Source organism: Manis pentadactyla, chromosome 16 (genome assembly GCF_030020395.1).
Source record: "Manis pentadactyla isolate mManPen7 chromosome 16, mManPen7.hap1, whole genome shotgun sequence".
Classification (NCBI taxonomy): domain Eukaryota; kingdom Metazoa; phylum Chordata; class Mammalia; order Pholidota; family Manidae; genus Manis; species Manis pentadactyla.
In genome coordinates, this window is record NC_080034.1 from 54019794 (window position 1) to 54147497 (window position 127704).

Below are 127704 nucleotides of genomic sequence, written 5' to 3' on the forward strand. Positions count from 1 at the left end.
CTACTTAAATTTTCCAACCTAACTGCATTTATTAGACTGTGAGACAGGCCCTGGAGGGTTCTCATTCATTTTTCCAAACATCAATTCTTTAAAAACTAATTCACCACATGACCAAATTTTCTAAAGGGCTGATTCACCACAAGCCAATCTGCTCAGCTGTGGCTTGAGGCTGACAAATTATCAATCAGGGCCCAGCAATCCTGGGCCAGGGACTACTCCCAGGCTGGGGGCCAAAGCCATAATATGCAGAGATTTTTCCTGGTGTCCCCTCATCCTTCTGGCCTAAGCCTCCCAAAGCCTGGGGGTATAATTGGCTCCTGGTCCAATAATCTGGGGATGCTGGGTCCTCATTGTTGCTCTCTCAGCCTCTGGCCCAGGAGACGTGAATCCTGGTCCCCCAAGCTAAGGTCTCCCAATCGACTTGTACCAGCACCACAGGCCTCTGTGTGGGCAGTCCAGGCCGGCAGCCACAGGGGCAGGGGGCACAAAGCCTCATTTCCCAGGCTTTCTGTCTGTAGTCTAGCCTGAGGAGAGGCACATAGTCAGCCTGCCATTCTTGACAGATAAATCATGGGGTTTGGGGGTTTTGTTATTTTATTTTTTTCCAAATGGTGTCAGAACAACATCCCAACCTCTGGGATAAATAAGCACAAGTCATTCTTTGGGACAGAGAGACCACATCAGCATATTGGGCTTCCCTTAGGATTGCATCCTTGAGTTGCATCCCATTCGATTCCAATGCATCCAGCCCTGTCCATTTATTGGGGATAATTGATCTTTGCTTTTTCAAATATCCCCATGGCCATTTGATCAACAATCAGCCTCATCTTAAGTCAAGCAAATAAAGGATAAGATCCATCTGTACTCTGTGCCCAGGATAATGTATGTCATCGGCAAATTGGAATTCTTAATATAGTGGGTGGCAGCTGTTGTATACATTGGATGGAATGCTTATCAGCAGAAATGAGGGCAGCTTCCCCAGCAAACTTTGGCCTTTTGTGGTTCCCCTTTTGCTAGATATTTTATCCTATGTTGCTGTCAAGCACTGCCTTCCAACCCATTACACAGTCTGAAATCGCAAGAGATAAGCCTGTATATAATTTAAACAATAATTTTGAAATATGCCCTTACTTGTGCTGGAAATACATTCTGCAGGTTTTCTCATGGCCTACTTCAAAAATTGCCCCTTTTCCACAAAAGTAGGAATGCATTTATCACTGGGAGCCATCCTAGCTACACGTAGCAACTATGAAGCCAGCGGGCTCCTGCAGTCCGAGCTGCACTGAGGCTAATTCCATGTGCTTCAGACCCAGTGGCCCTCTGGGAGGACCAGACCACACTGAATCCCCTCTCTAGAGCTTCTGCGGGCACTTCAGAACCTGCTTTACTGACTTCTTTCATGGCAGGTAGTTCAATATCCAGCATCTCCCCAGACTTTTTACAACTTAACAGCAACATTTTATTAATTAAGGGTCAATGCCATTGGAGAATTTCCCAGGCTGTTGTCTCTTTCTGCCTGCTCCTTCTGGCTGCCACCCCCCAATGCCATTGAGGGCTGTCACCTGGAAGGAGACCATCCAGCTTTCTGTGATCCCCCCGGGCTGGTTCACTTCAGAGAAGGGAGACCTGACTCTATGTTCAAAAGCTATTTCATCACAATATCTCGTCTCTGATCTCTCCTCCACATTTCTCACAGCAGGAAGAGAATAAAGGGAGTGCCGTGCTGGGGTCCTGTGAGTGGGCCTGCAGCAGCATGGCGGGGCTAGGAAAATAGAGGCATGTCATGGGGTCACTGGCTCTATTATTCCTTTCTTCATAACGGTACTTCTCCAGAAAAACTTTCCAAGCAGTAAGAAACCTCTTTATGCTTCACAAGAGCCTAAAAAAGTGATACTTCTGTCTAGGTGAATTTGACTGTTGAAAAAAAAAAATCTGTTTAAGTCAGTGCTTTGAAATCAAAGTGTCTCAAAACACCTGCTGTTTTCCTGACCCTCTTAGTGCCCCTGAGAGGCTTTGCTCCCCCCACAAATAACAGAGTCAATGCCTTCACATACCTTTTGTCAACAACTGGAACTCAGGGCCGAGCTCCCAACTTTGGAAGTAAACACTGTTCCAGAAATGCCTGGAAATCTCAAAATAAGAACAGATACAAGTCCCATTTCCCACAGATCATGCCTGTCTTGGGACAATCAATGACTTGGATGACACTCCCACCAAGGTTTTACCCCAGTAGGTCCCCTAACCCCCATTGTCCTCCCCACCCTCTCAAGGACCCCACGTTTCTCTCCTTTGAGGTATTTTTGCTTTTCACTTCAGTGGTATTTTTCTTTATAATCCTTTGTGTGCTGCTGGGCCTCTCCTATTCATAAATTTTAAAAAGGAGTGCCTTAAATTATGACCAGTCTTTCAGCCAATGAGTGTCCAGGAAGCCTCCGAGCAGCCACTGCATAGGTTTGGCCTCTTTCTGCCTCAAGGGTTGGTTAAGTTTTCAGCAAAAAGAGAAAGCACATCATCAAAGGCTATACCATTGGGAAACAGGTTGAGGTCAAGAACTCAGTAAAGAGCAGGCAGCTCTAATCTGGATGAGGCTGAGAGGATTGTCTGAAGCCAAGGGCAGTCTGAGATCTGAGGGGACAAAGCTCAGGAAAGAGCTAGGAAGGAAAATGGAGTTTTTGCCGGGTGGCCAGTGCATGATAAATAAGGCACAGGTCTCTGGGCTGGGCAGCTGACAGCCCCCACCTTTGGTGGTCTTTAAGTAATCTAGCCTGTATGTGCCTACAGCCTCCAATCTGGCTCTAATAAATCAGACTTATAAACCCATCTGCTTAGAAACGCCAAGCACTGTTGGAGTGACAGCACCCACTGTGCACATAAAACCACTCCTCCAAGACACAGGCTAGTTTTCTAAGCAAAAGCACTTGTCTTCCAGCTTTCACTGGCTTGTGGCCACTGAGGGCCCGAGCTTAGGACACTGCATTTGTCAGAACTTTTTTGGTTGTGGATGACAAAAATCTGGCCAAGAAAATCTTAAACTATATCTTACGAATTCAGTTACTATAAATGATTTATTGAATGATTAAGAATTTATTGGATGACAGTAGAACTTATCATGTGATCCAGGGATGGGTTGATCAGCAAGCTGCAAGAAAAATGGGACTGTGCTCAGGAGAGTTTGTTCTGACCTATCCTTGATGTAGCAGCTCCTGGGCCATTCATTGCAGAAGACAAGACACTTCCGGAGACCCCGAGGGCAGCCTCCAAAGCCAGCTCTGGGCAACCAAGGGCAGTCACGGAGTCCTCCAGGACAGGCTGGATCATGTTCAGTTCATGTTGTTTAAAGCAGAGAACTCATGTATTTGTTAAGGTTTCCATTAGAAAATAAAAAATGATTAAAAGAAGGATCATTTCTTTGATTTCTGTGAAATTGTGCTTTCCAGATTCCCCTCTCTGTTTTTGGTGAGGGCACACAACAAGCACCTGCCAGCTGTGAGGCCGACAGCCCTAGGTGGCAGAGCTGCACAGGCTACACAGCCTGCCGAGGCCAGTGCAGGTCTTTGGAGAAGAGGGCAGAGGTGCTCAGTCCTGAGGGCGAGGAGCAGAGGGGCTGCTCTGTGGAGGCTGAGAGTGTGTGGATTTGGGCATTTGGGTTGCAACCACAGCATCCAACCCTGGCCGACTGAGACTAATGAAGAGAGACTCAGGGAAGTCAGGAGTTGGAGCAGATATCCAGGGGTGCAGGGGATCAGCCAGCAAGGATTTACTGGCCATCTGTCAGAATTTCACAGCTGCATGAAGGAGCTCTTAGCATTTCTCACCCTTCCTTGTCACTTCCTTGTGTCACATGTCCAATCCTGAGATGAGGGCCCAGGGGCTGAGCCTGAATCGCACGCCTTTCCCTGAGCCACAGAAGGGTGGAGCTTATAACTGGCAGATCCGTGATCCTGCATGTAATGGTGGACTAGAAAATAAAGAGGAAAGGAAATGACCAGGCAGTACAGCAGAAGTTAGCTCAGTGCAGAGGAAGAGGAGCACCTGCCAGTTTTAATGGAGGTGCCATGCTTGTATTACTGGAGCAGAAGGCCCAGGTCAGGAGAGAGAAGACAGAACGAGAGGAATAGCTGGGGGCGACTTCAAGGAGCTCTGTGGGCCAAGCCACAGTCTGGGCTTTATCCCAGCAGCCTGGACAGCCACTGGCGGAGTGGAACCAAGAAGTGACATGATGAGATTTGTATTTTAAAAGATCCCTGGCAGAAGGGGAACTGGCTGGAGGGAGCCACCTGGAAGGAAGAAGACCTATCAGGAAGCCATTGCGGAGTACAGGAGGAGTGATGAAGGACAGGCGTGAGGTGAGGGCAGGAGCGGAGGGGCACCTACAGAGGACAAAAGGGACAGAACCCCTTCCGTTGATGGTATTCTGAATGTGGGATTGATGACTTAATATGGGAAATAGGGGCAGGGAGTCAAGGATGAAAATGGGACTTCTGTCTTGATGACAAAGTATGTGATGAGGGGAAATGAGGGCAGAGAAGCGGCCAGGGAAGAGGGCCTAACAGGGTGAGCTCGGTTTTGAACATGCTGAGTATAAGAATTACAGGTCTTAAAATCCCAAGTTTACCCTCCTCCCAGTATAAACAACAGCAAAAATGGCAACATTACTCATTCACCAAACATTTTTGACTGTCTACAATGTGCAGGTGCTGGGAATACAGTACTTAACCCCTAGCTTTAAGGGCTTACCCTTTAGTAGAAGCTAAGGAAGGCATACAGCACAGTAAGATGATATGCTGTCACGTAAGTAGTAAGACAGCTACAGTGAATTTCCCATTTACCATTTGACCTAAAGGCAGACCTAGGTGGAAGAAAGATCAGAGATGATTTTAAGTGTGCCCTGAGGTAATTTGTCTCGTAATCCTTCAAGTCTCTATTTTTAACTCTCCAAAGGTCTTCAATCTTCACTCTGTAGAGACATGAAATAATAAGAAGTCTTCCTCTATAATTCGTTTTAGTTGGTTTCAATTAAAGAAGTGTATTCATATGCACACGTAGATATGTATCACGCTGCTGCACACCCCGTAACCGAAGGTTTCCAAAAAACTGCAAAGAACAAGTTGGTGAAGCATAACTTGATAGAAAGCCAAGCTGCCAAGTGAACCCCAGTCCTCCTCACGACTGGCGGACGCCCAACTCCAGGGCAGCTGGGGAGTACAGCCGAGGCAAGCAACCTGGGAACTCCTCTGTGGTCTCCCCCTTCTTCCCTAGCTGGTCTCCAGTCCTGGATCCAGAGGAGAACTTCTTGTGTCTTCATGGACACACACATCCCTACAGTCACCTGTTTTCAAATACGATGGTGCTGAACTTCTCCCAGAAATGCACCGTGAGGACACCTCTTCAACTGTGAGGCGTTGCATAAAGAGTAGAGGCCGAGGCGAAGGGAGAGCCTGTCTAGCTGCCCTGAATTCAGGAACGGGACATGGTCTTGGCTGACAGCTTGCCGCTTTCTAACTGGAGGCATACAACTAACTGCCGTCCAACTGGCAGCCACCAAACACACCTGCTAAATGTTTCCCTGGTGCCTTGCTGTGATGGTTAATTTTATGTCACCATGTTAAATGAGATTAACATGTAAATCAGTTGACTTTGAGTAAAGCAGATTATACTTCATAATACAGATGGGCTGCATCAAATCAGCTGAAGGCCTTAATAGGACAAAGACTACCCTCCCCAGAATGAGAAGGAATTCTTCCAGCAGAACACCTTTGGACTGGACTGTAGCTCTTCCCTAAGCCTCTGGCGCACCCTGCAGATGTTGGACTTAACAAAGTTCTACAATCACCTGAGCCAAATCTTCAAAGTCTTTTGCCCTCTCTCTGTCATTGTCTCTATATACACACACTTGTTGGTTCTTTTCTCTGGAAAACCCTGACTGATACACTTGGCCTGTCTTCAGCTGTGTCGTCCAGATATTTCTCCCCCAGCACCTGCAGTCAGTGCAGACTGCCCTCAGTCCCACATAGTTGCTGGAAGCTGCGACTTTGTAGAGAAGAAGAAAGGTGGAAGGAGTTGGATGGCAACAGCAAGCCCCTCCCTCAGGCTCCATGACCTTTTTGTACCCTTGGAGCTCACCTCAACCCATCTCTGAGAAGAGTGATGAGGGGCAGGAGGTAGGGGAGGGCGGGAGAGGGGGTTATTCGCAATCCGGTGGCATTGCATCTGAGATAGTGGCAGGGAGAAACAACACAGAAGTCCCGGTGCAACACAGACCACCTGTCAGGGACCAGCGCACCTGTCGGCCCCTCACCCCTCCACACTTACCAGCATTTATGGAGCACCTACTGTGACCCAGCTGGTGTGAAACAAGGGACGTGAATATTAGTAAAACACAGTCACTGCCCCAGGGAACCAGAATTCCATGACCCCTTTTCTTTTATTCTTCCTCATAACTGGAAACATCCAGACATCAAAATGTCACCCATTTTTTTAATCCTTTCAGAAGCTACTTAAAGGGAAAGCTGCAGAAGAAAAACTGTAGACCGCCGAGGGACTGAAGGTTGACATGTCCTAGCCTTCAAGTGACTGTACCCAGAGGCATGAGATAACTTAAGTGCTGAAGAATGACAGGCATTTTTTTAAACAAATACAACAGAGTTCTTAGAGACTGCTGTTAAGTGAATCTTGTTTACTCCCTGAATTGCTGACAAAGCTTTTTGGTTCTTTAAAATTAGGATTAATCCCTTACAATGCAGATTCGTTTGAACATGCATAAGACTTGGTGGAGTTTTAAAAATATATTTTTTTAATTTTAATCAAAAGAGAGGCTTAGGGAGGAATTACAGGCTTCATTTTGGAGAGGTAAACACACTATTCAAAACTTTTTGTTCCCAGTAGAAGACACAAGACTCTTTGTAGTTGTCACACGGTCGTCACTAGGTGGCAGCAGAGGGATTTCTGTGACTTCTGCCCGTTAGTTTTGGAAGGTCCGAAGAGGGAGGGCAAGAGCAGAGCTGCTGATCTTTGTCTCAGAGTAGGTGACTGTGGCACTTTTCCTCTTGGCACTGTTAACCCAAAAGTAAAGAGCTGCAATGAGAGGCAAACCAGTGTTTACTTGGGATTAAAGAATTGCAATTCCAGGAGCACAGTCAGATAGAAACCCAAATAGCATCCTGCTTGTAAGGTGAAAGCCATGGGGTTTTATAAGGAAAAGGAAGGGGGGAAATTACATGAGCTGAAGAAAAGATAAAGAAGTTTTCCAGATGTTAACAAACTAAGTTACTCTGCGTTGTATACTGATCGACTGCTGATACTCTCTTCAAAAAGTCCACAAGGGTCAGTCTTGGGATCCTCATGTCCCATTCTCCCACTGACTTCTCAAATAACTGCTTAACACAATCACCATTTTGCCAAATCCAAAGGTTTGGTCCAGTTCAAACAAAGGTGTGTAGGGCGGTTTGTCTGCAGTGGGCATTCTGACTGTATTCTAAAATGACTCTGGTCATGTGCATCTTCATATCAGATATGTCAAACTGCCATAGTATCTATTTATATTAAAAGTAAGTACCCCACAGTGTGGAATTTATTTGAATACATTATTAATCATATATGTGGGCAGGAGTTCCAGGAGTATGAGTAGCTCACCCTTATCTTACAAATCTTCACAAAACTAGAAATGCAGTTCTAGAGACAATTCAAAGTTCACCTATTCCTTTACCAATCTCCAAACCTTCCCTGTTTATGGCAAAGGGTTTTTAAATCATTGGCCTTAGAAAACCAGTCCTTCTTGGAGGAACTTGCATTCTTTCTCTGTCCCCTGAAGTTATAAATTTTATCATGTCTTTGAAATGTAAACAAGCTCACAATGGCTGAGGTTAGAAAAAAAAAGAGAAAGACCTCTTTTTAAAATATAAATTGCTGAAAGGGCTCTGTTGCCCAGAACACAGCCTTCCCAAGGCAAACACAAATCTTAAGTGTTTTCTCCACAATTACCAACAATCATAAGGTTTCTGAGTCTATATGTTCAAGTATATCTATATATGTGTATTGTATTTGTGTGATATTTTTCTACCTCCAAAGATTAATTTGTAAAAGAGTTCTATTTAGTTGGCAGAAGACAAGCACTTGTAAGGGTAGGCTATTCTAAAACTCTCAAAAATATAAAAACCAATCCAAATGTTTTTCACAAAACTGGGTTTAGTCTTAATAAATAAAGGCTAATTTAAGTTGTTGGGTTTAATTAAACATGTCTTTACAAGTATCAATGCGAAATGAAAACTTGGATTTACTAAGCATAAAATCATGTTCTGTTACAATAACTTAGTATGACATAATTTTTACTTAAAAATAACTTCCAAAATCTTTTTTGGTGACCTGAAACCTTATAGTTTTGCTAAGATAAATGATGAATTATTTTGAACTCAATGGATATCTAGATCATTTCCAAATAAGAGACAATGAAACAGTAATTACTCATCATAGGCTTATCTACTTTGGCTTCTTATTACCGACTAACTAAAATACATGTGCATGTGTTAGCGTTACACTGAAAAATTGAAAAAGGCATATGCTTCTAGGAATTATGAAGTACACAGATCATTTGAAAATATAAAGAACATTGTGTAACAGGCAGTACACAATTGCTTACTACTCAGCTTTCACTAGAAAGCAAGGCTTCTAAAAGAATTCTAATGTAATTAAAGCTACCAGAAATAATAAGAGAAATACCTCCTCCCATGAACACACCAAATCTACATCTGCACACCAAGCAATTCATCCTGAGGAAGAATTGAGACCAAGTAAACACCTTCTGCAGAAGGAACAATAAAAAGACCACATAAAAAACATCAGAAGAGAGAGACAAAGAGACACAGTAACACAGGGAGCCCGACCCCCAACTCGGCTCTGCAATATGGAGTGATATAATTGAGGGACTGGATGCAGATTTGCCTACCATTGGGCACAGAAAAAAAGCCATGGTTTAAAGGGTTTAAAGGCCAATCACACTATAAGTGAAGGAAACCAACTTTCAGAATTAAAGAACCTGACATGCAATGAGTGGATGGCTAGAACTCTCTCCAGGCCCAGAGACGCTGGTGAGGGCCATGTTTATGTTCCCTTGCACATTGACAGGGTGGAAGGAAACAGGATGAGTGCCATTGCTTACGCTCCTCACCCCCTGCCCCTGTCCCTCACTTCACTAGTGTGTACTGGAACAGGAAGAGAACCATTTTTACATTCCCCCACCCCACATATTGGTAGTGCATATGAAAGTAGGGTCGTGGAGCACACACCAGCTCCAGACCTAACCAAGGAGTTCTCCCAGACTTCACCTGTGTCCAAACACACCTACCAGAGACCCAGTAGTCCCACAAAGCTGGCACTAGAGCAGTACCCACACAGACTCACTGCCCTTGTTCCTTCCATCCCCAGCTGCCCCGTTAGTGAGGTCCAACTAATGCCCACTCAGGAGACCTCCAAACTATTCCCTTCCACTCTTGGCCACTCCATCAGTGCAATACCAGCCACTGCCCACCTGAAAGACCCCCAGACTGCACCCCTCTGCACCCAGGTCTCCACTAGGGAGATCCCTAGCCCATTCCCTGGGAGCCCTGACAATGGAACATCCTGGCCCACACCCACTGGCCTCCAGCCAGCAAACAAAAACCACCAGACACATGTGGTCTACCCAGGGGATGTTCCTACACAAGGCCACAACTTAATGACTGGGAAATGAAGCCCTTTTGCCTAACCGGTAGAAACACACACAGAAAATCAAACAAAATGAGGACACAGAGGAATATCCTTTAAACAAAAGAATATGACAAACTTCAGAAAAAGAATTAAATGAAACAGGCAATCTATCCAATAAAGGATTCAAAGTAATGGTTATAAAGATGCTCACTAGACTTGAAAGAGGAGTAATGAACTCAGTGAGAATTTCAACAAAAAACAGTAAATATAAAAAAGAATGAATCAGAAATGAAGAATTCAATAAGTGAAATGAAAAAAATATTGGAGGGAATGAACAGCAGACTAGAAAATGCAGAAGAATAGATCAGTGACTTGGAAGACAGAGTAATGGAAAGCACTCAAGCACAACAGCAGGAAGAAAAAAGAATAAAAGAAATGAGAATGGATTAAGGGAGCTCTGGGACATCAAACGTCCAAACATTCACATTGTAGGAATCCCGGAAGGAGAAGAAAGAGAAAGAGAGAGAGAGAGAGAGAAAGGGGCAGAAAACATATTTGACAAAATAATAGCTGAAAACTTCCTTAACATGGGGAAGGAAAGAGATGTCCAGGTCTAGGAAGCACAGAGAGCCCCAAACAACATAAACCCAAGGAAGACTACACTAAGACATCATAACTAAAATGTCAAAGATCAAGGACAGTGTGAGGTCAAAAAAGCCAAGGAAATGCAGGAGTCCACACTGGTGACAGCAAGATTTAATATAAGACTTTACTACAGAGTCAGTGAAGGGCTGAATCAGAGAGACTACAGCACTGGAAGGAAAAAATTCTGGGGTTTTATATTAATCAGTTTTTAGCCAAGCAGATGTCCCCAAGGGTCTGAGAAGGACAAAGGTGCAAGAATTTCCATTTTTTGGCTAGCAGGACTTGAGTCCTGCAGATGTTCTCAGTGTTTGGGCCAGATGTTTTCCAGCTCCTCTCTGGGCTTGTGATTTTTCTAAGAATTAAACTCAAAAGATCAGAATTAATTTTCTCGGTTCTGCCTTTTCTACAGACAGAGACTATAAAAAGAAGCAAGAAAAAAACAATGAGTTAAGTACAAGGCAAACCCCATAAGGTTATTGGATGACTTTTCAGCAGGAACCGTACAGGCCAGAAGGGAGTAGCATGACATATTCAAAGTGCTGAAAGGAAAAAACTCCAACCAAGAATATTCTACCCAGCAAGGTTATCATTCAGAATTGAAGAGGAGATAAACAGCTTCCCAGATAAACATAAGTTAAAGGAGTTCACTACCCCCAAAATGCCAGAGGGACTTTAAAAGGAAAAGAAAAAGCCATAGCTACAAGCAAGAAAATAATGAAAATAAAAAAATTTTAGTGGTAAAACATATAGCAAAGGTAGTCAATCAATAATTTAAAAGCTAGGAGGAAGGTTAAAAGACAAAAGTGGTAAAACCACTTCTAAAAATTACTTAAGGGAAGCAATAAATAAGAAGATATAGGAGGGGCAGAAGATGGCAGCGTGAGTAGAGCAGCGGAAATCTCCTCCCAAAACAACATATATCTATGAAAATATAACAAAGACAACCCTTCCTAGAATAAAGACCAGAGGACACAGGACAATATCCAGAACGCATCCGCACCTGAGAGAAACCAGCAACTTGCGAAGGGGGTAAGATACAAGCCCCGGCCCGGCGGGAGCCAAGTGCCCATCCCCCCAACTCCCGGCCGGAGAAGAGCAGGCAGAGCGGGAGGGAGACAGAGCCCAGGACTGCCGAACACCCAGCCCCAGCCATCCAGGCCAACGTGCAGGGCCCTCGATACTAGGAAAACAGGGCAGCAAGAACAGTGAGCGGGCACTGGAGGCCGGGTGTTGGAGGACATAAGAAAAGCTCGCGACCATTTTTTTTTTTTTTTTTTGCTTTTTTGCTGTTTTGTTTTGGCGAGCACTTTTTGGAAGTCTTAAAGGGATAGGGACCCCAATACTAGGGAAACAGGGCAACAAGACCGGTGAGCAGAGGCACGAGGCTGGCACCGGAGAATAAGAAAAACGAGCGACTACCTTTTTTTTCTTAATTAAAAAAAATTTTTTTTTTTTAATTTAAAGATTTTTTTCTTTTTTTTTTTGTGGTCGTTGTTTTGTTTTGGGAGGTGCTTTTTGGAAGTCTTAAAGGGGCAGGGCGGGACACTTAATCCAGAGGTAGGGAATCTGGGGATCTCTGGGCACCCTAACCCCTGGGCTGCAGGGAGCAGGGAGGCCCCTTACAGAGATAAATAGCCTCCCAGCCGCTCCTGCTCCAACGCGACTCCACCACTTTGGAGTAGCTGCCCGAGCCAAGCCACGCCCACAGAAACAGCGGAGATTAACTCCATAGCAGCCGGGCAGGAAGCAGAAACCCTGTCTGCGCGCAGCTGCGCAGCACAAGCCACTAGAGGTCGCTGTTCTCCCAGGAGAGGAGGGCCACAAACCAACAAGAAAGGAAGTCCTTCCAGCCGTCACTCGTCCCAGCTCTGCAAACTATTCCTATCACCATGAAAAGGCAAAGCTACAGGCAGACAAAGATCACAGAGACAACACCAGAGAAGGAGACAGACCTAACCACTCTTCCTGAAAAAGAATTCAAAATAAGAATCATAAACATGCTGATAGAGATGCAGAGAAATACGCAAGAGAAATGGGATCAAGTCTGGAGGGAGATCACAGATACCAGAAAAGAGATCACAGAAATGAAACAAACTCTGGAAGGGTTTATAAGCAGAATGGATAGAATGCAAGAGGCCATTGATGGAATTGAAATCAGAGAACAGGAACGCATAGAAGCTGACATAGAGAGACAAAAGGATCTCCAGGAATGAAACAATATTAAGAGAACTGTGTGACCAATCCAAAAGGAACAATATCCGTATTATAGGGGTCCCAGAAGAAGAAGAGAGAGGAAAAGAGATGGAAAGTATCTTAGAAGAAATAATTGCTGAAAAATTCCCCAAACTGGGGGAGGAAATAATCAAACAGACCACGGAAATACACAGAACCCCCAACAGAAAGGATCCAAGGAGGACAACACCAAGACACATAATAATTAAAATGGCAAAGATCAAGGACAAGGAAAGAGTGTTAAAGGCAGCTAGAGAGAAAAAGGTCACCTATAAAGGGAAACCCATCAGGAAAACATCAGATTTCTCAACAGAAACCCTACAGGCCAGAAGAGAATGGCATGATATATTTAATACAATGAAACAGAAGGGCCTTGAACCAAGGATACTGTATCCAGCACGACTATCATTCAAATATGATGGTGGGATTAAACAATTCCCAGAAAAAGCTGAGGGAATTTGCTTCCCACAAACCACCTCTACAGAACATCTTGCAGGGACTGCTCTAGATGGGAGCACGCCTACAAAGAGCACAGCACAAAACACACAACATATGAAAAATTGAGAAGGAGGAACAAGAAGGAAGAGAAGAAAAGAATCTCCAGACAGTGTATATAACAGCTCAATAAGCGAGCTAAGTTAGGCAGTAAGATACTAAAGAGGCTAACCTTGAACCTTTGGTAACCACGAATTTAAAGCCTGCAATGGCAATAAGTACATATCTTCCAATAGTCACCCTAAATGTTAATGGGTTGAATGCACCAATCAAAAGACACAGAGTAACAGAATGGATAAAAAAGCAAGACCCATCTATATGCTGCTTACAAGAAACTCACCTCAAACCCAAAGACATGTACAGACTAAAAGTCAAGGGATGGAAAAACATGTTAAAGCAAACAACAGTGAGAAGAAAGCAGGGGTTGCAGGACTAATATCACACAAAATAGACTTCAAAACAAAGAAAGTAACAAGAGATAGAGAAGAACACTACATAATGATAAAGGGCTCAGTCAAACAAGAGGATATAACCATTCTAAATATATATGCACCCAACACAGGAGAACCAGCATATGTGAAACAAATACTAACAGAACTAAAGGGGGATATAGACTGCAATGCATTCATCCTAGGAGACTTCAACACACCACTCACCCCAAAGGATAGATCCACTGGGCAGAAAATAAGTAAGGACACGGAAGCACTGAACAACACAGTAGAGCAGATGGACCTAATAGACATCTATAGAACTCTACATCGAAAAGAAGCAGGATATACATTCTTCTCAAGTGCACATGGAACATTCTCCAGAGTAGACCACATACTAGGCCACAAAAAGAGCCTCAGAAAATTCCAGAAGATTGAAATCCTACCAACCAACTTTTCAGACCACAAAGGCATAAAACTAGAAATAAATGTACAAATAAAGCAAAGAGGCTCACAAACACATGGAGGCTTAACAACACGCTCCTAAATAATCAATGGATCAATGACCAAATCAAAATGGAGATCCAGCAATATATGGAAACAAATGACAACAACAACACTAAGCCCCAACTTCTGTGGGACACAGCAAAAGCAGTCTTAAGAGGAAAGTATATAGCAATCCAAGCATATTTAAAAAAGGAAGAGCAATCCCAAATGAATGGTCTAATGTCACAATTATCGAAATTGGAAAAAGAAGATCAGATGAGGCCTCAGGTCAGCAGAAGGAGGGACATAATAAAGATCAGAGAAGAAATAAATAAAATTGAGAAGAATAAAACAATAGCAAAAATCAATGAAACCAAGAGCTGGTTCTTTCAGAAAATAAACAAAATAGATAAGCCTCTAGCCAGACTTATTAAGAAGAAAAGAGAGTCAACACAAACCAACAGTATCAGAAACGAGAAAGGAAAAATTACGACGGACCCCACAGAAATACAAAGAATTATTAGAGAACACTACGAAAACCTATATGCTAACAAGCTGGGAAACCTAGGAGAAATGGACAAATTCCTAGAAAAATACAACCTTCCAAGATTGACCCAGAAAGAAACAGAAAATCTAAACAGACCAATTACCAGCAACGAAATTGAAGCGGTAATCAAAAAACTACCAAAGAACAAAACCCCCAGGCCAGATGGATTTACCTCGGAATTTTATCAGACATACAGGGAAGACATAATACCCATTCTCCTTAAAGTTTTCCAAAAAATAGAGGAGGAGGGGATACTCCCAAACTCATTCTATGAAGCTAACATCACCCTAATACCAAAACCAGGCAAAGACCCCACCAAAGAAGAAAACTACAGACCAATATCCCTGATGAACGTAGATGCAAAAATAGTTAACAAAATATTAGCAAACCGAATTCAAAAATACATCAAAAGGATCATACACCATGACCAAGTGGGATTCATCCCAGGGATGCAAGGATGGTACAACATTCGAAAGTCCATCAACATCATCCACCACATCAACAAAAAGAAAGACAAAAACCACATGATCATCTCCATAGAAGATGAAAAAGCATTTGACAAAGTTCAACATCCATTCATGATAAACTCTCAGCAAAATGGGAATAGAGGGCAAGTACCTCAACATAATAAAGGCCATGTATGATAAACCCACAGCCAACATTATATTGAACAGCGAGAAGCTGAAAGCATTTTCCTCTGAGATCGGGAACTAGACAGGGATGCCCACTCTCTCCACTGTTATTTAACATAGTACTGGAGGTCCTAGCCACAGCAATCAGATAAAAGAAAAAAATACAAGGAATCCAGATTGGTAAAGAAGCAGTTAAACTGTCACTATCTGCAGATGACATGATACTGTACATTAAAAACCCTAAAGACTTCACCCCAGAACTACTAGAACTGATATCGGAATACAGCAAAGTTGCAGGATACAAAATCAACACACAGAAATCTGTGTCTTTCCTATACACTAATAATGAACCAACAGAAAGAGAAACCAGGAAAGCAACTCCATTCACAATTGCATCAAAAAAAAAAAAAACCTAGGAATAATCCTAACCAAGGAAACGAATGACTTATACTCGGAAAACTACAAGTCACTCTTAAGAGAAATTAAAGGGGACACTAACAGATGGAAACTCATCCCATGCTCGTGGCTAGGAAGAATTAATATCGTCAAAATGGCCATCCTGCCCAAAGCAATATACAGATTTGATGCAATCCCTATGAAACTACCAGCAACATTCTTCAATGAACTGGAACAAATAATTTAAAAATTCATATGGAAACACCAAAGACCCCGAATAGCCAAAGTAATTCTGAGAAAGAAGAATAAAGTAGGGGGCATCTCACTCCCCAACTTCAAGCTCTACTATAAAGCCATAGTAATCAAGACAATTTGGTACTGGCACAAGAGCAGAGCCACAGACCAATGGAACAGACTAGACAATCCAGACATTAACCCAGACATATACGGTCAATTAATATTTGATAAAGGAGCCATGGACATACAATGGCGAAATGACAGTCTCTTCAACAGGTGGTGCTGGCAAAACTGGACAGCTACATGTAGGAGAATGAAACTGGACCATTGTCTAACCCCATATACAAAAGTAAACTCAAAATGGATCAAAGACCTGAATGTAAGTCATGAAACCATTAAACTCTTGGAAGAAAACATAGGCAAAAACCTCTTAGACATAAACATGAGTGATCCCTTCTTGAACATATCTCCCCGGGCAAGGAAAACAACAGCAAAAATGAGTAAGTGGGACTATATTAAGCTTAAAAGCTTCTGTACAGCAAAAGACACCATCAATAGAACAAAAAGGAACCCTACAGTATGGGAGAATATATTTGAAAATGACACATCCGATAAAGGCTTGACGTCGAGAATATATAAAGAGCTCACATGCCTCAACAAAAAAAAACAAATAACCTAATTAAAAAATGGGCAGAGGAACTGAACAGACAGTTCTCCAAAAAAGAAATACAGATGTCCAACAGACACATGAAAAGATGCTCCACATCGCTAATTATCAGAGAAATGCAAATTAAAACTGCAATGAGGTATCACCTCACACCAGTAAGGATGGCTGCCATCCAAAAGACAAACAACAACAAATGTTGGCGAGGCTGTGGAGAAAGGGGAACCCTCCTACACTGCTGGTGGGAATGTAAGTTAGTTCAACCATTGTGGAAAGCAGTATGGAGGTAAAACAAATTGCTCAAAACAGACTTACCATTTGACCCAGGAATTGCACTCCTAGGAATTTACCCTAAGAATGCAGCAATCAAGTATGAGAAAGATCAGTGCACCCCTATGTTTATCGCAGCACTATTTACAATAGCCAAGAATTGGAAGCAACCTAAATGTCCATCGATAGATGAATGTATAAAGAAGATGTGGTACATATACACAATGGAATACTACTCAGCCATAAGAAAAGGGCAAATCCAATCATTTGCAGCAACATGGATGGAGCTGGAGGGTATTATGCTCAGTGAAACAAGCCAAGCAGAGAAAGAGAAATACCAAATGATTTCACTTATCTGAGGAATATAAGAACAAAGGAAAAACTGAGGGAACAAAACAGCAGCAGAATCACAGAACTCAAGAATGGACTAACAGGTACCAAAGGGAAAGGGACTGGGGAGGATGGGTATGTAGGGAGGGAAAAGGGGGGGGAGAAGTAGGGGGGTATTAAGATTAACATGCATGGGAGGGGTAGGAGAAAAGGGAGGGCTCTACAACACAGAGAGGACAAGTAGTGATTCTGCAACATTTTGCTATGCTGATGGACAGTGACTGTAAAGGGGTTTATAGGGGAGACCTGGTATAGGGGAGAGCCTAGTAAACATAATATTCGTCATGTAAGTGTAGATTAGTGATACCAAAAAGAAAACAAAACAAAAAAAAAGCAGTTCCTGTGTGGTAACCTCCAATGAGTTCTACACAAGTGTATAAAGGGCATATAAAAGTGTAGGCAAAGGGTCTGTTTGCGTTTATACAGAAGATCAAAACCTAATTGGGCTACCCCGAAAATGAACTAAGATACGATATGAAAGAGAACTTCCAACATCAGCACTCTCTGGAAGACTCATGCCAGAAGATGATCATCAAAAAACTCCAACAAAGATCCACGCACTGCTACAGCTGTAGATGCACTCATCCCTCCAGCTCCTGGACTTGCCACGGGAATGAAGGAGATATCTAAGCTGGCCTGTGCATACAGTAAAACAACAAACTTGACTGGATCTATACTGTTGGAACTCAATCAAGAATTAGGAGAAGTGCAAATTGTAGCACTCCAAAATCTTACAACTACAGACTATTTACTGTTAAAAGAACATAAGGGATGTGAACATTCCCCTGGAATGGGTTGTTTTAATTTGTCTGATTTCTCTCAGACTGTTCAAGTTCAGTTGGACAATATCCACCATATCATAGATAAGTTTTCACAAATGCCTAAGGTGCCTATCTGGTTTTCTTGGTTTCACTGGAGATGGCTGGTAATTACAGATATGCTTTGGCTATGTAACTATACTCCTATTATGTTAATGTGTGTGCGCAATTTAAGTAGTAGCTTAAAACCTATACATGCTGAAGTTACTCTACAAGAAGATATGTCAAACAAATAATCAATCTTCCCATGTTTTCTTCCACCTGCTACTTCTATAGCTTTTCTTCTTCCTTCCTAATTACAACCCTTAAATAGAATTCGTGCCTCATATCAAATTTACCGAGTATCATAATTCTTCCAAGTGGTAAAGATACCTCAAGACAAATGCTGGGCATAGAAGCTACAGGGCATAAATATGCAAAGAAATAAAAAGCTAACCATTTCAAACAATAAGGCTTCTCTCTCACTTACCATCTTTCATTTCCCTGTATGGCCCCGGAAGATGACTGGTTAGCCAGAGACGGGTAAGATTCCTCAAGGGAGGAACAACCTAAGACAGGCACAGTCACAGGGGGGGTCATCAGGTGAGAAATTGGGGATCAACAGAGGTGAGGCTTAGAACATCACCCCCCCGTTCTGAGAGAAATCTTCTGCATACGTGGATGTTTTATTGCCCTTGTCTAGCTTGGATTAACACATAGTCTACAGGCACACACCTGATCATCTACATTTGCTCTCTTACAACACTAAACTATGTTTTCTACCTTTATCTTGCATCTACCTACCACTTCAGCATTTTATAAAAAATAATAATAATAAAGAGAGAAATGTGGTATCCACATATAAATCAAGTATAAAAACCAAATGAGTATTCATATTTGAACTGACTGTTTATAGTTCATAATGCATGAGCACAACCAAAAGTTTCTGTGATGACTGCCCTTGTACTGTTCACTATGTAACTTATTCATTATGTAAGAATTTGTTCTCCATGTAAGAACTTGTTTGTTATGCCTCAGAAGATTGGAGACTGACGAAAATTAGGCTTGGGGTGGATTAATGATTGTGCATTGAGCATTGACTCCCCTATACAGAATTTTATTGTCGTTAACAACCATTTGATCAATAAATATGAGAGATGCCCTCACAAAGAAAAAAAAAAAAGACAGACTTCCAATGGTAAAATAAATAAGTAACCGGGATGTAATGTATAGCGTAAGGAATATAGTCAAGATATTGTAACAGCTTGGTAGGGTGATAGCTGGAACCTAGAATTATGTATATAAATATTTTATCACTGTGTTGTACAGTTGAAACTAATGTAATGTAATACTGTGCATCAACTTCCCTTCAATAAAAAATAATTTTCTAAAAAAAAAAAAGAAGATATAAAAGACATCATATACATAAAAATATCTAGTGCTGTTGGAATGAGCTCAAACTTAAGTGATCATTAACTTAACATAGACTCTTACACACATAAGATGTCATATATAATCCCATTGTAACCACAAACCGAAAACCTATAATAGATACACAAATAGAGAGAAAGGAAGCCAACCACAACACTAAAGAAAGTCATCAAGAGAAAGAAAGAAAAGATAGGATCAGAGAAGAATGACAAAAACATCCAGGAAACATTTGGCAAAATGGTAATAATTGTACCTATCAATAATTACCTCAAATGTAAATGGACTAAATGCTCCAATTAGAAGATATAGGGCAACTGAATGCATAAAAAACAAGACCCATCTATATGCTGCTTACAAGAGACTCACTTCAGACCTAAATACACAAATAGACTGAAACTGAAGGGACAGAAAAAGATATTCCATGCAAGTAGAAATGGGGAAAAAAAGCTGGAGTAGCAGTACTTACATAGACAAAATTGATTTTAAAACAAAGACTTTAACAAAAGACAGAGAAGGACACTATACAATGACTAAGAGCACAATTCAGCAAGAAGATATAACAATTGTAAATATCTATAGACCCAACATAGGAGCACCTACATATGCAGAGCAAATATTAACAGACATGAAGGGAGAAATTTATCATAATACAGTAATAGTAGAGTACTTTTAACACCTCACTTACATCAGTGGATAGATAATCCAGACAGAAAATTAGTAAGGAAATTTTTTTGAAGGCACATTAGACCAAAAGGACTAGATAGTTATATACATAAGCATTACTTCCAAAAGCAGCAAAATACACATTATTTTCAACTGCACATGGAAAATTCTCTAGGATAGTTCACATGTTAGGCCACAAAACACATTTTAATAAATTTAAGAAGACTGAAATCAAACCAAGCATTTTTTCTGATCACAGTGGTGTAAAACTAGAAATCAATTATAAGAAAAAATCTGAAAAAAACACAAATACATAGAGGCTAAATAACATGCTACTAAACAACTAATGAGTCAAAGAAGAAATAAAAAAAATACCTGGAGAATAATGAGAATAAAAACACAATGGTTCAAAATCTTTGAGATGCAGGAAAATCAGTCCCAAGAGGGAAGTTTATAGAGATAAAAGTCCACTTTAAGAAACCAGGAAAATCTCAGATGAAAAATCTAAACTTACACCTAAAGAAATTAGAAAAAGAAGAAAAAAATAAAACCCAGGGTTAATGGAAGGAAGGAAACAATAAAGATTAGAGTGGAAATAAATTAGAGACTAAAAAATATAAAAGATCAATGAAATTAAGAGCTGGTTGTTTGAAAAGGTCATTAGCTAGACTTATCAAGAAAAAAAGAGGACTCTACATAAAGTCAGAAATGAAAGAGGAGAAGTTACAACTGATTCCACAGCAATACAATTATAAGAGATTATGAAAAATTATATGCCAACAAATTGGACACCTTAGAAGAAATGGATAAATTCATTGAAATATGCAATCTTCTAAGACTGAACCAGGAAGAAATAGAAAATATGAACAGATCATTTACTTTTAACAAAATTGAATTGGTAATCAAAAACTCCCAACAAACAAAAGTCCAGTACCATGACCAGATGGATTCACAGGTGATTTCCACTAAACATTCAAAGGAGAGTTGATATTTATCCTTCTCAAGCTATTACAGAAAAATTGAAGAGTAGAGAAAGCTTCCAAATTCATTCTACTAGGCCAGTATTACCTTGATACCAAAACCAGATGAAGACACCACCAAAAAAAAGAAAATTAGAGACCAATATCCCTGATGAACAAAGATGCAAAAATCCTCAACAAAATATTAGCAAACTAAATTCAAAAATGATTTAAAGGATCATTCACCATGACCAAATGAGATTTATTCCAGGGATGCAAAGATGGTTCATTATCCACAAACCAATCAATGTGATACATCACATTAATGAAAGGAAGGATAAAAACCATACAGTCATGCTAAAAAATCATTGAACAAAATTTAGCATCCATTCATGATAAAAATGCACAACAAAGTGGGTATAGAGGGAACATACCTCATCATGATAAAGTGATACTTCCATCATAAAGTGACAAATAGTTCACTTTGACAAAAACAGCCTCAAAAGTGAGCCAATTGCTTATACTCATATTCGAAGTTTTAAAGAAAAAGAGTATAGGTTTAAGACAATGATTCTTGCAGAAAGTGGAAGTTTTAGCTAATTATGGCATGCTTGTAGCTCTGTTGTCTAATGGGAATGGACCCACTAAAATTGCTTGGAAACATGACGGTTTGGCTCAGGCCATTCTCCCAGTGAGAGTTCCAGTCAGGGCCAAGCTGCCTTTGGAGAGAGGAGAAACACTGGTGGTTCCATTTTGGATTTTACTATATTTTATAGTAGAAATAAGAGTGTACAACAGAGGTCAACATGCTTTTTCTCTAAAGGACCAGATAATAGATATTTGAGGCTTTGTGGCCGTATGGTCTCTGTAATACACTGAATTGTACCCCCACACCCATTAAATTCATGTGTTGAAGTCCTAATCCCCAGAATCTGAGAATGTGACTATATTTGGAGATGGATGATCAAAGAGGTAAAATGAGGTCATTCAAGGGCCCTAACCTAATCTGACTGGTGTCTTTATAAGAAGAGGGTATTAGGACACAGACACACAGAGGGAAGGCCATGTGAGGACACAGGGAGAAGGCAGCATGTACAGCCAAGGAAAGAGGCTTTAGAACCAACCCTGCCAACAGCTTGATCTCAGACTTCCAGCCTCCAGAACTGAAAGGAAATCAATGTTGTTTAAGCCATGCAGCCTGTGGTATGTTAAGGCAGCCCTCCCAAATTAATACATGGTCTCCATTACAACTATTCAGTTCTGCCATTGCAGAATGAAAGCCACCACAGATGACAGATTAACAAATGGGTGCAACTGGGCTCCAATAAAACTCTATTCACAGAAATGGGTGGGAACCAGATTTGATCCAGGAACAATAATTGGCCAACCTCTGATTTAGCTTGATCAACACTTGTGAATGTCATTACATATGCAACATATAAAACTCTCGGTGAGAACTATAGGCCCAGTGAGTGGATTAAAATAAAAGAATATAAGGCCTTTGTTACCACTACACTTGACACCTCATTTTACTTTGTATCCAATTTGCTTCTGGGAAAAACATAGAGATTATTCTCCTAATTGTACTTGAAGATATATTGTGTAGCTTCCAAGGAAAAAATAATTCTGTTATTTTATTTTTTAATTAATAATGGGAACTATTGCATATAGAAAAGCAAACCCAGCACCATAGCCTACCACTGCAGAAACATTGCCTGCTGGCCCTTGTGCTGTGGAACCCCTTTGTAGAGGAACTTGCCTCTTGACAAGGTATTTCAGTAACTAACACCCCTTGGGTAGAGTTCAAGATCCTTGACTCAGCAACCTTTGTCTATGTAATATGATGAGTGGATAAATGTTCTCCTAGACAAATGCTCTAGCATTTTGTGATTCTTCTTACTGACATCCTAATCAACACACAGCACAACAAAAGGCACCCAGGAAATTAGGAAACATAAAGCATGGCTGCTCATTAACTCAAATGAAACAATCCATGAATAATTTTACACCATACATGATTAAGCACTATGTTCTACACCCTAGGTCTCAAAGCCTCATACATGGGATAATTCAGAGAGAAGATAGATAAAAGGATCAGGACCACATCAGAGAAAATATCAGTGTGGCACTTCAGTTGGTGAAAGATAACTGGAGCTTCAGCAGTGGAAGGAGGAAGGCATTTGAGATGTGAGGGACAATGTTAACATAAGGATGAGGGCTGATGGTTTATAGAGACAGGTAACAGGTGGGGTGCAAAAGCTGTACTCAGAAAGACATGGAAGGTAAAACAGTGGTTCTCAATTCCAAGTGGCAGGAGTGTCAGTAAAGTGAGCTGGGAAGTTTTCTAAAACACAGATGCCGCTTCTTCCAGCATAACGTACAGAGGTGGTTACAATCTGACAGACCTTCCCAGCTGACTATGATGCCTCACCCCCATTCTGATGGGTGAGAGGCCAGTAATTTTCAAAGTGTGGCCCCTGTACATCAGTGTCACCTGGTAACTTACTGTAAATACAAATATGCACATCCCACTGCCACTAGGACAGAAACTGCACTAATGCATGGTAAAACCTGAGAAACCTGGACAGGAGGCCAGTGCTTTTCCATCCTGGTTGCACAGTTGAGTCACATGATGAGCTTTTAAAGATTTTATTAAACTGGTCTTGGGTGGAATCCCAACATATATTTTTAAAAATATCCCTAAATGATGTGCATACAGGATTGAGAACCCCTGAGCAACAGAGTTGAGCTAAATCACCAATGTGGAAAATAATCAAGGGACTTGCATTTAACTTGAGTTAAAAATAGGTACTAATACTCAAATAAATTCTTGTACATGAATGTGCATAGCAGCACTATTCATGATGGCCAAAAGGCAGAAACCATGCAAATGTCCATCAGCAGATAAACAAATTGTGGTATATACACATAATTCATTATTCAGCCATAAAAAAGAATGAAATACTGATAAATGCTACAATGTGGATGAACCTTGAAAACATTATGCTAAGTGAAGGAAGGAAACCACTCACAAAAGGCCACATATGGTATACTCTCCTTTATATGAAATACCCAGAATAGGTAAATCCATAGATTGAAAGCAGACTGGTGGTTGCTTAATGGGGTTTCTTCAAAGTGATTAAAATGCTTTGGAAGTAGTAGTGATAGTTGTACCATATTGTGAATGTACTCAGCACCACTGAACTGTACACTTTAAAATGGTTAATTTTATGTTTTGTGAGTATCTTAATAAAAACAATAGGGATTTTAAAATACATATAAAATATATGAAATATATATATAAGTATATATAAAATATAAATAAAAACATGTAAGTATATATATAATAAGAGTACATGGTGAAAAGGGACATGGGCATGTGGTTTGACTGTCCACACTGTCCTGTGGTCCTGGGCTGCTTGATTTTCCCACATGCTCCCATTTCTCTTTGAAAGCTTAAGGAGTTTGAAGGGGTCCCTTCAAGTGTTGATGAAGAACGGGAAGAACTGGGCACAAAGTTTGAGGGTGGTAGGAGAGGGGCGAAAGGCCAGGTGGTAAGAGAGGACTTTGGATCCAAGAGAAGGGGAGCCAGACCACATTCCCTGCTGGCCCTTCTAGAAAGATGGCAGGGCCTCTGAGGCACTGAGAGGAAGTCCTACCTCTGCAACAACTGCCAGGGGGTCCCCAAATCTTAGACACCATCAATGCAGGTGCCAGCAGAGACTGTGTTATCTTGTGGATCAGAGGACCCACCGCCATCTCACCGCCACCTAAGCTTGTGAACCTAGAGAGGCGGTAAAGCTCTAATAAGGACTAGCATTAGAATTATACATTAGGCAGAATGGGGGATTTGAATGGAACTTAACTTGAATTTAAGGTGATATTTAAAAATTAAGAAATATGAGTCTTTGTGCACACCCACACTGACTGCATCAATAGAAGTGTCCTGCCCAGAACACGGTAGTGGAGGTAACAGTTCAGCTGTACCTTGAACTTTCAGACCACGTCTGGAGTGTGTTAACAAGGGACACTGACAAATACGAAATAACCACCGCAGTGATTACAACTACTATTTGCCATGTGCTAGGCACTCTCTTAAGCACCTATACCATTATCTTCCATCACCTTATCTTATAATATCTTAATTCCATCTTATAAATTTGGAAACCACTTAACCAATATAGTAAGTGACAGAGCAGGGCTTAAATCCAGTTCTGTCCGATCCCAGAGTGGAAACTTGAGAGCAACCAAGATTTTCAATATATTCAAAAATTGTGTCAGTTGAGGGAAAGACTGGCAAAGAAACTTTAAGGCAAGTGAAGCTGTTAAATACTGGGAGAAGTACTATAATGTGGGCCAAACTAGAACCATAAACAGAATTGATGAGGAGGCAGGTTTTTTATTTAATGAAAGACTTCTGCATGGAAAACTGAATTCTATATGGACTTCTTGGTTTGTGGGGGTTTTGGTTGTGTTTCTTAATTTTATTTTAGCCAAACATGTCTGTCTTATTTTTTATGTGAATACATATACACACATATATACACTTATAAACATGAGATGTATAAATATATACATATATATATTCAACTTTTAAATGTAAATGTTTACAAGTAGGCTTGATGTGTTTCCACCACAGACATACAATTCAGACCTCATTGTCTCCTACCTTCCACCCTCCTTTCTTTTTTTATAGTCTTGTATTGGTTCTAATAAATGGTGGCTTTCCAAAAAAAAGTCTAGAAGAGCTTTCTAGCATTCATATTGGTACTAGTGAGACATGTGGGAAACAATGCTGGAGCAGCAAAGTGGGACCTCGGGGACCAGGCAGAGGAAGGGGAGGACTACTTAGAAGTGAGCAGGGCCCTGCGGGGTGACAGATGATGGCTGCATGTAAGCACAACCCCCTTGCAGTCAGTAATGTGGTTCACTTTCATTACATCATTTGTTGAGCTTCCAGTCTGATCTTTTGCATTCTTCTGAAGCACTTATATTTAGTCACCCTCCTGCAACTCTACCTTGAGTTATCTATGTTCATCCATACAACCACGTACACTGCAATCCACCAGGATTTCCAATAACCCATTCTATTTACAGGCTTCCAGACTCAGCTGTCCATTAGAATCGCCTAGGGAATTTTAAATGGCCCCAAGCCCAGATTTCACACCATATCCATTAAATAAGAATGTTAGGGTGTGGAAGCAAGGCATCAGGACATTTTAAAGATCCCTAGGTAATCCCAACACACAGCAAAGTTTGGGAACCACTGCAGTACCATAATTACTTCGTGTGAGTTAATTTTGCAAATATTGAATTGTGCCAACACAAACACAAGGCACTATTCTCATTTTCCTTTGAGTGCCTGAGTATAGAGAAACTTCCCTTTATGCATTCTACATAGGTGATAGAAGACTGCCATTTCAGGACAGGGTGCACTATGTATGTTCTATGGAATTGATCTTTTTTTTTTTTTTTATTGAAGGGTAATTGACAACAGTATTACATTACATTAGTTTCAGGTGTACAACACAGTGATTCAACATTTATATACATGATAATTCTAGGTACCAGGTATCACCATACCAAGTTGTTACAATATTTTGACTATATTCCTTATGCTATACATTACATCCCGGTTACTTATTTATTTTACAATTGGAAGTGTGTTTATATATATATATATATATATATATTTTTTTTTTTTTGTGAGGGCATCTCTCATATTTATTGATCAAATAGTTGTTAACCACAATAAATTTCTGTATAGGGGGGTCAATACTCAATGCACAATCATTAATCCACCCCAAGCCTAATTTTCGTCAGTCTCCAATCTTCTGATGCATAACGAACAAGTTCTTACATGGAGTACAAATTCTTACATAGTGAATAAGTTACATGGTGAGCAGTGCAAGGGCAGTCATCACAGAAGCGTTCGGTTTTGTTCATGCATTATGAACTATAAACAGTCAGTTCAAATATGAATATATTTGATTTTTAAACTTGATTTATATGTGGATACCACATTTCTCTATTATTATTATTATTATTTATTTATTTATTTTTTATTAATTAATTTATTTTTTTTTATTGAAGGGTAGTTGACAACAGCATTGCATTACATTAGTTTCAGGTGTACAACACAGCGACTCAACATTTATATACATGATATTTCTAGGTACCAGGTATCACCATACCGAGTTGTTACAATATTTTGACTATATTCCTTATGCTATACATTACATCCCGGTTACTTATTTATTTTACAATTGGAAGTGTGTTTATATATATATATATATATATATATATATATATATATATATATATATATAGTGAGGGCATCTCTCATATTTATTGATCAAATAGTTGTTAACCACAACAAATCTCTGTATAGGGGGGTCAATACTCAATGCACAATCATTAATCCACCCCAAGCCCAATTTTCGTCAGTATCCAATCTTCTGATGCATAACGAACAAATTCTTACATGGAGTACAAATTCTTACATAGTGAATAAGTTACATGGTGAGCAGTGCAAGGGCAGTCATCACAGAAGCTTTCGGTTTTGTTCATGCATTATGAACTATACACAGTCAGTTCAAATATGAATATATTTGATTTTTAAACTTGATTTATATGTGGATACCACATTTCTCTATTATTATTATTTTTAATAAAATGCTGAAGTGGTAGGTAGATATAAGATAAAGGTAGAAAACAGAGTTTAGTGTTGTAAGAGAGCAAATGTAGATGATCAGGTGTGTGCCTGTAGACTATGTGTTAATCCGAGCTAGATGAGGGCAATAAACATCCATGTATGCAGAAGATTTCTCTCAGAACATGAGGGGGGAGGTTCTAAGCCTCACCTCTGCTGCTCCCCATTTTCTCACCAGATGGCCCCCTGCGACTGTGCCTGTCTTAGGTTGTTCCTCCCTTGAGGAATCTTACCCGTCTCTGGCTAACCAGTCATCTTCCGGGGCCATACAGGGAAATGTGAAGTTGGTAAGTGAGAGAGAAGCCTTATTGTTTGAAAAGGTTAGCTTTTTACTTCTTTGCATATTTATGCCCTGTGGCTTCTATGCCAAGTATTTGTCTTGAGGTGTCTTTACCCATTGGAAGAATTATGATACTCGGTAAATTTGATATGAGGCACGAAATCTATTTAAGGGTTGTAATTAGGAAGGAAGAAGAAAAGCTATAGAGGTAGCAGGCGGAAGTAAACCTGGGGAGATTGATTATTTCTTTGACATATCTTCTTGTAGAGTAACTTCAGCATGTATAGTTTTTAAACGACTAAGTAAATTGTGCACACACATTAACATAATAGGAGTACAGTTATGTAACCAAAGCATACCTGTAATTACCAGCCATCTCCAGTGAAACCAAGAAAACCAGTTAGGCACCTTAGGCATTTGTGAAAACTTATCTATGATATGGTGGCTATTGTCCAACTGAACTTGAACAGTCTGAGAGAAATCAGATAAATTAAAACAACCCATTCCTGGGGAATGTTCACATCCCATATGTTCTTTTAACAGTAAATAGTCTGTGGTTGTAAGATTTTGGAGTGCTACAATTTGCACTTCTCCTAATTCTTGGTTGAGTTCCAACAGTATAGATCCAGTCAAATTTGTTGTTTTACTGTATGCACAGGCCAGCTTAGATATCTCCTTCATCATTCCCATGGCAAGTCCAGGAACTGGTGGGATGAGTGCATCTACACCTGTGACAGTGCGTGGATCTTTGTTGGAGTTTTTTTTTTTGCTGATCATCTTCTGTCATGAGTCTTCCTGAGAGTGCTGATGTTGGAAGTTCATTTTCGGGGTAGCCAAATTAGGCTTTGATCCTCTGTATAAACACAAACAGACCCTTTGCCTACACTTTTATATGCCCTTTATATCATTGTGTAGAACTCATTAGAGGTCACCACATAGGAAATGCTTTTTTTTTTTTTTAATCATTAATCTACACTTACATGACGAATACTTTGTTTACTAGGCTCTCCCCTATACCAGGTCCCCCGTATATACTCCTTTACAGTCACTGTCCATCAGCGTAGCAAACTGTTGTAGAATCACTACTTGTCTTCTCTGTGTTGTACTGCCCTCCCCTTTCTCCCACCCTGCTATGGATGCTAATCTTAATACCCCCCTACTTCTCCCCTAACCCTTATCCCTCCCTACCCACCCATCCTCCCCAGTCCCTTTCCCTTTGGTACCTGTTAGTCCATTCTTGATTTCTGTGATTCTGTTTCTGTTTTGTTCCTTCAGTTTTTCCTTTGTTCTTATATTCCACAGATGAGTGAAATCATTTGGTATTTCTCTTTCTCTGCTTGGCTTGTTTCACTGAGCATAATACCCTCCAGCTCCATCCATGTTGCTGCAAATGGTTGGATTTGCCCTTTTCTTATGGCTGAGTAGTATTCCATTGTGTATATGTACCACATCTTCTTTATCCATTCATCTATCGATGGACATTTAGGTTGCTTCCAATTCTTGGCTATTGTAAATAGTGCTGCGATAAACATAGGGGTACATTGGTCTTTCTCATACTTGATTGCTGCATTCTTAGGGTAAATTCCTAGGAGTGCAATTCCTGGGTCAAATGGTATGTCTGTTTTGAGCATTTTGATGTACCTCCATACTGCTTTCCACAATGGTTGAACTAACTTACATTTCCACCATCAGTGTAGGAGGGTTCCCCTTTCTCCACAGCCTCGCCAACATTTGTTGTTGTTTGTCTTTTGGATGGCAGCCATCCTTACTGGTGTGAGGTGATACCTCATTGTAGTTTTAATTTGCATTTCTCTGATAATTAGCGATGTGGAGCATCTTTTCATGTGTCTGTTGGCCATCTGTATTTCTTTTTTGGAGAACCGTCTGTTCAGTTCCTTTGCCCATTTTTTAATTGGGTTATTTGTTTTTTGTCTGTGGATGTGTGTGAGCTCTTTATATATTCTGGACGTCAAGCCTTTATTGGATGTGTCATTTTCAAATACATTCTCCCATACTGTAGGGTTCCTTTTTGTTCTATTGATGGTGTCTTTTGCTGTACAGAAGCTTTTCAGCTTAATATAGTTCCACTTGTTCATTTTTGCTGTTGTTTTCCTTGCCCGGGGAGATATGTTCAAGAAGAGGTCACTCATGTTTATGTCTAAGAGGTTTGTGCCTATGTTTTCTTCCAAGAGTTTAATGGTTTCGTGACTTACATTCAGGTCTTTGATCCATTTTGAGTTTACTTTTGTATATGGGGTTAGACAATGGTCCAGTTTCATTCTCCTACATGTAGCTGTCCAGTTTTGCCAGCACCACCTGTTGAAGAGACTGTCATTTTGCCATTGTATGTCCATGGCTCCTTTATCAAATATTAATTGACCATATATGTCTGGGTTAATGTCTGGATTGTCTAGTCTCTTCCATTGGTCTGTGGCTCTGTTCTTGTGCCAGTACCAAATTGTCTTGATTACTATGGCTTTATAATAGAGCTTGAAGTTGGGGAGTGAGATCCCCCCTACTATATTCTTCTTTCCCAGGATTGCTTTGGCTATTCGGGGTCTTTGGTGTTTCCATATGAATTTTTGAATTATTTGTTCCAGTTCATTGAAGAATGTTGCTGGTAGTTTCATAGGGATTGCATCAAATCTGTATATTGCTTTGGGCAGGATGGCCATTTTGACGATATTAATTCTTCCTAGTCATGAGCATGGGATGCATTTCCATCTGTTAGTGTCCCCTTTAATTTCTTTTAAGAGTGACTTGTAGTTTTCAGAATATAAGTCTTTCACTTCTTTGGTTAGGTTTATTCCTAGGTATTTTATTTTTTTTGATGCAATTGTGAATGGAGTTGTTTTCCTGATTTCTCTTTCTGTTGGTTCATTGTTGGTATATAGGAAAGCCACAGATTTCTGTGTGTTGATTTTGTATCCTGCAACTTTGCTGTATTCCGATATCAGTTCTAGTAGTTCTGGGGTGGAGTCTTTAGGGTCTTTTATGTACAGTATCATGTCATCTGCAAATAGTGACAGTTTGACTTCTTCTTTGGAATCTGGATTCCTTGTATTTTTTTGTTTTGTCTGATTGCCATGGCTAGGACCTCCAGTACTATGTTAAATAACAGTGGGGAGAGTGGGCATCCCTGCCTAGTTCCCGATCTCAGCGGAAATGCTTTCAGCTTCTCGCTGTTCAATATAATGTTGGCTGTGGGTTTTTCATAGATGACCTTTATTATGTTGAGGTACTTGCCCTCTATTCCCGTTTTGCTGAGAGTTTTTATCATGAATGGATGTTGAACTTTGTCAAATGCTTTTTCAGCATCTATGGAGATGATCATGTGGTTTTTGTCTTTCTTTTTGTTGATGTGGTGGATGATATTGATGGACTTTCGAATGTTGTACCATCCTTGCATCCCTATGATGAATCCCACTTGGTCATTGTGTACGATGGTTTTGATGTATTTTTGAATTCGGTTTGCTAAAATTTTGTTGAGTATTTTTGCGTCTACGTCCATCAGGGATATTGGTCTGTAGTTTTCTTTTTTGGTGGTGTCTTTGCCTGGTTTTGGTATTAGGGTGATGTTAGCTTCATAGAATGAGTTTGGGAGTATCCCCTCCTCTTCTATTTCTTGGAAAACTTTAAGGAGAATGGGTATTATGTCTTCCCTGTATGTCTGATAAAATTCCAAGGTAAATCCATCTGGCCCGGGGGTTTTGTTCTTTGGTAGTTTTTTGATTACCACTTCAATTTTGTTGCTGGTAATTGGTCTGTTTAGATTTTCTGTTTCTTCCTGGGTCAATCTTGGAAGGTTGTATTTTTCTAGGAAGTTGTCCATTTCTGCTAGGATTCCCAGCTTGTTAGCATATAGGTTTTCATAGTATTCTCTAATAATTCTTTGTATTTCTGTGGGGTCCGTCGTAATTTTTACTTTCTCATTTCTGATACTGTTGATTTGTGTTGACTCTCTTTTCTTCTTAATAAGTCTGGCTAGAGGCTTATCTATTTTGTTTATTTTCTGAAAGAACCAGCTCTTGGTTTCATTGATTTTTGCTATTGTTTTATTCTTCTCAATTTTATTTATTTCTTCTCTGATCTTTATTATGTCCCTCCTTTTGCTGACCTTAGGCCTCATTTGTTCTTCTTTTTCCAATTTCGATAGTTGTGACATTAGACCGTTCATTTGGGATTGCTCTTCCTTTTTACAATATGCTTGGATTGCTATATACTTTCCTATTAAGACTGCTTTTGCTGTGTCCCACAGAAGTTGGGGCTTAGTGTTGTTGTTGTCATTTGTTTCCATATATTGCTGGATCTCCATTTTGATTTGGTCATTGATACATTGATTATTTAGGAGCGTGTTGTTTAGCCTCCATGTGTTTGTGAGCCTTTTTGCTTTCTTTGAACAGTTTATTTCTAGTTTAATGCCTTTGTGGTTTGAAAAGTTGGTTGGTAGGGTTTCAAACTTTTGGAATTTACTGAGGCTCTTTTTGTCTCCTAGTATGTGGTCTATTCTGGAGAATGTTCCATGTGCACTTGAGAAGAATGTGTATCCTGTTGCTTTTGGATGTAGAGTTCTGTAGATGTCTATTAGGTCCATCTGTTCTAGTGTGTTGTTCAGTGCCTCTGTGTCCTTACTTATTTTCTGTCTGGTGGATCTGTCCTTTGGAGTGGGTGGTGTGTTGAAGTCTCCTAGAATGAATGCATTGCATTCTATTTCCTCCTTTAGTTCTATTAATATTTGTTTCAGGTATGTCGGTGCTCCTGTATTGGGGGCATATATATTTATAATGGTTATATCCTCTTGATGGACTGAGCTCTTTATGATTATGTAATGTCCTTCTTTGTCTTTTGTTACTTTCTTTATTTTGAAGTCTGTTTTGTCTGATACCAGAATTGCAACACCTGCTTTCTTCTCTCTTTTGTTTGCTTGAAATATCTTTTTCCATCCCTTGACTTTAAGTCTGTGCGCATCTTTGGGTTTGAGGTGAGTCTCTTGTAAGCAGCATATGGATGGATCTTGCTTTTTTATCCATTCTATTACTCTGTGTCTTTTGATTGGTGCATTCAGTCCATTTACATTTAGGGTGATTATTGAAAGGTATGAATTTATTGCCATTGCAGGCTTTAAGTTTGTGGTTACCAAAGTTTTAGGGTTAGCTTCTTTACTATCTTACTGTCTAACTTAACCTGCTTGTTGAGCTATTATAAACAGTCTGATGATTCTTTATTTCTCTCCCTTCTTATTCCTCCTCCTCCCTTCTTCATATGTTGGGTGTTTTGTTGTGTGCTCTTTTTAGGAGTGCTCCCATCTAGAGCAGTCCCTGTAGGATGCCCTGTAGAGGTGGTTTGTGGGAGGAAAATTCCCTCAACTTTTGCTTGTCTGGGAATTGTTTAATCCCTCCTTCATATTTAAATGATATTCGTGCTGGATACAGTAGTCTTGGTTCGAGGCCCTTCTGTTTCATTGCATTAAGTATATCATGCCATTCTCTTCTGGCCTGTAGGGTTTCTATTGAGAAGTCTGATGATAGCCTGATGGGTTTTCCTTTGTAGGTAACCTTTTTTTTCTCTCTGGCTGCCTGTAATACTTTGTCCTTGTCTTTGATCTTTGCCATTATAATTATTATGTGTCTTGGTGTTGCCCTCCTTGGATCCCTTGTCATGGGAGTTCTGTGTACCTCTGTGGTCCGAGAGGCCATTTCTTCCCCTAGTTTGGGGAAATTTTCAGCGATTATTTCTTCAAAGACATTTTCTATCCCCTTTTCTCTCTCTACTTCTTCTGGAATACCTATAATTCTTATATTGTTCCTTTTCGATTGGTCACTCAGCTCTCTTAGAATTCTTTCATTCCTGGAGATCCTTTTATCTCTCTCTGCATCAGCTTCTCTGCGTTCCTGTTCTCTGTTTTCTAGTCCATGAACGGTCTCTTGCATCTCGTCCATTCTGTTTTGAAGTCCTTCCAGAGCTTGTTTTATTTCTGAATTCTCCTTCCTTAGTTCTTGCATATTTCTCTGCAAGTCCATCAGCATGGTTATGACTTTTGTTTAGAATTCTTTTTCAGGAAGACTGGCTAAATCTATCTCCCCAGATTCCTTCTCAGCGGAAGATGTAGCAGATGCCGAAGCTGTCTGGGTTAGTCTTGTCTGGATCATATTTTTTTGCCTTTTCATGTTGACAGGTGCTATTGACTGTCAGCTGGGAGGGCCAAAATTTTCACTTGCTACTGGCCTTTCCTTACTGGGACAACTGCGACCCCTAGTGGCTTGTGTTGGGTAATTGCATGTAGACTGGGTCTTTGTGTCTTGCCTGGCCGGAAGGGAGAAATTTCCCTTTCTGTGGGCGGAATTTGTGTCAGGCTGCTTCTCTGCTTTCGCAGCGCCCAGTGGGGTAATGGATGGGGGGGCTGCTTGACTGTTTGCCTCCGTGAGGGGTCTCAGAGTTGTTGCCCAGGGGGTTAGTGCACCCGGTTTTCCCTGTAATTTCCAGCTGCTGTACTGTGACCTGGGTTGTTTCCGATAAGCTGTTAAGTCCCTGTCCCTTTAAGACTTTCAAAAAGCCCCCGTTTTTCTTTGTCACAGGGGCATCAGCTTCGGCACCCACTCAGAGGTCTTACTCCCTGTTCCCCCAGTATCCAGGGCCCCCTGGGCACGCACTGTGTCTGTGCTCTGGTGGGGGTGGCTGGGGCTGGGTGTTCAGCAGTCCTGTGCTCCGTCTCCCTCCCGCTCTGCCTATTCTTCTCCCACCGGGAGCTGGGGGGAGGTGTGCTCAGGTCCCGCTGGGCCGGGGCTTGTATCTCACCCCTTTCACCAGTCGCTTTGTTCTCGCTGGTGTAGCTGCAGTCTGGCCACTGTCCTGCGTCTTCTGGTCTCTCTTTTAGGGCTAGTTGTGTTTGTTGTATTTTCAAAAGTATATATGTTTTTGGGAGGAGAGTCCCACTGTCCTACTCACGCCGCCATGTTGGCTCCACCCTTCTGGAATTGATCTTTGGGGTCTCATGTTAGATGGCCCCATATCTGTCTTCTTAGGAAAATCTGGACTGAGGAAAGTATTCAGTTGGTCTATCATGGGAGTCTTTTTATTGAAGCCTAACAAGTACCCAGCATAATGATGATGATTTATTGCAAAGTTTCAGGACATTGGACACAAACATAATATCTCACAAGCTTTCCAAGAGAAAAAGCAGAGGTCCTATATGAAAAGGTAAGCGATCAGAATATGCCTGCATTCTTTTTTTTAAGGTATACAGTCTCATGAAGATTTCACATTAGAAGCACTGTGGTTTGTACAATTTGCCCTATTATCAAGTCCCCACCACAACCCCATTATAATCACTGTCCATCAGCATAGTAACATTCTATAGAGTCACTACTTGTCTTCTCTGTGCTATAATGCCTTCCCCATGTCCCCCCTTTATTATGTGTGCTAATCATAACACCCCTTAATCCCCTTATCCCTCCCTTCCCACACACTCTCCCCAGTCCCTTTCTTTTTGGTAACCACTAGTCCACTCTTGGGTTCTGTGAGTCCATTGCTGTTTTGCTCCTGTAGTTCTTCTTTTTTTTTTTAGAGGTTGAAGGTGAGGATTAGGGGTTAGTCTTAGGGTTAGGGTTAGCTTTAGGTGTAGGGTGTGCACATGGTTAAGGTGAGAGTTAGGTACAGGGTTCAGTGCTACGGCTGAGTTTAGGTTTTGGTTTAGAGTTATGATTAGGTGTGGGTGAAGGTGAGGGTGAGGGTAAAGGTTTAGGATGAGTGGCCAGAGTTAGGGTTTGGGTTATGTCTAGTGTTAAGGGCAGGGTGAGGATACGGTTATCGTTAGAGTTAGGTTTTGTATGTTAAGTTAGGGTTAGTGTTAGGTTTAGTTTTAGGATTATGATTAGGTGTGGATGAAGGTGAAGATGAGGGTGAAGGATTAGGTTGAGTGTCCAAGGATACGGTTAGGATTAGTTTTAGGGTTCAGTGTTGGGTGAGGCTAGGGTTACGGTTAGAGTTTAGTTTCAGTTTTACTTTTAGGGTTTGAGTTAGGTTTAGGTTTAGGATTATGGTTAGATGTGAGTGAAGATGAGGGTGAGGATGAGGAATTAGAGTAAATGGCCAGGGTGAAAATTAGGGTTAGCATTAAGCTTCAGTGTAGTGTGAGAATAAAGTTATGGTAAGAGTTAGGGTTCTTCTTTTTTTTTCCTTTTTCCTTTTTATTAAGGTATCATTGATAAACAATTTTATGAAGGTTTCACAGGAGCAACATTGTGGTTACAACAATCCTCCCTATTATCAAGTCCCCACCACATATCCCATTATAGTCACTGTCCATCAGCATAGCAAGATGCAATAGAGTCACTACCTGTCTTCCATGTGCTATACTGCCTTCCCCGTTCTGCCCCCATATTATGTGGGTTAATCATAATACCGTTTGATCCCCTTCTCCCTCCCTTTCCAACCACCCTCCCCCACCCCTTTCTCTTTGGTAACCACTAGTCCCTTCTAGTGTTCTCTGAGTCTTCTGCTGTTTTGTTCCTTCATTTTTTGCTTTGTTGTTATAATCCACAAATGAGTAAAATCATTTGGTACTTGTCTTTCCCCACCTGGCTTATTACACTGAGCATAATACCCTCTAGCTCCATCCATGTTGTTGCAAATGGTAGGATCTGTTTTCTTCTTATGGCTAAATAGTACTCCATTGTGTATATGTACCAAATCTTCTTTATCCATTCATCTGCTGATGGACACTTAGGTTGCTTCCATTTCTTGGCTATTGTAAATAGTGCTGTGATAAACATAGGGGCACATATGTCTTTTTGAATCTGTCTTCTTGTTTTTGTAGGGTAATTTCCAAGGAGTGGAATTCCTGGGTCAAACGGCATTTCCATTTTTAGTTTTTTGAGGAACCTTCATATTGTTTTCCACAATGGCTGGACTAATTTACATTCCCACCAGCAGTGTAGGAGGGGGTCCCCTTTCTCTGAATCCTCACCAACATTTGTTGTTCTTAGTCTTTTTGATGCTGGCCATCCTAACTGGTGTGAGGTGGTATCTCATTGCAGTTTTAATTTGCATTTCTCTGATGATTAATGATGTAGAGCATCTTTTCATTTGTTTGTTGGCCATCTGAATTTCTTCTTTGGAGAACTGTCTGTTTAGATACTCTGCCTATTTTTTAATCAAATTATTTGCTTTTTGGATGTTGAGGTGTGTGAGCACTTTGTATATCTTGGATAAAAGCTTTTTAGTTTGATGTATAAGCTTTGTATAAGCTTTTTAGTTTGATGTAGAACCATTTGTTCATTTTTGCTTTTGTTATACTTGTCTGAGGAGATACATTCGGAAAAAATTTGCTCATGTTTATATTCAAGAGATTTTTGTCTATGTTTTCTTCTAAGAGTTTTATGATTTCATGACTTACATTCAGGTCTTTGATCCATTTTGAGTTTACTTTTACATATGGAGTTAGACAGTAATCCAGTGTCATTCTCTTACATGTAGCTGTCCAGTTTTGCCAATACCAGTTGTTGAAGAGGCTGTCATTTTTCCATTGTATATTCATTGCTTCTTTATCCTGCATTAGTTGGCTGTATATGTGTGGGTTTATATCTGGACTCTCCATTCTATTCCATTAATCTATGGCTCTGTTCTTGTGCCAGTACCAAATTGTTTTGATTACTGGGGCTTTGTAAGTAGAGCTTGAAGTTGTGACCCATAATCCCCGCCCCTCCCCCCACCCACTTTCTTCTTCCTTCTAAGGACTGTTTTGGCTATTTGGGGTATTTTGTGGTTCTATATGAATTTTAAAACTATTTGTTCTAGTTTCTTGAAGAATGCTGGTATTTTGATAGGGATTGCATTGAATCTGCAGATTGCTTTAGGCTGGATGGCTATTTTGACAAAATCAATTCTTCCTATCCATGAACATGGAAAGTATTTCTATTTACTAGTGTCATCTTTAATTTCTCTAAAGAGTATCTTGTAGTTTTTAGGATATAGGTCTTTCACTTCCTTGGTTAGGTTTATTCCTAGGTATTTTATTCTTTTTGATGAAGTTGTGAATTGGAATTGTTTTCCTGATTTCTCTTTCTGCTAGTTCATTGTTAGTGTATAGGAATGCAACAGATTTCCGTGTATTAATTTTGTATCCTGCAAATTTGCTGAATTCGGACATTAGTTCCAGTAGTTTTTGAGTGAATTCTTTAGGGCTTTTTAGGCACAGTATCATGTTATCTGTAAACAGTGACAGTTTAACTTTTTCCTTGCTGATCTGGATGCCTTTTATTTTTTGTGTTGTCTGATTTCTGTGGCTAGGACCTCCGGAACTATGTTGAATAGAAGTGGGGACAGTGGCATCCTTGTCTTGTTCCTGAACTTAGAGGAAAACCTTTCAGCTTTTCTTTGTTAAGTATGATGTTGGCTGTGGGTTTGTCATTTCATTGAGACAACAAATTTTATACCCGTTTTGTAAAGAGTTTTTATCATGAACGGATGTTGAACTTTGTGTGATGCTTTTTCAGCATCTATGGGGATGATCATGCGGTTTTTTAACTTCTTTTTGTTGATGTGGTGAATGACGTTGATGGATTTTCTAATATTGTACCATCATTGCATCCCTGTAATAAATCCTATTTGATCTTTTTGCTGTACTTTTTAATTTGATTTGCTAATATTTTGTTGAGGATTTTTGCATCTATGTTCATCAGGGATATTGTCTGTAATTTTTTTGTGTGTGGTGTCTTTGCCTGGTTTTGGTATTAGAGTGATGCTGGCTTCATAGAATGAGTTTGGAAGTTTTCCCTCCTCTTCTATTTTTTGGAAAACTTTACAGAGGATGGGTATTAGGTCTTCTCAAAATGTCTGATAAAATTCAGCAATGAAGCCATCTGGTCCTGGCATTTTGTTCTTGGGTAGTTTTTCTTTTACCAGTTCAATTTCATTGCTGGTAATTGGTCTGTTTAGATTTTGTTTCTTCCTTGGTCAGCCTTGGAAGGTTGTATTTTTCTAAAATTTGTCCATTTCTTCTAGGTTATCCAATTTGTTAGCATATAATTTTTGATAGCATTCTCTCAGAATTCTTTCTATTTTGGTGATATCCATAGTGATTTTTTCCTTTCTCATTTCTGATTCTGTTTGTGTCTGTAGACTCTCTTTTTTTCTTGATAAGTCTGTCTATGTGTTTATCTATTTTGTTTATTTTCTCAAAGGACCAGCTCTTGGTTTCATCAATTCTTTCCATTGTTTTATTCTTCTTGATTTTATTTATTTCTTCTTCGATCTTTATTACATCCCTCTTTCTACTGACTTTGGGCCTCATTTGTTCTTTTCCTGGTTTCATTAATTGTAATTTTCAACAGTTCATTTGGGTTTGTTCTTCCTTCTTTAAAAAGGCCTGAATTGCTATATACTTTCCTCTTACAACAGCCTTCACTGAGTTCCACAGAAGGTAGGATGCTGTTCTGTTGTTTTCATTTGTCTCCATACATTGCTTGATCTCTGTTTAAATTTGGCCGTTGATCCATTGAATATTTAGGAGCATGTTGTTAAGCCTCCATGTGTTTGGGTGCCTTTTTGTTTTCTTTGCACAATTTATATCTAGTTTCATAATTTTGTGACCATAGGAGTTGTTTGGTACATTTTCAATCTTTTTGAATTTACTGAGGCTCTTTTTGTGGCCTAGTATGTGATCTATTCTGGAAAATGTTCTATGTGCACTTGAGAAGAATGTTTATCCTGCTGCTTTTGGGTGGAGTGTTCTGTAGATGTCTGTTAGGTTCGTCTGTTCCAATGCGTTGTTCAATGCCTCTGCCTCCTTACTTATTTTCTGTCTGGTTGATCTGTCCTTTGGAGTTAGGGGTATGTTGAAGTCTCCTAAAATGAATGCACTGCATTCTATTTTCCTCTTTAATTGTTAATATTTGTTGCACATGTTTGGGCGCTCCTATGTTGGATGCATAGGTATTTGTAATGGTCATATCCTCTTGTTGGACTGACCCCTTTATCATTATATAATGTCCCTCTTTGTCGTTTGTTACCTTCCTTGTTGTGAATTTTATCTGATACAAGTATTGCAACTCCTGATTTTTCTATTGTTTGCATGAAATATCTTTTACAATCCCTTCACTTTTAGTCTGCATATGGCTTTAGGTTTGGAGTGAGACTCTTCTGGCAGCATATGGATTGGTCTAGCTCTTTTATCCATTCTGTAGCTCTATGTCTTTTGATTGGTGCATTCAGTCCATTTACCTTTAGGGTGATTATTGATAGATATGCATTTATTGCCATTGCAAGCTTTAGATTCCTGTTTACCAAAGGTTCAAGGGCAACTTCTTTACTATCAAGTCACTTATTATGCTATTATGAACAGAATCTGAAGATTCGTTTTTTCTCCCTTCTTTTTCTTCCTCCTCTACTCTTTATATGTTAGGTGTCATATTCTGTCCTCTTTTTGTATCCCTTGACTAACTTTTTGGGTAGCTGATTTAATTTTGTGTCTGCTTCCTTTACTGTGGTTTTATTTTCTCTGGTGACAGCTATTTGGCCTTAGCAGCACTTCCATCTAGAGCAGTCCCTTTAAAATACACTGTAGAGATGGTCTGTGGGAGCTAAATTCCCTCAACTTTTGCTTGTCTGGAAATTGTTTAATCCCTCCATCAAATTTAAATGATAATCTTGCTGGATACAGTGTTCTTGGTTCCAGGCCCTTCTATTTTATTGCACTGAATGGATATATATACACATTCTGACCTGTAAGGTTTCTTCTCAGAAGTCTGATGATAGCCTGATGGGTTTTCCTTTGTATGTGATCTATTTTCTCTCTCAGGCTGCTTTTAATACTCTGTCCTTGTCCTTGAACATTGCCATTCTAATTATTATATTTCTTGGTGTTGTTTTCCTTAGGTCCCTTGTGTTGGAAGATCTGTGCACCTCTTTGGCCTGAGAGACTATTTCCTTCCCCAGATCGGGGATGTTTTCAGCAATTATTTCATTAAAGGCACTTTCTATCCCTTTTCTCTTCTTCTTCTGATACCCCTATAATGAGAATATTGTTCTGTTTGGATTGCACACACAGTTCTCTCAATATTCTTTCATACTACAGATCCTTTTTTTCTCTATGCCTCAGCTTCTTTGTTTTCCTGTTCTCTAATTTATATTCCATTTACTGTCTCCTCTACCTCATCTTATCTGCTTTTAAATCCCTCCATTGTATATTTCATTTCAGCTACTGTATTTTTCAACATGTCTATCTCTGTCTTGAACTTGTTCCTTAGATTTTATGTGGTTCCATTAGCATGCTTATGACTTTTATTTTGAATTCTTTTCCAGGAAGATTGGTGATTTCCATTTCACTAAGCCCTCTTTCTGTTGTTTTAGGGATTTGGGATTGAACAAAGTTCTTCTGCCTTTTCATAGTCCTGGGATGATGGCAGGGGTCACAGGAGAGGGGTGCCAGTGCCTACCACTAGGAGGGAGCTCTTTCCTGCTTCCCAGCTGCAGTGCCTGCTTCTGCTGTCAGGGCCAGTGAGCCACGTGCAGGGAGCAGCCTCTGCATTAAGCCCCTAAGATGCTGTAGGTGGGGCTGCCCTCTGAGTGGCCTGGAGCCGCAGGTGAGTGACACTGTGGCAGAGGTCACAGGTCAGTGACACTGGTGATTGTCAGGAGGACAGAGCTCTTTCTTGCTTCCCGGCTGCAGTGCCTTCCTCCGCTGTCAGAGCCAGTTAGCTGTGCACCCAAGAAGCAGCCCTGCTTTAAGCCACTGTGGTTGCTGTAGGCAGGGCTTCCCTACAGCTGGCCTGGAGCAGTGGCAGGTGCAGCTGGTTTGAGCACAAGTACTGGCTGGGAGGAAAGAGCAGCAGGCTGCTTATTGCAGTGGGGAGCCTCAGTGCTGCGCTGCCAGCCAGGGGGATGGAGCACCTAAACCTCCTGAAAGTTTCCAACCTGCTGGGCTGAGTGTGCTGAGACGATTTGTTCCACCTCTTCCTTCTCCTGAGCAGCAAGCTCTGTGTAACCCTTGTCCCTTTAGCAGCCCTCTAACTGTTGGGAAGTCTTTCAAAGCATCCACCTTTCTTTTGTCCCAGAGCAGCTGGTTGTGGGAACCTGTTCTCCACAAGTGGCTGGAATCTCAGTCTCTCACTTTACTTTTCAATCCCTTTAATCTCCACAGCACCATGCAATGTGGGTTTGTGCTCCAGATTAGATCTACAGGGCTGGGTATTGGGCTTCTATTCCCTCCCTGCTCTGTTTCTCTTCCTCTGAACAGTGAGCTGGGGTGGGGAGAGGGCTAAGGTCCCACCAGGTTGTGGCTTTGTTACTTTACCCTTCTCCATGAGATGTTCTCTTCCCAGGTGTATGCTGGCTGGTGCAATCTTATTTCTCATCACTCTTTTAGGATTATTTGTATTTGCTCTATATTCATATTATATGTGGTTTTGGGGAGGAGATTTATGCCTCACTTCTCATGCTGCCATCTCTCCCCCTTTATGCTTGAATTCTTAATAGTAATACTGGTAGCCAGAAGATAATAAAGCAATATGTTCAACATTTGAGGAAAATAAATTCTAACTTGGAATTCCTTACCCAGCCAAACCACCAATAATGTGTCAAGTATTCAGAGAAAAAGATGGCAGAGTTGGAAGGCAAGGCAGAAAGCTCATCCCAAAAACACACAAAAGAAGAAAATACAGCAAACACAACTAAATCTGAAAATGGTAAAGTGGCAGAGCCATGATCAAGAGGGACCCAAGCCCTCCACCAACCCCAGCCTACAGGCAAGAGAGGAATGGAGTGGGGAGGGGATAGGAGCCCTTCACACTGGCTTTCGAGATCTGTTATGGGCCCACATTACACTGGGCTCTGGTGATTAGTGGGGCTGGACACCAGGGACAAGTGGGAGGCTGAGACTCCAGCCACTAGTGGAAGACAGGCATGCTCTACCAGTCTTGAGATCCAAAGCAGAGGCAGCAGTTTGAAAGAATTGCCAGCAGTGTGATCGGTGCAGGAGGGGCGAGGGTTGGAATGAGCTCTCCTCAGGAGAAAGGGCACATTGACAATACCTCCCCAGCCATTCCTCAGCCCCAAAGGCCAGAAACTCTTGGGCACCCCAGATGCTCCAAGCTCCAAACTGGCAACTCACCCCTGAGCCACCACCCTGTGTTTACTTCTGGTGAGCCAATCCATTCAACCCAGCAGCAGTGTCAGATTTTGTTGCCTGGCAGGAAGAAGGAGACTCTTCCAGCTTTTTGGCCCCTTTTCAGCCCAACCAGGGCAGTGCCTGAAGAAGCCAGCCCCAAGAGCTCCTTCCTCCACAAAGGTGTTCAAACCCAGTGGTGCATATCCTGCCATGCCCCAGAGCTGCATATCAGTCCATCCACCCCCCCTTAATCCTACATTCCCTCCATTGCTGCAGGGCAGGCAGAGGGTGGCTCTGCCCAATGCAATCACAGAAGAGGCTTCTGTTCAGATCTCAAAGGTGGCAGCTAGAGTAAACTGCCAGTGCAGACACTACACAAGACAGACAGCAAGATGGTCCCACCAACTGCACACCAAGAACTGGGGATCCTGCAAAGTAGAACCAGGCACTGGAGAGTAAAGAGTCTTGAGCTTCTGCACTCCATAGGCTTCCTCCTTCATAAAGCTGTTTACTCTATAGGCCAGGGAGCAGAGCACATCCATCTGACTCAAAAGAAGAAACACAGAAACCCTGACAAAATGAGGGGGCAAAAGAATATGTTCCAAACAAAACTACAGGACAAGCATCAGAAAGAGGGCTAAATGAAATGGAGATCACCAATATTCTTAATAAAGATTTCAAAGTAAAAGTCATAAACATGCTCACTGACTTACAGAAAAATATTCAAGAACTCAAGGAGGGCCTCAACAAAGAGACGGAAGGACTGAAAAAGAGCCTCTCAGAACTGAAGAATACAGTAACTGAAATTAACCATACAATGGGAAGATTTAAGTAGATTACTGTAAGTAGAGGAGATACTCAACTAAGAGAAAAAAATGATCTCTAGAAATTAAAGAATTATAAAAGAGCTATGTGAGCAATTCAAATGAAATAATATTTGCATAATAGGAATACCAGAAGGAGAAGAGAGAAAAAGGGTTAGAAAGTCTCTTTGAGGAAATAATTGTTGAAAACTTCCCCAGTCTTGGGAAGGATATAAACATTCAGGTCATGGAAGTACAGAGAGCCTCTAACAAAAGGAACTCCAGGAAGACAACACCAAGGCACATAATAATTTAAATGGCAACAACAAGGATAAGGAGAGAGCACTGAAAGCAGCCATAGAAAGAAAGGAAGATTACTTATAAAGAAAGTCCCATCAGCCTATCAGCAGACTTTGCAGCAGAAACTTTCCAGGCCAGAAGGAACCTCTAGCCAAGAACCCTCTACCTGGCAAGATTATCACTTAAACTTGAAGAAGGGATTAAATAATTTCCCAAAAAACAAAAGTTGAAGGAATTCACCACCATTAAGCCAGTTTTACAGGATATGTTAAAGGCACTGCTGTAGATGGAAGTATCCCTAAAATAGCTTTCACCTGGTGAAAATAAACCCACAGTGAAGGTGGTAGACCAATTAATTACCAAGCAAGTATGAAATTAAAACAGAAGATCAACTATACACAAAATCAGTCAAGGGATACACAAGAAATGCAGATTATGACATCAAACACATAAAGTGTGGAGGAGGAAGAAGAAAAAGAAATGTAAATGGACTGAATGTACCAATCAAAAGACATAAAATGGCAGAATGGATGAAGAAATAAGAACCATCTATATGCTGCCTAGAGGAGACTCATGTCAGACCCAAAGACATACACAGACTAAAAGTGAAGGGATGGAAAAAGATATTTTATGCAAATAATAGGGAGAAAAAAAGCAGGATTAACAATACTTATATCTGACAAAAATCGGTTTCAAAACAAAGTAGTAAGAGACAAAGAAGGACATTACATAATGATGAAGGGGTCAGTCCAATAAGAGAATATAATCATTATAAATATCTATGTACCCAATATAGGAACACCTAAATATGTAAAACAAATACTAACATAATTATACAGGGAACTAGATTGCAAACATTCATTTTAGGAGGCATTAACACACTATTCACACCAATAGGCCGATCAACCAGACAAAAAATGGATGAATGGATGTTGAATTTTGTCAAATGCTTTTTCAGCATCTATGGAGATGATCATGTGGTTTTTGTCCTTCTTTTTGTTGATGTAGTGCCTGTTGATGGATTTTCAAATATTGCACCATCCTTGCATCCCTGGAATAAATCCTACTAGATCATGATGGATGATATTTTTGATGTATTTTTTAATTCAGTTTGCTAATATTTTGAGTATTTTTGTGTGTATTTTCATCAGGGATATTGGTCTGTAATTTTCATTTTTTGTGGTATCTTTGCCTGGTTTTGGTATTAGAGTGGTGCTGGCCTCATAGAATGAGTTTGGAAGTGTTCCCTTCTCTTCTACTTTTTGGAAAACTTTGAGGAAGATGGGCATTAAGTCTTCACTAAATGTTTGATAAAATTCAGCAATGAAGCCATTTGGCCAAGGGGTTTTGTTTTTAGGTAGTTTTTTTATTACCATTTCAATTTTGTTGCTGGTAATTGGTCTGCTCAGATTTTCTGTTTCTTCCTGGGTCAGCCTTGGAAAGTTGTCCATTTCTTCTAGGCTATCCTGTTTGTTAGCACTTAATTCTTAATAGTATTCTCTAATAATTCTTTGTGTTTCTTTGGTGTTCATAGTGTTTTTTCCTTTTCATTTCTGGTTCTGTTTACATGTGTAGACTCTTTTTCTTCATAAGTCTGGCAAGGGGTTTATCTATTTTGTTTATTTTCTTGAAGAACCAACTTCTGCTTTCACTGATTATTTCTATTGTTTATTCTTCTCAATTTTGTTTCTGCTCTAATTGTTATTATGTCCCTCCTTCTACTGATTTTGGGCCTCATTTGTTCTTCTTTTTCTAGTTTCATTGACTGTAAATTCAGACTGTTCATATGTGATTGTTCTTCTTTCCTGTCATAAGCCTGTCCTTGGGCTAGTTTTTATATATAGTACAATTCTAGCACAGATCCACAAGAAGTACCTAATGTAAATAATGGCCTCCTTGCCCTATACTAACAACCTGTGTTATTAAGCCACATGTAATGTAACTATAGCAATATAAAATATCTTAATCTCCCAACATCAAATCTTTTATTAGTAGATACAGGATGTTTCCTAATATATGTTTCCTATTACAAACCTTGTTAAAAATACGCCATCATTGCCTGTTGGGGAATACTTTGATAACCCAATTTATGGAGGCAGTAATGGGAAAGGGAAGGTGGAGTAGGGTGGATGCAAGCAGATGACAGTAAGGAGGAAGGCTGGACAATTTTGGTATGTCAGCATGTGCAACTGGGGCATGAGAACGATTAATTCCACATGTAATACTATTCTTTGTTTCCTTTGTAATTTACACCTACTTATCCACATTCTTGTTACATTTATAAATCTTTCTATATTCAATCTTTGCATTTCCCAATGTTCAACTCTATCAAACCACGAAAGCCATATTTCAGTTAAAACTTTGCTTTCTTAAACCTAACTCATCCCTCAGCAAGTTAAAATGTTTTCCTACCTAAATTGACCTTCCTACATTATTATGATATGAACACATCTTCTTTTAAAAGAGTATACAGTCACCCCCTTTTCATTGTCTTCACTGTGTTATCTTTCTTACTTACTATTTTCCTGGTTCACTAGGCATCTCTCTCAAAATCTTTAGGCTTCTTTCTTGCAAATTGTAATCAGCAGGAGCATCAGTGATATCTCCTATACTATAATGCAGTTTTTTACTGAAAGAAAACTGTTAACTAGAACCTCTCTGATACAAAAAGTTAACTTAGGTAGTTATCTGAATCTCAAAGTGAGTAGATGGGAAGCTGCTGAGTGTGGAGACACTGTCCTGGTCACTTTGGTATTTCTCAGTACCAAGCACAGTTGGGTGCTCAAGAACTCTGCTTGAATGTAATTATCTTAACTGCAAGTTAACATCTCCATTTCTAAGTCTAATGTGCATTTTATAACAGTTGTATCTCATTATATATTGTAATCATTACATTATCCTAATATATATTATTCTATCTGTATCAAAACACTTTATTTCCTCTTTACTCAACTGTTCCTCTCCTAGTCTTCAGCTTTACTTAAACAGTACCACCACCTCTATCAAGCCAAATGTCTAGAAATTTTCCTTGATTCTTACCTTCCCACTTATCCCCTATCCATTCATCCAACCTAAAGTCCTATAAGTTCCCCATCCCTACTCCTCTTCATCTTCACTGATCCATTTTGGTTCAAGTTCATCTCTTACCTGAACTACCACATTGACAGCCTAACTATTCTTTCCCTCCCTAATCCTTTTTTCAACTCTGCAGCCAGATTGGTCTTGTTACAATATCTTTCTACTTTAAATTTTCCAATGACTTCCCTTCTAATCTTAGGATAAAATCCAAACTCTAAACACAACCTACAAAGTCCTACATGATCTGGTTATTTCCTGTTCTTCCTCCTTAGCTTTGTCCATTCTCCCAATAACTTGCTAGACTCAAGCCACATTAGTCTTCATTCTGTTGCCTGAATTTACCAAGCTTCCTCCTTCATCAGGGCTTTGGCACTTGTTCTCTCTCCTTTGAACAGTCTTCCCTGATATTCATGTGTAGCTTTTTGTCATCATCTGGGTTTCCACTCAAACATGACCTCCTCTGAGAGACATCTTTCTTGACAAACTCTCTCCCAGCACCTTTTAAAATCAGCACACTGCTGTTTTATATAAATAATATTTAATATGTGAAATTACTTTATCTATCTGCCTATTATTTTTTGCCTCCCTCCACCAGGATGTGAGTACCATAAAAGCATGACCCTACCTGTCTGGTTTATCACCATCTCCCTGGTGCCTAGGACAAGAGTGGCACATGGTAACTGCTCAATAAGCACCTCTTCAAGACTTAAAGGAATGAACCCAAACTTTCAGAATCTCTAATTTATCAAAAAAAGTAAGCACTTTTCTGTGGAAAATTTCAGTAAGAAGGAACAAAGCTATCCAGAATAAAATGTGTATGTATTTTTAATGGGCTTCAGATCAGCAATAAGAACTTAATGTGAATTCAAAAAAGTATAACGGCAACAAGGAAGTTTTTGTCTTCTGACAATTAATAAAGTACAAAGTTTAAGGAATAATTGCCTGGAAATCCACAATTACGCATATTAGTTGCTGCTACAAATAAAAAGATTTGTGGCCTTTGGTGTGTCAGCCGCAACTTTAAGAAGGAATTTACTGCCTTTAAATAAGTAGAATCAGTCACAGAAAAGGCAAAACAGCCTATAGATCATCTCATGTTTTATCTAATATTTTTCTCTTTAAAAATATACCCTCCTACTGAGTTCCTTACTCCCTTGTAGATATTATATATAGTAGAATTCTCTGAAATACACATAAGTTTAGCACTACCTTCTATGGAGTTCTTACAGATGAATAGTGCATACTGTAGTTATATCCTACAATAGTGCATACTACTGATCTAAAACCCTGCTATCTGCCATGTGGTATGGGTGCTGCCTCTTAATATAGCTTAAGTATCTTCTGAAGATAGAGCATCTTCCCCACTCCTTGTGTTTCCATTCTTGCACATTCCTAAAGCCTTTCCTGACCCTTCCAGTCCACAACAGCAACTCCCATCTCCAACTCCACTAAGTCTGCCTATACAAATATTTCCTTAATATTTGCTAAGTCAAAATGCAAGGACTTTGCTTGTTTTGATGTTGGGAACAAACATTTATTCAGTCTCACAGTGTAGCTGCCCTTAGGGCCACCGGCGTACTTTGGAACAAGCACAGTTGTACAAGATTCATTACCTAAGAGGGCCTGGAAAAGGGACAAGTAGGGGCTGAAATCCAGCCATTCTGGTTTGCCAAACCAGGTGCTGGCTAAGTCATGTGTTCATGAGATGGCATGTGCCCAGCTGTGTCACCCTTTCTAATTCAAATAAAAATATGTCATGTAGATTAAGTTGATCTTGATCCTCATTTTGTGGAAAGGAAAAAAAAGATTTGTCAATGCACAACAAGGAGGCGGTCTCTCTTCTCAGACCAAATTTTGATTCTTTCAATTGAGAAGAGATGGAAATTGCAGAATATCAGAGGTCAGAGACTGACCCAAAGGGTTTTTATGGTCCCTTCATTCCCAAAGAAATGCAGTGCTAGGCAAAATTCAGATATTGTCCACACTGCTTCCAGACCTCTGCCTGAAGGGAGTACTCCAGTTGTCGGGATCATGCCCTCCTTTAACTGAGAGTTGATAACCAAGGGAGTACCATGTTATCCAGCTGAATGTCTTCACACTGGTGGGACATCCTCCAAAGCAGGGAGGTACTCAAAGCTCTTTGACTTGCTCTGGGGCAGAAATTATGGGAATTGGGATTAGTTACCATAACACTCTTATCTCAATTGGTTCAATGAAGAACAATTATTTCTTAGTTATTTTTCTGGGAGAAAATGGAAAGCTAGCTCATACAATTTATAAACCAAGAGAGTTTTTTCCAGAAGATTGGCAGAAATTACCTATTCTCCCCACTTATTACAATATGTAGCTTATCTTCTGGGAAAGAGACTCACAAATATTTGAAGAACATTAGTTAAAAATAATCAACTGGGTATTTACTCAAAAGAACTGGAAGCAGAGTATGCCTATATTTATAACAACACTATTCACAACAGCCAAAAAAAGGTAGGAGCAGCCCAAGTGTCCATCCACAGATAAAGGATAAACACAACATGTATTCATGCAGTGGAGTATTCTTAGCCTTATAAAAGAAAATTCTAGCACAGGCTACAACACAGATGAACCTTGAGGACATTATGTTGACTGAAATAATACAGTTGCAAAGAAGACAAATACTGTAGATTCTATTCATTTGAGGTCCCTACCTTTGTCAAAGAAAGAACTAGCAGCACCAGAGGCTGGGGGTATGGAGGAATGGTGAGTTAATGTTTAATGGTATAGAATTTCAGGTCTGCTAGAAGAAAAGAGTTTTGCAGGTTGGATGTATGTACAACAATGTGAACTTATTTAACACTACTGAACTGTGAATTTTAAATGGTTAAAAGATAAATATTGGAGGGCCGGACGATGGTGGCATGAGTAGAGCAGCAGAAATATCCTCCACAAACCACATATATCTATGAAAATATAACAAAGACAACCCTTCCTAGAATAAAGACCAGAGGACACAGGACAATATCCAGACCACATCCGCACCTGAGAGAACCCAGCGCCTAGCGAAGGGGGTAAGATACAAGCCCCAGCCTGGTGGGAGAAGAGCGCCCATCCCCCCAGCTCCCGGCGGGAGAAGAATAGGCAGAGCGGTAGAGAGACAGAGCACAGGACTGCCGAACACCCAGCCCCAGCCATCCGGGCCAGAGTGCAGACACAGTACGTGCGCAGGGGGCCCTGGATGCTCGGGAAACAGGGCAGCAAGAACAGTGAGCGGGCACCGGAGGCCGGGTGCCGGAGGACACAAGAAAAGCGCGAGACCATTTTTTTTTTTTTTTTGCTGTTTTGTTTTGGCGAGCGCTTTTTGGAAGTCTTAAAGGGATAGGGCTCCCAATACTAGGGAAACAGGGCAGCAAGACCGGTGAGCAGTTGCCTGAGGCTGGCACCGGAGAATAAAGAAAAACGAGCGGCCACTTTTTTTTTTTTTAACTTAAATTTTTTTTTTTTTTTGTGGTCGTTGTTTTGTTTTGGTGGGTGCTTTTTGGAAGTCTTAAAGGGGCAGGGTGGGACACTTAATCCAGACATAGGGAATCCGGGCATCTCTGGGCACCCTAAACCCTGGGCTGCAGGGAGCAGGGAGGCCCATTACGGAGATAAATAGCCTCCAGGCCGCTCCCCATCCAACGCGACTCCACCACTTTGGAGCAGAGGCCCGAACCAGGCCACACCCACAGGAACAGCGAAGATAAACTCCATAGTAGCCGGGCAGGAAGCAGAAACCCTGTCTGCGTGCAGCTGCCCAGCACAAGCTACTAGAGGTCACTGTTCTCCCAGGAGAGGAGGGCCACAAACCAACAAGAAGGGAAGTTCTTCTAGCTGTCACTCATCCCAGCTCTGCAAACTATTACTATCACCATGAAAAGGCAAAGCTACAGGCCGACAAAGATCACAGAGAAAACAACAGAGAAGGAGACAGACCTAACCAGTCTTCCTGAAAAAGAATTCAAAATAAGAATCATAAACATGCTGACAGAGATGCAGAGAAATACGCAAGAGAAATGGGATGAAGTCGGGAGGGAGATCACAGATGCCAGAAAGGAGATCCCAGAAATGAAACAAACTCTGGAAGGGTTTATAAGCAGAATGGATAGGATGCAAGAGGCCATTGATGGAATTGAAACCAGAGAACAGGAACGCATAGAAGCTGACATAGAGAGAGATAAAAGGATCTCCAGGAATGAAACAATATTAAGAGAACGGTGTGACCAATTACAAAGGAACAATATCCGTATTATAGGGGTCCCAGAAGAAGAAGAGAGAGGAAAAGACATGGAAAGTATCTTAGAAGAAACAATTGCTAAAAACTTCCCCAAACTGGGGGAGGAAATAATCGAACAGACCACGGAAATACACAGAACCCCCAACAGAAAGGATCCAAGGAGGACAACACCAAGACACATAATAATTAAAATGGCAAAGATCAAGGACAAGGAAAGAGTTTTAAAGGCAGCTAGAGAGAAAAAGGTCACATATAAAGGAAAACCCATCAGGCTAACATCAGACTTCTCAACAGAAACCCTACAGGCCAGAAGAGAATGGCATGATATATTTAATACAATGAAACAGAAGGGCCTTGAACCAAGGATACTGTATCCAGCACGACTATCATTCAAATATGACGGTGGGATTAAACAATTCCCAGACAAACAAAAGCTGAGGGAATTTGCTTTCCACAAACCACCTCTACAGAACATCTTACAGGGACTGCTCTAGATGGGAGCACTCCTAGAAAGAGCACAGCACAAAACACCCAACATATGAAGAATTGAGGAGGAGGAACAAGAAGGGAGAGAAGAAAATAATCTCCAGATAGTGTATATAAAAGCTCAATAAGCGAGCTAAGTTAGGCAGTAAGATACTAAAGAGGCTAACCTTGAACCTTTGGTAACCACGAATTTAAAGCCTGCAATGGCAATAAGTACATGTCTTTCAATAGTCACCCTAAATGTTAATGGGTTGAATGCACCAATCAAAAGACACAGAGTAACAGAATGTATAAAAAAGCAAGACCCGTCTATATGCTGCTTACAAGAAACTCACCTCAAACCCAAAGACATGTACAGACTAAAAGTCAAGGGATGGAAAAACATATTTCAAGCAAACAACAGTGAGAAGAAAGCAGGGGTTGCAGTACTAATATCAGACAAAATAGACTTCAAAACAAAGAAAGTAACAAGAGATAAAGAAGGACACTACATAATGATAAAGGGCTCAGTCCAACAAGAGGATATAACCATTCTAAATATATATGCACCTAACACAGGAGCAGCAGCATATGTGAAACAAATACTAACAGAACTAAAGGGGGATATAGACTGCAATGCATTCATTCTAGGAGACTTCAACACACCACTCACCCCAAAAGATAGATCCACTGGGCAGAAAATAAGTAAGGACACGGAAGCACTGAACAACACAGTAGAGCAGATGGACCTAATAGACATCTATAGAACTCTACATCCAAAAGCAACAGGATATACATTCTTCACAAGTGCACATGGAACATTCTCCAGAATAGACCACATACTAGGCTACAAAAAGAGCCTCAGTAAATTTCACAAGATTGAAATCCTACCAACCAACTTTTCAGACCACAAAGGCATAAAACTAGAAATAAATGTACAAATAAAGCAAAGAGGCTCACAAACACATGGAGGCTTAACAACACGCTCCTAAATAATCAATGGATCAATGACCAAATCAAAATGGAGATCCAGCAATATATGGAAACAAATGACAACAACAACACTAAGCCCCAACTTCTGTGGGACACAGCAAAAGCAGTCTTAAGAGGAAAGTATATAGCAATCCAAGCATATTTAAGAAAGGGAGAACAATCCCAAATGAATGATCTAATGTCACAATTATCGAAATTGGAAAAAGAAAAATAGATGAGGCCTAAGGTCAGCAGACGGAGGGACATAATAAAGATCAGAGAAGAAATAAATAAAATTGAGAAGAATAAAACAATAGCAAAAATCAATGAAACCAAGAGCTGGTTCTTCGAGAAAATAAACAAAATAGATAAGCCTCTAGCCAGACTTATTAAGAAGAAAAGAGAGTCAACACAAATCAACAGTATCAGAAACGAGAAAGGAAAAATCACGACGGACCCCACAGAAATACAAAGAATTATTAGAGAATACTATGAAAACCTATATGCTAACAAGCTGGGAAACCTAGGAGAAATGGACAACTTCCTAGAAAAATACAACCTTCCACGATTGACCCAGAAAGAAATAGAAAATCTAAACAGACCAATTACCAGCAACGAAATTGAAGCGGTAATCAAAAACCTACCAAAGAACAAAACCCCCGGGCCAGATGGATTTACCTCGGAATTTTATCAGACATACAGGGAAGACATAATACCCATTCTCCTTAAAGTCTTCCAAAAAATAGAAGAGGAGGGGATACTCCCAAACTCATTCTATGAAGCTAACATCACCCTAATACCAAAACCAGGCAAAGACCCCACCAAAGAAGAAAACTACAGACCAATATCCCTGATGAACGTAGATGCAAAAATACTCAACAAAATATTAGCAAACAGAATTCAAAAATACATCAAAAGGATCATACACCATGACCAAGTGGGATTCATCCCAGGGATGCAAGGATGGTACAACATTCGAAAGTCCATCAACATCATCCACCACATCAACAAAAAGAAAGACAAAAACCACATGATCATCTCCATAGATGCTGAAAAAGCATTTGACAAAGTTCAACATCCATTCATGATAAAAACTCTCAGCAAAATGGGAATAGAGGGCAAGTACCTCAACATAATAAAGGCCATCTATGATAAACCCACAGCCAACATTATATTGAACAGCGAGAAGCTGAAAGCATTTCCTCTGAGATCGGGAAGTAGACAGGGATGCCCACTCTCTCCACTGTTATTTAACATAGTACTGGAGGTCCTAGCCACAGCAATCAGACAAAACAAAGAAATACAAGGAATCCAGATTGGTAAAGAAGAAGTCAAACTGTCACTATTTGCAGATGACATGATACTGTACATTAAAAACCCTAAAGACTCCACCCCAAAACTACTAGAACTGATATTGGAATACAGCAAAGTTGCAGGATACAAAATCAACACACAGAAATCTGTGGCTTTCCTATATACTAACAATGAACCAACAGAAAGAGAAACCAGGAAAGCAACTCCATTCACAATTGCATCAAAAAAAAAAAAATACCTAGGAATAAACCTAACCAAGGAAACGAAAGACTTATACTCGGAAAACTACAAGTCACTCTTAAGAGAAATTAAAGGGGACACTAACAGATGGAAACTCATCCCATGCTCGTGGCTAGGAAGAATTAATATCGTCAAAATGGCCATCCTGCCCAAAGCAATATACAGATTTGATGCAATCCCTATGAAACTACCAGCAACATTCTTCAATGAACTGGAACAAATAATTCAAAAATTCATATGGAAACACCAAAGACCCCGAATAGCCAAAGCAATCCTGAGAAAGAAGAATAAAGTAGGGGGCATCTCACTCCCCAACTTCAAGCTCTATTATAAAGCCATAGTAATCAAGACAATTTGGTACTGGCACAAGAGCAGAGCCACAGACCAATGGAACAGACTAGAGAATCCAGACATTAACCCAGACATATATGGTCAATTAATATTTCATAAAGGAGCCATGGACATACAATGGCGAAATGACAGTCTCTTCAACAGATGGTGCTGGCAAAACTGGACAGCTACATGTAGGAGAATGAAACTGGACCATTGTCTAACCCCATATACAAAAGTAAACTCAAAATGGATCAAAGACCTGAATGTAAGTCATGAAACCATTAAATTCTTGGAAGAAAACATAGGCACAAACCTCTTAGACATAAACATGAGTGACTTCTTCTTGAACATATCTCCCCGGGCAAGGAAAACAACAGCAAAAATGAGTAAGTGGGACTATATTAAGCTGAAAAGCTTCTGTACAGCAAAAGACACCATCAATAGAACAAAAACGGTCCCTACAGTATGGGAGAATATATTTGAAAATGACACATCCGATAAAGGCTTGACGTCCAGAATATATAAAGAGCTCACACGCCTCAACAAACAAAAAACAAATAACCCAATTAAAAAATGGGCAGAGGAACTGAACAGACAGTTCTCCAAAAAAGAAATACAGATGGACAACAGACACATGAAAAGATGCTCCATATCGCTAATTATCAGAGAAATGCAAATTAAAACTACAATGAGGTATCACCTCACACCAGTAAGGATGGCTGCCATCCAAAAGACAAACAACAACAAATGTTGGCGAGGCTGTGGAGAAAGGGGAACCCTCCTACACTGATGGTGGGAATGTAAGTTAGTTCAACCATTGTGGAAAGCAGTATGGAGGTATATCAAGATGCTCAAAACAGACCTACCATTTGACCCAGGAATTGCACTCCTAGGAATTTACCCTAAGAATGCAGCAATCAAGTATGAGAAAGATCAGTGCACCCCTATGTTTATCGCAGCACTACTTACAATAGCCAAGAATTGGAAGCAACCTAAATGTCCATCGATAGATGAATGGATAAAGAAGATGTGGTACATATACACAATGGAATACTACACAACCATAAGAAAAGGGCAAATCCAACCATTTGCAGCAACATGGATGGAGCTGGAGGGTATTATGCTCAGTGAAACAAGCCAAGTGGAGAAAGAGAAATACCAAATGATTTCACTTATCTGTGGAATATAAGAACAAAGGAAAAACTGAGGGAACAAAACAGCAGCAGAATCACAGAACTCAAGAATGGACTAACAGGTAACAAAGGGAAAGGGACTGGGGAGGATGGGTGGGTAGGGAGGGATAAGTGGGGGGGAGAATTAGGGGGGTATTAAGATTAGCATGCATGGGGAGGTGGGAGAAAAGGGAGGGCTGTATAACACAGAGAAGGCAAGTAGTGATTCTACAACATTTTGCTATGCTGATGGACAGTGACTCTAAAGGGGTTTATAGGGGGGACCTGGTATAGGGGAGAGCCTAGTAAACATAATATTCATCATGTAAGTGTAGATTAGTGATACCAAAAAAAAAAAAAAAAAGCAGTTCCTGTGTGGTAACCTCCAATGAGTTCTACACAAGAGTATAAAGGGCATATAAAAGTGTAGGCAAAGGGTCTGTTTATACAGAGGATCAAAGCCTAATTGGGCTACTCCGAAAATGAACTAAGATACGAAATGAAAAAGAACTTCCAACATCAGCACTCTCTGGAAGACTCATGCCAGAAGATGATCATCAAAAAACCCCAACAAAGATCCACACACTGCTACAGCTGTAGATGCACTCATCCCACCAGTTCCTGTACTTGCCATGGGAATGAGGAAGGAGATATCTAAGCTGGCCTGTGCATACAGTAAAACAACAAATTTGACTGGATCTATACTGTTGGAACTCAATCAAGAATTAGGAGAAGTGCAAATTGTAGCGCTCCAAAATCTTACAACTACAGACTATTTACTGTTAAAAGAACATAAGGGATGTGAACATTCCCCAGGAATGGGTTGTTTTAATTTGTCTGATTTCTCTCAGACTGTTCAAGTTCAGTTGGACAATATCCACCATATCATAGATAAGTTTTCACAAATGCCTAAGGTGCCTATCTGGTTTTCTTGGTTTCACTGGAGATGGCTGGTAATTACAGGTATGCTTTGGTTATTTAACTATACTCCTATTATGTTAATGTGTGTACGCAATTTAAGTAGTAGTTTAAAACCTATACATGCTGAAGTTACTCTACAAGAAGATATGTCAAAGAAATAATCAATCTTCCCATGTTTTCTTCCGCCTGCTACTTCTATAGCTTTTCTTCTTCCTTCCTAATTACAACCCTTAAATAGAATTCGTGCCTCATATCAAATTTACTGAGTATCATAATTCTTCCAAGTGGTAAAGACACCTCAAGACAAATGCTGGGCATAGAAGCTACAGGGCATAAATATGCAAAGAAATAAAAAGCTAACCATTTCAAACAATAAGGCTTCTCTCTCACTTACCAACTTTACATTTCCCTGTATGGCCCCGGAAGATGACTGGTTAGCCAGAGACGGGTAAGATTCCTCAAGGAAGGAACAACCTAAGACAGGCACAGTAGCAGGGGGGTCATCAGGTGAGAAATTGGGGATCAACAGAGGTGAGGCTTAGAACCTCACCCCCCCATTCTGAGAGAAATCTTCTGCATACGTGGATGCTTTATTGCCCTTGTCTAGCTTGGATTAACACATAGTCTACAGACACACACTTGATCATCTACATTTGCTCTCTTACAACACTAAACTATGTTTTCTACCTTTATCTTGTATCTACCTACCACTTCAGCATTTTATTAAAAATAATAATAATAAAGAGAGAAATGTGGTATCCACATATAAATCAAGTATAAAAATCAAATGAGTATTCATATTTGAACTGACTGTTTATAGTTCATAATGCATGAGCAAAAGCGAAGGTTTCTGTGATGGCTGCCCTTGCACTGTTCACCATGTAAGAACTTATTCACTATGTAAGAATTTGTTCTCCATGTAAGAACTTCTTTGTTATGCCTCAGAAGATTGGAGACTGACGAAAATTAGGCTTGGGGTGGATTAATGATTGTGCATTGAGCATTGACTCCCCTATACAGAATTTTATTGTTGTTAACAACCATTTGATCAATAAATATGAGAGATGCCCTCACAAAAAAAAAAAAAAAAAGTACACACTTCCAATGTTAAAATAATAAGTAACCGGGATGTAATGAATATAGTCAAGATATTGTAACAGCTTGGTATGGTGATAGCTGGTACCTAGAATTGTCATGTATATAAATGTTGAATCACTATGTTGTACACCTGAAACTAATGGAATGTAATACCGTGTGTCAACTACCCTTCAATAAAAAATAATTATCTACAAAAAAAAAAAAAGATAAAAGTGTATTTTACAATTTTAAAAAATCAACAATTACAATCCATTAATTTCACTGGTGCCCTTTAAGAAAATTAGAATTTCCATGTTAATGTCTAATGGTTTTAGAACCTTAAATACATTTTCCTGAGTTTTCCTCGCACCTCTATAATTTGCAATTCTTTTCCATTTATGTAAAATTCATTATCCAAATTCAATTTAACATAGATTAGATTAATTTGGATTAAAATAACAAGGTATTTGATTTTTTGACACAGTAATTATATTTTCTGACTTTTATAAAAAGCACTGCTCATCAGAAACTCTGTATGTTCTCACAATAATCCATTTTTTTGGTCCTCTGATCACTGTAAGAATAATCAGCAGAGAGAACACCATGTTTCAGAGTTTAAGCTACAAGATCAGATAGCCACTTATTAACTCTGAGACATGGGCAAGCTATTTAGATTCTCTGTGCTTCAAAACTTTGATTTGTCAAATAACAAAAATAACTGTATCAACCTCCAAGGTTATTCTGATGAGGCACGTGGCACATTGTGGCCTATGACTATTGCTAAACTTGTTAATGAACTCTTATTGATAATGTTGTCATACGGTAGATATGAGCCTTAAAAACCCTCCCTCCCCTATGTATGCCTTCTATCTCTTCTGGAATCTCAGTATCTCTTCTTTGTATCAACAGAAATTGCAGAGACCTGCCATTCCATAACTTGTCCTTAACTAACTAGTCAGCCCATAGGTACCCAGGGCTCTGCAGAAAAGCAGCAGCCTCACACTAACAGTCTTCCACTACTGCCTGACATATAATAAATGACCAATAAGTATCTGCTGAAGAAATGACTGAAGAATGAATCAATCAATCAGTCAATCAATTTTCCAGCCTTGCTAAATGCTGAAATATCTTAATGAAGAAGGTGACCATGCCAGATCATTACTTTTATATCCAATCATGTTAATAAATGCTATCTTAATATCCTGTGATTGACAGCAACACTGATACATTAATTCCATCTAGCCTGAGTACCTATGGAGTCTTTGTAAGATACAGAATTAGATTTATGAGAGCTCCCTGCATTTGTAATGGGGCTGAAAATATTGGGAGGTATGGCATGTGCACTACATTTCTGCTCCACGAAATTCCAAAGATGCTTGAAATGGAAGGAGTTACTCAAGATAATAATCACATTGTAATAAACAAAGTACTACATTGGCTGGACTGGACTTGTGATTTTTCTATCAGTGAATACATTTACTTTAACTTAATTCAAATTGTCCAACATGATCAAAGACACTGTTGGGAGGGAACAAAGAAGGAATCAGTGGTCCTAACCTAATCAGCAAAGATCTTATAGCCTCACTTGAGGTCCCAGGGCACTTTTGACATGGCATTCTCAAAAGCAGAACTGCCCAGTGCAGGGCTGGGCAATGAGAGTGGGCAAGCCAGCAAACAGTCTGGAGTCCCAAAGCCTCAGAGAAAATCCAAGTAGTCAAATGCAAAAGATCAAACCCATGAGGCAGTGTGAAATAAAACCAACAGGAGTCAATAATTTAAAGCAGACATTATAATCTTCCTCCATGAGATAAATGTGAGACTTCTGAAATGAAAATAAAGATGGGTGTTGTCAGCAGAGAAACTATTAAAAACAACCAAATAGAAGTTTTAGAACTGAAAAATATAGAAATGTCTGGCAGGAAAAAATACACCAGGTACGCTCAGTAACAAAATGGAGATGACAGAGAAGTGTCAGTGAATTTGAATCAATAGAAATTATTCAATCTGAAGAACAGACAAAAAATGGATTAAAACATAAACAGTCACTGGAACCTGTGGATCAATATCAATATCATTGGGATCCCTGAAGAAAAGGAGTAAGGTATGTGACAGATAATATTTGGAGAAATATGACTAAAAAACACCTCAAATTCAGTGAAAGACATAAATTTATAGATTCAAGAAGTTTACTGAGCCCCAAAAAAGATAAAAGCAAAAGGAAACGGTGCTTACACATCAAAACCAAACTGCTGAAAACCAAAGATAAAGAAAAAATGTTAAAGCAGCCATAGCAAAATGATCAATTACATATAGGGGAACAATTCACCTACTACAGATATTAGAGAACACTAAGGATTATTCCTCAGAAATCATAAAGGCAGTGGAGCAAAATCTTTCAAGTGCTGAAAGAAATGTCAATTCAGGTTTCTATATCAAGTGAAAAAAATCCTTCAGGAATGAAGGCAAAATAAGGTTATCCTCAGATGAAGGAAAACAAAGAGCATTCATTGCCAGTTTATCTGCTCTAAGAGAAATTGCTAATGGAAGTAAGGCTAAAGGAAAATGTTCCCAGAAGGGAACTGGGAACTTCAGGTATGAAGAAAAAAACAATAGAAATGGTAAATATCTAGTCAAAGGATATTTTCTTAAGTTCTCTAAAATATGTTTGAAAACTTTAACATTATCTGGAAATATATCAACATGCATAAATGTAATACATATAACAACTATAAGATAAGGGAGGAGGTAAAGAGGCCTACATTGCAACATAGAAGGTTGCAAGTCTTTTATATTTTACCTTAAGCTGTAAAATATTAATTCTAAGTAGACTGGGAAAATGTAGTCATGCCTTTTAGAATTCCCTAGACCAACTCCTGAAAAAAAAATACAAAGAAATATAGATACAAAAATACCAGCACTACAAAAATACAAAAAAAAAAAAGCTAACAGATAAATTAAAATGGAATCCTAAAAAAATATTCATAAGAAGGCAGAAAGGGGAAGAGAAAAACAAAAGTAACAAAATGGTAGGTCCCACTCAACCATAGTAGTAATCACATTAAGTGTAAATGATTGAAACACACCATTTAAAAAACAAAATTGACATATTGGATTTAAACAAAAAACACCTATATACTGTCTACAAGAAACCAACTTTAAATATAATGATATACAGTTGACATTTGAACAACACAGGGGTTAGAGGTACAAACCCCAATGCAGGCAACATATATTACTCTGACTCCCTAAAATCTGACTACTAATAGCCTACTGTTGATCAGAAACCTTACCAATTAAGCAGTTAATTAACATGTATCTTGTATGTTATGTGGATCAGACACTGCATTATTACCATAAAGTGGGCCAAAGAAAATTTTTCAAATTGTTGCAAATCTCCTAAAAATTTCCCAATATATTTATTGAAAAAAACCTGCGTATAAATGGACCACTGCAGTCAAACCCACGTTGTTCAAAGGTCAAATGTACAAGCTAAGAAGCTACACCTACAATTAATTCTCGTTATTCATGGTGGAAGTTAGATTCTCTAAAGTCACTATGAACATTGAATTAGTGAGTACTGAACCACATTGCTCTTAGGAAAAACACACAGGTAGGTTCCTGCAAGCCTCTGGTCACAGCACTGTCACCAACTAATCAATACATAACCTTGTTTTATGTGTGTTTCTGTTTAAAGACATACTTGACATACATTGTTGACTCATTAAGATCAAATTCAAACCAACAGCACTGTACATGCCTGAATGGCACTTATTTAACAGACATATTTTCTCCATAAGGCACATCATAGCCTTTTGCATTTAGGTGTGCTAGACAGCACTTCAGCACTGAACTTGGAGGCCATTTTAAACATTGAAATCACCAACCAACTAACAAAAAAAATATGTGGAAAACATAGTACTAAATAGATCATATAAAGAACACTTGTCAACAGTATGAGAACTAGAACAAGGCAGAGCATCTTCTTTTGTTCAACCTCAGCTGGGAACATGCAGACAGAGAGAAAGACTCAAACTTTTTGATGCTCTGCATGTCTGCAAATAACTGCACACCCTGGGAGTAGTTTTTGAGGTCACAAATAAGTTTTAGCAAGTAGTTGAATTCTCAGATACTCTGAGGATAATGAGGATTAACTATGTCTTTTTGAAGTCTTAATTTGGTGATTTATGAATTGAACTTTTAATTTACTTCTTTCTTATACAGAAAAGAGAGGCCAGGTCACCTTTGTTAGTTAACAAGGATGCCACCAGCTCCAGCAACTGCGGATGCCATTCTCTGACATCCTTCTCAGCCCTGGAACCAATGTGTGTTATGTAACACTGTGTTGAATACATAGCTTATGATTCTTTTTGTGACTTTCTTTGGTTCACTTTTTGTTGTAGCCATTGTTCTAATTCTATGTACTTTGACAGGTTGAAAGTTAAGCTTTGGTGTAAAAAAAAAACTGGAATGACTGTAGAAAAAACACCCACTTCTTAAACAATAATGGCTATAAGTTCCAATCATTCTCAAAGGATGAGACCAGATGGAACAGGATAGAGGAGGTGAAAAGTAATCCTTGAGTACAAGGTTGGCTGAATGTGCAACACACAAAAAATAAGTGGAAAAGCCAATTTTGGGGAAATGAACAAATCATGCACATGTAGGAGTAAGGCAGAGGTGATACAGAGAGTCAAATGTTTGCTTCTGAAATGTCTTTCTTCTCTAAATTCTAACAATTGGGAAAAAGAAAGAACACTCGAAAGCATATAAGATCCCAGGATACTGTTTATGATATTTATGTTATGAATATCTAAGACTGTGTAGGAGGATGATACAAAACCTAAGAAAAAAAAGAGGATTATTTGGGTAAAGAAGAAGAATAATAGCACAGATTTAACCGATCTCAAGCAATGTCACCGAATTTAAGCAGGAAATAATTATAATACAAAACACAGAACATGGACTAATAATCTTTAATGATTAACAGAAGATGTAATGTATTTCCACTCCAGAAATTATAGAGTTAAATAATACCGTGGTTTCCTTGGTACCACTTTTTCTAGTTCATTTTAGTGCAGGAACCTGGGAATAGTCAAATATTTCTCAAGTTACCATTCATTTAAAAAGAAATATTTCAAAGCACAAAAATACTTATGTTAATTCCTTCTGGCAACTTAATAAAAAGATAGCAATTCACTCACAATTTATTACCGAATATGGAAAGACATGGAGTAGGTAGAATGGCTCATCCACCATTCAACATGCATTCAGAGTATTTAGTGGCAGCAGTGTATCAGGAGATGGGAAACGAGGTTTCCTGGGAAGAATTCTCCCCAGGGTGTGCAGTTGGTAAGTAATGAGACAAATTACTAACCAGACACATAGTGGTAACACAGGTGCTAAGAGGAAGAGGAGACCTGGGGAGTGACAGGAGCTCAGCAGGAGAGAACATGCCTAGTGTAGGGTCAGAGGAGACTTCCTGGACTGAGGACATCCCAAGTTCATCTGAAACAGAAAGTCCAAGTGTGGGGCTGATAAGTGATGAATGGGCAAGTAGGCGCTTGAGGGCTAAGAAGTTTGGATTTGTTAGGAAGGCAAAGGTGTCCCACTACAAGGTTTATAATCACAGGGGATGATTAAGGGAGAATTCTGTGTAGTGTCAGGTTTATAATTTATGGAGATCAGTCAGGGAACAAGTACAGAATGGACTGCAATGTGGGGTTCAAGCCAGCAAAACTGTAAGTGGCTGTTACAGCAACCTAAATACTGATAGTCCAAGTAACAGTGACCCAAACATGATGAGGGCCTAAATTAAGCCAGTGGTAGAGGGAAAAGGATAAAAAAAAAAAAAAGACAAACTATTTAAGAGACAAAAATCACTGGGACTTGGCAACTCACAGAAGTGAGGAGTCAGACACAGAGAGACCAGGATGCTTCCAGGTTCCTAGTTTGCACTGCTAATTGGACAATGGTGTCATAATAGTTCCTCATGACTGAATGTAATATACTTTTTACATATCATGACAGTATCTGATAGCTTAAATATTAGGAAAAAAATAATGCAAGCGACAGGAGAGTCATAAATGGTAGATTCTACCCTGTGACCTTAAAAAATAAACATTTAGCCCCACCACTGAGCACAATATTGTGAAGTGGACATCCTGGCCCCTAAGGTTCATTACAGCAGGACACAGCTCCTTCTGGGCGCCTGTGACTACTGGGGAGGCAATGAGGGGGTGGTGTTGACATTCTCTGTACCCAGAACAGCATTAACTCCCCATCTAGGCAGACCTCTCCCCTGCAGTCAGTCCTCTAAACTAGGACCTTATCTAATTCAGATAGGGCCTCCCCTACCCAAGGCTTTCATAAACTCCAAGGGAACCTGATCTTTTGACAGGGAGATTAAGGCTTTGGAAGAGTTCTTTCTTGCTCTTATCCAGAAGCATTCCCCCTGAGGATATAGTGGGAGTACAGGACGGCACTAAGAACTGGATAACGAGTCACACCAGTTATATCTTCAAAGGTCCTCCACTGCTCTCAACACACAATCCAGACTCCATAGCCTCGGTACAGTGGTCTTCATGCTCACGTAGAGCATCTAACCAACTCACACTGCTTCCTTTTGGTGAGAACTGGTCTCTTCACCCACAGGCCCATGGCAACAATATTTAAATGACATGGTCTGGACTCCCTGTAACAGTTTAATAGACCACAGGTGGACCCAAGATGAACTTGGCTGGAGTATCTGTCTTCTTAACCATCTTCCCTCTCTCAAACACTAGTATATAATGTGTTCTTAGTAAATGACAGTGATTAGAGATGCAAATGATTTGTCCAATAGAAAAAAAAAATTGCCCCAGAGGTTATGGTTTTAATGTTTTGTAGAATATTAACCAGTTTTGCACCTAAACTTGTAAACTGTTCTAGCGTTTTTTTACACTGATTATATAAAACAGCCTTTCAAATTCTTTACCATCATAATTAGTGAGCTAAGTTAATCTTTGACATATGCTCCTATGTTTTAAATTAGTCTTTGACAAAGATGGCTAATTCCCCACACCTCACTTTTGTGTGAAATATAGCATAAGCCTGAGAAAAGTTCACTTATATTATGAACAGTGTTACAATCCAAATATGCTTACTTTAAAAATACTCTTTCTATGAGAAGTGTTTCATCTTCTGGAGCCTAGTGAATCTTCCAGTATCTGTAATTTCTGGCTAATGCTTTTCCATTACCGCTGAGGGTCACCTAAGGAGACCTAAGGTCGCCCGGGAAAGGGTCAGGGTCTTTGATTCTGCTCAGCCTACCGACCATCACCTTGTAATATTTGAAGAAAGGTTTTAGAATAAGTCCAAATTGGTCCACCCAGACTTCAGTCTTGTCCCCACCTACACTATTATCCAGATCTACCTAATGAAACACAAATAATGGGATAATTATTGGAATAATCAGCACAGAATAATAAAATTCCTTGACACTTCAGCTCTAAGCACTGAGTTGAATCAGGACTCTACTTGCAAGTTTCAGATCTTTGGGAAAGCCTTTTGGGATCTCAATTTCCACATCAGCAAAAAGGGTCCACACCATTTTCCCCACAAGATTGCTGAAAGAAGTACAATTGGCCCAGCTCACTCACTGTAAGTAGTCCACAGTATCAGTTTCATTAATCTGGAACTCTGATTGGCCCCAGGCATACTTGGATACTATACCTTGAACACTTAAAAGAAAAATTTCAAGTAAGTGTATCTGAAGATCTACTTGGCTTTATTAAACCATTCATCAATCAGCCAGTATCCCAAACAGCAAGTAGAAAGGAGCTCTGTCAACCTATAGAAGAGTTTTTAAAGGCAGACAGGGAATAGAAAAAAGGAAATCGCCAGTCAAGAATGCCTTGTTTTAAGCAAGGCTGCCCTCCTAACTGGAGTGGAAGGGTTTTCCTTGTGCTGGCCAGGAAATGCCACGCTGAGGTCTGAGGGTTACATTCCGGGGAGGGGGAAAGGAGCGTTGATTTTTAAATTGCAGTTAGGTTAGTAGGTCTTAAGTTTGCTGACCTGGGGCCTTAGCGTAAGTGACTCCATCTTGGCCTGTGGTTTTCTTTATAACAGCACCCGGTTCCAAGCAGTGATTTTTTTTTGTTGATTTTTCTCCTGGAACTGGGCGAGACGACAGTCAAAGGCCCTTCCAACTCTTAAGAACTCTTACCCAAATATTTTGTTAAATGCTTTGACAGAACTCGTAATTATCCATAGACGGTTACTGACCTGAAAAGATGGGTATGAAAAACCTGACAGACCTCGTTTGATACCCCAACCTCTAACAGGTCTGGAAGCCTTTCCTCCTTTGGAATGAATACAGTGTTTACCGTGCCCCTGCCCCTCTCTAACGGAGGGCTCCTCCGAGCCGGCGCCAGGCCTGGGGGGAAGCGACCCCTCCTCCGAACCTTCGCGGGACCGCCGCTCTCCCCCGGCATCCCAGCGCCCGCAGAGCTCCCGTGCTTCCTTTACACACTTGGCTCCTCCTCAGGCGCCAGTCGCGAGGCGCTCGCACAGCCGCAGGGACCAGCTTGCGCCTCCATCTCTCTGCCCTGGCCCCGCCGCGGGGGAAGGCGTGTCTCCACCGCGCGCCGTCACGCCCGGCTCCCGGACGGTGAGCGCACGCTCCCGGGAAGTCCCCGAACTACCGCCTCCTGGCCCACACAGCGCCCACCAGCCCCCGCGCGCAGGCCCCGCCCAGGCCCCGCCCCAACCATCGCGTCCCTGACCATCCCCGGCCCCGCCCCCGAACCCGGCTCCGCCCCTGCCCGAGCGGCTACCGGCCCAACCCACCCGGGGTGGCTGTGGCCGGGTTGGCTGCGGGACTGCGGCGACCCTGGTGTTCCAGCGCGGTCAGAAGGTAAGCGCTGAGTCTGGGCCAAAGGTAGCGGCCCGCAGGAGCCGCCTTTTCTGTTACCTTGTCTCGGTAGCAGCAAGGTTATGCTTCAACGGTTTTCCAGGCAAAGAGCGACATCGAGTGTCCGCCAGCGCTGGGTCGGAGAGGGTCGTGAGGCCTGAGCTGCGGCTCTCTGTCCGCGCGTCCCGCGGGCCGCAGCCGGGTGGCTGCTTGCCGCCGCCCTGGCTGCTTGTGGTTGCACACGTAGTTTGCTAAAACGAGGTGGAACATGTAAGCACGCTTTGCTTATTTGCTGAACAGTGTAGATAGACACCCGAGCTGGTTATCGTCAGTGTGGGATTTAACTGTTTGCCCCTTGGGTGATACTTCTGCTGTAATGCTAAGCGGCAAGATACACAAGCTATGTAAAAACAGAAAACGAAGCTATGCAGAGGAAACAAGAAATCTTGGAAAGTGGTTGTTTCCTTGAAATGGTGAAATTACGAGTGATTTACCTGTTTTATGTATTAAACGTGTTTTGTAATTTTTTTAAACTCACTTTATTTTAAATAAATAGTTTTGCGTTATATTTTGTGAGAACTTGAGCAGTTAAGGCCTCCTATGGGCACTGTAGATTTTCCTTTCGTTTTCTGCTTGGAACTTGCCATTTGCCAAATAGACTTAGGATGCAGAACTTTTTCCCATTTCGGAAAGAAAAAAAAAAAAGGAATTCAAATATTTAATATGAAACTTACTGAACACTAATTTTGTTGAACTACACACCAATCCTTTGAATATTTCAAGGTTTGAACCTAAAGATCGTTATGCTGTTTGAGTTACATTATTGCAGAGATTATACATTTGTTAGATTTGGGCTTTATTTGTAACTGTATTATCTTAATCTTTGATGCCATTAACTTTATTCTCAGGGTCATCATTGTGAACATCCATTGTTTGCCTGTACCTCCATAGTGTTCATTGAAGCTTCCCCTTCTCCTTTGCTTAACAGTGTGTGTTTAAAAACTTAGCCCACCATGCTTTCCTGTTTTTACTCTGCTACTAGTTGGCTGGTTAAACATCAGGGGTGAAGACTGAGCATGCTCAGCCTGGCTTCACAGACTAACGTTCACGCCAGTAGATTTCCCCCAGGTAGGTACCCCACCTCTAAGAAAGAACTGGCTCTCTGGAGTACCAGTGGCTGCTCATCTGTACTTTTGAACATTTCTGGTCTCTCCTCCGCTCCTGCATTTGGGTATGTTGCAACAGACATTTTGCTGAGCAGGGAGGAAGGAATTGACCTAATAGTTTATAAATCCCTGAGTGCAGAGGCTGTTTCTCACCTTTGGACACAAACACCTAAACTTTTTCTGTGCACTCTACCCACTTGGTCTGTTTCCTGGTCACTTCTGTCTTGCATTTTCTGTACTTTCGTTTACTTGTTGTTTGGGTCAAAGTTTACTTAAGCCGTTTGGGTTCTGGCTACTTTTATCTCTATTTAATTAGAATTGCTACAAATACTGTGCTGGATTGTAACTTGCTTTTCCTTTATTTTAGAATTACTACAGTTAGTTTCTGTATTGATTTTGTATCTAGGGATTATTTTGGAAGCCACTAACCATTTGCGGCCAGCTATATAGGGGCAAGTATAGGGAAAATACAGGGAAACGGCATTTTGGTATATAAGATTTGAGAACAATTAGAAATCTGCCTGCCTGTTTGCAGCCCTCTGCAGGTGATTAGTTTCCAAGTATTTAAGCTGCATGTGAGTAGAAGCACAATGAGAGCCAGTCAGAAGGACTTTGAAAATTCAGTGAATCGAGTGAAACTGTTGAAGAAGGATCCAGGAAATGAAGCGAAGCTAAAACTCTATGCCCTATGTAAGCAGGTAAATGCCTAAGATCTGATATAAATTTGGAGCCATTTTGAACAAATGACTCTTCAAATAAATGCGTCATATATTTTACTAAAATGTAGCTTTAATATTTTCAGGGTTTGTCTTGCTGCCTTTCCTCTAAAGAGTGCATACATGAGAATTTTTGTATATTAGACTTTGATGAAAGTAATCTCTCAGGATCACTCCAGAGTAAAAGAGATTTAACAGATAAAACAACCAAGTGTGTGGACAGTATTTGGTGACATTACTGTAATCAATGAAAAGGTTATTTTGAGACATCTCGGGACATTTGAATATGGACTGAGTATGAGATAATACCTAGGAATTATTGTCAGTGGTATCAAGGTTCTGTAAGAAAATAAGAAAATGTTGATTTTTTTTTTTTTTAGGAATGCACACTAAGTAGGTAGGGGTAAAATAGTGTGGTATTTGGGTTTCACTAAAATAAGAAAGAAGAAAAAGACTGACAAAGCACGTTTGGTAAAAAATGATCATTGTTGAACGTGGGTGATGAGTATAGGGATTTCATTATCTACTTTTGTGTGTATTTGAAAAATTTTATAATGAAAATTTAAAGTTAAGTTTGTAAAAATTAAGTTTGCAATGTTTAAAGATTACCCTGAAAAGTCAGCCCCTCAGGGCTCCTGTGTTTTATCTGTTTTTCTCTTTTTGTGATTCTTGTGTGCAAAAGAATTTTAACTTTGCCCAAAAAGAGTTCTGGACTTTGCCCTTGGCCTCTGGGAGGTACTCCCTAACCCTTGAAATGCCATGCCTGATAGGAGTTCTTTGTTTGCATCGGGAGTCTAACAATGTCATTTAGAGTGGGGGCTTCAGGTTACATTCAGTGATGCCTGAATATGCAGCTGCAAATGAAAACTGTGAACACGGAGGCTAGAGTAGTCTTCCCTGGCAGGCAGTGCTCCATGTGCGTTGTCACACATCATTCTAGGAGACGAATGCTGTCCTGACTCCATGGTGGGGGCTGGGGGGCGCTGGTGGACTGTGTTGCCTCTAATTTCTCAGGTGGCTTACTCTTGCAGAGTGATTCTTGTCTCTGTCTTTGGAAAGTCAAAGCCTCCTTGTCTTCCCAATGGGTTTCAGCCCCAGGCAAGTTCGCTATAGATTCAGTGTGACCAAAGAAATGACAGTAGAACATTCTTGGGGTGAAAGGGTTTATTACCCGGCTTGTTCTTTCGGCGGTAGGTCGAGCACTAGCGTCTCTGCCTCTGCCCAGAGCATTGGGCCGAGCTCTCTATATAGCGGGATTATAGCTTATTGCCTACTGGTGTGGAAGCACTAGCCTAGCGACAGGCCAGTTACATCATCAAGTGGTTTAAGTTCAGTGAGAATCCTGGCCATAGGAACCCTAACTTCCCCACACTCCTTTACTGCCTTTGTTTTTCAAAGTCTCTTCCTTCTTTCCTCTTTTAGCTAATTATAAAATTAAGAAATTTTTAATGTGGCTAAGTGAAGTTTTAAATTGTCATTTGTATTTTATTTATCTCAAAATACTCACCCCACCTATTCTCAAACAAGTGAAATTTAGTTGCTTTTTGCTTTCTCCTTGCTTCATCCTTCAGTTAAGTTTCCTTAGGGCCACTGGCTCTGACCACCTCCACCCCTGCTCCCCAGCTACAGCTCTGTTGCTCAATTACCAGGAATCTACTACTGAATTAATGGTGTTTTTTTAAATACCTTTGAATGAGCCTTTAGAATGTACTGTGGATTTCCAAGCATTTGTTGGCTAGTTACCTTCAAAGATTGTTTGCTTGGATACTTTGGTTGTGTGTGAAAAAAGTGATCATCAACATAAAAACAATAAACTATTAGAATTTTTTTTAAAGTACTCTTCCAAATCCCTTTTCTTACATTATTTTCATATGCGAGTAGTTATAACTTTAGGGACTGATAGCCAATTGCACATTTTGTCTTTCCACTCTTTTTTCCATTGTGCACTTTTAGCAACAGCATCAAAGAGAGGGCAAGAGGAAAGTTCAGATCAATTTATGTACTTATGGAAGTATTTGGGAGGGGAAGGTGCATTCATCCTAGTTGTACATTTTATGGATCTTAAATATTGAAGACTCCAATAATTCCCACTCTCATTTCCACAGGCAACTGAAGGACCTTGTAATACACCCAAACCAAGTGTTTTTGACTTGATCAATAAGGCTAAGTGGGACGCATGGAATTCTCTTGGCAGCCTGTCCAAGGTACATTTACTTGATTCACTTGTTTGCTCTTACTCTACTTGCTATACTCTTGAAGGAAGTTGGGTGCTTCTCATGAAACCATCATAGATGGAGCCTTTGAGATCTTGAGTGCTTCTGTTGAATCAGAACCTCTGTTCTTTCTTCACTGTAGGGTGCTAGTTTTTAGCCTAGAAAGTTTCTCAAAATGCTGTCATCTCCTCCTTCAGGAAACTGCCAGGCAGAACTATGTGGATATGGTGTCCAGTCTGAACTCTTCTTCTGAATCTTCTAGCCAAATAAAGCCTGGAGCCGACGGGGAACAACCGGGATATGAAACCCTGGTGGTGACCTCTCAAGATGGCATCACAAAGATCATGTTGAACCGGCCCACCAAAAAGAATGCCATCAGCACTCAGGTAACATCACCTGCCCTGACAGTTTGTCTGCTTTTCTTTTCTTCCTCTGTCTATTGCACTCAAAAACTCTAGTGTTGCAGCATCATTCCTATTTTTGTGTTATCTGTTGTTTGATCTGTGTGGGAAGATTAATAATTGTGGCTGCTACTTCGTGCAGCAGAATTGAGCATTCGTTATTTAGGATTTGTGAGCTTTGGGTAGATTCTACATGCTCAGAAGGCACTGCAACTTTCCTAAGGATGGAAGCACAAATAAATTAATATAAAAGAAACATACAGTGTTCTAATAGAATATGCATAGATGTTCGTTCTCTAGGTTTGTATAGACCATCCCCAGAAGTATCTTCATGTCAGTTAGACTTCAGAGTCAGTACTGTTCTACCTGCATGAACTTTATTTTCTACAGGTAGAGGAATGAAAGGACTTCATCTTAAATATATTTTAACCCACCTCTGCTTGAAATGAGCTTCTTGGCAAGGGTAACTTAGTCTTTCAATCTGTTACTGAACTAGAATGATAATGAAAATAACCACTTTAGCCCTTTCCCTTTGAAAAAATATATAGGGAATTAGTTGGAAGTGTGGTGCTGAGCTGGGAGTAAAATTTGAAAGGGCTCCTAACTCCTTTCATGGGGCTTATTATCTATGTTGTGGTAGAAAGAGCAAACAAACTTAATATAGTCTTAAAGTAAGAATTCCTTGAAGTTGCATACATGCCACTCAGTTAATGAAGCATTGGATTCTTAAAACTTTATTTACTCTCCTCCTGACTCATTTTTATATAATCAGGGGAATAATATAGTGGTAATAATGATAGCTTCTCCTTACAATGTGCCTGGTATGTGTCAGTACTTCCCATTAATTCTCATAAGGAGCATTCCATTAGCAATAATTAGATTAAGTAGTAACTTGCTCAAATTCATGTAACTAATAAACAAGAAAATCTAAATCCCTGATATATCCAAGTCCTAATCCTGGCTCTTGCCAGTACCCCATCATACTGTGTCATCATAACAATAGTAATAATGGAAGTACTTCCTGATTCCCACCCTCATGGATATGTTTTCACATTTATTTATATATGCAAAATCCATACATTTGTTTATTTCAGTGTCTCTGTTATCTAAATGTCAGTCTGCTTCGTCATTCTCTCCCACATTGATGTCTCATCTAAGATAGAAGCTGCACCTGTTTTAAAGGCAGGGAAGCTGTGATAACTACACATCCTAGATTTTTCAGAGATGTTGATGATTTAAAATACGGGGCCCATTGTCCTTCGCAACTATTACCATGTCTTGGAAATCCCAGCATTTTAACAATCATTAACCCCTCCCAGAATGCCTGGGACACTTGTGCTTCCTTTTTTTTTAACAATTTTTTTTATTCGGGTATTATTGATATACACTCTTATGAAGGTTTCACATGAAAAACAATGTGGTTACTATATTCACCCATATTATCAAGTTCCTGCCAATACCCCATTGCAGTCACTGTCCATCAGTGTAGTAAGATGCCAGAGAATCACTACTTCTCTGTGCTGCACTGTCCTCCCCATGAAACCCTCCCATGTATACTAATCATAATACCCCTCAATCCCCTTCTCCCTGCCTGCCCACCCGCCCTGCCCACCCCTCCTCTTTGGAAACTGGTGGTCCCTTCTTGGAGTTTGTGAGTCTGCTGTTATTTTGTTCCTTCAGTTTTGCTTTGTTCTTGTACTCCACAAATGAAGAAAATCATTTGGTACTTGTCTTTCTCTGCCTGGCTTATTTCACTGAGCATAATACCCTCCAGCTCCATCCATGTTGTTGCAAATGGTAGGATTTCTTTCTTTCTTATGGCTGAATAGTATTTCATTGTGTATGTTCACCACATCTTCTTTATCCATTCATCTACTGATGGACATGTAGGTTGCTTCCATATCTTGGCTATTGTAAATAGTGCTGCAATAAACATAAAGAATGCATATGTCTTTTTGAATCTCAGAACTTGTATTCTTTGGGTAAATTCCTAGGAGTGGAATTCCCGGGTCAAATGGTATTTCTGTTTTTAGTTTTTTGAAGAGGAACCTCCGTATTGCTTTGCACAATGGTTGAAATAGTTTACATTCCCACCAGCAGTGTAGGAGGGTTCCCCTTTCTCTGCATCCTCGCCAGCATTTGTTTCTTAGTCTTTTCGATTCTGGCCATCCTAACTGGTGTGAGGTGATATCTCATTATGGTTTAAATTTGCATTTCCCTGAAGATTAGCAATGTGGAGCATCTTTTCATGTGCCTGTTGGCCATCTGAATTTCTTTGGAGAATAGTTTGTTCATAAACTACGCCCATTTTTTAATCAGATTATTTCCTTTTTGTCGTTGAGGCATGTGACTTCTTTATATATTTTGTATGTTAACCCTTTGTCAGATATGTTGTTTACAAATATATTATCCCATACTGTAGGATGTCTTTTTATTCTATTGATGGTGTCCTTTGCCGTAGACAAGGTTTTTAGTTTGATGTACTTCCATTTGTTCATTTTTGCTTTTGTTTCCCTTGCCCAAGGAGATCCGTTCAGGAAAATGTTGCTCATGTTTATATTCAGGAGATTTTTGCCTATGTTTTCTTTTAAGAGTTTTATGGTTTCATGACTTACATTCAGGTCTTTGATCCATTTCGAGTTTACTTTTGTGTATGGGTTAGACAATAATCCACTTTCATTCTCTTGCACATAGCTGTCCAGTTTTGCTAACACCAGTTGTTGAATAGGCTGTCATTTCCCCATTGTATGCCCATGGCTCCTTTACCATATATTAATTCACCATCTATGCTTGGGTTTATACCCGGACTCTCCAGTCTGTTCCATTGGTCTGTGGGTCTGTTCTTGTGCCAGTACCAAATTGTCTTGACTACTGTGGCTTGGTAGTAGAGCTTGAAGTTGGAGAGCATAATCCCCCAGCATTATTTCAGGATTGCTTTGGCTATTTGGTGTCTTTTGTGGTTCCGTGTGAATTTTAGAACTGTTTGCTGAACTTTGTTGAAGAATGCTGCTGGTATTTTGATAGGAATTGCATTGAATCTGTAGATTGCTTTAGGCAGGATGGCCATTTTGACAATATTAATTCTTCCTGTGCATAAGCACGGAACATATTTTGATTTATTGGTATCTTCTTTAATTTCTCTCATGAGTATCTTGTAGTTTTCAGGGCATTGGTCTTTCACTTCCTTCCGTAGATTTATTTCTGGGTATTTTATTCTTTTTGATGCAATTGTGAATGGAATTGTTTTCCTGATTTCTCTTTCTGCTAGTTCATCATTAGTGTATAGGAATGCAACAGATTTCTGTGTATTAACTTTGTATCCTGCAACTTTGCTGCATTGAGATATTAGATCTGATAGTTTTGGAGTGGATTCTTAAGGGTTTTTTATGTACAGTACCATGATATCTGCTAACAATGACAGTTTAACTTCTTCCTTACCAGTCTGGATGCCTTTTATTTCTTTGTGTTTTCTGATTGCTGTGGCTAGGACCTCCAGTACTATGTTGAGTAAAAGTGAGTGAGTGAACATCCCTGTCTTGTTCCCGATCTCAGAGGACCTGCTTTCAGCCTCTCGCTGTTCAGTATGATGTTAGCTGTGGGTTTATCATATATGGCCTTTATTATGTTGAGGCACTTCCCCTCTATGCCCATTTTGTTGAGAGTTTTTATCATGAACAGATGTTGAATTTTGTCGAATGCTTTTTCAGCATCTACGGAGATGATCATGTGGTTTTTGTCCTTCTTTTTGTTGATGTGGTGGATGATGTTGATGGATTTTCGAATGTTGTACCATCCTTGCATCCCTGGGATGAATCCCACTTGGTCATGGTGTATGATCCTCTTCATGTACTTTTGAATTCTGTTTGCTAATATTTTGTTGAGTATTTTTGCATCTACGTTCATCAGGGATATTAGTCTGTAGTTTTCTTTTTTGGTGGGGTCTTTGCCTGGTTTTGGTATTAGGGTGATGTTGGCTTCATAGAATGAGTTTGGGAGTATTCCCTCCTCTTCTATTTTTTGGAAAACTTTAAGGAGAATGGGTATTATGTCTTCTCTGTATGTCTGATAAAATTCTGAGGTTAATTCATCTGGCCCGGGGGTTTTGTTCTTGGGTAGTTTTTTGATTACTGATTCACTTTTGTTACTGGTAATTGGTCTGTTTAGATTTTCTGTTTCTTTCTGGGTCAGTCTTGGAAGGTTGTATTTTTCTAGGAAGTTGTCCATTTCTCCTAGGTTTTCCAGCTTGTTAGCATATAGGTTTTCATAGTATTCTCTAATAATTCTTTGTATTTCTTTGGGTCCATCATTATTTTTCCTCACTCATTTCTGATTCTGTTAATGTGTGTTGACTCTCTTTTTCTCTTAATAAGTCTGGCTAGAGGCTTATCTATTTTGTTTATTTTCTCAAAGAACCAGCTCTTGGTTTCATTGATTTTTTTCTATTGTTTTATTCTTCTCAATTTTATTTATTTCTTCTCTGATCTTTATTATGTCCCTCTGTCTGCTCACCTTAGGCATCATTTGTTCTTCTTTTTCCAATTTCGATAATTGTGGCATTAGACTATTCCTTTGGGATTGTTTTTCCTTCTTTGAATATGCCTGGATTGCTATATACTTTCTTCTTAAGACTGCTATTGCTGCGTCCCACAGAAGTTGGGGATTTGTGTTGTTGTTGTCATTTGTTTCCATATATTGCTGGATCGCCATTTTAATTTGGTCATTGATGCATTGATTGTTTAGGAGCATGTTGTTAAGCCTCCATGTGTTTGTGAGCCTTTTTGCTTTCTTTGTACAATTTCTTTCTAGTTTTATACCTTTGTGGGCTGAAAAGTTGGTTGGTAGGATTTCAATCTTTTGGAATTTACTGAGGCTCTTTTGTGGCCTAGTATGTGGTCATTCTGGAGAATGTTCCATGTGCACTTGAGAAGAATGTGTATCCTGTTGCTTTTGGGTGTAGAGTTCTATAGATGTCTATTAGGTCCATCTGTTCTAGTGTGTTGATTAGTGCCTCTGTGTCCTTACTTATTTTCTGTCTGGTGTATCTGTCCTTTGGAGTGAGTGGTGTGTTAAAGTCTCCCAAAATGAATGCATTGCATTCTATTTCCTCCTTTGATTCTGTTAGTATTTGTTTCACATATATTGGTGCTCCTGTATTGGGTGCATATATGTTTATAATGGTTATATCCTCTTGTTGAACTGAGCCCTTTATCATTATGTAATGTCCTTCTTTATCTCTTGTTACTTTCTTTATTTTGAAGTCTATTTTGTCTCATACTAGTATTGTAACACCTGCTTTTTTCTCTCTATTGTTTGCCTGAAATATCTTTTTCCATCCTTTGACTTTTAATCTGTGTGTGTCTTTGGGTTTGAGGTGAGTCTCTTGTAAGCAGCATATAGATGGGTCTTGCTTTTTTATCCATTCTATTACTCTGTGTCTTTTGATTGGTGCTTTCAGTCCATTTACATTTAGGGTGATTATTGAAAGATATGTACTTATTGCCATTGCAGGCTTTAGATTCGTGGTTACCAAAGTTTCAAGGTTAGCGTGTTTACTACCTTACTATCTGACTTAACTTGCTTATTGAGCTGTTATAAACACAGTCTGATGATTATTTCTTTCCCTTCTTTTTCCTCCTCCTCCATTCTTCATATGTTGGGTGTTTTTGTTCTGTGCTCTTTTTAGGAGTGCTCCCATCTAGAGCAGTCCCTCTAAGATACCCTGTAGAGGTGGTTTGTGGGAGGCAAATTCCCTCAACTTTTGCTTGTCTGGGAATTGTTTAATCCCTCCTTCATATTTAAATGATAATCGTGCTGGATACACTATCCTTGGTTCAAGGCCCTTCTGTTTCATGCATTAAATATATCATGCCATTCTCTTCTGGCCTGTAAGGTTTCTGTTGTGAAGTCTGATGATAGCCTGATGGGTTTTCCTTTGTAGGTGACCTTTTTTCTCTCTCTGGCTGCCTTTAATACTCTTCCCTTGTCCTTGATCTTTGCCATTTTAATTATTATGTGTCTTGGTATTGTCCTCTTTGGGTCCCGTCTCTCGGGAGTTCTGTGTGCCTCCGTAGTTTGAGCAACTATTTCCTCCGCCAGTTTGGGGAAGTTCTCAGCAATTATTTCTTCAAAGACACTTTCAATCCCTTTTTCTCTCTCTTCTTCTTCTGGTTCCCCTATAATGAGGATATTGTTCCTTTTGGATTGGTCACACGGTTCTCTTAATATTGTTTCATCCCTGGAGATCCTTTTATCTCTCTCTGTGTCAGCTTCTATGCGTTCCTGTTCTCTGGTTTCTATTCCATCAATGGCCTCTTGCATCTTATCCATTCTGCTTATAAATCGTTCCAGAGTTTGTTTAACTTCTGTTATCTCCCTCTGGGCGTCTGTAATCTCCCTCTGGACTTCATCCCTTAGCTCTTGCATATTTCTCTGCAGCTCTGTCAGCATGTTTATGATTTTTATTTTGAATTCTTTTTCAGGGAGACTGGTTAGGTCTGCCTCTGCAGATCCTTTCTCCGGTGTTGTTTGAACTATCTTGGACTGGACTAAATTTTTTTACCTTTTCATGGTGATAGCCGTGCCTGTAGGCAGGTTGCAAGTGTGTCAGCTGGGAGAAGAAAGTCCTTTCCTGCTTGCTGGATGCCTTGCCCTTCTCCGCTGCCTGTGTCGCTTACCCGCACTCCTGGAGCAGCCATTGGGTTAGTCCCCTAAGCTGCTGTCGGTGGTCTCTCCGTCCGAGCAGTGCAGAGCCCTGCGCAGGGTGGCAGGCACGCCAGGTGCGCTCTTCCGTGATACCGGTGTCCCTGCCGGGCAGCTGTGAGCAGCAGCGGCTTTTAGGTCTGGCCTGGGTGGCTGTGCGTTGGGCTGGGATTCTGGACGGCTGCTGGGAGCACACCTGCTCCCTCTGGCTCTGCTGCAGGTGCGCATGGGGCTCTTACGTGTGGTCATCTACCAGGCTCCTCTGGCTTCACTACCACCAGTGTGCATGAGCTGTGCCCGGGCTGTTTGGTTATGCCGCTGCGGGCTCGCACAAGCCTTTCCTGGTCCCGTCTGGCACCGCTGGTGCATGGATATGCTCCCGGTCCCTTCTGGCGCTGCCATCCCCGGTGCGCGCTGCCACTCTCCCGCTACTGGGCCGGTGTGTCGGGGTCTGCGCCAGTGGGAGGAACGACTGGCAGGGTGCTTAGTGCCATAAGGGGCTTCAGAGCTACAGTGCCTCCCCAGGGTTTAGGGCACCTAATTTTCCCTGATATTCCCAGCTGCCGGGACAAATTTCGTCCAGCTATGGGGTCCCTGTCTCTTTAAGACTTGCAGAAAGCACTCGCTTTTCTTTTGTCTCAGGGGTGCCGGTTGCGCAGACCCGCCCACAGGTTTTGCTTTTCCGTTTCTCTAATATCCAGCACCCCATGCACCTTGTGTATGCGTTCCGGGTGCGGATTTCTAGAGCTGGTTGTTTAGCAGTCCTCGGCTTTCCCTCCCTCCCCGTTCCGACTCCTTTCTTCCCTCCGGGTTCTGGGGTGGGGGAGCATTCAGGCCCTGCCTGGCCACGGCTTATATCTTACCCCCTTCGTGTGATGCTGAGTTCTCACAGATGTAGATGTATCTTGGCTGTTGTACTGCATCCACTGGTGTCTCTTTTAGGAATAATTGTATTTACTGTATTTTCATAAATATATATCTTTTGGGGAGGAGATTTCCTCTGAACTACTCACCCCACCATCTTCCTGTGATCCCAAAGGAGTAGTTTTTGTATGCAAGTTAAGTTGGTAACAATTTAAGGTTGTCATGACTTTAGCATGTTATATGTAATCCCCATGGTAACCACAAAGAAAATATTCATAGAAAATTCACAAAAGGAAATGAGAAGGGGATCAAAATGTGCACTACAAAAAAAAAAATCAACCCAAAGGAGGAGAGAAAAAAGAGATCAAGCAATTATTTGAAGAAATAATAACATCATCTACTTCTGTGTCCAAGAGTTTTCTCCCAAAGAGGACTCCTTCCCAATGCTTGGAGTGTGTGAAAATGGGCCCATCATGTGCTTTTGTACAGAGCCAGGCAGTTTATATTTTTTAGACAAAGAGCCAATAAATCTGAGTAATTGACACGGTTTTGTAGAAGGAAATGTGAGTCTTAATGGAGGAAATAAGGGACAAAAAAAGATCTAAGACATACAGAAAACAAAATGGCAAAAGTGCTTCCCTATCAGTAATTTACTTAAATATAAAGATTAAACTCAAAAAACACGAATTGACAGAATGGGTTAAAAAAAAACAATCCAGGATTCAACTATATACTGCCTACAAGAGTCTCACTTTAGATCTAGGGTCATGCATAGATTAAAAGTGAAAGTATGAAAAAGATATCCCATGAAAATAGCAACAAAAACAGAGTAGGGACAGCTCTGCTAATACCTGACAAAACAGATTCAAAAACTGTTAAAAGAGATAAGGACATACTATAATGATAAAAGGGCCAATACAACAAGAAGATACAACAATTATAAACGTTTACATATCAAGTATTAGAGCTCCAATATATATATATAAGCAGACATTGGCAGAATTGAAGGGAGAAATAGCTCTACAGTAATAGGAGACTTGAATAGCCCACTTTGATCAGTAGTTAGAAAATGAGACTGGATCAATAAGGAAATAGAGGATTTGAACAACACTATAGACCAATTGGGCCTAACAGAAATATACAGAACACTCCCCACAACTACATCAGAATACATTATTTTTCTCAAGTGCACATGGAACATTCTCCAGGAGAGATTATATGTTAGACCACAAAACAAGTCTTAATAAATTTAAATGATTGAAATCATACAAAATACCTATTTTAATCACAACAGAATGAAACTACAAATCAACAGAAGGAAAACTAGAAGATCCACAAATTGAGTGGAAGTTAAACAATATAGTTTTAAACAACCAACAGATCAAAGAAGAAACCACAAGAAAATAAGAATATATCTTGAGACAAATGAAAACACAACATACCAAACACCAAAACATACCAAGTGATAAAAAAAAAACCACTTCAGAGTATATACCCAAAAGAGTTGAAAGCAGTGATTCAAACAGCTATTTGAAGAGCTGCATTGTTTATGATAAACAAAGGTGGAAACAACCTAACATCCATTAACAGATGAGTGCATAAACAAAATGCAGTATACTCCTGTAGGCCTGGGAGCAAGTAACATCATCTACTCCTGTATCCAGGAGTTTTCTCCCAATGAGGACTCCTTCCCAATGCTTGGAGTGTGTGAAAATGGGCCCATGTGCTTTTGCACAGAGCCAGGCAGTTTGGTAGAAGGAAGGCAGTTTATATTTTTTAGACAAAGAGACTATAAATGTGAGAAATTGACAGGACACTTTTTTGTAGAAGGAAATGTGAGTAAATATGTGTTGTTTCTTATGTTCCAACAATCTAGCTATATTTTCAGAAACTAAACTAGAATGTAAAGTAAGATATATTAGCTAACATGAAGACACTATGGCCTAAAATTGAGGGGTATAAACTTCCTATGGTTGTGTAACTTTTTCTTTTTTATAGGCCTCCAAAGTAGGTCAAAAAATTTTAGCTTGAGTAATTAGGGATCATCGCTTAAAATAACTTCTACCCTGAACTGACAAAACTTCAGTGCTTTGCATTGTCCAAGAAGAAAATACCATGGCTCTAATCTTTCATAACACATCTCTGTCTTCCTTGAATAAGGATTTTTAAATCAAATTATGCTACTGAGGACACTAAAAACAAACTGGACAAGGAAATTATTTCCTTCAGGCAGTGACCCGGGGGAGGTTCCAGGACAGGCCCATTCCTGAGCTGGAATTCTCTTCTTGTGTGTGTTACCTTCAAAACAGAGGACTCTGTTTTTGTAACAAATTATACATTCTTCCTTCATCACCCTAGCAACATTTTTTTAATACCTACTATGTGCAAAATGTAGGAATCATTTATCAGATATTGTACAGCAATACATGCAGCAATACTAAAGAAACAAATACAGGAACACCACCTGCCTGGCATAATCAGAGAAGGAAGTGTACCAACAAAGATGAGTTACCAAGGAACCAAAGTTTATAACTTTGAATGCCAGAATCCAAACAATTCTACATCCCCACCACCTCCCACAAGAATCCGTATGGGAGCCAGAGAGGATTCAAGTTAGATGACATCACCTCTCTTTTTAAGAACGTGCAATGGCCTCCCATTTCTGCCACTATAAAATCAAACAGCCTGGGGATAAAGACAAGGTTCTACCATTCATATATATGGTACCCTAGACCCCTAGTCATGCTAGGGGTGACCTCGTGCCTCCTGACTCATGCAGCTATATGGCTGGGTCTTCCAGAATCCTACTCCAGCCTGTCTACATCTCTGCTCGCTAACCTGGAATTGCAGTGGGCCATGGGGAACCCACACACCTGCTCCTGTCTCCATGAGTTTTCCCAGTGAGGGTTCCTCCAGACCTGGGGGGTGTGAAAATGGGCTTACATGCTTTTTGTACAGAGCAGTGCTTGTTTCCATATTCACCATGTTTCTCGAAGACCACATTAAGTCATTTTTTTAGCTAAGGCATAAAAAGGTTTGTGTATATCTCTAAATATGTCTGCATAAAGCAAAAAATAGACACCTACCTGACAACTATGGTTGACACTGGAGGCTCTTTTATGTTTTTATTCCATAAGTAGCATTTCTTCCACCCATAACTTGCATTGTTGGTGACTTTCCTTTTCCCCAGGGGCATACTACTTGGTTTTGGGGTCAGATTAACCTCTCTTGGAAACTCATGTCTTGCTAAGATCCTTTCTAAGCCAGAGAGTTCAGAATTCTCACCTAGTAATAGAATAAGCATCAATGCAATTCAGTGTTCCTTTCCATCTTTGCAGAACACAAATAATATGGCATTCATTTGAGAAGGAATATTTATGCCACTTAATAATTGTTATATAGCTGTGCCATTCCTACATTGCAAAAATATTACTGAGCAACATTTAGCCTGGTCCTGGACATCTAATAGATGCACAGCCAATGAATGAACGAATGAACAAATAGATGTGCTAGAAACACCACAAATACTGTGCATGATTCTCAAGCTAATGGCAAGTTACTGTACAGTTATTTTTATCTTCAGTGATATTAACCACACTCTGAATTCACTTTGCTCCCACTGGCCCCTAACCAAATTGACCACCCATGATGAGACAAAGGTGTATCAGGACGTAATTCAATACACTGCCGCCTGCATCAAAACAGTTTTGCTTAATGAAAAAGGAAGGAAATGCTGGGAAGGGAATATTTTCCTCTACCCTGCAAGATTCTTATAGCTCGACTAATAATTAAATTGACATAAGACAGATCAACAGGAGAAAAAAACGGAAGTTTAATTAGGTACACACAGAGGTCCAATAATGAAATTGAGACCTAAAAACAATGACCAAGCCAGGCAGTGTTTATATTTTTTAGACACAGAGAAAATAAACCCATGAGGAATTGACAGGACAAAAAAACAAAGCAAAACAAAAAACCTTATGTTGGGAGCTTTTGTTAGTAAAGAATTTTAAACAGAATTTGGGCTGGGGTAATAAATTAGTAAACAAGGTTTGTTTACCGCCTTCTCAACTCTGAACTCCCTGTCTCTGGTGATAAGGATGTCTCTCTACTTCCTGTACAGGGAGGGCACCTTTCACACAGACTGATTCCCGGCTTTCTGGAGACAAAGTGGAATCAAGAGTATTCTCTTTGCACTGGCTGTTTCTTAAGTAAATTTTAATTCAAAATAATATGCCAAAGCAGCACATTTGGGGGCATCCAGCCCTTGGCCCCTGGAAGGAAGGAAGGAAGGAAGGGAAGGAAGAAAAGGGAGTCAGCTGAACCACATAGTGTGTTTAGGAACATGGTTTGGCTTTGGGGTCATGAGATGAACCAAAAGCCAGTTTGCAGTCTACACTGTGTGGAGCTTTGCAGTCCATTCGGGTGTATTAGAAACTAAGAGAGCTATTATAACGCAGGAAGAGACGCTGAGCGTCAGAGAGATTCGGGGTGACCCTGCACAGGAATTGATCAGAACTCATCCGTTCTGTTATTTCTCAGGTTGAATTACTGATGGTCCCTTCCAGACAAGGTAATTGGCACAGACCCCAAAGAACCAAGAATTGGCTCAAGGGACTTAAAGCTTAGTAATCCAAGTGATATAATGACTTGATGAAAAGAACAACCCATAGAGGCCTGAAAACCACTTCAAGTGAGTCAAGGCCAGAATGAGTATCCAGGGCTCCTGCCTAGAGGTGTGAGGCCTGCCCAGCTTCCCCTTCGCCCTTAGCAGCAGCTTCTTGGCTCACTGATCACAAGCTGGGGCTCCTGGAAACTCTCCCAGGCACACCTGGACAGGAGCAGTCATCACATATGGTTTGCTTTGCTTGTCAGACTCTGAAAGCTAAATTTAATATTCAACTGAATTAATTAACCCAATTTAAGTATTTGGTGACATCCAGTTTAAAAAATCTCTTGGGGAGGGGCGGAAGATGGCGGCGTGAGTAGAGCAGCGGAAATCTCCTCCCAAAACAACATATATCTATGAAAATATAACAAAGACAACCCTTCCTAGAAATAAAGACCAGAGGACACAGGACAATATCCAGACCACATCCACACCTGAGAGAACCCAGCGCCTCGCGAAGGGGGTAAGATACAAGCCCCGGCCCCGCGGGAGCCGAGCGCCCCTCCCCCCAGCTCCCGGCGGGAGAAGAGCAGGCAGAGCGGGAGGGAGACGGAGCCCAGGGCTGCCGAACACCCAGCCCCCGCCATCCGGGCCAGAGTGCAGGGCGCTCGATACTGGGAAAACAGGACAGCAAGAACAGTGAGCAGGCACTGGAGGCTGGGCGACAGAGGACATAAGAAAAGCGCGCGACCATTTTTTTTTTTGCTTTTTTGCTGCTTTGTTTTGGCGAGCGCTTTTTGGAAGTCTTAAAGGGACAGGGACCCCAATATTAGGGAAACAGGGCAGAAAGACCGGTGAGCAGAGGCCTGAGGCTGGCACCGGAGAATAAAGAAAAACGAACGACCACCTTTTTTTTTTTTAATTTAATTAAATTTTTTTTTTTTTTTTTTTAATTAAAAAAAATTTTTTTTTTTTTTTGTTTTTTTTTGTGGTCGTTGTTTTGTTTTGGCGGGTGCCTTTTGGAAGTCTTAAAGGGGCAGGGCGGGCCACTTAATCCAGAGGTAGGGAATCCGGGATCTCTGGGCACCCTAACCCCTGGGCTGCAGGGAGCAGGGAGGCCCCTTACGGAGATAAATAGCCTCCCAGCAGCTCCTGCTCCAACGCGACTCCACCATTTTGGAGTAGCTGCCCGAGCCAGGCCACGCCCACAGCAACAGCGGAGATTAACTCCATAGCAGCCGGGCAGGAAGCAGAAGCCCTGTCTGCGCGCAGCTGCGCAGCACAAGCCACTAGAGGCCGCTGTTCTCCCATGAGAGGAGGGCCACAAACCAACAAGAAAGGAAGTCCTTCCAGCCGTCACTCGTCCCAGTTCTGCAGACTATTCCTATCACCATGAAAAGGCAAAGCTACAGGCAGACAAAGATCACAGAGACAACACCAGAGAAGGAGACAGACCTAACCAGTCTTCCTGACAAAGAATTCAAAATAAGAATCATAAACATGCTGACAGAGATGCAGAGAAATACGCAAGAGAAATGGGATGAAGTCCGGAAGGAGATCACAGATGCCAGAAAGGAGATCGCAGAAATGAAACAAACTCTGGAAGGGTTTATAAGCAGAATGGATAGAATGCAAGAGGCCATTGATGGAATTGAAATCAGAGAACAGGAACGCATGGAAGCTGACATATAGAGAGACAAAAGGATCTCCAGGAATGAAACAATATTAAGAGAACTGTGTGACCAATCTAAAAGGAGCAATATCCGTATTATAGGGGTCCCAGAAGAAGAGGAGAGAGGCAAAGAGATGGAAAGTATCTTAGAAGAAATAATTGCTGAAAACTTCCCCACACTGGGGGAGGAAGTAATCAAACAGACCACGGAAATACACAGAACCCCCAACAGAAAGGATCCAAGAAGGGCAACACCAAGACACATAATAATTAAAATGGCAAAGATCAAGGACAAGGAAAGAGTGTTAAAGGCAGCTAGAGAGAAAAAGGTCACCTATAAAGGGAAACCCATCAGGCTAACGTCAGATTTCTCAACAGAAACCCTACAGGCCAGAAGAGAATGGCATGATATATTTAATACAATGAAACAGAAGGGGCTTGAACCAAGGATACTGTATCCAGCACGACTATCATTCAAATATGACGGTGGGATTAAACAATTCCCAGACAAACAAAAGCTGAGGGAATTTGCTTTCCACAAACCACCTCTACAGAACATCTTACAGGGACTGCTCTAGATGGGAGCACTCCTAGAAAGAGCACAGCACAAAACACCCAACATATGAAGAATCGAGGAGGAGGAACAAGAAGGGAGAGAAGAAAAGAATCTCCAGACAGTGTATATAACAGCTCAATAAGCGAGCTAAGTTAGGCAGTAAGATACTAAAGAGGCTAACCTTGAACCTTTGGTAACCACGAATTTAAAGCCTGCAATGGCAATAAGTACATATCTTTCAATAGTCACCCTAAATGTTAATGGGTTGAATGCACCAATCAAAAGACACAGAGTAACAGAATGTATAAAAAAGCAAGACCCATCTATATGCTGCTTACAAGAAACTCACCTCAAACCCAAAGACATGTACAGACTAAAAGTCAAGGGATGGAAAAACATATTTCAAGCAAACAACAGTGAGAAGAAAGCAGGGGTTGCAGTACTAATATCAGACAAAATAGACTTCAAAACAAAGAAAGTAACAAGAGATAAAGAAGGACACTACATAATGATAAAGGGCTCAGTCAAACAAGAGGATATAACCATTCTAAATATATATGCACCCAACACAGGAGCACCAGCATACGTGAAACAAATACTAACAGAACTAAAGGGGGATATAGACTGCAATGCATTCATTCTAGGAGACTTCAACACACCACTCACCCCAAAGGATAGATCCACTGGGCAGAAAATAAGTAAGGACACGGAAGCACTGAACAACACAGTAGAGCAGATGGACCTAATAGACATCTATAGAACTCTACATCCAAAAGCAGCGGGATATACATTCTTCTCAAGTGCACATGGAACATTCTCCAGAATAGACCACATACTAGGCCACAAAAAGAGCCTCAGAAAATTCCAAAAGATTGAAATCCTACCAACCAACTTTTCAGACCACAAAGGCATAAAACTAGAAATAAACTGTACAAAGAAAGCAAAGAGGCTCACGAACACATGGAGGCTTAACAACACGCTCCTAAATAATCAATGGATCAATGACCAAATCAAAATGGAGATCCAGCAATATATGGAAACAAATGACAACAACAACACTAAGCCCCAACTTCTGTGGGACACAGCAAAAGCAGTCTTAAGAGGAAAGTATATAGCAATCCAAGCATATTTAAAAAAGGAAGAGCAATCCCAAATGAATGGTCTAATGTCACAATTATCGAAATTGGAAAAAGAAGAACAGATGAGGCCTAAGGTCAGCAGAAGGAGGGACATAATAAAGATCAGAGAAGAAATAAATAAAATTGAGAAGAATAAAACAATAGCAAAAATCAATGAAACCAAGAGCTGGTTCTTTCAGAAAATAAACAAAATAGATAAGCCTCTAGCCAGACTTATTAAGAAGAAAAGAGAGTCAACACAAATCAACAGTATCAGAAACGAGAAAGGAAAAATCACGACAGACCCCACGGAAATGCAAAGAATTATTGGAGAATACTATGAAAACCTATATGCTAACAAGCTGGGAAACCTAGGAGAAATGGACAACTTCCTAGAAAAATATAACCTTCCAAGATTGACCCAGGAAGAAACAGAAAATCTAAACAGACCAATTACCAGCAACGAAATTGAAGAGGTAATCAAAAAACTACCAAAGAACAAAACCCCCGGGCCAGATGGATTTACCTCGGAATTTTATCAGACATACAGGGAAGACATAATACCCATTCTCCTTAAAGTTTTCCAAAAAATAGAGGAGGAGGGGATACTCCTAAACTCATTCTATGAAGCTAACATCACCCTAATACCAAAACCAGGCAAAGACCCCACCAAAAAAGAAAACTACAGACCAATATCCCTGATGAACGTAGATGCAAAAATACTCAACAAAATATTAGCAAACCGAATTCAAAAATACATCAAAAGGATCATACACCATGACCAAGTGGGATTCATTCCAGGGATGCAAGGATGGTACAACATTCGAAAGTCCATCAACATCATCCACCACATCAACAAAAAGAAAGACAAAAACCACATGATCATCTCCATAGATGCTGAAAAAGCATTTGACAAAGTTCAACATCCATTCATGTTAAAAACTCTCAGCAAAATGGGAATAGAGGGCAAGTACCTCAACATAATAAAGGCCATATATGATAAACCCACAGCCAACATTATATTGAACAGCGAGAAGCTGAAAGCATTTCCTCTGAGATCGGGAACTAGACAGGGATGCCCACTCTCTCCACTGTTATTTAACATAGTACTGGAGGTCCTAGCCACGGCAATCAGACAAAACAAAGAAATACAAGGAATCCAGATTGGTAAAGAAGAAGTTAAACTGTCACTATTTGCAGATGACATGATACTGTACATAAAAAACCCTAAAGACTCCACCCCAAAACTACTAGAACTGATATCGGAATACAGCAAAGTTGCAGGATACAAAATCAACACACAGAAATCTGTGGCTTTCCTATATACTAATAATGAACCAACAGAGAGAGAAATCAGGAAAACAACTCCATTCACAATTGCATCAAAAAAAAAAAAATACCTAGGAATAAACCTAACCAAAGAAGTGAAAGACTTATACTCTGAAAACTACAAATCACTCTTAAGAGAAATTAAAGGGGACACTAACAGATGGAAACTCATCCCATGCTCGTGGCTAGGAAGAATTAATATCGTTAAAATGGCCATCCTGCCCAAAGCAATATACAGATTTGATGCAATCCCTATGAAACTACCAGCAACATTCTTCAATGAACTGGAACAAATAATTCAAAAATTCATATGGAAACACCAAAGACCCCGAATAGCCAAAGCAATCCTGAGAAAGAAGAATAAAGTAGGGGGGATCTCACTCCCCAACTTCAAGCTCTACTATAAAGCCATAGTAATCAAGACAATTTGGTACTGGCACAAGAGCAGAGCCACAGACCAATGGAACAGACTAGAGAATCCAGACATTAACCCAGACATATATGGTCAATTAATATTTGATAAAGGAGCCATGGACATACAATGGCGAAATGACAGTCTCTTCAACAGGTGGTGCTGGCAAAACTGGACAGCTACATGTAGGAGAATGAAACTGGACCATTGTCTAACCCCATATACAAAAGTAAACTCAAAATGGATCAAAGACCTGAATGTAAGCCATGAAACCATTAAACTCCTGGAAGAAAACATAGGCGAAAACCTCTTAGACATAAACATGAGTGACCTCTTCTTGAACATATCTCCTCGGGCAAGGAAAACAACAGCAAAAATGAGTAAGTGGGACTATATTAAGCTGAAAAGCTTCTGTACAGCAAAAGACACCATCAATAGAACAAGAAGGATCCCTACAGTATGGGAGAATATATTTGAAAATGACACATCCGATAAAGGCTTGACGTCCAGAATATATAAGGAGCTCTCACGCCTCAACAAACAAAAAACAAATAACCCAATTAAAAAATGGGCAGAGGAACTGAACAGACAGTTCTCCAAAAAAGAAATACAGATGGCCAACAGACACATGAAAAGATGCTCCACATCGCTAATTATCAGAGAAATGCAAATTAAAACTACAATGAGGTATCACCTCACACCAGTAAGGATGGCTGCCATCCAAAAGACAAACAACAACAAATGTTGGCGAGGCTGTGGAGAAAGGGGAACCCTCCTACACTGCTGGTGGGAATGTAAGTTAGTTCAACCATTATGGAAAGCAGTATGGAGGTACATCAAAATGCTCAAAACAGACTTACCATTTGACCCAGGAATTCCACTCCTAGGAATTTACCCTAAGAATGCAGCAATCAAGTTTGAGAAAGACAGATGCACCCCTATGTTTATTGCAGCACTATTTACAATAGCCAAGAATTGGAAGCAACCTAAATGTCCATCAATAGATGAATGGATAAAGAAGATGTGGTACATATACACAATGGAATACTACTCAGCTATAAGAAAAGGGCAAATCCAATCATTTGCAGCAAAATGGATGGAGCTGGAGGGTATTATGCTCAGTGAAACAAGCCAAGCGGAGAAAGAGAAATACCAAATGATTTCACTTATCTGTGGAATATAAGAACAAAGGAAAAACTGAAGGAACAAAACAGCAGCAGAATCACAGAACTCAAGAATGGACTAACAGGTACCAAAGGGAAAGGGACTGGGGAGGATGGGTGGGTAGGGAGGGATAAGGGGGGGAGAAGTAGGGGGGTATTAAGATTAACATGCATGGGGGGGTAGGAGAAAAGGGAGGGCTGTACAACACAGAGAAGGCAAGTAGTGATTCTACAACATATTGCTATGCTGATGGACAGTGACTGTAAAGGGGTTTATAGGGGAGACCTGGTATAGGGGAGAGCCTAGTAAACATAATATTCGTCATGTAAGTGTAGATTAGTGATAGCAAAAAAAAAAAAAAAAAGGGCAGTTCCTGTGTGGTAACCTCCAACGAGTTCTACACAAGGGTATAAAGGGCATATAAAAGTGTAGGCAAAGGGTCTGTTTGTGTTTATACAGAGGATCAAAGCCTAATAGGGCTACCCCGAAAATGAACTAAGATACGATATGAAAAAGAACTTCCAACATCTGCACCCTCTGGAAGACTCATGCCAGAAGATGATCATCAAAAAACCCCAACAAAGATCCACGCACTGCTACAGCTGTAGATGCACTCATCCCACCAGTTCCTGGACCTGCCATGGGAATGAGGAAGGAGATATCTAAGCTGGCCTGTGCATACAGTAAAACAACAAAATTGGACTGGATCTATACTGTTGGAACTCAACCAAGAATTTGGAGAAGTGCAAATTGTAGCGCTCCAAAGTCTTACAACTACAAACTATTTATTGTTAAAAGAACATATGGCATGTGAACAGTCCCCAGGAATGGGTTGTTTTAATTTGTCTGATTTCTCTCAGACTGTTCAAGTTCATTTGGACAATATCCACCATATCATAGATAAGTTTTCACAAATGCCTAAGGTGCCTAACTGGTTTTCTTGGTTTCACTGCAGATGGCTGGTAATTACAGATATGCTTTGGTTATGTAACTATACTCCTATTATGTTAATGTGTGTGTGCAATTTAAGTAGTAGCTTAAAACCTATACATGCTGAAGTTACTCTACAAGAAGATATATCAAAGAAATAATCAATCTTCCCATGTTTTCTTCCGCCTGCTACTTCTATAGCTTTTCTTCTTCCTTCCTAATTACAACCCTTAAATAGAATTCGTGCCTCATATCAAATTTACCGAGTATCATAATTCTTCCAAGTGGTAAAGATACCTCAAGACAAATGCTGGGCACAGAAGCCACAGGGCATAAATATGCAAAGAAGTAAAAAGCTAACTTTTTCAAACAATAAGGCTTCTCTCTCACTCACCAACTTCACATTTCCCTGTATGGCCCCGGAAGATGACTGGTTAGCCAGAGACGGGTAAGATTCCTCAAGGGAGGAACAACCTAAGACAGGCACAGTCGCAGGGGGGCCATCAGGTGAGAAATTGGGGATCAACAGAGGTGAGGCTTAGAACCTCACCCCCCCGTTCTGAGAGAAATCTTCTGCATACGTGGATGTTTTATTGCCCTGGTCTAGCTTGGATTAACACATAGTCTACAGGCACACACCTGATCATCTACATGTGCTCTCTTACAACACTAAACTATGTTTTCTACCTTTATCTTGTATCTACCTACCACTTCAGCATTTTATTAAAAATAATAATAATAAAGAGAGAAATGTGGTATCCACATATAAATCAAGTATAAAAACCAAATGAGTATTCATATTTGAACTGACTGTTTATAGTTCATAATGCATGAGCAAAACCGAAAGTTTCTGTGATGACTGCCCTTGTACTGTTCACTATGTAACTTATTCATTATGTAAGAATTTGTTCTACATGTAAAAACTTGTTTGTTATGCCTCAGAAGATTGGAGACTGACAAAAATTAGGCTTGGGGTGGAATAATGATTGTGCATTGAGCATTGACTCCCCTATACAGAATTTTATTGTCGTTAACAACCATTTGATCAATAAATATGAGAGATGCCCTCACAAAAAAAAAAAAAAAAAAAAAAAAAAAAAGGACAGACTTCCAATGGTAAAATAAATTAGTACCCGGGATGTAATGTATAGCATAAGGAATATAGTCAAGATATTGTAACAGCCTGGTAGGGTGATAGCTGGAACCTAGAATTATGTATATAAATGTTCTACCACTGTGTTGTACACTTGAAACTCATGTAATGTAATACTGTGTGTCAACTACCCTTCAATAAAAAATAATTATTATAAAAAAAAAAAAAAAAAATCTCTTTTTTCCCTCAAATTATATTTGTCTTATTGTATACACATATTTTAATACTGTAAACTGCCTCAGATCCTTTTTGTAAACAATGGTATAATATAGAGAGAATAACATTTAACATAAATTATCAATTATCATATTCTCCAGTATGAATAATTATATTTAGTACTGCACACCAAAAATAAAATAAAAACTCAGAACTCTCTTTAAATATTTAATTGGGTCTGACAGCCAGCCTTATTTGAAATTAAAGCAGAGTTCCTGGTTGTGAAAGAAAGTGCAATGAGCATAGGGATGCCTCAGGAAACTACTGGAAGTTAAACCAACATTGATAATAAATCTGTAGGTGAGATTTTGGAGATATTGGACTGTAAGCTGTTTGAATTTTTTTAATTTCTTATTTTAATGTGTGGAGTACAAAACTTGTTTGATGGATGGATGGACAGATGGAAGAAATAGATGGATGAATTAATAATGACAATACAAATCAGCATAGGTAAGGTATGTAAACCAGTATACAAGTCACCGTGCACACGTGTGCATGCATGCATGCATACATGCTTTCTGTGTGTGTGTGTGTGTGTGTGTGTGCATCAGAAACAGTACAAACAGGTACTTAAAACTGCAGGCTTCATGGTGATTTGTTACTTCTGCATCTCATGGCTGTCTTCTTTAACATGTGTACAAAATCCATGGGTTTGGTGGCCATCAGTGGCCTGCCAGCACGTGACTAGCACACAGGCCACTTCTAGAGTTGCCCCGCTGGTCTCCCAGGCCTGCTCTCATCTCCCACTGGGGAAACCACTCTTCCTGCCCACCCACCTCTCTCTGCGCCATCCCCCACTGTCCAGTTAGGCAACCTCCCAAAGCATCTGGAGGGAAAACTGTGAATTATCCAAAAGAGCTATCTTCCTAGGCAATAAGAACAGCAAACAAAAGCTCTAACCTTCCTCCCAATTCCTACTTTTTGGTCTGGTGCCAGTCGTTTAGGGAACTGTTATGGAGAATGTACTAAACATCGTAACACCTGTACAGATGAGCTATCAGGACCGCCCCTCACATTGCTGTCCTGGGGGTGGAATGAGGGGAGGAAGAGGGTAGAGTCTGTGATGTTTTGGAGACAATTATCTGGAAAGCAGTATTTCTAAATACTAGAGTAAAAGGTATCTTCATTGCTCAGTTTTAGGTGTTTCTTTGACTTAACTTCCTATTATTTAAAATGCAAAAGAAAAACCTGGGTTTTTAGCTATAAATTATCAGTTCTTTTTCCTTCTTTCTTCTTACAGTGGCTCTGGGTAGCAAATACAGTCAAATACAGGCAAAACTCCACCGCAGATGCAAAGGTGGCTTGGAGGTGGACGTGGTATGGATTAGGTCAGATGAAATTTCTATAGGAAGGAAGGTTTTAGACACAGTGGCAGTGAGACATCGGTATCCATTATCAATTCATAATCCAGCGGATGAAAGTGTGAGAAATAGGGTCATTGTTTCAGGGTGCGCCTTCAAGGCAATGGAGGCAAGTATCTCCTCAATGTCTGGATTCTGCCTTAGGCCCAGGTCCATCAAGCATAGAGTTGGGACTCAGAGGACACATTTCTTCTCCCGAATGCTGTTCACCTCAGCTAACTCATGCTTTTCTTTCAATTGGCTTCCAACTGTAGCAAAACATTCCCTTAACACTGGGCAGCAGTTTACAGGCAGGAACGCTACCAGTTGCTGACAGTGTATCACTGTCTATTCATGCCTATGTTGGGAGGCTAAGGGAACAAAAGTTCAATCCGCATATAGTTGGAATATCACCAGAAAACCAAAACCCATTTCTCTACCTTCACATAAATACTACATTTCCAATTTTAACACTGAATTTTAATTACAAACTACATAAGAAGATTTCCACTGGAATCAAGTCAACTTAATGAAGCATACGTACTCAAGGGGAAAGCGTTTCTTCCTCCGACCTCTATCCTTTCTCCAGCCACAGACCTCAATTTGGTATGTCTCCTGCCACAACTCTTTTGTACACATTTACATACATATTTGTACATACAATTATACAGTCTTCTTTGGGCATAAATGGAATCATGGTTTCTTAGTTTGCAGCTAGTTGGTTAAAATTCTATGTCTTTTGTAGATATTTTAATGTCAACTTCCCTCTTAACAATATTGCACAGTATGGATGTATCAGTTTACTTAATTATTCTGCTATTGAATGGCATTAGGCTATTTGCATTTTTTCACTCGTATAAACAATACTTCAACACATACCCTGTTTCATGCATCAGTGGTTGCAGACGTATTTCTCTAGGATACTGATTAGAAGTGGAATTGCTAAATTGAAGGATATGTGCTATGTAATGGGATGCTGAAAAAATGAACTTTTTTTTGTTTCCTTGGTTTTGTCCTGAGGCCACAGCGGCCAAGAGAAATCCAGTAGGTGCTAGATACCCCGCTGTGTGCCACATATCTATCTGTATAAAAAAAAGCTGAAAATTCTTTAAGGTACGTGAAGTTGTCTTTAGGCAGAGTTGTTAAGCACTCTGTTCTATAGCAATCTCCCCTCCCCCTGGCAATTGAAGCTGGGCTGTGTCCCCTGATGCTGATGTGTTAGTTTCCTGGGGCTGCCATCACACAGTATTACAATCTTAAAGTGACTCATTGATTGTCTCACAGTTCTGGAGGCTAGAAATCCAAAACCAAGGTGTCATCAGGGCCATTGTCACTCTGAAACCTCTAGAAGAGAATCCTTCCTTGCCTTTTCCTTGTTTGTAGTATTTTCTGGCACTTTTTGGTGTTTTTTGACTTAGAGTTGCATCATTCCAATCTCTGCCTCTGTTGTCACATGACTATCTTACTGTGTGTCTGTCCTATAAGGACCAGTCACATTGGATTAAGAACCCACCCCACTCCAATATGACCACATCCTAACTTAATTGCATCTGCAACTTTGTAAAGACTCTCCAAATGAGGTCACATCTTAGGGTAGTGGGAGTTAGGACTTTGACATATTTTTGGGGGGGACACAATTCATCTCCTAAGACCTTGAGAACTAATGGTAAGCGGCTAGAGCCACAGCTGTCTGTGGCCACAGAGAAACACAGTCAGAGTTGGAAGCCAGTTGTACTTTGACCAACAGAGTCAAGATATGGAGGACAGGGGTTCAAAGTTTCTACAAGCCATATGTGAAGCTTCTGGAAAGTAGTTGGTTGCTTGACAATCAAGTTGCTTGAATAGGCCCTCAAGGGGGCCTCTGTCAAAGGGGAGGCATTCTGGGTTGACATAGGATAGAAATGGATCATACAAAAGCTGGGGAAGGGGTGGGGATGGAGGAAGGAAATGGCAGCAGGATGCTGTCATCTGACAGCCTCTAGCAATAAATGTGAAATCCACAATAGGAGGAAGGAGTAGTAAGGAAACAGAGCAAAGGAGTCAACTTCAGAGCCTGACCTTCAATATGGAAGGTCTCTCACTGTTCTTACAATCAAATATAAAGCTGAAATTGTAAGTTTAGTGGTATTTCCCATTTAGTCCCCTTTCCATCTTTCTGCAGATAATGCTATGCCTAAAGAAAGAGTGACAGACCTATCTGGGCTCATAAAAGACTACTTAAATGAAAGGGCATTTCAGAAATGATGGTGAAGTCAGTGCACAGGTAAATTCTACAGTGAGCTCTGAGGACATGAGCCCTACAGCATAATCAGTACAATGGGGCCATGTGTCTCAAAGACTGACCACATCTGCAATGGAAAGGAGAGCTCTTTTGGCTAGAACAAGAGGCATTTTGTACCAGGATTAAGCAAGTTCCCACCCTCCCTCTACACACATTTTGTTTTGTCCTCTTCACCCTTGTAGGTGTGAAGTGTCTCCATCAGATGATTTGGAAGCAGTTTGTGAAGGTTAGATAGAGTCCCAAAGGTGTGACGCAGAACTTCAGGATGGTTATAGTTTTGGGGGGTTTTACACTGCTCAAGGAGTGGGAGTTTCCACACAGTTTGATGTTTCTGGCTGTTCCCATGATGACCCATTGAGTCACAGAGAAGAATGAATAGAGTTTTTGAAGGGTGGAGTCCCTTGCAACTGTTCTTTCTCCAAGCTTCCCTCCATCCAGGAAGATAGCATAGAATCTATTTTCTGCTCTTAATGCTCAGCATTCTGACAGTCACAATGGCTCAGATCATAGACTGGAACCCTGAGTCCTCATCCTGCATCTTCAAACCAGAAGAAATCATAAATAAACCTCTCAAAAATACCCTACCAGGTCATATGGGAATTTTAGGCAGAAACTCCAGTCTCCTGTCTGGACACAGACAATGTCTGAAGAAAGCTGAGCACTTTCCTAAAGGGAATAGGGGGAGCTGGTGCACAGACATCCAGGGCCACTCTCCAATCTGGCACTTAGTAGGGGCTGTGCACCCACGTGTACATAATTAAGGCACCACAGACCTACCGGGTCCTGAGGGGGAGTGGTTACATCACACAGTCCTCCAGCAGAACAGAGGGAGGAGCTTCATCAGCCAAAACTGAGGAAATGTCCACATTAACACAGGTAAGGTCCCAAGATAATTTCTCTTATCCAAACTAACACTGAGGAAACAAAGTGAACAGATAAAAATGATCAACTCTAGCTTTACTGGAAGAAGCCATTTTTCATTGCAGACAAAAGCAGAGGGGCAGAAGTAGTAAATAATCTTAAAACCATCATGCATTATAGCACAGTCCTGAATAAGATAGAAGCTGCCAAGAACTCCCAGATTTGGGGCAGTAATGCAAATAATGAAATGTGTTACAGCTACCCCTTAGCCTCAGGGCGCTCCATCAGCTGGGCCACGTGGGTCATAATTGCTCTCCATGTGCTGGCTGGGTCACACTGTGAAGTGGTAATAAACAGGGAAAGACATGTGAACCAAGCATGCCACAGAGAAAGCTGGTGGTGTTTGCCAGCATTTTACCACTTTAAAACCCCTGGCCAAAACTATCAATACATCATGATTGCATCATATAATACATTAGCACCCAGAAAAGGAGATATAAAATTCCACTTCTTAATTTTCAATTTGCAAACTTAAAACTAAAACTTTAGAGGGGGAGCCAACACGGCGGCATGAGTAGGACAGTGGGAATCTCCTCCCAAAAACATATATATTTTTGAAAATACAACAAATACAACTAATCCTAAAAGAGAGACCAGAAGACACAGGACAACAGCCTGACTACATCCACACGTGCGAGAGCCGAGAGCCTGGGGAAAGGGGTAAGATACAACCCCCGGCCCGGCGGAACCCGAGCACACCTCCCCCGAGCTGTGGTGAGAGGGAGAGGGAGCCCAGGACTGCTAAACACCCAGCCCCAGCCACCCACACCAGAGCACAGACACAGTGCATGCGTGGAGGGATGGAAACTAGGGAAACAGGGCAGCAAGACCTCTGAGCGGGAGCCGAAGCTGATGCCCCTGGGACAAAGAAAAGCCAGTGCTTTTTGAAAGTCTTAAAGGGACAGGGATTTAACAGCAAGACGGAAACAACACAGGTCACAGCCCAGTTGCTGGAAATTACAGGGAAAACCGGGCGCACTAACCCCCTGGTCACAATCTCTGAGACCCCTCACGGAGGTAAACAGCCAAACAGCCCCCCCACATCCATTACCCCTCCTGGCGATGTGAAAACAGAGAAACAGCCTAAGGCAAAATGCCCACAAAAACGAAAATTCCTACACTTCGGCTGGGCAAGACACAAAGACCCAGCCTACACGCAATTAACCCAACACAAGCCACTAGGGGTCGCAGTTCTCCCAGTAAAGAAAGGCCAGTAGCAAGTGAAAGTTTGGCCCTCCCAGCTGACAGTCAATAGCACCTGTCAACATGAAAAGGCAAAAAAATATGATCCAGACAAGACTAACCCAGACAGCTTCGGCATCTGCTACATCTTCCCCTGAGAAGGAACCTGGGGAGATAGATTTAGCCAGTCTTCCTGAAAAAGAATTCAAAACATAAGTCATAACCATGCTGATGGACTTGCAGAGAAATATGCAAGAACTAAGAAAGGAGAATACAGAAATAAAACAAGCTCTGGAAGGACTTCAAAACAGAATGGACGAGATGCAAGAGACCATTAATGGACTAGAAAACAGAGAACAGGAACACAGAGAAGCTGATGCAGAGAGAGATAAAAGGATCTCCAGGAATGAAAGAATTTAAGACAGCTGAGTGACCAATCGAAAATGAACAATATACACATTATAGGGATACCAGAAGAAGTAGAGAGAGAAAAAGGGATAGAAAGTGTCATTGAAGAAATAATTGCCGAAAACTTCCCCAAACTAGGGGAAGAAATGGCCTCTCAGACCACAGAGGTACACAGAACTCCCATGACAAGGGATCCAAGGAGGGCAACACCAAGACACATAATAATTAAAATGGCAAAGATCAAAGACAAGGACAAAGTATTAAAGGCAGCCAGAGAGAAAAAAAAGGTTACCTACGAAGGAAAACCCATCAGGCTATCATCAGACTTCTCAACAGAAACCCTACAGGCCAGAAGAGAATGGCATGATATACTTAATGCAATGAAACAGACGGGCCTCGAACCAAGACTAATGTATCCAGCACGCATATCATTTAAATATGAAGGAGGGATTAAACAATTCCCAGACAAGCAAAAGTTGAGGGAATTTGCCTCCCACAAACCACCTCTACAGGGTATCTTAGAGGGACTGCTCTAGATGGGAGCACTCCTAAAAAGAGCACAGAACAAAACACCCAACATATGAAGAATGGAGGAGGAGGAAAAAGAAGGGAAAGAAATAATCATCAGACTGTTTATAACAGCTCAATAAGCAAGTTAAGTCAGATAGTAAGGTAGTAAACACGCTAACCTTGAAACTTTGGTAACCACGAATCTAAAGCCTGCAATGGCAATAAGTACATATCTTTCAATAATCACCCTAAATGTAAATGGACTGAAAGCACCAATCAAAAGACACAGAGTAATAGAATGGATAAAAAAGCAAGACCCATCTATATGCTGCTTACAAGAGACTCACCTCAAACCCAAAGACACACACAGATTAAAAGTCAAAGGATGGAAAAAGATATTTCAGGCAAACAATAGAGAGAAAAAAGCAGGTGTTACAATACTAGTATGAGACAAAATAGACTTCAAAATAAAGAAAGTAACAAGAGATAAAGAAGGACATTACATAATGATAAAGGGCTCAGTTCAACAAGAGGATATAACCATTATAAACATATATGCACCCAATACAGGAGCACCAATATATGTGAAACAAATACTAACAGAATCAAAGGAGGAAATAGAATGCAATGCATTCATTTTGGGAGACTTTAACACACCACTCACTCCAAAGGACAGATACACCAGACAGAAAATAAGTAAGGACACAGAGGCACTAATCAACACACTAGAACAGATGGACCTAATAGACATCTATAGAACTCTACATCCAAAAGCAACAGGATACACATTCTTCTCAAGTGCATATGGAACATTCTCCAGAATTGACCACATACTAGGCCACAAAAAGAGCCTCAGTTTGATTAATGATTGTGCATTGAGACCCCTATACAGAATTTTATTGTTGTTTACAACGATTTGATCAATAAATATAAGAGAAGCCATCTCAAAAAAAAAAAAAGAGCCTGAGTAAATTCCAAAAGATGGAAATCCTACCAACCAACTTTTCAGACCACAAAGGTATAAAACTAGAAAGAAATTGTACAAAGAAAGCAAAAAGGCTCACAAACATATGGCAGCTTAACAACATGCTTGTAAATAATCAATGTTTAAATGACCAAATTAAAATCGAGATCCAGCAATATATGGAAACCAATGACAACAACAACACAGAGTCCCAACTTCTGTGGGATGCAGCAAAAGCAGTCTTAGGAGGAAAGTATATAGCAATGCAGGCATATTTCAAGAAGGAAGAACAATCCCAAATGAATAGTCTAATGTCACAGTTATTGAAATTGGAAATAGAAAAACAAATGTGGCCTAAGGTCAGCAGATGGAGGGACATACTAAAGATCAGAGAAGAAATAAAAAAAATTGAGAAGAATAAAACACTAGAAAAAAATCAATGAAACCAAGAGCTGGTTCTTTGAGAAAATAAACAAAATAGATCAGCCTCTAGCCAGACTTATTAAGAGAAAAAGAGTGTCAACACACATCAATAGAATCAGAAAAGAGAAAGGAAAAATCATGACGGACCCCACAGAAATACAAAAAATTATTAGAGAATACTATGAAAACCTATATGCTAACAAGCTGGGAAACCTAGGAGAAATGGACAACTTTCTAGAAAAACACAACCTTCCAAGACTGACCCAGAAAGAAACAGAAAATCTAAACAGACCAAATACCAGTAATGAAAGTGAATCGGTAATCAAAAAACTACCCAAGAACAAAACCCCCAGGCCAGATGAATTAACCTCAGAATTTTATCAGACATACAGAGAAGACATAATACCCATTCTCCTTAAAGATTTCCAAAAAATAGAAGAGGAGGGAATACTCCCAAACTCATTCTATGAAGCCAACATCACCCTAATACCAAAACCAGGCAAAGACCCCACCAAAAAAGAAAACTACAGACCAATATCCCTGATGAACGTAGATGCAAAAATACTCAACAAAATATCAGAAAAGCGATTTCAAAAATACATCAAGAGGATCATACACCATGACTAAGTGGGATTCATCCCAGGGATGCAGGGACGGTACAACATTCGAAAATCCATCAACATCATCCACCACATCAACAAAAAGAAGGACAAAAACCACATGATCACCTCCATAGATGCTGAAAAAGCATTTGACAAAATTCAACATCCATTCATGATGAAAACTCTAAACAAAATGGGCATAGTGGGCAAGTACCTCAACATAATAAAGGCCATATATGATAAACCCACAGCTAACATCATACTGAACAGCGAGAGGCTGAAAGCTTTTCCTCTGAGATCAGGAACAAGGGAGGGATGCCCACTCTTCCCACTGTTATTCAACATAGTACTGGAGATACTAGCCACGGTAATGAGACAAAATAAAGAAATACAAGGAATCCAGATTGGTAAAGAAGAAGTCAAACTGTCACTATTTGCAGATGACATGATATTGTACATAAAAAGCCCTAAAGACTCCACTGCAAAAGTACTAGAACTAATACTGGAATTCAGCAAAGTTACAGGATACAAAATTAGCACTCAGAAATTTGTAGCTTTCCTATACAGTAACAATGAACTAATAGAGAAATCAGGAAAACAATTCCATTCACAATAGCATCAAAAACAATAAAATACCTAGGAATAAACCTAACCAAGGAAGTGAAAGACCTATGCCCTGAAAACCACAAGACACTCTTAAGAGAAATTAAAGAGGTCACTAACAAATGGAAACTCATTCCATGCTCCTGGCTAAGAATAATTAATATCGTCAAAATGGCCATCCTGCCCAAAGCAATATACAGATTTGGTGTAATCCCTGTCAAATTACCAACAGCATTCTTCAATGAACTGGAACAAATAGTTCAAAAAATCCATATGGAACCACCAAAGAGCCCAAATAGCCAAAGCAATCCTGAGAAGGAAGAATAATGTGGAGGGAGATCTCGCTCCCCAACTCCAAGCTCTCCTACAAAGCCACAGTAATCAAGACAAATTGGTACTGGCACAAGAACAGAGACATAGACCAGTGGAACAGAATAGAGACTCCAGACATTAACCCAAACATATATCGCCAATTAATATATGGCAAAACTGGAAAGCTACATGTAAGAGAATGAAACTGGATCACTGTCTAACCCCATACACAAAAGTAAATTCAAAGTGGATCAAAGACCTGAATGTAAGTCATGAAACCATAAAACTCTTAGAAAAAGATGTAGGCAAAAATCTCATGGACATAAACATGAGCAACTTCTTCATGAACATATCTCCCTGGGCAAGGGAAACAAAGGCAAAAATGAACAAGTAGGACTATTATGAAGCTAAAAAGTCTCTGTACAGCAAAGGACACCATCAATAGAACAAAAAGGTATCCTACAGTATGGGAGAATATATTCATAAATGACAGATCTGATAAAGGATTGACATCCAAAATATATAAAGAGCTCACACACCTCAACAAACAAAAAGCAAATAATCCAATTAAAAAATGGGCAGAGTTGCTGAATAGACAGTTCTCTAAAGAAGAAATCCAGATGGCCAACAGGCACATGAAAAGATGCTGCACATCGCTAATCATCAGAGGAATGCAAATTAAAACCACAATGAGATATAACCTCATACCAGTAAGGATCGCCATCATCGAAAAGACAACAACAAATGTTGGCGAGGTTGTGGAGAAAGGGGAACCCTCCTACACTGCTGTTGGGAATGTAAATTAGTTCAACCATTGTGGAAAGCAGTATGGAGGTTCCTCAAAAAGCTCAAAATCGAAATACCATTTGACCCAGGAATCCCACTTCCAGGAATTTACCCTAAGAATGCAGCACTCCAGTTTGAAAAAGACAGATGCACCCCTATGTTTATCGCTGCACTGTTTACAATAGCCAAGAAATGGAAGCAACCTAAATGTCCATCAGTAGATGAATGGATAAAGAAGATACGGTACATATACACAATGGAATATTACTCAGCCTTAAGAAAAAAACAGATCCTACCATTCTCAACAACATGGATGGAGCTAGAGGGTATTATGCTCAGTGAAATAAGCCAGGTGGAGAAAGACAAGTACCAAATGATTTCACTCATTTGGTATAAGTATAAGTATAAGAACAAAGGAAAACTGAAGGAATAAAACGGCAGCAGAATCACAGAACCCAAGAATGAACTAACAGTTACCAAAGGGAAAGGGACTGGGGACGATGGGGGGGAAGGGAGGGATAAGGGTGGGGAAAAGGAAAGAGGGCATTATGATTAGCATGTATAGTACATGGGGGGCACGGGGGGGGCTGTGCAACACAGAGAAGACAAATAGTGATTTTACAGCATCTTACTATGCAGATGGACAGTGACTGTGAAGGGGTATGTGGGGGGTACTTGGTGAAGGGGGGAGCCTAGTAAACATAATGTTCTTCATGTAATTGTAGATTAATGATACCAAAATAAAATAAAATTAAAAATAAAAGTAAAAAAAAAGAAGAGGTGGTACATATACACAATGGAATACTATTCAGCTATAAGAAAGAAACAAATCCTACCATTTGCAACAACATGGATGGACCTGGAGGACATTATGCTCAGTGAAATAAGCCAATCAGAGAAAGACAAATGCCAAATGATTTCCCTCATATGTGGAGTATAACAATGAAGCAAAACTGAAGGAACAAAATAGCAGCAGACTCAGAGACTCCAAGATGGAACTAGTGGTTACCAAATTTGAGGGGTTTGGGAGGGTGGATGGGGAGGGAGGGAGAAGGGGATTGAGGGGTATTATGTTTAGTACACATGGTGTGGGGGATTACGGGGCAAACAGTGTAGCACACAGAAGGCAAATAGTGAATCCATGGCATCTTACTACACTGATGGACAGTGACTGCATTGGGGTATGGGGGGGCACTTAATAATATGGGTAAATGTAGTAACCACATTGTTTTTTCATGTGAAACCTTCATAAGAGTGTATATAAATAATACCTTAATAAAAAAGTTTTTAAGTGAATAACCCATGGTTCTTCTCCTCAAGGATGTCAACACATTAATCTATACCCATGCTGGGAAAGGATGGGCTCAGAATTTCGGGGAGAGCTGGGAGTTCCTGTAGCTTTAGATCAGCCATATATTCATGGCTGCTTTGGGAGTCCATGAATGAATCTCCTCATTTCCCCCCAGTGCTGTCATGTATTTTTCTGTAATTTGATGTAGTGGAAAGAGTGTGGAAATCCTGCTAAGAAAATGTGGTTCCTGCCATCCGCTGGCTGTGTGATCCTGGGCATGTTCCTTCAATTCTCTGTGCCTGTCTCTTTGCAGTAAAAGAAGGGGCCTGGGCTGACTTGACTAAATCTTCAAGGTTGCTTCTGGTCTAATAGTCTTGTATGTAATTAGGAGTCCCTATTTCCTTTAGCCTGATGTGCTCTTCCAGGTTACCCCCCCCCCATCAGGAAGTAACTGAGCACCACAGTGGGAATCTAAGCTCTTAAGATGCTGAAAGCCCATGTCTTGGAAGCCATACTGTCCCTCATGTCCATGGTGCAGTACCAAGGCACAGCCTTCCTGTCCCCCTGAGGAGTCCATGACCTCTCTGGCTCCTGCCCGGCCCCTCAGAGCAGTGAGGTGCTGCAGCACACCCCAGTATGCACACTGGGGCTGGAAGGGGCCTTTCCCTTTCAAGAAATCAGCTTCCTATGCCATGGAGCATCACCTCCCCATTGGCAGGACAGATTTCTGTGTCTCCCTGCTGCTCCTTGGCTGGAGTTGCTCTGCTTTTTGTAACATCAGTTCAGGCCTTGAGAGAGCTGTGTCCTTTTCTACCTGTTTCTCCTCTTTCTCCAAAGTGCAGATACCCGGAAAACAGCTGTAGGGAGAGAGTTGAGTCAGATCTTTGCTCTGTTCCTCTGCTGAGAAGGGCGATTCAAAAGGCAGGGGCACGTTTCTCCAACTCATAGGACTTGGTAGGGAGCAGTCCATCAGTAAGGAGTCTGAGGGCTTTGGTTTAATATTTGGTCATTAGGGATACATGATGTGTCTTTCTTCTGATCACATCAATCAAATGAAATTATTTCTTCTCTGGAAGCTAGGATGAGACCTCAAGCTTCCAAAGAACAAGGACTATGTCCTTTTCCTCTTTGAGATGTGACCTTGAGGAGAGAGCTGAGGCTTGGAATCAGCCAGCCTGGGCTGGAGGCTCCTGACAGTGTTACCTCAGGGATAAAATGACCACTGTTGGGCTTCTCAGTTCACTGGAGGGTGTAGATAGTGTGGACAGCAGTCCGTATCCCCTGCACCCAGGACACTTCCCTCCTAGGGTACCTGTAAGCAGGTGGTCATGACACATGGTTAGAGCCTCACTTTCAGTAGTTGGCATCTGCATTAAGAGCCCCTGGGAGGGCAGGGACTGTGCTGGGGGTTTCCTTTAACCAAAAAGATGGTGTAATGTGCTGGGGTTTCCATGGGATTGGAGATGAGGCTGACTTTGGCCATCTTCTCTTAAGTCACTTAGTCATCATTGTCAAAGATGAAAGTCTTTATGCCAGGCGCTTGGCACAGATTTAATCTCAAGAACACTCTGGGGTTGGTACTATTATTCGTATTTGGCCTTATGGATGGATGAGTGAACTGAGGTTCAGGGAGTTAGGGGCAGAACCCAAATTGGAAGCCCGCCTGAGTGTCTGCAGGTCCTGCTCCCCACATACCACCTGCACTGCCACATCTCCAGCCAGGCAAGCTGTCATGTTGGTCAATTTGGAAAACCCTTATCCTGGATTGCTCTGTGTCCCTCAGGTGTTAGCTGTTCTCAGGCCAACCCTTAAGGGTCCTGGGGGTCCTTACTGCAGTATGCCCTCCAAGCTTGCCTGGGGCTTCTGTTTTCTCCTCAAATTTAACTTAATCCAACATTTTCTGAGCTATGTCTGTGTGCCAGGCACCATGCTAGCTTCTACAATAGATACAAAGGCTAATAAGAAAGCTTCGTGGGCCAGGAAGCTTGAAGTTTTGTCAAGGGATAGGACAGTCTTAAAGTAAGTAGAAAACGTGGCAAAACAGGTAAACATTTTAAGAGAGGTTCAAAGGGCTGAAGGAGAGGATCACAGTAAATGTGTCTGACACTTTGTAAGGTGGGAAGCACTATAAAATACACAATAATAAATGCCATTGTTGAGGGTCACGTAGTAGGCAATTCACATTTGTTCATTTGCATCCTCACAAAAGTCCTCCAAAAGACATATTATTTATGGTTCCCATTTTTGCAGATGAGAAAAATCAAGTTACAGTCCAGAGACTCTGACTATGGCTGTGTAGCCAGCAATAGCAGAGCTGAAATGCAAATACCTGTCTTCCTGGCCCCCAGGTCAGTCTATTCCCATCATCCCCCATCATTACCTATCACTTCATTTTAATCCCACTGTGTGGAGTTGGCTACCTTATGACCACCCCGCTGCTAAGTGGAGGGCTCAGACTCCTCGAGTCTGTTGTTTTGTCTGGGTCAAAGCTACTCAAGAGCTTCCAGCAAAGGCCTTGGTGAGAGTGCGCGTTTGGGAGAGTCTTAATAAAAATTAAGGCATGTTCACGTGGAGAGAAAGAGCTACAGGAGCATTTCAGGGGATTGGTGCTCATCTGGGAGTTGGAGAAGGTGGTGTGAGGGTGAGTTAGAGCCCCCTGTGGATGGCCTTCAGTGATACAGCATTTGAAACACAGACCAATCTATTCTCTATGGATTGAGAGACTTTCTAGTCAGAGGGTTGTTTTAGCAGTTTCCTGACCTAAATGAGTTCACCTCTGGCTGCCAGTTAACATCTGTCTTCTGCCACCACAAGTTGACACTGAGTATCGTGGACACTTCTCCTCATGGCAGGAGGTCCCACTCCTGCTTTTCCTTCTTTATCAGCTGTTGCTTCCCAAGAAAGTACTGCTGCATGGCTGCTGCTGGGGCCCTGCTGGCTGTCAGCTGCTGATCCGTGTCTGGCTCTTGCCTGCAGCCCCATAGCTGGGACAACCTGGGGGCAGGCTGCGGGGAGCCGGAGACCAGCGGTAAACCAGGGCCAGCACCCCACTCTCGTGGCTGCCCTCTTCTAGGAAAGGATACCATCGTCCATTCACAGCTTCATTTGCCCACAGTACATTTGTTGTTTACCTGGTCCCAGTTGGCAGGTGCTGGGGATACAGGGGTGTGGCCCTGCCCTCGGGGTTCTAGTAAAGAACAGATGCCCTGTGATAGGATATGGCAACTTAAGGAGAATGCTCTAAATCCTTCTTGGTGGCAAACTAGATCTCTGTTCTTCAGAGGCCAGTGCTAGCCTCCTCCACCCTTTCACACAAGTGTTTGCTCCAGTCCCGACTTCTCCTTGTTCTGGATTCCAGGGGTCTGTGTGGGAAATCTGGCAAAGGGAGCCTCAGCCTCCACCAGATGGGTCTGGGCTCTGGACCAGATCAGTGGTTTAGGGAGTGTTGCAGGCTGTGGACCTATTTTATTAGTATTGCTGTATGGCTCTCTTAAGTGGGAAAGAAAACAGTGGGTCTAGAGTTCTTTTTCTGGTATGTTTACTACAGTGGATAAATATTGCAGGTGTATTATGGAGGACATTAACTGTTAGGGGTTAACTCTTAGGGGACATTAACTTTTAGGGGCTGACATAAAAACAAAACCATTACTTACACATTATATCTAAGAGCAATTACTCTGGGTTCCAAGCTAGCATATAGTTATATTTAGAATACCACTTTAGAATCAGGTAATGTTTGAAGTGTATTGTCATGAAAATGTAAAACACTGAATTTATGTCAAATTTGAAGTTGTCATAAATTCTTCTGCCTTTGCATTCCTGCACCTAACATTCTAAAATCTTTTTATGTAGTTGTTTGCTTTCAGCTGCCTCTTTTTTTTTTTTCCTAAGTTCAGTTTCCACTTATGGCAGCATGCTTTCTGCTTTAAATATTTTCTGTTGTCTGATTTTTGGCTAGTAATCAGGAATATTACACTTGTGAGAACTGGGCAGAAAGAGTAAATGGATCTTTAATGAAGATGGGGCTCACTTATGTCTGGTGCACAAACTTTGCTGCATCTGTTTTTCTGTTTAGAGATCTTCCGTTGTTTACTCCCAAATTATCAGATAGTTGAAATTGGAGACTAAGTTCCTGGAGTGTCTATTTTTTGTAGGTGGTTCTGGTTCTTTTTTTTTTTTTTTTTTTTTTTTTGTGAGGGCATCTCTCATATTTATTGATCAAATGGTTGTTAACGGCAATAAAATTCTGTATAGGGGAGTCAATGCTCAATGCACAATCATTACTCCACCCCAAGCCTAATTTTCGTCAGTCTCCAATCTTCTGAGGCATAACAAACAAGTTCTTACATGGAGAACAAATTCTTACATAATGAATAAGTTACATAGTGAACAGTACAAGGGCAGTCATCACAGAAACTTTCGGTTTTGCTCATGCATTATGAACTATAAACAGTCAGTTCAAATATGAATACTCATTTGGTTTTTATACTTGATTTATATGTGGATACCACATTTCTCTCTTTATTATTATTATTTTTAATAAAATGCTGAAGTGGTAGGTAGATATAAGTTAAAGGTAGAAAACATAGTTTAGTGTTGTAAGAGAGCAAATGCAGATGATCAGGTGTGTGCCTGTAGACTATGTGTTAATCCAAGCTAGACAAGGGCAATAAAACATCCACGTATGCAGAAGATTTCTCTTAGAACGGGGGGTGAGGTTCTAAGCCTCACCTCTCTTGATCCCCAATTTCTCACCTGATGACCCCTCTGCGACTGTGCCTGTCTTAGGTTGTTCCTCCCTTGAGGAATCTTACCCGTCTCTGGCTAACCAGTCATCTTCCGGGGCCATACAGGGAAATGTTAAGTTGGTAAGTGAGAGAGAAGCTTTATTGTTTGAAATGGTTAGCTTTTTATTTCTTTGCATATGTATGCCCTGTAGCTTCTATGCCAAGCATTTGTCTTGAGGTATCTTTACCACTTGGAAGAATTATGATACTCGGTAAATTTGATATGAGGCACGAATTCTATTTAAGGGTTGTAATTAGGAAGGAAGAAGAAAAGCTATAGAAGTAGCAGGCGGAAGAAAACATGGGAAGATTGATTATTTCTTTGACATGTCTTCTTGCAGAGTAACTTCAGCATGTATAGGTTTTAAGCTACTACTTAAATTGCGCACACACATTAACATAATAGGAGTATAGTTACATAACCAAAGCATATCTGTAATTACCAGCCATCTCCAGTGAAACCAAGAAAACCAGTTAGGCACCTTAGGCATTTGTGAAAACTTATCTATGATATGGTGGATATTGTCCAACTGAACTTGAACAGTCTGAGAGAAATCAGACAAATTAAAACAACCCATTCCAGGGGAATGTTCACATCCCTTATGTTCTTTTAACAGTAAATAGTCTGTAGTTGTAAGATTTTGGAGCGCTACAATTGGCACTTCTCTTAATTCTTGATTGAGTCCCAACAGTATAGATCCAGTCAAATTTGTTGTTTCACTGTATGCACAGGCCAGCTTAGATATCTCCTTCATTCCCGTGGCAAGTCCAGGAGCTGGTGGGATGAGTGCATGTATAGCTGTAGCAGTGCGTTGATCTTTGTTGGGATTTCTTGATGACCATCTTCTGGCATGAGTCTTCCAGAGAGTGCTGATGTTGGAAGTTCTCTTTCATATCGTATCTTAGTTCATTTTCAGGGTAGCCCAATTAGGCTTTGATTTCTGTATAAACACAAACAGACCCTTTGCCTACACTTGTATATGCCCTTTATACCCTTGTGTAGAACTCATTGGAGGTTACCACACTGGAACAGTACATTTTTTTTGTTTGTTTTGTTTTGTTTTGTTTTTGGTATCACTAATCTACACTTACATGACGAATATTATGTTTACTAGGCTCTCTCCTATATCAGGTCTCCCCTATAAACCCCTTTACAGTCACTGTCCATCAGCGTAGCAAAATGTTGTAGAATCACTACTTGCCTTCTCTGTGTTGTACAGCCCTCCCTTTTCTCCTACCCCCCCATGCATGCTAATCTTAATACCCCCTACTTCTCACCCCCGTTATCCCTCCCTACCCACCCATCCTCCCCAGTCACTTTCCCTTTGGTACCTGTTAGTCCATTCTTGAGTTCTGTGATTCTGCTGCTGTTTTGTTCCTTCAGTTTTTCCTTTGTTCTTATACTCCACAGATGAGTGAAATCATTTGGTATTTTTCTTTCTCCGCTTGGCTTGTTTCACTGAGCATAATACCCTCCAGCTCCATCCATGTTGCTGCAAATGGTTGGATTTGCCCTTTTCTTATGGCTGAGTAGTATTCCATTGTGTATATGTACCACATCTTCTTTATCCATTCATCTATCGATGGACATTTAGGTTGCTTCCAATTCTTGGCTATTGTAAATAGTGCTGCGATAAACACAGGGGTGCACTGATCTTTCTCATACCTGATTGCTGCATTCTTAGGGTAAATTCCTAGGAGTGCAATTCCTGGGTCAAATGGTAAGTCTGTTTTGTGCATTTTGATGTACCTCCATACTGCTTTCCACAATGGTTGAACTAACTTACATTCCCACCATCAGTGTAGGAGGGTTCCCCTTTCTCCACAGCCTCGCCAACATTTGTTGTTTTTTGTCTTTTGGATGGCAGCCATCCTTACTGGTGTGAGGTGATACCTCATTGTAGTTTTAATTTGCATTTCTCTGATAATTAGCGATGTGGAGCATCTTTTCATGTGTCTGTTGGCCATCTGTATTTCTTTTTTGGAGAACTGTCTGTTCAGTTCCTCTGCCCATTTTTTAATTGGGTTATTTGTTTTTTGTTTGTTGAGGCGTGTGAGCTCTTTATATATTCTGGACGTCAAGCCTTTATCGGATGTGTCATTTTCAAATATATTCTCCCATACTGTAGGGATCGTTTTTGTTCTATTGATGGTGTCTTTTGCTGTACAGAAGCTTTTCAGCTTAATATAGTCCCACTTACTCATTTTTGCTGTTGTTTTCCTTGCCCAGAGAGATATGTTCAAGAAGAGGTCACTCATGTTTATGTCTAAGAGGTTTTTGCCTATGTTTTCTTCTAAGATTTTAATGGTTTCATGACTTACATTCAGGTCTTTGATCCATTTTGAGTTTACTTTTGTACATGGGGTTAGACAATGGTCCAGTTTCATTCTCCTACATGTAGCTGTCCAGTTTTGCCAGCACCACCTGTTGAAGAGACTGTCATTTCGCCATTGTATGTCCATGGCTCCTTTATCAAATATTAATTGACCATATATGTCTGGGTTAATGTCTGGATTCTCTAGTCTGTTCCATTGGTCTGTGGCTCTGCTCTTGTGCCAGTAACAAATTGTCTTGGTTACTGTGGCTTTATAGTAGAGCTTGAAGATGGGGAGTGAGATTCCCCCCTACTTTATTCTTCTTTCTCAGGATTGCTTTGGCTATTCGGGGTCTTTTGTGTTTCCATATGAATTTTTGAATTATTTGTTCCAGTTCATTGAAGAATGTTGCTGGTAGTTTCATAGGGATTGCATCAAATCTGTATATTGCTTTGGGCAGGATGGCCATTTTGATGATATTAATTCTTCCTAGCCACGAGCATGGGATGAGTTTCCATCTGTTAGTGTCCCTTTAATTTCTCTTAAGAGTGACTTGTAGTTTTCAGAGTCTAAGTCTTTCACTTCCTTGGTTAGGTTTATTCCTAGGTATTTTATTTTTTTTGATGCAATTGTGAATGGAGTTGTTTTCCTGATTTCTCTTTCTGTTGGTTCATTGTTAGTATATAGGAAAGCCACAGATTTCTGTGTGTTGATTTTGTATCCTGCAACTTTGCTGTATTCCGATATCAGTTCTAGTAGTTTTGTGGTGGAGTCTTTAGGGTTTTTTATGTACAGTATCATGTCATCTGCAAATGGTGACAGTTTAACTTCTTCTTTACCAATCTGGATTCCTTGTATTTCTTTGTTTTGTCTGATAGCCGTGGCTAGGACCTCCAGTACTATGTTAAATAACAGTGGAGAGAGTGGGCATCCCTGTCTAGTTCCCGATCTCAGAGGAAATGCTTTCAGCTTCTCACTGTTCAATATAATGTTGGCTGTGGGTTTATCATAGATGGCCTTTATTATGTTGAGATACTTGCCCTCTGTTCCCATTTTGCTGAGAGTTTTTATCATGAATGGATGTTGAACTTTGTCAAATGCTTTTTCAGCATCTATGGAGATGATCATGTGGTTTTTGTCTTTCTTTTTGTTGATGTGGTGGATGATGTTGATGGACTTTCGAATGTTGTACCATCCTTGCATCCCTGGGATGAATCCCCCTTGGTCATGGTGTATGATCCTTTTGATGTATTTTTGAATTCGGTTTGCTAATATTTTGTTAAGTATTTTTGCATCTACGTTCATCAGGGATATTGGTCTGTAGTTTTCTTTTTTGGTGGGGTCTTTGCCTGGTTTTGGTATTAGGGTGATGTTAGCTACATAGAATGAGTTTGGGAGTATCCCCTCCTCCTCTATTTTTTGGAAATCTTTAAGGAGAATGGGTATTATGTCTTCCCTGTATGTCTGATAAAATTCCGAGGTAAATCCATCTGGCCCGGGGGTTTTGTTCTTTGGTAGGTTTTTGATTACCACTTCAATTTCGTTGCTGGTAATTGGTCTGTTTAGATTTTCTGTTTCTTCCTGGGTCAGTCTTGGAAGGTTGTATTTTTCTAGGAAGTTGTCCATTTCTCCTAGGTTTCCCAGCTTGTTAGCATATAGGTTTTCATAGTATTCTCTAATAATTCTTTGTATTTCTGTGGGGTCCGTCGTGATTTTTCCTTTCTCGTTTCTGATACTGTTGATTTGTGTTGACTCTCTTTTCTTCTTAATAAGTCTGGCTAGAGGCTTATCTATTTGTTTATTTTCTCGAAGAACCAGCTCTTGGTTTCATTGATTTTTGCTATTGTTTTATTCTTCTCAATTTTATTTATTTCTTCTCTGATCTTTATTATGTCCCTCCTTCTGCTGACCTTAGGCCTCATCTGTTCTTCTTTTTCGAATTTCGATAATTGTGACATTAGACCATTCATTTGGGATTGTTCTCCCTTTTTTTAAATATGCTTGGATTGCTATATACTTTCCTCTTAAGACTGATTTTGCTGTGTCCCACAGAAGTTGGGGCTTAGTGTTGTTGTTGTCATTTGTTTCCATATATTGCTGGATCTCCATTTTGATTTGGTCATTGATCCATTGATTATTTAGGAGTGTGTTGTTAAGCCTCCATGTGTTTGTGAGCCTCTTTGCTTTCTTTGTACAGTTTATTTCTAGTTTTATGCCTTTGTGGTCTGAAAAGTTTTTGGTAGGATTTCAGTCTTTTGGAATTTACTGAGGCTCTTTTTGTGGCATAGTATGTGGTCTATTCTGGAGAATATTCCATGTGCACTTGAGAAGAATGTATATCCTGTTGCTTTTGGATGTAGAGTTCTATAGATGTCTATTAGGTCCATCTGCTCGACTGTGTTCAGTGCTTCCGTGTCCTTACTTATTTTCTGCCCAGTGGATCTATCCTTTGGGGTGAGTGGTGTGTTGAAGTCTCCTAGAATGAATGCATTGCAGTCTGTATCCCCCTTTAGTTCTGTTAGTATTTGTTTCACATATGCTGCTGCTCCTGTTTTAGGTGCATATATATTTAGAATGGTTATATCCTCTTGTTGGACTGAGCCCTTTATCATTATGTAGTGTCCTTCTTTATCTCTTGTTACTTTCTTTGTTTTGAAGTCTATTTTGTCTGATATTAGTACTGCAACCCCTGCTTTCTTCTCACTGTTGTTTGCTTGAAATATGTTTTTCCATCCCTTGACTTTTAGTCTGTACATGTCTTTGGGTTTGAGGTGAGTTTCTTGTAAGCAGCATATAGACGGGTCTTGCTTTTTTATACATTCTGTTACTCTGTGTCTTTTGATTGGTGCATTCAACCCATTAACATTTAGGGTGACTATTGAAAGACATGTACTTATTGCCATTGCAGGCTTTAAATTCGTGGTTACCAAAGGTTCAAGGTTAGCCTCTTTAGTATCTTACTGCCTAACTTAGCTCGCTTATTGAGCTGTTATATACACTGTCTGGAGATTCTTTTCTTCTCTCCCTTCTTGTTCCTCCTCCTCGATTCTTCATATGTTGGATGTTTTTTGCTGTGCTCTTTCTAGGAGTGCTCCCATCTAGAGCAGTCCCTGTAAGATGTTCTGTAGAGGTGGTTTGTGGAAAGCAAATTCCCTCAGCTTTTGTTTGTCTGGGAATTGTTTAATCCCACCGTCATATTTGAATGATAGTCGTGCTGGATACAGTATCCTTGGTTCAAGGCCCTTCTGTTTCATTGTATTAAATATATCATGCCATTCTCTTCTGGCCTGTAGGGTTTCTGTTGAGAAATCTGACGTTAGCCTGATGGGTTTCCCTTTATAGGTGACCTTTTTCTCTCTAGCTGCCTTTAACACTCTTTCCTTGTCCTTGATCTTTGCCATTTTAATTATTATGTGTCTTGGTGTTGCCCTTCTTGGATCCTTTCTGTTGGGGGTTCTGTGTATTTCCGTGGTCTGTTCGATTACTTCCTCCCCCAGTGTGGGGAAGTTTTCAGCAATTATTTCTTCTAAGATACTTTCCATCTCTTTTCCTCTCTCTTCTTCTTCTGGGACCCCTATAATACGGATATTGTTCCTTTTGGATTGGTCACACAGTTCTCTTAACATTGTTTCATTCCTGGAGATCCTTTTGTCTCTCTCTCTGTCAGCTTCTTTGCGTTCCTGTTCTCTGATTTCAATTCCATCAATGGCCTCTTGCATTCTATCCATTCTGCTTATAAACCCTTCCAGAGTTTGTTTCATTTCTGCGATCTCCTTTCTGGCATCTGTGATCTCCCTCCGGACTTCATCCATTTCTCTTGCGTATTTCTCTGCATCTCTGTCAGCATGTTTATGATTCTTATTTTGAATTCTTTTTCAGGAAGATTGGTTAGGTCTGTCTCCTTCTCTGGTGTTGTCTCTGTGATCTTTGTCTGCCTGTAGCTTTGCCTTTTCATGGTGATAGGAATAGTCTGCAGAACTGGGACGAGTGAAGGCTGGAAGGACTTCCTTTCTTGTTGGTTTGTGGCCCTCCTCTCCTGGGAGAACAGCGGCCTCTAGTGGCTTGTGCTGCGCAGCTGCGCGCAGACAGGGTTTCTGCTTCCTGCCCGGCTGCTATGGAGTTAATCTCCGCTGTTGCTGTGGGCGTGGCCTGGCTCGGGCAGCTACTCCAGAGTGGTGGAGTCGCGTTGGAGCAGGAGCGGCTGGGAGGCTATTTATCTCCGTAAGGGGCCTCCCTGCTCCCTGCAGCCCAGGGGTTAGGGTGCCCAGAGATCCCCGGATTCCCTACCTCTGGATTAAGTGACCCGCCCTGCCCCTTTAAGACTTCCAAAAAGCACCCACCAAAACAAAACAACGACCACCAAAAAAAAATAAATAAATAAAAGGAAAAAAAAAGAAAAAATTGTTTTAAATTAAAAAAAAATGGTGGTCGCTCGTTTGTCTTTATTCTCCAGTGCCAGCCTCGGGCCTCTGATCACCGGTCTTGCTGCCCTGTTTCCCTAGTATTGGGGTCCCTATCCCTTTAAGACTTCCAAAAAGCGCTCGCCAAAACAAAACAGCAAAAAAGCAAAAAAAAAAAGAAAATGGTCGCGCGCTTTTCTTATGTCCTCCGACACCCGGCCTCCAGTGCCTGCTCACTGTTCTTGCTGCCCTGTTTTCCTAGTATCGAGCGCCCTGCGCTCTGGCCCGGATGGCTGGGGCTGGGTGTTCGGCAGCCCTGGGCTCCGTCTCCCTCCCGCTGTGCCTGCTCTTCTCCCGCCGGGAGCTGCGGGGAGGGGCGCTCGGCTCCCGCGGGGCCGGGGCTTGTATCTTACCCCCTTCACGAGGCGCTGGGTTCTCTCAGGTGCGGATGTGGTCTGGATATTGTCCTGTGTCCTCTGGTCTTTATTCTAGGAAGGGTTGTCTTTGTTATATTTTCATAGATATATGTTGTTTTGGGAGGAGATTTCCGCTGCTCTACTCACGCCGCCATCTTCCGTCCCTCGGTTCTGGTTCATTTTATTAACAGTTTCTAACACATATTTGTCATGATTCTCTATATGACATCATTATATTTTATATTTTTTAACTTTCCCTTTTTATAGCAGATTAACTTTGGGAAATTTGTGGGATGACTACCTAAAGGCAGAGAAAGACACTCCAACCCTTTTGGACTAGAGGGCATGGAGTTCACCTTCTGCTTCTGAGTATATTTTGCCTCGTGTTCTTCTCTAATGGCATCATCTTCTCTCTTCAACCGAATTGTATGTTCCTTTTATGCAGGAATTCATGGTACCTAGCACACTCTAGGTAAATAAACTCTCAATAAACTCCTGCTGATAAGAACTAAAATCAAGTGTGTCTTGGGGATGGCCTTACAGTGCCTGATAATGTGGGCTCCCTCAACGGGTATGTGTCCAGACTCCTAGGAATGTGCCAATATGGTGATGGGAGTCCTATGTAGATGTCAACTTTTTTAAAAGCCCCATAGGAGCCTTACCTAATGTGATTATGCCTGTAATACATTGTCTTTGCTTTTGCTAGGATCCCTTATAAACTTTTCTCATTCTAAGGAAAAAAGCAAACTGGCAGCTCCAAAGGGCACAGGCCCGTGGGCTCAAAGGAGGAGGGTTTCCTGCTGGGCATCTGAGGGCACTAGGTGCCAGCAGTTTCACAGTGGCCGGACTCACTGAAATGTAGTTGTTCCATGCCAGAAACCTGAGGCACACGCACACCTCTCATGTCCTAATGAAAATGCAGACGGCTTGGAAGACTGAGCCCACCATGCTGGAAGACCCTGGCAGGGAAGGGGCCACAGGGACTGGGTTATATGTCTTTGTTGATGCGGTGATGTTTGGTTGGCAACTGAAGGGGTTTTATAAGGAATAGAAAGAAACCAAAGTCAGCTCATTATCTGGTTCCTCTTATGACTGAAACAAAACCACTGTCAGTACAGAAGCCTAATGTTTGGGGTGTGTGGGAGTGAAACCTGGGTTCATCACTTCAAGGGAGTACCCAAATGAACTACAGGACCACCAAGTCCATAACAACTCATCCCCCACTCCATCCATCCAGTGAATCCATCATCCATTCATCCCATCCATCCATCCATCCATCCAACCAAACATCCATCCATTCATCCATCACCAATTCATCCCATCCATCTGATCCATCATTCATTCAGTCTATCCATGCATCCATTCAACTGTCCATCAACACAGTTTTAAAATTCATACCTATCAGATGTCAGGCATTCTGCTTTATGCTTGGAATAAAGAGGAGAACAAAACAGATGTGGTCCAGCTTTTGTTCTCATGAAGTGAATCTTACATTTAAGTAGATGAAACTAAGACAGATAATAGAACCTACTTAATAGATCAATTGATGCCTGAAAATCTCACAGAGGAATAGAACTGGTGTGACTCAACCCAACAGCTCATGCTATGAGAGGCTAAATATATCTCAGTATCCCCTGAACATGGGTCATAGCTCTCCCTCCTCCACAGGAATCTCCTCCAGAAGGAAGTCATATGACCATTTCCTATAATGAATTCACCAGTGTCAACCACCTACAACCTTTACATGTGATAATAAAACTAAAGGGTGGAATTCAAACTATCTTTATTACAATTTGTGTGGTTTGGAGTTTTCTAAAGTAAGATGGTGACAGGCACAGACATATTCAGACTTCACAGGATATTGTGGTTCTGGAAAACACGAGCAGTGGGGCCAAAGGAAAAAAGGCTAAATACTGTCAATGTCAGAGGAGTTCTGGCCCCCACAGCCACGTCAGGTGACCCATGAAGCACAGCCCTCTTTGCAGGTATCTTCATTTCAGGATTCTTCAGGAGGTACCTGATTTCCAGCACAGTTCTGAGGTTTATCATTGGAGAGTGGTCATGTTTTTCATTCTGAGCCACCCCTATGGGACAGATTAGCTTGGCCACCAAGGGTTTCTGGGTTCCCTCTCAAGGGGCCCAAGAGTCCCCTGCCTTATAACTCTAGAGCCAGAGGATGTTTTCAGTGAAAAGCCAGGAGGAGTCTTTTAGTGAAAGGAAGCAATGTAATTATTCAATGTTAAGTGACAAAAAGCTGATTACAAATACAGAATATACAGACTGATACAACTTCATATGAATGGAATACTACAAAGACATCTACCAAAATGTTAACATTTTCATAGCTGATGTTTTACCTGGTGTCGGGTATGAGGCATGGGTTAAGCTCATCTTTCCACATATGGATAATTATCCCAACACTTTCCTGAAAAGACTCCTTTCCCCATCAACTTGTTTCTGCACTTTTGTCAATACTTTATTGGCCATATCAGTGCAGATCTATTTTTGGACTCTCTGTTCTAATCCATTGATCTATATTTATCTATCTTTAGCAAATACCACACTGGCTTAATTACTGTGGCTTTATAGTAATTCTTGAAATCAGGTGGTGTGAGTCCTCCATCTTTATTCTTCCCATCTACTTAGTTTTGGTACAATATTTCAGATATTAGGTATTTACAGACATTATGACATTTTCTCTTTATAGTTCATTATGCAGTGATATCACAAGCCACCATAATTCTTAAGAAAATTAATAGTAATTCCTTATTGTCCTCTAATTCTTTCCTCCTTTGATATTTCTAGGACACAATTACCTTTAAAAACTTTTTTATTGACGTATAGTTGATATACAATATTATATTGGTTTTAAGAATACAGCATAGTGATTCAACAGTTATATACATTATTAAGTCATCACCCCATTAGTGTAGTTACTGTCAACATAGAAAGATGTTACAGAATGATTTAATATATTCTCTATGCTGTACTTCCATCCCTGTGACTAATTTATATTATGATTGAGATTTTGTGCCACTCTATCCCCTTCACTTATTTCAGCCACCCACCCCAACCCCTCCCCATGGTAACCAGTCACTTCTCAATGTCTCTGTGTCTAGTGCTGTTTTGTTTTGTTTTGTTTTTAGATTCCACATATAAGTGAAATCATATGGTATTTGTCTTTCTCTGCCTGGCTTATTTCACTTAGCATAATTCCCTGTAGATCCATCCATGTTGTCACAAACGGCAGCATTTCTTTCTATGGCTAAATAATATTCCATTTATTATGTATCACCTTTCTTTATCCATTCTTCTACTGATGGACACTTCGGTTGCTCTAGGAAGCAATTACCTTTTAATTCTTGTTCCTCTCTCCCATTTAGATCCTTACCACCCTTCTAGAAGAAAATAATACAACTGGTCACCTGCCATCACCCACCACACCTCTTTCTTATCACTTCTTACCACATGCTGCTGCACTACAAAACCCTCCGCTAAGCACCTGCCCCACAAAGTACAGGAGAATGCAACTCTGACAATACATGCATTTTAATTCCACCATAACAAAATCATTGGGTCATCTTCTGTTTGGTGATATTTTGTTCCTACATGAAATTCAATGCATTAAAATTTTATAAATAAAATTCCAATTTTATCTCTGAATTGCTTCGTGGTCCTGAACCCATTCTCTCCTCATCCAACTAATCTTCTTAGAAGAATTATACTTTCTCTGAATCCTTGCATGAGATTAATAAACCATAAAAAATGTATGTGAAAGATATCAAGCAAATGACAAATGCCTTTTAATGTGACTGTGCTTTCAGAAACACTATAAATTAATCACAGTCTATTTCTGGTGTCACAGTAAGTCATATAAGGCAAGCACATAGAACTAGGTCCCTAAAAGGTCAAGAAAATCAATATTTCCAGAATAAGAGAATGATCAGAAGCATGCTGAATCATGGTGCAGTTAAAAAAAGGACCGAGGAAATTTCCTCAGTCTTGTTAATATTCTCAAGAGGTTTAAAGTAAAATGAGAAAAAGGAAATAAAGAGGAGAGAGAGGAAGGAAAACCCAACAGATGTGCATTAAGGAAGTTACTTTTTTGAAACGTGCAAGGTGCACCTCTGAGTGGCAGCCCATGTGGAAGACTGGCCCCAACGTTCTAGGCACTACGCCTACGTGTAGGAGTTGATCATCAGTGGGAATGCCCCAAGGTGCTCCACTTCTTAAAACTCAGAAGGTAGAAAGTACAGGCAAAATTGTGTAAGCCTCCCACCCCAAGCCTAACTCAGACAAGAACTTGACTCAGGAATCATGTCCTGCAGTGATTATGATTTAACCCCAATTATAATAAGGGACACATGGGGAGTATTGACTCTGTCCCAGGCCTCTAAGCACAATACATCTAATAGTTCATTTAATCTTCACACACTGTTAAATAAGGACTCTATTCCCATTTTACAGATGAAGAAACTGATGTTCAGAATCTCGCCACATGGTAGCACTGAAGTCTGAAGTTAAGCAGTCGGGCCCTAAATGCAGAGCACACACAGTGATGCAGTGCACCATCTCCCTCAGCTTTCGGGCATCCTCTGTCCCAGGCGCTCAGCCCCTATGCAGACATGTGCATGCTGCATGGGCGTGCCCTAACATGCATGCGCAGGCAGCACACCTCAGCTGTTCAGGTCATGCTGACATTGATTTGATCAGTTACCATTGTCTCCCGCTGGCGGGCAGCATCCTCCCTTGGCAGGTGGCCACCAACTCTCAGGCCTGCTGGGGACGGACAGATACATTGCCACCTGATTACTGGATTCTGTCTTGTCCCTTCCCAGGTGGCTGGCTCCTTCCTCGCTATCTAAGTCCTGCTTGCTTCGGGGACCCATTCTGACTGGGCTCCCCGAGCAGGTCTCCCTAGGACTGCTCACCCTGATCCAGGTGACCCACACTGAGCACACTGCAACTAGTTTCAAATAAAACTCAGGCTCTTAGGTTAAATTTGTTTTTCTTAAAGAACATTTTTATTTTTATATGTAAACATATATAGAAACACATCAGGTGCACCCATACTGTGTTATTATAAACAAATATTCCAGCCAGCGCCCGCACTGCAGAAAGGACAGAGGCTCCACGTGTGATGGGAAGAAGCAACCAGGGGACGCAAGCTCTGAGCAGGGGCCCTGGGGGGGCTGGGTGTGGGTCACTGTGCTCCCACCGTGCGGGTCCCGCCCTGACCTCCAGGCGGGAGGCCTGACTGATCACAGAAGGTCTTATGCTGAGAAGATCCCCACACTTGGCTTGATGCTCTGCTGATGTCACCATCTTGATATTTTTTTAACAATATTTTTTGATAATTTTTGTACAAGGAATCCCTCACATTCATTGTGCACTGGGCCCAGAAAATTATGTATCTAGTCTTGGGTGGGCCTGTCTTCAGGGTAGAAGTGGCTCATTCTCCTGCCGTGTTGGCCCTTAGGGACCTATTCTCATGGTTTGACCTCCAAATGTTTCCAACTCCAGTCCTGACACAAACCAAAGCAGGACCTTCAGAGGGAGCGAGCCAGCCCTTCCATTTCCCTCTGCCTTGCCCCCAGGCCCCAGCAGCATCAGGTCCCAGAGGGGTTTCCACCTTACAAACGCTAGGGCTTCCATCATGGGCTGAGAATGGTCCTCTCCTCTGGGGGCTTTTAAATGCCCATGCACATCTCTTGCATTTTCATTGTGAAGTAGCATCTGTCTCATCTGCAGGTGAAGGCTGCAGGTGTTCAAGTAGAAACGGCCACCGTCGGGGCTGTTGTGGGCACATGGGGAGGCAATGACCTCTGATCTCAAGGTTCCTTTTGGTTACTTCTCTGTTGATAAAAGTAATCAAGAAGCCCATTGGTTAAGGTGTTCTTGTGCTTTGTTCACACAGTACCCTGAACAAAGGTCAGGGCTAAATCCTTCCCCTTTGGGCAGCACATTGGGAAACATCAGGACATTCCTTCACCTGCCTCTTGGCAGGCCATAGTTGTCAGGGGTACAGGTGATCATGAGCAAACCTGTCCAGGTGCCTGCATACGAGCCTCCCCCTGAAAATCTAAATCACTCTTCCTGTGTCCATGAAGGTCTAAAAACACAGTACTTATCTGAAAGGAGCTTTGGGCCACACGGCATGGTGGGGGGCTTCCAGCCACTCTACACTCCCTGCTGAGCTAGACAATGGTTCTGAGGTTGCCTCAGTGAGGACAAAGCCTGGATCAGCATAGCCCCTAGGGAGCAATTCTCTGTCACACTGAGGCCCCCTCCATTATCACAAGTGAGGATTTAATGAAGTGGCCAGCAGGCGTGAAACCCTGCCCTTAGCATCGCCTTTCAGCCACACAGTCATCAAGTAAGTCACTCTTTCATCCACCAAGTCATAGATCACTTATTTTTCACCTCATTCACCCAACATTTATGGATATCTTGTATATCTCAGACACTGTGCTGGGCAGGGATGGCAAAAGAAATGCCACCTGTGGTCCTACCCATATGCAGCTCACAGCCTGCTTGAAGAGACACACACAAAACAGCCAAATGAATTGAGGTCGGAGCTGTACAGTAACCTGGTCAGACTCGAGGAGGGAACCATCAGGGAAGGTGTCCCTGAAGAAGTGTGACTTAGGCTGGCTTTTAAGTGTGTACAAGTTTGAACCAGGCAGAGGAAGGTTTTCTGGGCAATGGAAATAATGGGAGGCTTGCAAACAGACTAAACAGCTCACATTTGGGGGCCACTGAGAACCAGTCAGCCTCTTCACAGTGTGGCGACGTACCTGCGAGACCTCCCAACTTGATTCTGAAACTACTAGACAGTTGGTGTGTGTCCTTGAGCAGCCAGAACAATGTAACAAACCTAGTGCTGTATGGTTTTCGGACTACAGCAGTTTGCAGGGAGGATGGGCTAGAGGAGATGGGTTGGGGTCAGAGGTCACCTGGAGATAAAGGTGCAGGCCAGGAGGTGGCCATGGAGAGAAGCAACGAAACTTGGCTAAAGACTGGGTTAGGGAGCCTGGAAGCAGGAGCACGCACAGTAAGTCTAAGGTTCCTAGCTTGGGCATTATTTTGGATTGAATTGTGTTCCCCTCAAATTCATATGATGATATTCTAGTGTCCAGTACCTCAGAATATGACCTTATTTGGGGATAGGGTCTTTACAGAAGACATCAAGTTAAAATGAACTCCTTAGGGTGGGCCGTAATCCAATATGACTGCTGTCCTAATAAAGGGAGATTTGGCGACAGGGAGAATCACACACGCACACGCGCACGCGCACACACACACACACACACACACACACACACGGAGAGCCTGGTCAAAATGAACCAGGGAGGAGGTGCACCAAAAATCGTCAGCAAACCGCAAGGAGCCTTCAGAATGACCAGCCCTGCCAACACCTTATCTCAGACCTCTGGCACCCATTCTGTGAGAGAATAAATTTCTTCTGTTGTGTTTTTTTTTTAAAGCAGAAAAAAAAACTGTATTCTGAAATTCTGAAATAACAAGAATTCATAGACAGGCTTCAAAAGCTTGTTTTATCCTTCAAAAGAACACCTGCAAAGATATAGTCAAACCAATGTGAGCATCAACACTCATAAGAGGGGGACCCTTGTGTTAAATTTCATGGAAATACCTGAGTTGTTACCTATACCTACACTCAGGTTTCATTTCTACATCAAGTAAGAGAAGTCAATAAGTTGCTCAGAAAGAAACACTCAGATTTATAAGATTACAGTGATTTGGGAGTTAGGTAAAACTGTTTAAAAGGAATGTTTTGCAAATGAGGAGTTGGCCAAACACACCAAAGAGGGTGCCTCAAATCTTTCCCCCTCTCACAGTCATCTGGCTCCCTCTAGAGGACCCCTTTGCCACACAAGAGTGATGGAGAACCTTTATGGTTTCACCCACGGTAGCTGACCTATCTTCCTCTCAACTTCCGCCCAGAACTGTGGGGAAAGGAAGCCCCAAATATGGTTTGTGGTTGAAATTCAGGAGAAACTCTTGGCTCAGACTTCATTCTCTTCAAAACATTCTTTTAACTGAATTGACATACAATAAATATTATATTGGTTTCAGATGTATAATATAGTAATTCAATTATATACATTATGAAATGCTTACTTACAGTAAGTATAGTTACCATGTGTCACCATACAAAGTTATGACTATATTCCCTATGCTGTACTTCCATTCCCATGGCTTACTTATTTTATAACTGAAATTTTGTCCCTCTGTCTCCTTCACCTATTTCACCCTACCCCCAACCATCTCCTCTACTGCAACCACCAGTTTTTTCTCTGTGTCTATGAGTCTTATTTCTGTTTTGTTTTGTTATATTTTGTTTTGTTGATTCCACATATAACTGAAATAATTTGGTATTCTCTTTCTCTGTCTGACTTATTTCACTTAGTGTAACACCTTCCAGGCCCGTCCATGTGGTCACAAATGGCAAGATTTCATTATTTTTTATGGCTGAGTAATGTTCCATTGTATATATGTACCACTTTTTTATTCATTCATCTGTTGACGGACACTTAGTTTGTTTCTATATTTTGGTTATTGTAAATAATGCTGCAAAAATAAACATATCTTTTTGAGTTTGTGAGGGTTTTTCCTATGGGTAAATGCCTAGAAGTGGAATTACTGAATTGTATCATATTTCTAATATTAGTTTTCTGTGGAACCGCCATATTGTTGTCAATAGTGGCTGCACCAGTTTATATTCCCACCAACATGGTAGGAGGGTTCCCTTTTCTCCACATCCTTGCCAATGCTGTTATCTCTTGTCTTTTTAATAATAGCCATTCTAACAGGTGTGAGGTGATATCTCATTGTGGTTTTGTCTTGCCTGTCCCTGATGATTAGTGATGGTAAGCATCTCTTCATTTATCTGTTGTCCATCTGCATGTCTTCTTTGGGAAAATATCTATTCAGATCTTCTGCCCATTTTTAGTCAAATTATTTGGGTTTTTTGATGTTGAGTTGTATGAGTTCTTTATACTTTTTGGATATTAGCCCCTTACCAGATATATCATTTTCAAAGTATATTCTCCCACTCAGTAGGTTGCCTCTTCATTTTGCAGCAAGTTTCCTTTGTTGTGCGTAACTTTTTAGTTTGATGTAGTGCTACTTGTTTATATTGTTTTTGTTTTGCTTGCCTAGGGAGACATATACAAAAAAAAATTGCTAAGGCCAATGTCCAAGAGTTTATTGTCTATGCTTTCTTTTAGGTATTTTACGGTTTCAGGCCCTCCATTTAGGTCTTTAATCCATTTCAACTTCATTTTTGTGTATGGTGTATAGAACAAGATAGAGAACCCAGAAATAAACCTGGGCTTATACAGTCAACTAATCTATGACAAAGGAGGCAAGAATATACAATGGGGAAAAGACAGTCTCTTCAATAAATGGTGTTGGGAAAACTGGTCAGCTACATGCAAAAGAATGAAAATGTCACCTCCTTTGTGAAGCCTTTCTAGATCTCCTCAAGTGGTTTATCACTTGCTCATGTATGTTGATGCATTATGGCATAAAATATGTAATAGTTCATGCATGCCTGTCTTTCCCTCTTAACCATGAAGTGCTTGAGTATGTATTTCTTTCTTTGTTCATTTTGTCTTCTTGGCACCTAGCCACAGGGCCAGACACATAGTAACTAAGTGTTTAATAAATAAATGCTTATTGACTTAATAAATGAAATGTTAGCTGATTCGTTCAGTCTCCTGCCTACCACATATTAAGGATTGACGCTTCCAACGCTAATATCCTGTGATCAGTGAACTTGCTTCTGATCTGTAATAATGAAGGTATTGGGAGATAATAAGCCTTTTGTAATAGAGATAGTTAAAGAGATTTAAGGCATTAAGTTTCCTGGAAAAAATAAAATTTTAACTGGATGGCCAAAATTTTAACTTTCATGGTGAAATATGTGTCCTTTTTCACAGATGAGCACAGGGCCCCACGGACAGGGAAGTTTTGATGAATGACTGAGGAAGCCCAGAGGGTCCCAGGGCTGCCAGAGGCAATGGGAAGAGTCTGGGGGCAAGGAGGCTCTCACTGAGTAGGTCTGATGGACTGAAAAGTTTCAGGCCCTCCACAGGAAATGACAAATGTGTGCTAAATGGAAATGATGCAGTATATGCTATGTGAGAAGCAGAGTATAAGGGACTTCAGGCCCCAGCAGCAGGTGGCTGGCTCAGAATCACACAGGGCGTCAGAGCCCCAGTCTTTGAATCATGCCCTCAGACTCAGCAGCACCAACGTGAGATCCTTCTTCCTGCTGCAATGACCAGCCCTTTGAATGTGTCCAGAAGTTCTGTCTGAAGCTTGAGGCCATAGGTCAGAGGGCAGCAGCTCTATCAGCAGCCACTAGGCAGGCAAATTGGTAAGAGTCAGCAGAAACCAAGGTGGCTGACCTGCAGGGCTCTCAGACTGCGGGACCAGATCAAGATGGATATTTTTGGATTGGCTATGACTATTGGGTCTAGGATTTGGGTTCAGGTCCAAGCAGTGTTCATAAGTGAGCCGGGTATGAGTCCCAGCTCTTCCACTTATTAGCTGGCTGATGTCAACAGCAATGGACTCTTGCTCACATTGCTTTTCTCTTCTTTGAAATGTAGCAGCTTAGTGGCTCTGGCCTCTGGCCTTCAGTATGACTGCTTGTTCTTATTCAAGCACTGCTGCTCAGCAGCAGGTTGACTGTGGACAGGCCAGTCACCACTTTGTTGGTGAATCTTCTCAAATGTAAAATGGGATGACAGTATGTGCTTACAGAATCCGTGGGATGGTGAAGAGCAAGTTAATACAAGAGCCTACACATAGTAACTCCTCAATAAATGTTAGCCATTTCTTGCAATTATTATTGGCCTTACTTTGGGGTTAATGATGCACAGAGTTGTGCCTAAGGTCCACTGTATGTGAAAGCACTTTGTAACCTAGAAAATGGAGGGTATGGGCACTGAAATGTGATAAATTTGGAAAATCACCTAGAAGAGGTCCTGGCACCAATCATGGTGTTTTTAACTGTTAGTGAGCAATAGGAGATATGATTGCAAAGTGCCAGTCTAGCCTTCAAACCACCTATTTGGGTTTGATTCATTCTCAGAACTTGCTCCTTATACACCTCTGCTCCTTCAATCCATCAGTCAATGAATGTTCATTGAAGCTGACCCTGTGCTGTGCTTTCTTTGGTGCTGGGAAAACAGTGGCAAAAAGGGCAGACATAATTCTTATCCCCTTATATCTATAGTCTGGTGGGAAAGATAAATATTAAATAAATAATTACAAATTGGTTTTGCAATAATGTTAAAGTCTGAGATTGGATTTCAGCCTACTTATAAGCTAAGTCAGCCTGTTCCTGTGTCGTGAATGCAGGCAGAAGACATGAGAAAACTAGGTCAGAGACACAGGACTACTACCCGCAGGCACATTCACCAGCCAGTGCTTCTCAGCCCAGTCCCCACTCAGGTGATGCCGTGGACTCAGAGGGACGCTCAGCATCACAGCTGAGGAACACAGAGCTTAAGTAATCCACTGCCTTTATAATAAGCAATAAGCAAGTCTATTCTTTGTCTGGGGAGCAATATTACCTCATCTCTCAAGGTTGACAGCTGCACCAACCCAGACCAACAGGGCTGGAATTCCCAAAAAGATATGTAAGGAGTCAAAAGGCCCAAAGAGGACAATCTCTTCCAATAAAGACAAAAAAGATAAAAGACACAGTCCTGTCACTTTAATGCATTATTTTCCATTTTTGGTTTTATCCTTACAGAATCTATCTTTGTACCTAAATATTTTTCGGAGTTATAACCATGGTATATATGCTACTGAATGTTGTGCTGTATTCATTTAACTTTATGTCACAAACAGTTCCCATGTTTCTGCAGTTTCCATAATTATCCTTCACACTTCACTGTGTTATTAGACCAAAGTGGTTGGGCATTTATGTTGTTTCCATTTTTGTTCTTGGCTTGTCTTTTTAAAAAACCAAGGTTAAGCCCTCAGCACAGTAAGGAAAACACTTTGGATATGGGCAGAGAAGACTCCAAGGCTGTGTTTTCTT

The 127704-nt window shown here is 40.7% G+C and overlaps 1 protein-coding gene across 1 annotated transcript; it reads left to right on the plus strand.

Annotated features, from left to right (window-relative positions):
* Positions 1–66719: 66719 nt before the first annotated feature.
* LOC130681259 (enoyl-CoA delta isomerase 2-like) lies at positions 66720–119277 on the plus strand (the record flags this gene model as incomplete). Its single annotated transcript, XM_057493892.1, has 5 exons — positions 66720–66865; positions 68564–68726; positions 70850–70948; positions 71155–71343; positions 119006–119277. Coding segments are annotated over 5 exons (750 nt in total), but the record flags the coding sequence as incomplete, so codon positions are not given.
* Positions 119278–127704: the final 8427 nt, after the last annotated feature.